Here is a 140,917-nt window from a genome sequence, read left to right as displayed (position 1 = left end):
TATCGAAAAGACATAGGTATTGTTCGACATTTTGCAATTCGATATTTTGCGTTTCGATATTTTGTCATGGAATCGTTCGGAGTCTCTCGTACTACGAAGATTCTACGTCGTCCGGCCAATACCGTTCAAGGTCAGCGGGGGCTTGGCTGCGGTACTGGAACGGGATTGGCCGGACGGCGTAGATTCTTCGTCGTCCGAGAGACTACGAACGCGGGGTTAGTGAACAGGTCGCACAAGTCCTACCCCGCGTTCGATGTCTCTCGGACGACGAAGATTCTACGTCGTCCGGCCAATCACGTTCCATAGGACCATAACTGCAGCCGAGCCCCCGCTGACCTTGAACGGGATTGGCCGGACGACGTAGAATCTTCGTCGTCCGAGAGACATAGAACGCGGGGCTTGTCACCCTTATTGGAAAACACGATATTCGAAAATTTTACATTCCTTGACAGATGTTACACGATCTCTCTTGACGAGCTGCATGATCTTAGCGGCTTTGACCTGGCCTTGACCTGAGGTAAACACCACACCTGACCTTTGCCAAAACGAAAGCACATCATTCAACCCGCGCCGCAGTGAGCATGCTGAATATACATGACGAGGAAAAAATACCGTAGATGTTGACCTTCCATGGGCGGTGGGGGGGGGGATGGCATTCCCCAGAATACCCGCGAACGGCGAAACATTTTATCTTTGACCTGACCTGTGACGTTATCGGTGACCTCGAGGTCAATGAAATTAGAGCGTTCTTAACAAATTTTACGGGGCTATCGAACGCCGTTTGAATTTTGTGGATCCGTCCAGTAGTTTCGGAGATACGAGGGGGGAGCAAAAAATCCCTTCCCCCACCGCGCGGAAAGTGGCCGGGAGACCCACCGCCTGCCAGGTTAAAGCACTTTCCTATCAATAGAGCGCTGTGTCTGTTATGATTCCTTTTACCATTTTGTATGTTTTGAAGGAGCAACAAAACACGAGGAGTGAAAATGCCTTCAAGGTGATTTTCGTGAATCGGTTCATCAACCATTGTTTATTTTCCACTGACTGCATCTATATAGAATCAGAGTGATCCAAAACAGCACGATTGTTTTCAATTCGACAGAGGAAAATTAAGGGACTAAATAGGGCTAACAAAGATTACAGGAAGGAAGTGTCGGCCATTTGTGCATGTCACGCCACTCGAACGCCGGGCGCCACCGACTCAGAGGCTAGTGCGCCCCGTGGACCGTCCTCCCTCCGTGGTGGGGATCGTCGGCTGGCAGCCGAGTCTGCCGTCACCGCCCTCTGCCCTCCTTCCACCGCCCACCGTCCACTGTCCACCGTCCACCGTCCACCGTCCAGCGCCCACCGCCCGGCACCCACCGCTCCACCGCCCTCCGCCCTCCGCCCACCGCCCACCGTCCACCGTCCACCGCCCACCGCCCACCGCCCACCGCCCACCGCCCACCGCCCACCGCCCACCGCCCACCGCCGCGCTGCCCTGGCAGTGACAGAAAGTCTGCGGGGCGCGTTCGACGTGTGCTTCAGACACAGGTGTCTACGGTAACGTTTTGTTACTACACATGTACACAACAGCTTAACGGGTCCCGCCGGCCGACCATGGGAGGCGGGTGGCTCGACAGCCGACCTGAGCGCCCGTCAGATCACCCGACCGTATCCGCAGCCTATGTGGCTTTGGTAGCAGCCATAGAACCAAACATCACAGACAAAGCGCTTAGATAGCACACGGTGCCGTATATTTCGTCAGTTTCTGTGGTCACTCATAAAGCTAAATAACCTCGCTAAAAAAGTCAGGTGCACGGACCTGTCTAAAAATGGTCAGCGTCGGCACAGAGCTCATCGTCACAGTAAAACAATGCTGCAATACCTGAGCCAGAAATACGGGGTGTCCTTGTCGGTTCGTGGCTGAGCCCGTCACCGGCCGACCAGGGCCCAGCGAGGCCGTGCAGCCGCTCATATCGGTCACCCACAGACTCCATGGACATGCGCATTGCGCACGACCACACAACACCGCACTGCCCCTTCGCAGTGCGCAGATGCCCAATCGGGGCGGGCGTATCGCCCGTGGGGCTTCGCAACACGACATGCCAGTTTGGCTAACACTGGGTCAGTTTCGCACGACATGTCAGTTTCGCTAACTTTGGGTTAGTTTGGCTAACACTGGGTCAGTTTCGCTAACACTGCGTGTCAGTTTCGCTAACTTTGGGTTAGTTTGGCTAACATTATGTGTCACAGCCCTGCGCCCGGGGAGGGGCGGTTGTCGCCTCGGAGTCGCGGCTTGCAGTCGGACCAGTCGGCTGGTCCAGGTCCACCCCGGACCGTAAGGAGACGAGAGGCGACCTCCGGACGACCCGATCCGGTTCACTGGGCCTCTCTGTACAATGTCTGACCTGCAAACACAAAGCGGATTACAGTTGCGTTACGTATTAATTACATAAACAGGTCGCGGCACAGCTACACATAGGTGGCACAAAGACACCCGCAGAGCCTGAGTTACAACACCAGGCGAATAATGCCACATGCAGATCGCAGATATTTTCTTACATCACTGGACTCACACAGAGTAGAGACACAGCGTAGAGCGGGTCATGTCAAATGTTTGTCTGCTCGGGTTGCATATTGCATACGGTCTCTGCGGGGCCCCCAGGGAGCCGGGAGCCCCAATAGCTGGTTAGGCCCCTCAAAACAGAAGCCTCGTCTCTGACATGGGCATTGCACTGTGCAGCAAACTCTCAAATAAGTGGGTCGGCTCAAGACCGGTTCTAATGTGTGTCGACATGCTCACTCCCTGCGCAAGCATAGGACGTATTACCCGGAGAAGAGTCATCGATAATCCCAGCTAGGCAATAATGATTCCAGTAAAAATACGCACTGGGGAAAACGGTTTAGACACGATGTGGTAACCGTTTGCAGAGTCAATGCCGAGCTGCGTGCGTCATCAGCTACTGGGCTCGTGGAGAATGCAGAACTTTTGACAGCGATAAGAAACCGTGGGCTTTGTGTCCTCGCTATAGGCGGTGACTACGTTGTGGCCCACATGCCACAAGGACATCAGTAGATAAGAGTTGACAGTTGCTGTTCAGTGTTGAACGTCACCGGAGCATTGTGGCCGGCTGGATCAGCACGACTCACCCACGCACAAACGAGGCATTAGTTAGTATGAGCGGATGTCGGCTATCACAAAGACGACTACCGCAACTGTGGTGCAGCGTCTTTTCACCTTCTTTCCTCCGAACAATTTACCGCGATTGCCACCTGGCGAACAGCGGAGCACTCGCCCAGATTGAGGAAAGAAGAAGACTTGAGTGTGCTCACACAAAGGCGTCAGTCAGCTTTATTGGAGCTCATATCAACAATGGTCCTCTCGCTTTCAAAGTAATCAGGTTCTCAGTAGATCTAAAACGGTTAAAAGCTTCGCTTACATGCGAAGACTGCAATGTTGCTCCTTTAGTCCATGGCTCACGATTCACGAAGTCTTTGAAAAGAGTGCACTCAAAGTGGGTGAGCCAAATGCGCAGAAAATATTAACTGACACCTCTCCATATCATTCATCTGAGCTCTAACTAATGCAATTGGCTTAATTGATATCTGCTAACATCACGTTGCCCGTAACGATATATAACATCTGAAACCAGTAAGATAAGTTGATCCAGTTATCTTTTTCCGAATGTGTCGACCAAATTTGCTACAAAGCACGATAGAAGATTTCTACCATGTTTAAAATGTAGCAAAGATGTTAGGTACATTTCGGACGGAATTCAGCCCACAAGCATGAATTTGACGATCCGTGAAGTTTTCCCATATTGCTTTCTGTTGTAATTCCTGTACTTAAGGTGTAGTGCATGCTTTCAAGGGCACTGTCTTCCGGCAGTAGTAATGATGAGGTAAGTTTGTCAGGACGTGTGAATCTCTCAACAATTGATGTCTCATATAACACAACATACCCACAGGAAAAGTAAGCGATAAATAGGAAAATAAGCCGGAAAATGCTCAATGGTTCGCAGCCGCACGCACCAGTTAAACATCATACGGCGAAACGGTCTGGTGCTTCAGCCCTTGAATTTGGGTAAGTCAGCATGAGAATGAATAAAACAGACGAACAACATGTAAGAACATCGGTTACAACTTACAACTTCCTGTTCTTAACGAGATGTCTCCGTTTTCTATAAGCGAGAATTAAAAAGTAAATGCGCTATAGAAAATGTCGTCAAGCATACAGTTGGCTAGATTTTATGTATAGAAAACAAGGAACTTTCATTGTTTCAAAGTCCAGAGGGTTGATAAAAGACAAGACATACGGCTACCGAGGCGGATGTCAGCCTCCGTTGGAGCTTGGAGGACAAGATAAAGGCACCCCGTCATTCTGTTTGCGCTGGACGAAGCTGGCCTACGGTCATTTAGCCATAAGCCTCGTTTCAGGTAAACTGATGTAAACGCTTGAGCCGTGTACTTTACTAACTTCTCATGAATGGGCGGGGGTATGTATAATGTGCACATATGGACACCATGGTCTCCGGAATTTCCCTCATCGGCCGAGAGAGATGGGGAAAGAGATATCCGAATAACATTCACTGAGCTAATGTTCCCAGTAGCTCAGTCAGTAATCCCGATACCTCAGCAGTTATTTCTTCATATTGCTCACATGGAAAATGTGCTACCCGGAGCACCTCCTGCGGAGCCCTGAGCACCTCCTGCGGAGCACCCCCTGCGGTTGTGGCCCGTGTTCACCATATCAGTCCTCACCTGTGTGGTCAAATCACCGCCGGCGCACGGAGCCGACCAGGTTCTGCAGGTACAGGATCTGCTGCAGGGCCTGGTTACCCAGCGCCAGGGACTTGGGGTCGGCGCGTTTCTCGGCGGCCAGCGCGGCGGACGGTGAGCCCGGCTGGACGATGCCGGTGTGGCTCTGGATCAGGTGCTGCTCCTGCCTGCGGCGGTGCGCCAGCTGCCGGCTGGTGGCCAGCTGTGCCTGGTACTGCTGGTCCGCGCTGATGCCGTTCAGCCGAGAAGGCAGCGACGAGTGCGACCCGAAACGGCCGAACCTGCCGAACCCGCCGGAGGGCGAGTTGAAATGGCTGGGAGAGCCAAAGTGCCGCGGACTCGGTCCGAACGACGGAGAGCTGAAGCGGCTGCGGCTCGAGCTGAAGTGGCTGGAGCCGAAGTGGTTCGGTCCGAACCGGCCCCCGGAGCTAAATCCGCCCGGAGACGGGCCGAAGGGGTTAGGTGACGGTCCGAACGGGGAGCGCGCCGGCCCGAACCGGTGGCTGTAGCTGCTGCTGCCGCCGCCCGGGAACTGCGACTGGCTGAAGCGCGACTGGAAGCTGTGGAAGCCGTTGTTTCCCGACTGGAAGCCGCAGCGGCCGCCGAAGCAGGAGCTGCGGTAGGCCGCCGATGTCAGCCGCGCGGCCAGCGTCGTCACCACCGCCTGGGGGCACAAGGGCAAGGTCATGTTGCTGGGCAAGGTGATTGAGGAACCTTTTATCAGAAGCTCTAACTTGCTTCATGTACTCGAATGAAGGTTTTTCCCTACTTTCACACGACATTTCTCTCGTCTTTCCGAATCTCATGTCTTATGCGTTGCAGATTCCTGCATAGGTAATTCGATCGCTGGAGGCGCATCCCACTACATGTAGTAGGTATTCTGTTTTAATAAAATTGCATACACTTACGTCGGCATATTTTTTTACGTTTCGTAGCGTTTCAAAAAAAAAAGATAAGATATACAGTACGCTATCCTTATATAATTTTACCAAGCAGATGAGCTCATTTTATGTTCCTTTCTGAGAACAGTGGATATATTTACCTAATCTCTCTTTAAGTAAGGTAACACTATCCATTTTGTGCATTTGGCTTGAGTGAAGTAATCAAATAGCGTATAGAGTATGTTTTTTTCCGTGAGCCCTAGCGGCTTAATATACTTGTTATTGAAATGGATTTTCAAAAGCAATTAGCGGAATTTTGATCGCATGCACTGTGTGATGGGTATATTTTTCATTCAAGAATGCCACGAACAATCCAGCAAGCTAAAATGCTACCGAAGATTAACGACATTTAGCTGAATAGTGACGTCTGTAAAATAAGCGGCATACTGAAGCGGTGATAGAATGATAAGCAAAATATTACACTTAGCGGGGACAGCAGCAATGAAAAAACGAGCACGAACGTTCACTAGTAGCTATTGTCCTCGCGCTATCGTTAAAACAATGAGTTAGAAGTATCGCTGACTCTTGCTCATCACGCTACGGGAACTTCATCCATTCAAGGGCTATCCTGGTTTTCACGCTCAAAAGTGGTCGTCATGTCACGCATGAAAGGCTCGTCACAGCGATGCCTGGTGACATGGGGCGGACTTATCCGATTTGAATTTAAACAATCTATTCAAAAGTGCATGTGTCATCCAAAAGTGTCCGTATCATGTCACCGTAATCCTAGAGTTCCTGGTTGTCCTGTATTAGGATTTAGCTCGAAACAGTGACGCGAGCGCCGAAAGCCTGTGGTTTAGTTTGCTCATCATATAACCCGACACGCTCCAGGGCGGTGCACCGTGCTTTGTGCCTGAGTGCACTGTGATGTCACATTCACGGTCATCAGTGCAACAATTCCTCCCTTGTCCGGAGATTACGTTCCCTGCAACCGGACCCCTAACGCCACGACTCAAAGCACCCGGGGTCAGAGAGTGACCCGGACACAGCACGATGTGTGGGAGTCGACTGCAACGGTCTGCTTTTGTGCCGGCTGTACCGTGGGACGGGCGGATGGGGCTGATCCTCACGGGGGCCAGGTCAAGGCTGCCTGCGGTCGGCTCGGCCGACACCACCGGCCGGTGTGGGACCAGCCCGGGACTGAGCGGGGGACCGGACAGGAGCGGCTTTACGCCGTGATCAGGGACACCAATCAGACGTGGTCAGCCACAACAGACTGCCTCCCCGGAGCCGAGCTGGTCAGCCACAACAGGCTGCCTCCCCGGAGCCGAGCTCTGTTGACGACAAAACGCCTTCACTAGGGCATTCAATGTTCGATTGCGTGACGCGTTCCTTCCACACACGAGCGAAATACCGACAGGAGAACGTGAATGACATCGGGAAACTCAATACCAGCAACCGCACATTTTCTTTTTCTCAGGAATGTCAGAGGTTTTCCGCCCGCGTAATGGCTGTCATAGCGCACAGTGAGCGGTTTGGGCCACCCCCACTGCAACAGGGTATTTCCATTGGACGTGATATGCTCGGCACGTGGTATCAACTGTAGGACGTGCCTGTCGTCATATCCTGTGTCAGTGAAACTTTGGCTGACTGATTCTAACGGGCCTTACCACGCTACCGGACACACCTATGTGCTGACCGCCCACTCCCCTGACTCATAGGGCCGCAGTACTGTCCAAATGGCGACTGTTTTACCGATAGATCCCGTGGCGGACTGTTGTAACATTTGTGTTAGTCTGTCGACCAATTGGCTGTGGTTGATATAGGACCGCTGTGACAAAACGGGGACGCCTCGTGTCGGGGGCATTTCATAGCCACCGACAGATCATTTTACTGACAGGGTCATACGCTACGCCAGTGGGCCCACCACTGCGGGCGCCATTCGTGTCCGGCAGCCGGAAAACGGATCGGGCTCTGGCCGTCTCGGCCGACAATGGTGACGCCGCCGGGACAATAGTGACACGGTGGCGGCGGCGGCGGCGCCTCAAGGCCGGCGCACGTCCAGAGCTGTCGGGCCGCTACGGGCACGGCCAGAGATGGTCTAATTAGGGGGCCGTCTCTGATTCATCGGCAGCGCCGCGAACAATTGCGGGAAACTGACAGCCGTGTGTCGTGCAGAGTGGGCACTGCCCCGCCAACCTGGGACTTCGGGCCTTTTGGGGTGCATTTAGAAGGTCCCGACTCGTCACACAACTCCATTCATCTTATATCGTGTATGGGCTGTCAAAATTGACCCAAATTTACCACTCAATGCTAGAAAACTGATGTGAGTGATAATTATTAATTGAAATTTTAAGTTCAAGCTATTAGCACTTCCGTCGAACCGAGCATGGCAGCCCATTTAAGTGGTTTGTGGTTAAATTTGCTAACATATCAGGCACATGAAAATTTAGGGATATTAAAAACGCAAATAGGTAATAAGGCAAAATGTGTGTTATGTGAGTTCGTCCCATTTATCAAAGCAGCTACCGACCAAGTGATACTTCGACACTTATCTCAGAATTGAAGAGTTACAACGGTCTCACTTAAAAAACAGTCACCAAGTCACTATCATTTTAAGCACGTCTAAAATTTTCATGGAACGTGGCGCTGAGCGCTGATTCCAGCTGAGAGATACAAGAGGGCTGAGATTATGCAGACAAGTATCATAGCGCTCTGCATTCTGACCTCTCGCTAATATAGACGCGGCAGATTTCAGATCTCATGGGAACATTACCTTGCCGTTAAGAGTGCCATTTTTGTGGTGTTTGCTCTAATATCGTCGCCGTTTACATCTGAAGTGATAGGTATCGCTCACGTGGCCAAGGGTGTCAGTAAAATAGAGCACAATCTGCAAGATAGCAGCAATTTCGGTTATCAAATATGCATCCCACTCAGGCATGAGGAAGGGATCAGCGCCTCAAGGCTGAATTTTTAGCAGTAGTTTTCTGCTTGCATCCCGGCCGCATACTTTTTACATGCCTTCGAGTATCACCGAGATGCCAGAATTTTTACAATGAACAGTTACAAGGACACATTCAGACACGGCTCTGTCATCACATGACATCGGGATGGATTAGCTTCACTTCATTGCCAGAACAATGACGTCAATACTCAATGGCAGCAGAAGGCCAGGAATCACAGACAGATGTTTCCTTCTAATTGACTTTAAACAGACTTTACAACTAGAGAAGCTGTCCGATCAGATGTACGCAAATTGTCGACTGTGGCAACCTTTTTGTAGGTAGGCCCAGAGGAAATATTTCAGGCCCTGCTACCTGAAAGATCAAAAGTGGCCCGCTTAACAAAACCATAATAATCTGTCGAGAGTGTCGAGACATTACAGACCTCTCCACACTCTGCTGTCTCTTTATTTGCAATGCTTTTGCAATCGTAATTCTATGGGCGGCGACTTAAACTGTTTTCCCTCGGAACACTAGCTTTGGTGTAACAGTGCTGTTTTAGATTGAATCTAACTCAACTCTCAAGACAAATCAAGCCGTACCTACTCAACTTTCTATGTTGTAGAATAAATTAGATGGCTGATATTAGATGATGGAATTAGAAGCATTACATATGTGGGAAGACACAGTCGGAGATGAAATTAAGAACTGCATTGCGACTAATGCAGTTCTTAATTTCATTGAACTGCATTGCGACTAACACGACCAGCTTTATAAAAAGCAATAGGAATCAAATGCGCAAAATCTAGCATATTTGTTAGGAGGTCGATGATGATTCCTTTTATGAAACAAGGTGCTGATTTCTGCGTCGTAAGCGATAACTAAGGCGAGGCGATGATGTACGAAGCGTATCGGTTAATTACTGTCAATATCTATCAGCGCGGTGAAGACGGTAAGCGAACATGAACAGGTGTAAGACGGTCAGTAATGCAAGGAAAAAGAACAAACAACCTTACGTCGAGCATTGCCTAGCCAACGAGTAAGGTACGACTGCCATTTAATGCTTTCATCCGTCCTGATTTTACCGTCTAATACCTACATTTGTTTAGTAACATATAACATAACGCTTAGCCTGGGGTTACCAATACGGCGTGCACCAACAAAATGTCGTTCCGCCTTGATATAACAATATGTGTTCATAAGCGGCGAAACGGGGGGGGGGGGCACCGGGCACCGTCCCCTCTGATTTTGCCATTTTTAATTACCATTAGCCCTATGGGCGTTGCATGGAAAGAATGGGACCAAAAGTCGGCAGTCCCCCCCTTAATTGAAGGTATTCCGCCGCTACTGTATGTGTTTACATCCCCACGTCCCCTCACTGGTCACTCACCACGCACAATACTCCAGTCTTCATGTCTGCGTCCGGTGTAGGTCTGACTGGTCGGTTCACTCTCACCCTCGCTCACCACCGACTGCTCGGAGCTAACTGGTCGCCGGCGCCGCGCCGCACTGGTTTTAACGTTAGGTGGCGCTGAGGCTCCGGTATTCCCTGGCCTCCCTTCCCCGCCCACCTGACCTCTGGCCGGATCATGACCTTTGACCGTGACTCTCCCAGGAGCATAGTGGGCGTGGCATGTTTACAGCTGAGTCGGACACGCCAGCCAGTCGCGTATCATTTTATTACAAAATAATATTCGCCATATTCAATGCCATGTCGTTATATCGCTATAGCAACTTTGCACATTGCATATTATTTTATATAAGAGAGAGAGAGAGAGAGAGAGAGAGAGAGAGAGAGAGAGAGAGAGAGAGAGAGAGAGAGAGAGAGAGAGAGAGAGAGAGAGAGAGAGAGAGAGAGAGAGAGAGAGAGAGAGAGAGAGAGAGAGAGAGAGAGAGAGAGAGAGAGAGAGAGAGAGAGAGAGAGAGAGAGAGAGAGAGAGAGAGAGAGAGAGAGAGAGAGAGAGAGAGAGAGAGAGAGAGAGAGAGAGAGAGAGAGAGAGAGAGAGAGAGAGAGAGAGAGAGAGAGAGAGAGAGAGAGAGAGAGAGAGAGAGAGAGAGAGAGAGAGAGAGAGAGAGAGAGAGAGAGAGAGAGAGAGAGAGAGAGAGAGAGAGGAGAGAGAGAGAGAGAGAGAGAGAGGAGAGAGAGAGAGAGAGAGAGAGAGAGAGAGAGAGAGAGAGAGAGAGAGAGAGAGAGAGAGAGAGAGAGAGAGAGAGAGAGAGAGAGAGAGAGAGAGAGAGAGAGAGAGAGAGAGAGAGAGAGAGAGAGAGAGAGGAGAGAGAGAGAGAGAGAGAGAGAGAGAGAGAGAGAGAGAGAGAGAGAGAGAGAGAGAGAGAGAGAGAGAGAGAGAGAGAGAGAGAGAGAGAGAGAGAGAGAGAGAGAGAGAGAGAGAGAGAGAGAGAGAGAGAGAGAGAGAGAGAGAGAGAGAGAGAGAGAGAGAGATCGGTATATTGAACAGGGAACAGGTAGAAAGTATAATGCATTAATGAATGAGTTATGCATTAATTATAGGTATTTCATTCTGAATCGTGGTCCTATTGACCAATTTGTCCCTTTGTGCACCATCAATTTATGAGCTAGTAATCAGGGCGAAATTTTCACCCACAGATTTGATGAAGTTTTGAATAATCTCTCCGTCAGACGATTTTACGTTTTTTCGAAGTTCCAGGTGGTAGTAAAGCTTTTTTATCTCCTATCATTTGTGTGTTTCAGATGCTATGCACTACTGTACCTACCTATATCTCGCCATGCCTGTGATCGCCGTACGTATGTACGATGGCCGTAACTATGCATATATTTGCCGGCTGTAGACCGTCGCCGGCCAGGCAGACCGCCGGGACCGGCCAGGCGTGAGCATGCCGCCGTGCCGGCCGCCCTGGCCCGGCCTGACCGGGCCCAGTCGCCTGACCCTTCCGCCGCCGCCTGACCCTTCCGCCGCCGTCTGGGAGGGACGAGTCCGGCCCCTGTTTTGGACGTCGCCGGCGTGGAATGCATTGTCCACGCCGGCGTCTTCGTCCCAGGTATGAGCGGGGACCGGCCAGGTGCGCCTATTTTGGTGACCGCTGAGCACGGCTCCGGACGTTTTTTTCTCCTCTCTCGTAAATGTGCCCGCCTAACGGCGACCTTTACATTTACCTGGGTCACGTTGAATTGTCGTGGCTCCTGGCTGCTGAATTGTGGTCGTCTTTATCTCCTTTATTCATATCCTCTACTTGTCATCCTATGCCTACTTAGTACTTATGTTGAATGAGCTATGCACGAGTTTCATTTCGCCCAAACACCGCGGACCCACCCGACTGATAAGAACAGAGGATGGAGAACACTTCACGCCCGCCCGGTTGGCGATCTGCAGTCTAAAGGCAAATTCCTCAAGCTGTTCTGCACTATGCTATTAGGGGATTTTCATGTGTGTTTTTTTAACTCGCATATGCAGATGAATGCAAAAAGGCGAATGTCGTTGACAGATGTTCACAAAGTCGTGCGCTATCGTAAAGAGCTATCATAGAGCTAACTATGCTGAGCAGGGAGCACATTCCATAGACGACGCAAGTAGAAATATATCAATGATATTTTGGTCATATTTTAATTTAATTTAATTAAAACATATCATGAGCATAAGGTCATTTCACAACTCAATAATATGCTGAGGACGATTAAGTACGGTTCAAATTAGAAACTTCCTAGAAGAATAACCTTATGCTCACTATCTTTTAACAATCCGAAAATTAGCCTAAAATCAATGAATATATTTCGGAAACGTTCCTTCTTCAGTTCAAAAAGTTAACTATACAAGCCACAGAAATGTACAAATAATTGAACGTCACAAAAGCGCCGAATTAACTGATCCCACCAACGAATATTAGTCACATTCTCGTGCCATATAAGTAGAACGGCCTCTTTTAATCAACGCAAGACTAAAATAACAGGTATACATAAGGTAGCGTAACCAAATACAACTGTATGAGATCACTTGTGACCCAACAATTACTATGCTAGTCATCTTAGAAACACACAATATAATTACAACTGACATGCTAAGGTGTACACAGCCGACTACTCAATAGATCGATTGTCTAGCCAACAAACTAGCCATTCATCCAATTGCTCAATCCACTAGTTACACCCATTACATTCTTTTTTTTTTTATTTAGTCGGACCTCTCTCCAACGGGCTCTTTGTCCCAATTATAGGAGAGAGCACCTGCTCCTCCCGCCGTCCTATTCCCCACCCCCCAGGCTACGGCTGAAGTGGGAGCCTACCCCACACCTGGTGACGCAGCCGGGGACGACGCCCGCGGAACGGGCGGAACCGGGAATCGAACCCGAAACCCGGCACCGCCCGCACCGCGGGTCGACGCCTTAACCGACTGCGCCACCAGGGCCGCAGTCGGTTATTCAGGCGTGGAGTCGACAAACCATTCAAATATCCATTCCAAATCATTCAATCAAACGTTTTATCATACATCTATCCCAACATCTATCACGTCTCAGGCTGACAGTTCACACTAATCACAGAATTGCCCAAGATGCGATGTTGGTGTTTAGGGCTGGTCGGTATGTCCTTATCCATAGCGACTCTGCTATTTTTCTGTCTCTGCTGGTGTTGCATGTCTGTAGGATCTTGGCCGCGATGTGTTGGGGCTCTGGGCGACATCGAGGGTGGTCATCTCTGAAGTGGTCGCCCCACGGTGAGTCCATACGGTGGTTCTTCGCGTCCCGTAGATGTTCATTGTAGCGAAGTCGTATGTGACGTCCGGTTTCGCCGATGTAGCTCCGGTTGCACAGCGTGCAGGTAAGTTGGTATACCACTCCGGAACTGTGGCACCGGCCCTGTAGTCCTGCAGCACACGAGTGGCAGCGTGAGCCACCAGGACACGGAGGTGGTTTCAGGGCAGAGCGCACCAGCTGGTTCTTGATGGTCTGTTTGTTGGTCCAGGTCACTCCTAGGTTCTGTTGGCCACTCTTGTGTACGATGGCCTGTACGGTTTGGGCTAGCTTGTCATCGATGAAAGGTAACACGAGCCTTGTTACCGGCGTTGCTCGTCTTCTTGGTCTTGGTCTTGAGGTCTGGCAGCAACTGATGGCTCTGCTGATGGTGCGCATGTTGTAGCCGTTGTTCAGGAACAGGTCTTTGATTTTCTCTATACTGCGTTCACGAGCGCTGTTGTCACTGGAGATGTTGATGGCACGTCGGATTTGGGAGTGCAGCACAGCTCGCTTGGTTTTCCACGGGTGTGCCGAGTCAGCGTGTAGTATGATACCAGCCGATGTGGGCTTGATGTACAGCTCAGTGGTGTACCTTCCCGTGGGTTCGACTGTGATGCTGGTGTCCAAGAAGGGAATGGATGGCGTCTTGTCTGTCGATTCGATGGTGAACTTGATCGATGGATGTGCGTCGTTGATGTGACGGAAATACTCTTGAAGATTGGCAGAGCCATGGGTCCACACTCCGAGTACGTCGTCGATATACCTCATGTATAGGTCGGGTTTGTGTGAGGCACTGGTGTTGAAGTCCCGTTCCAAGCTGTCCATAAAGATGATAGCAAGCGGTGGGGCCACACGACTACCCATGGCGATACCGCTTGTTTGGCGATAGTATTTGTCGCCAAATCTCAAGAAGTTGTTGGAAAGGCAGTGGTTCAGAAGGTGGATGATGTCTGTAACTTCCAGGCCGAAGGTGTTGATGTCTTGATGGTAAGTTTCGAGCAAACGTTTTGCACTCTCAGTCGCTTCTTTGTAGGGGATGTTTCCGTAGAGGTTGGTGACGTCTACACTGAAGATGATGCTATCCGCTGGTAGTCTGTGTTCTGGATAGGCATCTGAGAGGCGGCGAAGATACTCTTCAGTGTTGCTGAGGTGGGCTGGGATAAACTGAAGGAGTTGGCTGAGGATTCTCTCCAGTAGTTGGGATATTTTGTCCAGTGGGTCACCACACGCTGACACAATCGGGCGCAGTGGAATGCCCGGTTTATAACCCGAATCCTCCCAAATCCGACGTGCCATCAACATCTCCAGTGACAACAGCGCTCGTGAACGCAGTATAGAGAAAATCAAAGACCTGTTCCTGAACAACGGCTACAACATGCGCACCATCAGCAGAGCCATCAGTTGCTGCCAGACCTCAAGACCAAGACCAAGAAGACGAGCAACGCCGGTAACAAGGCTCGTGTTACCTTTCATCGATGACAAGCTAGCCCAAACCGTACAGGCCATCGTACACCAGTATAACGCCTTTTGGGGCGACTAACGGAGCGAGCGAGAGGGTGGGCCTTGCACGTGCGAAATTGCGAGGGGGTACCTCCAACTGACTTATGCACGGCACGGCACCCTACTAACTGGTCTCTAGCGATGTGCCAAATTTGGGCACAATCGGCCCAGCCGTTCTCGAGATCTGGAAGCGGCACCCTGCACGTGCGCACGTGCAAAATGGGTCCCAACTGACTTGTGCACGGCACCCTACTAACCGGTCCCTAACCGTGTACCAAATTTGAGCGCAATCGGCCCAGCCGTTCTCAAGATCTGGAAACGACCCCTGCACGTGCGCACGTGCAGCAGCACCCCAACTCTGGCACATGTATATGCAGTGCCTAGTGGGTGCCTACCTACATGCCAACTTTCAGCGCAATCGGCCAAGTAGTTACCGAGATATTGCAACAATTACAAAAGTGACACCTCTTCGTTTTGCACGTGGCACGTGCATAAGGGGTCACCCACATGCATCGGGAATAGTCCAATACTTGGTAGAAGGAATGAAGCTACCCTACAAAAATTACCGCGTGTAAATCGGTCAAGTGGTTGCTGAGATATAAGCCTCGCAAAAGCGTGACCACGGCCGGCCGCTCATGCTCAGAAATTTCCGTTAATCTAAGGAAAGACTACGCTCGCTTCGCTCGCTCCGTAACAAGAGTGGCCAACAGAACCTAGGAGTGACCTGGACCAACAAACAGACCATCAAGAACCAGCTGGTGCGCTCTGCCCTGAAACCACCTCCGTGTCCTGGTGGCTCACGCTGCCACTCGTGTGCTGCAGGACTACAGGGCCGGTGCCACAGTTCCGGAGTGGTATACCAACTTACCTGCACGCTGTGCAACCGGAGCTACATCGGCGAAACCGGACGTCACATACGACTTCGCTACAATGAACATCTACGGGACGCGAAGAACCACCGTATGGACTCACCGTGGGGCGACCACTTCAGAGATGACCACCCTCGATGTCGCCCAGAGCCCCAACACATCGCGGCCAAGATCCTACAGACATGCAACACCAGCAGAGACAGAAAAATAGCAGAGTCGCTATGGATAAGGACATACCGACCAGCCCTAAACACCAACATCGCATCTTGGGCAATTCTGTGATTAGTGTGAACTGTCAGCCTGAGACGTGATAGATGTTGGGATAGATGTATGATAAAACGTTTGATTGAATGATTTGGAATGGATATTTGAATGGTTTGTCGACTCCACGCCTGAATGTAATGGGTGTAACTAGTGGATTGAGCAATTGGATGAATGGCTAGTTTGTTGGCTAGACAATCGATCTATTGAGTAGTCGGCTGTGTACACCTTGCATGTCAGTTGTAATTATATTGTGTGTTTCTAAGATGACTAGCATAGTAATTGTTGGGTCACAAGTGATCTCATACAGTTGTATTTGGTTACGCTACCTTATGTATACCTGTTATTTTAGTCTTGCGTTGATTAAAAGAGGCCGTTCTACTTATATGGCACGAGAATGTGACTAATATTCGTTGGTGGGATCAGTTAATTCGGCGCTTTTGTGACGTTCAATTATTTGTACATTTCTGTGGCTTGTATAGTTAACTTTTTGAACTGAAGAAGGAACGTTTCCGAAATATATTCATTGATTTTAGGCTAATTTTCGGATTGTTAAAAGATAGTGAGCATAAGGTTATTCTTCTACGACATTCAATAATGCTGCTCATTTTAGTACTTCGCCATCTTATTAGAAACTTCCTAATGATAATTGGACTTACAACAAAGTGAACATGATGTGGGTACACGTTATGCGTCCTGATTACAAAGCAGACAGGTTATCAACCTCCATTCACAACACAGACAGATGGCGGGGAACCAAACTTTCTGGGCGACCGATCAGTCATTCATTAAAATTTGTACGTTATAAATGAGTGGGTAATTAGGTACTGACAAGTAGCACACCCAATCCAACATGTGTAATCAGTATTATAACAAAAAGTAAAGGGCACCTTGTATTCAACGCCGCTGACAAAAAGCCACCGAGGAAAGTGTGCGTTCCCGGTAGATGCTACCGCGCCGGCTCCAGTTCAGAGTGCGGACGGGAGCCGCCGGGTCACGTCGAAGGGCACGTGTGAGCCGCCGACATCGGCCGGAAATTGCGCCACTCAGGATTATGCCTGCAATCAGAGCCTGCGTCAGCGATTGCCGGACCTGACTACTTGGTTCCAAGCCAAAAGCGCTGCATCTTCAGGGATATACTGTCACTTCCTAATATCTCGCTAACAGAAAAAGGCAATCCGAAGGACAAATGACCGAAAGCTTATATAATCTTGGTGAGGCTAAATTTTGAGCTGTTCCGGGTGATGACGAATCAAAGCCAGCAATGAATTCCAATATCCGAGCCTACTAATGCCCGTCTACTAGGTTACATTCACTAAACTGGTTCAAAGAAGATAGTCCAAGTGTTGTGCTTATGATGCATGTCCCAGCCTGCACTATTAGTTCCCTGTGCACACTGCACAGAGGAGCGCGTACACATACCTACCTTCCCCTTTTCCTTCGTACCAACCACTATAAGCGCTATTAAAAGCTAATTATAATCAAACCAATCTCGCTACAAAATCAGAATGTCTAATGATAAAGAAAATGCAATAAAATAAAATGTAAAGTTGCAAAACTGTGAATAAATTACCCCGGCCGGGCCCGGGGGGTAATCCCAACCACCGCAGCCCGGGGGGGGGCGTTTTTCGCCCCCCCCCCCTGTCTAACTCCGTAAATAAGGGAGCTACGGAAACAAAAGCGATACCAAACGAAAGGTCCTTACGAGACGATTCTAATGCACCTAAAATTTTTGACCTCAGGTCAATTTTCAAGGTCAGAGGTCAAGGTCAAAGGCCAAAACCGGCACATGTGTAGTGATCTCAAAGTAAGCCTTCTAGAGGACGGCAGGCTGCATCAAACCGGCAAAATTGGGTGTCAAGCGAAAGAAGAGAATCTGAGGATTCTGGAAATGTGCTCCAAATCAAAGGTCAAGGTCAAGGTCACGCTCAAAATTGACCTCAAACTTGGCACTTTTTCGCACATCTTGCGTGCTAACTTCCAAGATGTTTTGAAATGTTTTGAGGCTTATCAGTTCCCTATTTGTGGTTCATCTTACGATACAAGGCTGCTCAAAGGTCAAGGTCACAGAAGAGTATCCCTGCTAGAGGCTATTTCAGTGTTTCAAGTTAGTAATAATAAATAAGACAATTTTGCCATCCGGAAGCTCTAAATGAAGGCTTAGAGGAAAATAGATGCCAGATTCGTGATCAGCGGGTACAAATCCATCATAAACGACCTTTCATGTGTCAAGGTCAACCAGAGGTCATTCGAGGTCACATGAGGTCAACATGAAACTTGACCTTTTCCGAACAAAATATATATCATTCGACGCGGCTTGACAAGGCAAATGCGATGGTACCACTGCCGTAGCTCTAGGACCATTTTTGTCGAAGTTATTTGCGAAAAACTAAAACCACATTTCGGGGTCGTTGACCTGACCTCTGACCTCAGGTCACCAAAACTATTTTTCTATTTTTCTCTGGGTCAAACGCTACACAGCCGTGCTCGTAATTTGTCTTTATCTCTAAAACTTTATTTTTAGCAGCTATTTGAAGTTTGCGTCTGTGACGCCGAAGTTTGCCGTGCAGGGGTCTAGAAAAATGGACCTTGTGACGTCATCAAGGGGGCTAGGTCCAAATTTTTTACTTCAGAAGATGTCAAATTGATGGGAGAAAAGGTACTGAAAGTTTCGCCTTCTTATCCCTAAGCGTTCGGGAGTTATCGTAAATATTCGCCAGGGGGGGCGAAAAACGCCCCCCCCGGGCCCGCGAGGGTTACTAGACACAGAGCATAAACATTAAAAACGCTCAAAAATATGCAAGGCTCCTTCATCATCATCACCATCATCATTCTTTATTATGCACCGCTTTTACAGCGACAAATACAAATATATACATATACATGTGTGTGACCTCAGACCAGGTATCCTCAGATTTCGCGGAATAAAATATCTAGCACGTCATCAGCATACCGCTGATTAAGACAACTCTCAACTAAGGAGCACTTCATACCATCATTACGACGCATATTTGTTCCAGGGAGTGCAGCAGCCAGAGTTGAAAAGGAAAAACGGGGTATACCCGCTCCGGTCCCAGACGGAAATGATCGTTTTGCAAAGCAATATGTCGGCTACGGCTACACTTGTTAATCGGTTCTAAATATTGTCTGCAACACTAGGAAGAGGAAAACTCGTGGCAGTACATCGTAGATTCAGTGACATATGGCAGCAGTGACGTTTGTATTTTCATGATCATTAGTGATTAGTAATAATTCTATATGAAGTGCGATTCCAGGTAGTAAGAATGTTTCATATTGATGGTGCTAGAATACCTACACAGGAGACCAGCGTTAATTATAGTGATTAAAATATGCCCAAATATGTTCGCCAAAACTGATTAACAGACTTGAGATATCTTATTCTCTAACATCCACAAAATGACGCACAAAAACTGCCTGTCTATCCGTCTTTTATATAACGTCTTTTGTATCCGTCTTTTATATTGACGAAGTGCAGCGGCAGGTGCAGTGCAAGCTCGGAAGACCTTTCATGCCACTATCAGCGCCACCGCTGACTTTAACCAGAATGCGTTTAAATACAATCCATGTGAGGCATAGTAGCAGGGAGAAAAAAGTAAATAAGCCACAGCTGGATACGCCGAGCAGTGTGTCGACTGTCGAGTCTGTAACGCTACATCTGTGTGTGATGGTGCCGTGCATTCCTACTAGAAGCATTCACAAACTTTTCAATTAAGCTTATAATTAACTAGGGATATTTCTTGACCTATCAGGAATGAGGCAATCAGGACTCAGTACATTATAATGAAAGGTCAAGTATTGAAAGAGAAGTGCTTAATTCTTTCCCCACCACTCGAGACAGACGCAAATCAATATTTCGTAAATATAGAAGTAAGACTCTGGAATTGCTTTGTGAGACGAATTCCAGAAAAGCTTTTAGCAATTACATGTAGGGGAAGGAGGGTGAATTGCGCCACCTCAAGGAAAAACGCTAATTGTAAGAAAACCGCTAGAGATATAAGCATGCATTGGTGACCATTTCAAAGAGGAACTCATTGGCTACGATTTAAGAGCCTCCCGATCAATTAAGAATATTTCGTTTGCTTCTGACAGCTGCTTTTTCAGAAACATGTAAAAGGGCGCATTTGCCAACAACTGCTGTAAATTGCGCCAGGGGGATGGCGCAATTAGAACCCAATTGCGCCCTATACTTTAACATGGCTAAGCGAATGAGACGGAATGCATACACCCCGGCAGTCTAATGTCATTGCGGTTTACTTAAACATTCATAATGTTATTCACGCTGGTTAAATAATAAATGTAGGTGTAAATCGCGATGTTTTTTTGCCCAGGTAGATAACTTTACATGTGTTCGTACGCTTGTAAAAGTGCAACGAAAACGTTTACTGTAACCGACTAGATATATGTGAACGTATGCGCCTATACGGTTACATTTTCAATCGTTTCTCTCAAAAGTAATAATTTTTATTGTTTCGACAGCTTTATGACATCAATTTTTACTTTTATCATAGTTGTCACCTCTCACGCCTGAGTCCATGTTGAAAATGTCGTATTTTGTCAATTACACCACAAGTTCGTAGCCTAAATGGCAGCTGCATTATAAGTTTGACGAGAGAAATAATTTGCGGACTGACGACAACGGGTTGCTCCCCTGCCTGACATTAAACTCCTTCTTTATTGCAATCAGTTAATGATGCATTCATGCTGTCGTGATACAATAGCTACACCATTATTCTATTTGCGCCCCCCTGGCGCAATTGCCATGGGCGCAATTAAAATTCAGGTACTTTTTAATAAAAGCGTGGAAGTTATCATAAAGATGTTGAAGGAAGTTAACTGTTTTAGTGAAATATAATGAAAAAAGGGTTTTTCTTTCTAAATATCACTCTGAAAATCACACAAATATCACACATTTTTATTGCCAACGGTTCAAAATACTGCAAAAAAGCTAAGAAAACGCCGTAACATCTTTGATGGCATAATGAGCCTTGCTGATTGGCTTCATCGGGGAGCTTGGGCCATACAAGGAACTATCCAGTGGGGAAAATAATGTTTTCGAACACAAAATTCAAAACATGCCATTGAATCCGTGGGAATGTTGGTGGGCGCAATTGGTTAGGAGGGCGCGATACACTGTAAAAAATATTGACTAGCCCCTCGTCAAATGATTCTCAACGCTAAATGTCGGGGGTACAGACTAGTTTTGCATCCTACTTTTGGCACACGGTGCGAGCCCCTGGCTTGTTTTGTGTTCGTCAGATGACAGTTACCAGGTGTCGGTTAGTTTTTACAACGTCCCAAAAATAGCTGGAGCGTTTCTGCCTTGTTTTGGAAGCAGGCCCTCGTTAATGCTGTGTATGATAACAACCTACCTAGTAACAATAATAACGAAAAACAATGTCAAAACGAGGGCGGCTTGTTTAGTGACGATGCTCAAAAGAAGCATCGTCTTGTTCCTACTTAACGAATGAAGCTCAAACTAGGTCAAAACTAACGTATTGCTCAACGCATAGTCAGATGACCAGCAGATCCTACGCCGCCCAATCCAGTCATCGAATTTGCCAGCGAATTCGTTTGAAGACCATCATATTATTAAATATCGGTGGTCTTCAAACGAAATCTCTTACCAGTTTGATGACGAATTCATCCGGCCCATTCCAAAAACGCTCAAGATAAAATGAAAGTGTATTTCTGAAATAATATGCTTTCTTGCAATGCACCTTTCGTATATCAAGCGAACCTTTCACTTCCAGCGCCCGTTAACAGTTATCAATCGAATCAGAAGCATGCACATATCGATAGATCTGAACCTAAGAACACAGAAGACATTTTGTAGAGTACCTGTCTGAGCCTATGCAGTGGAGCCCGTGAGCCGCCCAACCGCAGCTGCCTCATGACCTTGATGATAGGTCTGAACCTCAGATTGGCCAGAGCTTGGCCGTCAATAACCAGCTTATTTATATCCACAGTTGTAGTGACTTAGGGTTTGGAATTTGCCAAACCTAAGTTTTGATTACCAAGAGAAGTTTTGTACTTCTTGCACTTGCCTTTTCTTCATAACTTTGGCGGAAATCGTCGTAGTGAAACTTCAGTGATCCGTTAGCTGTCGGTTCTTGAGAGAGTTGGCCAGGCCGGACACCGGGGGCGGCTCCACAACTTTTGAAAAATTAAACCAAAGTCCTATTGCACTGCATGGAGAGCAATTAATTTAAAATCGCTCTTGCCCCCCCCCCCCCCTCGACAACTTTGCAAACGTCTCTGCGCGATTTAGTTGAGAATAATGGCTTATGGCAAGTTATTGAATCAGAACGTCGATCACTGCAGGTCATATATCGGCAAGCAATTCTTCATAACTAGACACTGCACAAATGGAAACGATACAGGTTTTCCCAGTGATAAACACTCGCACTGCACAGACGCGCGCACCTCCGACCGAACGCGGCACGGCACAGCGCAACTGGCGCCGGGAAGCCGGGAACGCATTAAGTGAAGGATTCACAGGTGCGCAACTTTATTGCGAACAATAAAAACCTACCGCAAACGATTAAAAAAAAGTTTTAGGGCAATCGGAAATACAAATGTATTGACTTATAGAAATAAAATTGTCATTCACCTTCCAAATAACCCAACAATTTATTTGCCGTAAAAAGTGTCTGGAAATGGAAAGTTGCTAACATGATTCAGCAAGTAGGGAAACGCAGCAGCTACCTGGCGAATAATCTCAGGCTGGTTTAGTGACGAGTGCATTGCTACGGCTTGTTCCTCACCCTTCACAGATTACTATGACAAAACTACCCCTAGTATTTTGATCATCCTGAGGCTGGCTTTCACCTAATAATTTGATGAGGGTCTTCCTCGTTTCGGATTGAGGCGAAAACAAACGTCAAACAACCTTGATAGTTAATTCAGCACTTCAAAACAAAGGTACACCTAGGGTATCATCACAATACCGGATCATAACGACCTGGATAGTTCTCAGCCTGTAAGCTAACTAAGCGGTAACTAGTCAAGTGGTAGGTACCGGAAGCATTGACAACCTGGTGACTGTTTCGAGACCCTCACTGTAAACCAAATCTACAAGTTGGCTCCTTGTTACAAGTTTGGTTCCAATTCGCATAGGCGTCACCTTGTCGATTCACCAACCCCAGGCTTGTTGGCCAGCAAACTAACAGTTTGTCTACAAGTTTGGTTCCAATTCGCATAGGCGTCACCTTGTCGATACCTTGTCGATTCACCAACCCCAGGCTTGTTGGCCAACAAACTAACAGTTTGTCTACAAGTTTGGTTCCAATTCGCATAGGCGTCACCTTGTTGAGTACTAGTCTGGGCCTTGTGAACCTACCAACTTCTGGATAGGCATAGCCGTTTCCTTGTCGGTTCAACAACCCCTGGTTTGTTGATGAACTAGCCTTTGACTGGGCATTGCTAGTTTACAAATTGTCAACAAGTAAGTGTACTAACGCTCAGTTCGAACTTGTTCTTCCTTACAATCGCTTTGTTTGCGTTGATAACCTTAAGAACTTACGATTCGCGTTCGTTTTCAATTGCCACGATACTGATTCAGGAAATATTTTCTATACGGACAGGTCATTTTTTGGCTGGAAGTGGTGCACAAAACCATGACTGGCATCAGTTATTGCTCAAAGGCTTGCGCTGACAAGAAACGAAATACTGATGGGTTATATAATCGATGAATGCATACACCACATCCATTCGGAAGTTTCTGGAATCATTAGTATTTATTACGGTCACGTACCTACATCACGTAGTATGTAATTAATACTATTGACTGGAGACAATTCCAAGTGCATATTTTCGAATGGATGTGGTAAATGCATGAGGTAGGTATACCTATCGTGCACCGTCAGCATATAAGTCTTTGAAGCAAGAACTGCTGCGTATGTGGAAGAACATGGTTTTGTGCATCGCATCAAGCCAGAAGTATAACATGCCCGTATGACGAATATTTCCACATTGACCATAACAATCATGGCAGTTGCGCGATCACGCAGATAATTCGAATAAATCATGATCGCCAACCCGATTAGCTTTTACAGCCCATATATGTCCATCAGTTAAGTTAAAAATACAAAGAGTTGAATTAAAGGCAAATAAATGTATTTATATATAAAAAACACCGACCGCAAAACATCTGCTCACATGTGCATGCAAAGGTCTGGCCCACTTACATTGCGCGCGCAGGGGAAGGGAGGCGTCTCGACCGCGGGTATAGGCACGATTAGTGCGTCCCGCAGGCCAGAGCGGGCCTCACTCACAGCACGAACACCACAGTTCACAGATTTCACTTTTTACTGCACAAATGCTGGAACAGCCCTCGTCGCTGATCCATGCTGCACGGCGGCCGCGCGACAACTGCTGGTTTGAGCGGTTTGAAACCGCCGCGCCGGGGCCGGACGGCGACCGCTGATTGGTCCGCCAAGTCTGACGTCACGGGCGCAGCTGACCATGTGTATGCTGATCAGCTGACCAGTACAAGTTAGGCGCCGGTTAAATAACCATGCGGCAACAAGTTTCCAAAACTGGTTAAGAAACAAACGTTGAAACAAATGTAGAGTTGGTCTGGATACTGAGAACTTTCCCCTACAAACTTAACGACTTCCACTTAACGATTGGGATGTTGCCATGTTTTTTGAGCGTTGTATTCGGGATTATAAGCTCAGTGGTACTTATCGAAAGGAAGACGTCCCTTCATCGTCACTAGTACAAAAACTGGATAACAAATGTTCTCCACGTCCGCAGATAGCGACATTACGTAATTGCTATTATGTAACAGACACTCATAATAAACTCGGGGACGCTTCATTGAGCGGTCCGGCTGATAAGCTATGTAGGTCGGGCCGCTAATTCTAACGACATCGACCTTGCACGATGGGCAGATCTTTTTTCCGCGGGATGTCACAACAGACTGAAATGTGCAAAACCAAGAGCGAATCTTCTGACATGCCTTACTTGGTCGGATGCAGTGTGGTAACCATTCGGGGCATTCCTCGTCAAATCGAACAAAAATCGGTTGTTTTGCACCTTACCATCAGCGATTTCATTATAAATTTGTGAGCGAGTTCCTGTGTCGCCCCGGACATTACATTGATGTTTTTTGCACATTCTGACCACAGGTCTTCTAAATATAGGGCATCAAATTTTTACAAAATGTTGCATCTTTATATTTTTGAACGACCATAACTTTGGTTGTACTTGTTTGATTTGAATGAAATAAACCTTACTGTTTAGGTAATTTCTTAAGCATTTGTTTAGAATTGCATCGACTTAACCCGCGCCCCGTTGGGCTCTGCCGAGCAACGCGCCCGGTTGGGGGGGGGGCCATTTTGGCCCCCCCCCTAAGATCTCGAGAACCACGCAACATAGCGACAAGCGGTAAACGGCGTTGGATAGCCCCAACGGGGAACTACCTTGTGACCCAATTTTATTGACCTAGGTCAAACCGATGACGTCACAGGTCAGGTCAAAGGTCCAATTTTCACCGTTTACAGGCACTTCAAGAAATGCGTTGTAAAATCGAGTAAAATGCATTTCATTGAAAATCATCGATGGGGAAATGTTCTTCAAACACATATTTTGCTATTTGAGGTCACTGATACCAGGTCAGGTCACAGAGGTCAGGTCACGGGGGGTCACAATATGAAAGTGTCGTGTAATACATGTTTTATGGTCCATTTTACATGACAAATGCGATTATATGGGTCAGGCAGCCTTTGGGGCCAGCTTAGATCACGTTTTGGTCAAGGTCAGGTCAAGGTCAGGTCAAGGTCAGGTCAAATTAGGTCAAATTTCAAAGTTGATATTTTTGCATAAAATGGGTATCGAATCGATGCAGCTCGTCACGGGGAGTTCAATGGTGGTCTTTGTTTTGCCGTATGTGGTCTAGTATTGCTAAAAATTGAGCTCAAAAATTTGACGTCATCATTTTTGAACAGTTTTTTCGCTATAACTTGGGCAAAAAACGAGATATCGATCTGAAATTTGGTATGTATATAGAAGAGCGCTGGGACTATCACACATATTCCGGTTTTTTCGAAATTCGGAAAAATTTTGGATTTTTTCAAAGTTTTTCTAAAAAAATCAATTTTTTGAATTTTTTTGGTCAAAAACCAAAAATTTTGAAAATCCGAGATAGCAGTTTTGTAGCGCCGCTTTTTGTCTACTAGACCATATAAAGAACTTTGAAATTGCTTGATAACTGTAGATTTGGTGAGCGTTTCAAGATTGCATGTTTTTTGCTCATTTTTGCTCGAACATGACCTCAGTTTGACCTCAATAACTCCTGACCTAAGGTGACCTAAGACTTGAAATTTGGTGTGAAGGTGTCAAATTGATGCCCGGGAAGGTACTGAAAATTTGGCGGCGCTGCGCGCCGCCGTTTTCTTGCTATTCAGGAAAAACCACCGGGGGGGGGGGCCAAAATGGCCCCCCCCCCAACGGGGCGAGGGTTAAATATATGACCTTGAAATTTGCTTAACTCTGTTCTTAAGCACAAAAATTGAAAGAGCAAAAAACACGCCACCTTCGATTTGGCTCATTTTCATATATTTTATTGCCTACCATATTCTTAACAACCTGTGAAAAAATTAGAGTGGGCCATTCATAAGTTTTGAAGAAAATGGCACATATGCAAACGTATGTTAGCACGCGCAGTGGAGGGGGAAGAGTGAATTTCGCCCCACCCCTCCTGTTTTTCGCCAATATTGTGGTATCCTGAGCCGTCCCCCCTCCGACCGCGGCTGGGATCGCCCGTGGCTAAGCCGGTGCGGCAGCCGGAGACGCGCATGCGTGGGCCGGTGCGGCGGCCGGAAGTGTGGCGCAGTCGTCGCTGAGCCCTGGCCGCGTGGGCATGTGTCTGGACGGGGAGCCGGCACGGGGAAGTCCCGTGCCGGGTGTGTCGGACTAATACAGAAGTGTGCCATTCCGTACCGCTCTCTGGTCGACGCGAGGCGAGGACAGAACCACGACAGAACACCCTGGCGACGGAATGAGATGTCTCGCGAGTGTTTAGTGCGCGGTGGCGGGCGAGAGCGGATGGGCACGGAGGACGAACGGTGAGATGCGGAGCGAATTGCTAATTGCTTAGTGCTTAGTTTTTTTTTTCTTCGCTGCTGCATGTGTTCGGTTTGCCCGTCCCTCGGCGGTGACATGCGTGCGTGTTTTCGCCGGGTTTTGGCAGCGGCCATGTTGCGCGGTCGACGCGGTGGCTGGCGTCGGCGGGCTGCGCTGTGATTGGGCCGGCCGGTGGTGACGTGAGACGGGCACGACGCGTGTGATTGGCCGGGACTCTCCACTCGGTGACGTGATTGTGGCGTCACGGTCACGTGACTCCCCCGCCGGAGAAAGCGCGGGAAACGACGACAGCGGCGGCGCCAGGGACCGACGGCCGGGCGGTGGGGGAGTGGAGAAGAGTGAGGAGTGACGGCCGGGAGAGGAGCGGAGTGCAGTGGCGGCCGGGTGCGTCGAGAAGGCCGGGATAGCGACGACGGCCGGAGTTCGCGGCGGCGGTCGGGGTGTTGTGATCGGGGCAGGCAGCTCAGCCCGGGATCAAGATGAACAGCACGGGACTGTCGATCCCGGCGGTGGAGTCGTTTCGGCAGGGCGACGACTTCGGCCGGTGGTTGCGCGGTGTCGAGCGTTACCTGTGTGCGGTCGGGATCCAGGAGGCCGACCGGAAGTGTGCGGTGCTGTTGCACCTGGTCGGGCCGGACGTTGCCGACCTCAGCGAGACTCTGCCGGAGGAGACGAGCGAGACGGCCGACAGCTTCGAGCGGCTCAAGGGGAAGCTGATGGCCTACCTGTCTCCGGTCAGGAACGCGGTGGCAGAGCGCTCTCTGTTCCACGGGATGCAGATGGAGCCGGAAGAGGACCTGGAGAGGTTCCTGGGCCGTCTGCGAGCGCAGGTCGTGCGCTGCGGCTATGCAGCCACTGAAGAGGACCGGGAGCTGCGCGATCGGTGCGTGCTGAGGAGCCGAGCCGGTCTGCGGGCCAAGCTGGTAAAGCTGGCCGCCTCGAAGGGCGACGGTTTGACCCTGGCCGAGGTACGGCAGACGGCACGCGCGCACCGGGACATGGAGCAGCTCGGTGCTCAGCTGGGCGCCACGCGTTTGGCCGAGGCACCGGCAGCAGACGCTGAGGGAGCCGTCAATGCCGTGAGGTCGCCCCAGTCACGGCTCGGAACCTGTTTCCGGTGCGGCGCTGCGGGCCACTGGCAACGAGACTGTCCTGCTGCGGGAGCTGTGCCGCGCGCCCGTGACAGCCGCTGTCCGGCTGGCCAGGTGGCTAGCGGCGGACGCAGCGGAGCGGCCGGAGAACACGGCCGGGGCGCGCCGGGCAACAGCGGCAGCGATGGAGGACCCAGACAGCGGCGATGCTTCAAGTGCGGCTCCACCGGGCACCTGAAGGCGGCGTGTCCGCAGCGGCGGGTGCGGCTGGTGGCTGCGGAGGACGAACAGACGAACGGCGACGGCGACGCGTGGCTGGTGAGCTCAGTCGGCGGCGACGCGTGGCTGGTGAACTCAGTCGAAGCCAGCGCCGCGGAGCCGGAAATGAAGACGGTGACGGTGAACGGCCAGCAGCTGGCCATGGTCGTGGACACGGGGAGCCCGGTGTCGCTGGTGAGCGCGGAGACAGCGCGGCAGCGGGGGCTTCTGCAGCTGCTGGACCCGTGTGACCTGCGCCTGACCTCGTTCACAGGTCAGGTCATTCCCTTGAGAGGGGAGGTGCGGGTCAGCGTCACGGCGTCGGGAAGACCCGCGACCCGTCTGCGGCTGGTGGTGACCGGGCTGGGACCCCACCGTCCGCTGATGGGACGCGAGTGGCTGCAGGCGCTTGGTCTGATGACGTCACAGGCTCGGGCATGTCGCGTACAGCCGGCGCGGACGCTCGAAGGCGGGCCGGAGAGACACTCAGCTGTCTTCAACGAGGAGCTGGGACGCATCCCGATCAAGGGGGGACTGCGGCTGAAGTCGGACGCCAAGTCGGTGTACCGGCGGGCGCGCCCGGTGCCGCTGGCGCTGCGAGACGCCGGTGGAGGAATCGGACGCCGGGACACCGGCGGGAGCAAGGAGCGCCGGGAAGACAGCGGGCGCCGGGATGCTGGTGGACGACGGGACGACAGCGGGCGCCGGGATGCTGGTGGACGACGGGATGACAGCGGGCGCCGGGACGCTGGTGAGCGTCGGGGCGCTGGTGAGCGCCGAGACGCTGGTGAGCGTCGGGGCACTGGTGAGCGCCGGTGCGCTTGCGAAGACGGCGGGCGCCGGTACGGCGGCGAGAGCAAGGGGTGCCGAGACGATGGCGGGCGCCGGGAGGCCGCTGGGCGCCGATGCGCTGGCGGAGGTGGCGGGCGCCGCGGCGATGGCAGGCGTCGGGGCTCTGAGGGAGCCGGAGGCCGCGCGGGTGACCTCAGGATCGGAGGTCGCTCTGGTGACCACGAAGGAGTCGGCGGCGCCGGGAGTCAAGTCGTTTGCGACTGCGGCGGCGCCGGGAGCGGAGTGCGTCGGGACGGCGGCGGCGCCGGGAGGCGAGTCCGTCGGGACCGCGGTGGCGCTGGACGGCACTACGCAGCACTCCGAGGCAGCACGGAGCGGCAATGGACGGCAGCCGGCAACCGAGGGAGAACGTTCGGAGTCGGTGCGGAAGTGTGGGCCCGGTGCTACGGAGGGCCACAGAAGTGGGTCCGCGGCCGGGTTGTGACGCGGACCGGACCCGACTCGTACGAGGTGGACGTCGGCAGAGGCAGTCTGTGGTCGCGCCACTGTGACCAGCTCCAGTCGGTGGCGCCAGGCAGCACCGCTCCGGCCGGCGAAGGCCGTGAGGAGGCGGAGCTGGGAAGCCGGCGGACGGAGGTGAATCCGTGGAGCCGGCGGGCGGCGACGGACCCGGGAAGCCGGCGGACGGAGGTGAATCCGTGGAGCCGGCGGACCGCAGCGGATCCGGGGAGCCGGCGGACCGCAGCGGTTCCGGGAAGCCGGCGGACGGAGTCAGATCCGGGGAGTCGACGGGCCGAGACAGATCCGGGGAGAGCGCGGACGGAGTCAGATCCGTGGAGCCGGCGGGCCGAGGCGGATCCGTGGAGCCGGCGGGCCGAGGCGGATCCGCGGAGCCGGCAGACGGAGGCGGATCCGGGGAGCTAGCGGACGGAAGACCGGACACTGTCGAGTCGGCAGACGGCAGAAGAGACGAGCCGGCGGAAGACTGAGGGGCCGGAGCGGCCGAGTCGGCGGACGTCGACAGTGGCGAGCCGTCAGACGACAGAGGAGACGGAGCTGTCGAGTCGACAGACGGCGGCGGAGACAGAGGAGCCGACAGAGGAGACAGAGGAGGCGAGCCGGCGGACGACGGAGGAGCCGGTGACGTCGTGTCAGCAGACGGAGGCAGAGGTGAGCCGTCAGACGACGGGAGAGTCGGACGGTCCAAGCGGACGGACGGCGGTGGAGGTGAGCCGGAGGCTGACGGACGACGGAGAAACGGGAGCCATCAGGCCGACGGCGGACGGCAGAGGCGAGCTGGCGGGAGGCGGAGGAGCCGGAACCGGAGAGCCTGCGGGCGGCGGAGGAGCCAGTGCTGGTGGGCCAGACTTTAACGGACTAGCGTCGGAGGCGGAGGCCGGACCGACTGGTCGGGCTGGCAGCCCACGGCGCCGCGCGCAGCCGGGCACTCCGCGCCGCTCGACGCGCAAAGATGGTGCTCGCAGTCGGAAGTGTCCGTGTGTGGCGGTGTGTAGTTTTTTATGCTGATGGGCACTGTTCGGCGCGCAGTGGTCCCGCTCGATTGAGTTGTGCGGCGGGATGAAGTTGTTTTCTCTGTGTGCAGTTTTCGTTTCATTGGTTCTCCACGTGAGTGTCATTTGTGTTTAAGTAAAGGGGGGTGAGGTGTGGTATCCTGAGCCGTCCCCCCTCCGACCGCGGCTGGGATCGCCCGTGGCTAAGCCGGTGCGGCAGCCGGAGACGCGCATGCGTGGGCCGGCGCGGCGGCCGGAAGTGTGGCGCAGTCGTCGCTGAGCCCTGGCCGCGTGGGCATGTGTCTGGACGGGGAGCCGGCACGGGGAAGTCCCGTGCCGGGTGTGTCGGACTAATACAGAAGTGTGCCATTCCGTACCGCTCTCTGGTCGACGCGAGGCGAGGACAGAATCACGACAGAACAAATATCTCATAATATTGATGCGAAATTACTTATGGCTACCTGTCCAGAATTGAATTGCACATCTCATCGTGCAAGCAATAAGAAAATCGGTTCACAACTGTTCTAGTAATAGCGGTGTAAAGTGAACATCCTGTCGCCGCGGCGACGCGGCGACTCGGCAGCCGGCGCCGACCGCTACGCGCCGCCTGAATTGTAGACTGTGCCGGGATGGAACGGAACGGAACGCCGGGACGGAACGGAACGGTTCCGTCTTTACATCGCGCTCCTTACCGCTGATTACGTTCGATTCGCGTCAAATTTTGTGAGAAGACTAAGAAATGTACAGGCAATCTTATGGTGAAAGAATTCTGAAAATAGGTTGGTAAACAATTGAAATATGAACGTGTAAATACAAAATTGTGACTGCTGCGTTTCCCGCGTCGGCCGATCCCGCCTCAGCCGGCGACATGTTACTCTTAGCAGGACTCTAACTGCCATATTTATTATCGGATTAACTAGAAATTCCCCATACATACTCAAAAATGTATGTTCTTTCGTATTGTGAAGATCAAAAGACGTGAAGATATCGTTGCGTGATAATGTTTTCGTTGAATTTATGTCATGATGCATTTCCACACGGCTCAAAATTCACCGCAAAATACCGTTTGCCTGAGACACTTTTACAATGGAACGTGAATGCTTGACTACGATGACTATGCATTTCCATTCTCGCAGAGTTTGGGATATCACTAATCAGCAATCATTCATTTCAGAAAGTGTACACAAGCAAGCATGTCTTGACTCTGTCTTTCAAGGTCACGCGCGGTTGCGTGATGTTGATGCATGAAAACGGCGTTTGCCGCGAAAGTTATGAATGGCCCACTCCAATTTTTTCACAGATGGTTAGGAACATTGTGACGGACATAATATGTAAAAATTACTCTAATCGAAGGTGGCGTGTTTTTTGCTATTTAAATTTTTCTGTTTTTATTCAAGGTCAAATGCATTTCAAGGTCACTTCAATTTAATTTTATAATTAAAAATCAAAGCCTTATCAATTGCCTACAAGACCCTGTTAATATCATTTTGATACCAGAAAAGGAACCAGAGTTATAAGCATTTAAAAAAATGATGTCTGGCATTTTTGGCTATATTCGATGACCTATATCTCGGCGATACGTTATCAAATTTCGAAAATATTATACGTAACTCAGTTTTGAACCATGCCCAGTCTGCCTACAAATTTTCAGAAAAATCGAAGGGGATGACGGATTTCGGTGTTTGATTTGACGTGGAATGCCCCATTCGTCCTTTTAATCAAATTCGCGGATTTTTTACTACCCGACCCTATTTCATCTTACCACGCACTAGTCACTACGCACTACTCAGCTTGTTAGTTGTTTCAACTAAGGACTTTTGGAAGCTGGGGCCTGATCCCCAGTAGCTTTATGCTCACTGCTGAGTGCAACAGCAAAGCACCTTTCAGTAGTACAGTGCGCAACAAACACGGGGGTGTGACCGTTGTAAAACTGTCCTTTTACTCGTACTTTGCTGAGTTTTGAGGCTATCTCAACCTTCACCTCAATGCTTTGTTCCGCCATGCTAGTCTCCTTGTCAAACAAATCCAACAAATTCTTTCAGCAGCAAAATTATGCACTTTGTGATACGAGTGCAATACCACCATTCATCACAAAGCTTACTCTAAATTTTCAGCCACACCCTAACCGGTGCCTCTCTGACTTTATGTGCCTTGCTGGGCTGAGGGTAAATAACACTTCTTTCTCCGTTTGTTTAGCGAGAAGCGACAGTTTCTATGAATACAATTTTAGCACGTAGAACAGTAATGCTAAGCTACGGAATTGCAGCATGTGACACTCATAAAATGTAAAACAAGAGATTAGTCGACCAGCTGAGAAAGAGATCGAGAAATAAAGTAAAATTAGGACTGTTTTTAACGTTGATTACATCAGATCAAGCGGTCTGCGAACGGGATCCCTACAACGCTAGATATTGAATTAAGAAAATAATAAAACTAATAAAAATGAGCAGAACCATCAAACAGCTCCACGGATTCGAAGGTCAAACAGGTTAATATATTCAACATTGTTTGAACGTCGCCGTGAAACATGACCATTTAAATTTATGACCAAAGTCACGACTGCAATTAGGTCATCATAAAATAGCAAGGCTGTGAGAAGACACGCCACAAAAAGTCTCGCTAATTCCCTATGCAGCGTGTTGTTCCCATCTATCTTCCTTTTCAGACCATCACCTCACTGACCGTCGGTTTTATGCGTTCAAGCCGCCTTGAGCGTTCACCAGTTGCATGCCCCAGGTAGTTTTGTAATGCACAAAGGGGATTCACCATATAAACGTGCACTGCAATGCCCTCGATGGAGTTTCGTCAGGCTTACGAGAACACTTTTGGCAGCCAGCCGTAACCGCTCAGCAAGAGTGTGACACGGGTATCTAGCGCAAATCGATGCTGGAAGAATCTGCAGTCGTAGGGCAGCTTTTCCAACACCAGCCGCCCATCCCTACTCCTATATAACATTTTTAATATCGCTAGTCCTCTCTGTTATGTGAGTGTTCATGGGATTTCTGTTCTATAGAATAAAGTCGACTTGAGGTGTTATGGTTGCATGATTATCTAGTATTGAAGCTTTAGTAGCCTGCAGGATTACATATTTATCACTCCTCAGGCGTTGAAATGTGATCCATTACGATGTTTTATTGAGGATAGGCGGTCATGCAATCTGACTGAAACAGGCAGGCTGCTGTGACCGTAAGTGGCATGATGCCGTCAGAAAACCAATTAGATTGATAATCAATGTTAAGGTTTTATTCAATTAATAAGCTTGTTGAAGCACGAGGTAATACAAGCTGTCACAAGTTTTCTTTAAATGACGCAACACAGCTCACAAAACTTTTTTGTTTTGTTCTGCTTAGGCAGACCGCTTGAATGGGATGTTTGTATGGGATGATTGACATTTGATAGACTTGTAGATGTAGACCAATCAAAGCCGGGCTTAACACTTATAGAAATGTTAACCCGCGCCCCGTAGGGCTACCGGCGGACCCTACCACCCGTAGGGGGGGGGCCGTTTCGGCCCCCCCTAAGATCTCGGAAAGTTACCGGCTGATTTTCAAAATTCAAACGGCGTTCGATAGCCCCACCTGGGAACTACCTTGTGACCAAATTTCATTGACCTAGGTCAAACCGATGACGTCACAGGTCAGGTCAAAGGTCAGATTTTCACCGTTCACAGGCAATTCAAGAAATGTGCTGTGAAAGCGAGTAAATTGGTAATTTATTGAAAACCATCGATGGTACATTGTTCGTCAAACACATAATTTGCTATCTGAGGTCACTGATACCAGGTCAGGTCACAGCGAGGTCAGGTCACCGGGGGTCACAATATGAATGTGTCGTGTGATATATGTTTTATGGTCCATTTTACATGACAAATGCGATTTTGTGGGTTAGGCAGCCTTTGGGGCCAGCCTAGGTCACGTTTTGGTGAAGGTCAGGTCAAGGTCAGGTCAAATTAGGTCAAATTTCAAAGTTGATATTTTTGCATAAAATGGGTATCGATTCGATGCAACTCGTCACGGGGAGTCTAATGGTGGTCTTCGTTTTGCTCTACGAGTTCTAGAATTGCCAAAAATTGAGTTTGAAAATTTGACGTCATCATTTTTGAACAGTTTTTTCGCTATAACTTGGCCAAAAAACGAGGTATCGATCTGAAATGTGGTATGTAGATAGAAGACGGTAGGCACTGTCACATATATTCCGTTTTTTTTGAAACTCAAAAAACTTTTTGGATTTTTTGGCGAATATATCCAAAAAAATGCTTTTTTGATTTTTGGGGGTGAAAACTCAAAAATTTCAAAAATTCGAGATAGCAGTTTTGTAGCCCTGTCAATTCTACACCTTTTATGTTTGATCATTTTTCTGTATCTTCAAAGCTGTAGTCCTGACAGGTCTACTCGCGAAGGTCTTTTTTCGGTCGAAAATGACAGAACATGACGTCACTCTGACGTCATTTGTGGGCAACCTATCATAGCCTCTGGAAAATTTTTTGGTCACAATGTGTAAAAATGATGCCCGGAGGGGTCCTGAAAGTTTGGTGGCGATATCTCCAGCCGTTTAGGAGATATCGACCGAAAAGGACAGGGGGGGGGGCCGTTTCGGCCCCCCCCTACGGGGCGCGGGTTAACGGGGCCGCAAGTGCACCGCTGACGGAGCCGAAGCTGTGTTGTGTATTGGCACGGGACCGGAGGTTGAGCCATCGCGGAGTCGGGGTCGGAGCTACTGCGGAGCCAATGTCAGAGCTACTGCGGAGCTAAGTTCGGAGCTACTGCAGATGTAAGTTTGGAGCTACTCAGCGGAGACGGAGCCAAAGGTAAGTAAGTACATACCACTGGCGAGGCGCCCGAGTATCGGAAAAGCCGCGGTAGTACAGACGGGCCCGCAGCTGTGGGAACTTTGGCAGTCTTTCCTGCTGTCGGCGAGAAGCTCATTTGTGCTGCTGTTAGCGAGTTTTTGTGTGTATCACATAACCGCAGAGGTAAACTCGACCCCCGCCGGGTTTTGTAACGATGTGAATGCAGGTTGTGTGCTATTTGCTTGCTTCATTTAGGCGAACATCATTTGCGCTATCGGGAATTCCTCCTTTGCTTAGTCATCGTTCATTGCTCGATTGGCGGGGGATTTGAGTCAGGAGCTTGGCAAACGATGAGACCGTCTCTACCCTGACCCAGAATTTTTTTTTTCGGTGTTACTGTTGTGTTTGCTGTTGCAGTCTCTATTCCGTGGTGCTACTGTTGCATGTAGTAATGCAGTCCCGTGTTTGGCTGCTATTTTTGTGTGTAATATTGCAGTCTCCGTTCTTTGGTGCTACTGCTGTGTGTACTATTGCAGTTTCCGTCCTGTGGTGCTACTGCTGTGTGAACTATTGCAGTCCCCTTCCAGTGGGGTTACTGTTGTGTGAACTATTGCAGTCCCCTTCCAGTGGGGTTACTGTTGTGTGTAATATTGCAGTCTCCATCCTGCGGTGTCATGGTTGTGTGCACTATTGCAACACCCGTCCTTTGGTGCTACTGTTGTGTGTTCTATTGTATTCCACGTCCTGTGGTGTTGCTGCTGTGTGTACTATTGCAGTCTCCGTCTCGAGGTGTTATTGCTGTTAACACTGCAGTCTCCGTACGATGATGCTACTATTGTGTGTATTGTTGCAGTCCCCGTCCTGCGGTGGTCGTACTGTTGTGTGTGCTATTGGAATCCCTGTCCTGCGGTGTTACTGTTATGTGTGCTATTGAAGTCCCTGTCCTGTAGGTAATGGTGCTGTTGTGTGTAGTGTGTACAGTCTGTCTTAACCCTGGCCGGCCGAGGGGGGGGGGGCGGGTGCCGCCCCCCCCCCCCATAGGGTTTTTCGCGATAGCTCCGAACACGCTGGCGATAGAGAGCTGAAACTTGGCATACCTGACCTTTGATCCAAGCCGCATCTTTTGACACCAACCAAATTTTTGGGTCAGGTCAGGTCACCGACCTGACGTCATAAGTGAACCTCTGCACGGTCTTCAGATGTCGCAACTTCGGAACGCCCTCACTACCAGAGGAGATGTCACAGGGAAATGAAACTTGCAGGATCTAGTATCCATTATCAGTCTCACAACTTGTATATCTCGGATTTTTCCTAAAGTTCATGTGAGGTCAGGTCATTTTCGTGACCTCACCCCTATATGTAAGTCAATGGGGAGAAATGAAAACTGCTATTCTGGCGCCGGGAACGATCTCCAACTATCTCAAGCACACAGAATCGTGATTTGATGCACTCCTTGCAAGGTTAGATGCGTCACTTTTGCAATGTTGACCTTGCGTGACGTCATTTATGACGTCATCAAGGTCATATTAGTTTTTCGTCAATAACTCTTGATCAAATTGAGCTAGCGAGTCGAGAAAGCCACCAATGGACTCAGGAAGACCTGCCGAATCCAATGATATGCGACATGACCTCTTTCAACCAACTTCGTGACCTGGGGGTGCTGACCTGACCTTGACCTGAGGTCAACACCCCAAGTTGACCTGACCCGGACAAAAAGTATATCATTCGACGCGCCTGAGCGAGGCGAACACGATTCTGCCAAAATCGGCGCTCTGCGGCCGTTTTTTGCGACGTTATTCACCAAAAACTGAACCGTACCCTGGGGCACTTGACCTGACCTCAGAGGTCACCGGTTGACCTAGGACCTTAAAATCGGGTACAAATTTCTGCGTCTCGTAACGGCGCACACGCTCGTTTTTTTCCGTGACGCGCTAGCTCCACCAGGGGCGAAACGGCAAGGGGGGTCGTACCCGCCCCCCCCCCCCCCCCCTCGGCCGGCGCGTATGTAGAAAACCAATAGGTCCGGCGAGGGTTAAAAGTACCGCGCAAAGTGACGGTGGATCCATCAAGCCTGACTGAGGTAGGGCCTGCTATAATTTGAAAGTCACCGAACCAATTGACCTGGGGAATGGACGAGGATGTGAATTGCTTCAGTGACTCAAATTTAGTAGGCCCTTCCTCGGTCAGACATGATGGATCTACCGTCACTTTGCGCGGTACTTTTAAGACAGACTGTACTGTTCCAGTTTCCGTCCTGTGGCGCTGCGTTATTTGCACTGTGAAGTGGCGTTGTTGCTGTATGCTCTATTGCAGTCCATAGGTCACGTGCTTATGCTGTCTCAGTGCTTTGTTTTGAGCCGTCCATGATACTGTCGATAGGCTGAGTGCGTTACGCAGGACTGGCACGTGACAGCCGGGACTAACATGTGACCTGGCGCTGACGCGTCATTCTGTGTGCGCTTACCTACGTGGTTGAGACTTGTGAGGCCAACACTGACTTGGAAAGCATGCAGTTTCCGCCTGTGATCGGGTTATAACCTGCTGGGCCCAATCTTCGGTACCAATACCGTGAACAGGATTTGGCACTGCAGCACTGACCGGAGTCCGCGGTAATGATATCATCATCATCATCATCATTCTTTATTATGCACCGCTTTTACAGCGACAAATACAAATATATACATGTTTGTGGTCACAAATGATGGGAGCCTGAAAAGCTGGTATCTCAGGTATAGGTGCTCAATGTGAGCACGTGAGGAGCCTCAATAGGCGCCTGGATGCCTCACATGTTCCTTGAAGGACCAGCCGAATGCTATCCGCCAAGCCGTCCTCCAACCGCGGAGCCCGCACACGGTCAGGGTCCACGGGCCCACCAGCCGCCAGCTCCATTACTGCTCGAAAGTCCCTGTTGTACATTTCAAACACTTGTAGGAGGAATGAGCCCTCAAGTTCTCTGGGGCACATGGCCAGCTTTGCTAGGGAGGTGATCATGGTCTGTTTTAAGCGGTGCTCCGCTACCATCGCTGACCTGAGAGCAGAGAATATTGCGCCTCTCAACAACTCTCGAACCGGCGCCAAACCAGCGGCCGTCAGGAGGGCAGAGTGATGTGCGAAGCGGGGCAGCCCGAATGCCGCCTTCACACATCCGGCTTGAAGGGCATCCAGGCGGTCCACCTCGGATGGACGAAGAGGAGCTGTGCTACACCCGTACATCAAAGTAGGGAGGACAACAGCCTTCCATAGGTAAGCTTTGTCAGCCGGGCTTAAGCTTTTGGCCAGTATGCCAGCTGGTGCTAGGCCATAAAAGGCAGCTCGAGCCCTTTTGACACGCTGGTCGACGTGTCGGGAAGCCGTGGAGCGGGCGTCGAGCGTCACGCCGAGGTGCTCGGAATAAGGCCGTATTTGGAGCGGTTGGCCAGCTAGCTTCCACGTTGGTGACTGCGCCAGAAGCTCGCCTCCGAAGACGATGCAGTGGCTTTTTGTCTTCTGATGGTCTGGATGGACGAATTCTAGTCGCCAGTCCCGCGCAAAGTCACCGACCTGGACCAATAGTGCACTGAGATGAGCGGCGTTCGTTGACAGTAGGAGCAGGTCATCAGCATAACACACTCCCGGCACGTGGTGCTGATGAAAGTAAGCGCCGTCGCCGCTGCGGTCCAGCGTCGCCAATAATGGACGCAAGAACACATTTGCAAAGGTCGGCGAGAGGATAGCGCCTTGCCTGGTTCCTCGTAAAACCTCAAAAGTTTCGGAGCTGGTGCCACCAAATGTAACTCTGGCGGATAGATGCCGATACCAGTAGACGATCAGGAGCCAGCAGTTGACGCTCATATGTTCTGTGAGTCGGTAAAACAGTCCGTCATGCCAAATCTTGTCAAAACATTTGCGTGCGTCCAGGTTGGCAGCGAACACAGGGAGACCAGCGCGCCGGTTATAATGTACGGTCTCTTCGACGAGCATAGAAGCTTCCGCTGTGCCACGATTAGGGATGAAGCCAAACTGCAGGTCGTGCGGGTGAAAAGAAGACTGCAGTTCCTCCAAAATCAGCAGTTCCAGGAGCTTTGAAGCACACGTTGTGATTGAGATGGGCCGGTAGTTATCAAGACAACTGGGATCGAGACGACTATTCTTCAAAAGCGGCACCACTATACTCTCGGTGAAAGAAGCCGGGACAGTGCAGGAAGATAGGCAGCCAGTCAATAGGCGAGCCAGCGCGTCTCGAAGAGGGGGAGAAGAGCCGAACATCAAGTGCTCAGCTGACACTCCATCCACACCAGGTGCCTTGCCAGGATGAAGGCGGTTCAGCAGATGAGTGACCTCATCTGGCGTTACAGTTCGGTGGGTGATCTCCGCACGAGCTCCTAAGACACGAGCTTCGACAGCGTCAGCAATGAGCCGCTGCTCGTCGCTGAGCTGCTCCCGGCTGTCGTGGTGGACAGTCTTGAAGTGGGTATAGAAATCAACCACAGAGCAGGCAGAGCCGACCGCAAGGCCGCCTCGCCGGGCCAGCTGGACGCGGTGCCAGAACTTGTTCAGCTTGCGATCACGACGCAGAAGACGGAGTAGCCGCGCCTGCTTCTCGATGTGTGAGGTGGCGGCCTTACGGCGTGCGTGACGATACGATCGTCTAGCTTCACGGTAGCAGTCGGCGACAGGAGCTGAATCTGGGCGACCGGCACAGACCCAGAGTCGGTACCAGAAGCGAGAGCGATCCCGAGCCGCTGCAGCGCTTGCAGTCCACCAAGACTTTGGCGAACGGCGTGGCTTCGAGCATTCGGCGATGCGAGCAGCATCATGGGCGCATTGCGAAATGGCTGCGTCAAGGGCATCAAGGGAGTCGTCGCAGGCTGGAAGAACTTCAGACAGCAGCCCGCTCAGTACTGCTCTGTAAGTTTCGTTCTTTTTAGGACAGCTCCAATCGAGGATGTCTGGATGCTTTGCAAGGCCGACATCCTGATGCAGTAGTGGGTTCCTGCTAGCAGGGGCAGAGACGGCCAGCCTGCAGATGAGCGGCAGATGAGGACTCAGGTTGTTCAGATCTGGAGGCACAATCTTGCAGCTTAGCACTTGCGGCATGAGAAGTTTGGGCACAGCGACATGGTCAATGTGTGACCGATTGCCAGCGCGTGAGTATGTATAACTAATCGGTTGGTTAAAATTGAACTCAGCAACCGATAATTCATGATCATCCAGGAGCTCCTGCATGGCCATACTGTTCGGCGTGTAGCCTCGAAGGCGGTGCCAGGTGGATGGACGAGATTCTCGAGGCAGCGGGCATAAAGCACAATTGAAGTCGCCGAGCAGCACTACGGGCGCGCTCGGCCGAAGAGAGGAGAGAATTGCGGACAATTTCCCCGTGACGTCAGCATATTCACCTGTATTAGCGCCGGACGAGTCCCAGTAGGGCATGTAGCACCCCACAACGCTGAGTAGCGGGCGGTCGTCAGCAATAACGGTGACACCACAGAGGCGCGAATCACCACAGTCCACAGAGCGGTAACTGAGACCTGGGCGACGGCGGCAGATCAGAGCCACTCCACCCCGCGGCCGGCCCTCTCCGGCACGCGGGGGTATCTCCATGGCAAACTGCTGCACGCAGTAAAAATCAGCAGGTTCTAGAGACGACAAAATGGTGGGCAGGTATGATTCCTCAGCACGTGATAGCCAGACTTCTGCCAGAAATAGAATGTCGCACTGGGACAGTAATTCATCAGCGATGTAATGCGCTGCTGAGAGGAAGCCCTCGCAATTATATGCGCCTATAGTGAGACTGCTGCCGGCGCTGCAGTTCTCCATTACCGGGCCGCTGGTCCCAGTACGTCTGCTGTGCGTGGCCTCTGTTGTTGCCGTTGTTGCCGATGTGGTGCTGTCCTCGGTTACGGCGGTTCCTCGCAACTTGCCACTGGCCGTGCTCCTGTCCGTATCCAGTGACAGCGTCCGCGTACGTATGTTGGCGCTGGTGAGCTGCTGTAGAGGCGGCGGCTCTGCGCAGTCCTCCGTCCTCCTCGTGGATCTGATGACGGACAGGCCCCGCCGGCGGCCAGGCTGCGGGGCTGCGGTCGGAGAAGGTCGGCTCTGAGGTACGAAAAGCACGCCTGCGACGCCGCCGATTCAGTGGATGTGTACGAACTGTGAGGCCAGCAGGCCAGTTACACGGGTCCATAACACGGCCTGCCTCATCAGCGTTAACTTCGATGATGTACGCTTTAGGTGCGCCATCTGTGCCGTGACGTGGCAGCTGGTGGAGGCTGTGCAAAATATGAACAGCTCCATGCACCAAACCGAGCACGTCTCGGTCAGAGACATCAGGTCGGAAGCCATCCAGCATAAACCTCTTACGAGGCTTAAAACGGGTTGCAGAGCTCATCACCAGAGCCGATGCCGTCCCAGCACCTGTCACTGAAGTAGGGCGTGCAGAACCAGTCGCACGAAGTTCCTCCTCAGGCTGATCAGCATCGGTTGCGACATGCTGAACACCCACGGCTACACCCAGTGCACGGCCGGAGTGACCGGCACGACCGTGCTGACCGCTCGGATGACCAGTCGTTGGCGCAGGCAGATCCGGCTCGCTGTCGGCGTCGGAGTCGCCAACGCGCCACTGCAGCGCGTCCGCGATAGCGCCACCCAGTGCACGGAGGTCAATACCAGCAGCAATGTCCGCTGCCAGACTGGCCTCCGGGTGAGGCTCAGGAGCCCCGCTAGCGTGAGACGCGGCGGTGTTTGGGGAGGACCTGTTCTGTGGCTGGGCTTCTCCAGCCGCGTGATCATCACCTGCAGTGCGCTGGGGTGGTAAAACCACATCCCGGGCAAGAAGATTCTCCACCAATGCCACTAGTTCGGCAATGCGTGTATCGCGTGCCGTGCATTCTTCGCGCAGTCTAGCAGTCTCTGTCTCCATGAAACGGAGGCGAGTATCAACGCTGGACTTGTTGCGCCTGAGCTCGGCCACCTCCCGCTCAAGGCTGAGCTGCATGGCAATGATTGCCTCCATTGAAGCCGTTGCTTCAGAGCCACTTGACGAATCAGTAGAAGGCGGACGAATCGGACCGGGAGGAGGCAGCGGATCACGGCCGGCCGACTTCAGAGTGTTGCTGTCTGCGCGTTGGGTCAGCACACCCTGAGCCACAGAGTACCCGAGGGCCCAACAGTCCTCAGCGAGAGCGCTGGTGTTGCCCGACACCCGGCGGCTGAGCTGACGCCCTGCGACGGCAGGCATGGCGGAGCACAGCGCGGTGTACAGCTGCTCTCTCAGTTTTCGCAGGTCGCTCTCCTCTAGAGTCAACAAAACTCCACAGACCTTGGCGGGCTCATACCGACCGGAAAAGATATCGTTTGGCGCCGATAAGATGGCCGCCTTCTCAGCGGAAGAGGCCTGGGCGGGGAGTAGGACGTCTAGAGGAGTCAGAGCCTGACCACTAGACTCTAAATTGTGGCTAGCATAGATGCTTACCGGCTCCTGTGTTTCCACTCTTTTCGGAGCTGTCTCTTCCATGGCTAAACTAGGCCAATGAACTAATTCAAAGCACCGCAGAATCGCAGTGATTCGACTTACACGTATTCCGAGAGAGAAGTGTCCAAAATTAGCACGAGAGTCACTGAAGAAAATCAAGAGCAAAGTCGCTGAGCGGAAATTCGAAAATTCGGTAACTGGGTCAAAAATTATCAAACTTTACAAGCTTATAATAGGGTGTTTTTCATATTAAATTAGATGCGAGTAGACCCATCTTAATCTACGTTAAATTAGGAGCTGTATGATATTAAGCACATATCACAAGGCGGAATAGGACCGCAAAAATATGCAAAACCATAGAGCACTTCCAAACACGTCCGACCCGGACCACAATCCAGCCCAATATGGGCTGGATTGTGGTCCGGGTCGGATAATAGCTAATCCCAATAGTTAATCCCTAATCCTAATAGCTAATCCCACCGAATGTGTTTAATGGCGTAAATGATTATAAGTGTTGCCTGAATGAATGGATGAAGCAATGTTGGGTAATTATGAATGTTACCAAATGCCGTAAATGCACATTTACGGCATTTGGTAAGATTGGGCCCTGGTCCCGGTGGTGTCGCTCTGGTAGTTATATGTAGAATCATAGATGGCGCCCAGTGTTATACTCTAGTCGATCGGATATGGCTGGGGTCTTCGGTGAGGAGCTCGATTGAGTTCGGAGAGTTATGCTGAAAGTAAAAATCATATCTCAAGTTTGAACCACGCAAACAACAATAACTTCTGGGTTAGTAAAGTTGCGGTAAAGGTCGACACCGTATTATCTACACTTACCTGTGTACACGATGAATTTTAGTTCCGTAGTCAACATACGTTTTACAGTTCACATCCAATCGGTACTCAGTGTTTTAGCTATGCTCTCAGATGAACTATTTCACTCTATGATTTCACACATCTCACTCGTTTTGTTTTACTGAGCCACAGAAGGGCCCAAGGACTGACTTGATCTTCGGATGGTTACCGTTTCCCGCGCACGTGCTCACTTGGTCCACCGACAGGCAGATAAATTTAGAAGTCGGACGATGCTTCACTACCGCTTGGTGTTGCGCAAAAACCGGAAGAGCCCCAATCACATTTTACGGCTGACGAGCTTAACGGTCGTAATATTAGGTATACTTCGGGCGCCGCGCGGCGCGCACCCGCATTTTTCTGGTCTCACCTCCCTCTCTCTCTCTCTCTCTCTCTCTCTCTCTCTCTCTCTCTCTCTCTCTCTCTCTCTCTCTCTCTCTCTCTCTCTCTCTCTCTCTCTCTCTCTCTCTCTCTCTCTCTCTCTCTCTCTCTCTCTCTCTCTCTCTCTCTCTCTGTCTGTCTCTGTCTCTTTTTCTCTCTCTTTGCTCAAGTTTTCTCTGTGTTCTCAGTAACGTTTTCTTCCTGTCCACACGGCAAAGATCAGTGGCACAGTTATTGCACAGCTACGTACTTCAATAGACGACAACATACATTACTTTATGCGGCAGTAGTTCAGGGCTGATGACCAAGTTAATCACACGAAGATGAACTGGTATATCCCGAGTTCATTCACACCGTCTCGTAATAAATATCCTCAGTGTCAACAATCAGCATAAATGGCAGGACGCTTTACAGTACATCTCCATGAACGTTGGGTTTTTCTCACACTCGTCTGTCCTCGCCCAGAAGTTACACAGCCGGTGCATGTCCTCGCAGACGTTCTTCTCGGAGCAAACCTTGCACGACAGCCGGCAGTAGATAAGCATGTAGCTGGGGTTCTCCTTGCATTGCTTCTTTCTGCTCCAACCTTTGCAGAGCCGGTGAAGATCGGAGCATGTTCCATCTGAAACAGATAATGAGGTAATAAGTATGATGCCTCGACAGTGATTAAATGGCTCCAATCAAGGGCAAACCAACATCATTGGACCTGTTTCTCAAGTTACAGCCATTAAGCTTTTATTACGTTCCATCATAATGCTTTGCCATTATTTATTGTTTCCTTCATTATCATTTATAAATTTCCAATGCATACAAATTCAATGCATCTGTAAATGACACAAGTTATTACGATTAAATATACCTAACTAGGAACTGAGAACAGGTTTAGAAGTGAAAACCCAGATAATCTAAAATTGGCTTCGATTTCTTCGCTGCAGGTTATTTTGCATCTCTTATCCCAAGACTTGTTTGAGGTAACCGGATAGAAGTTTGCAGACACCGGTACAGAGTTTGGATTAATGCCAGCTGGGTGATCATTTCCACCACCATTTCACCCTCGGCTTCCGTGATGGCGTCGGATTAGCCTTTTAGCTCATTACCATAGCTCATTCTGCATTCTTCGAACGGTGAAGTCTGCTTTTTATAAGATGAGCGTAATGTATAAAATTAATTTAGAAAGTAGCGAACACTTACATTGAGAATACAAGCTGTTTTAATCAGTTCAAGAAGGACAAAAATTGTCTCCCGTCTATATGCCCTCGCTGTGATAAACATCCCTTTTAATCACGTGTCCCACCTGAAGCTGTCTACTCACCGGTGCACCTTTTGCAGGAGCGGCGGCAGTGTTCGTGCATGTACTTCTCGTTTTTGCCACACTCTCCGCGCCGCGCCCAGTAGGGGCAGTACTGACTGTCGTCCCGGCAGTCGCCGTCGCCTCCCGGCGGGTCCGGAGGCGGTACGTCCTTGTCGTCACAGCCATACAGCCGGTTCAGCTTGCGGATGTCGATCTTGCTGAAGCGCTTCCGCTGACCCATCTCGGTCCGCGTGTCGCGCAGTGCCGTGAGAGTGGGCCGAAATTTGTTCACGGCAAACGCGTACGGACCGTAGTGCATGATGGATCCGACGTCGTAAGGCTCTGCTCTAGTCGCGACTGTGTCCCAGTCGTACTTTTTGAAGTTGATTAGCATGTTCCTTCGGATGTTGTCCGTGTGTACAAAGACATGATTATCACGATCAGGTCGACTCTGTTCATGCCAGAAACCAAACGCGTGCATGAACTCATGCATGACCACACCGGGAAAGATGCAACCCTGGCCGAGCGAGAGTTCCTGACTGCGAGATTGGGTGCTCTCCATTCGACCGACGCCACTGTAACATCCGCGACCCTTCACCACGTTCACATAGTGCCGACTGGTATCACCGGGAGGCAGCGGACGCACGCGTAGACACGTGTGCCGCTCAAACTCCATGACTGCGCGCGCAATGACGGCTCGCTCGTTGCGATTGAACTGGGGTGCCAGGGCGTAGTGCAGCACCCCGTCCGGCCACAGCTTGTGCGGCTCGATGGCGTCGCTGTCCTCGCTGATGGTCACAAAGTCGCTCGGTGTGATGATGATGTCGCCCTCGAAGTGATCCTCGCTGTTGAGCACGTTGTCGACGTCGAGCGGCGGCGGAAGAAGAGGCATGAACTGGGCGCGTTTGAAATCCTGCGGCGTCAGCGGCTCGGACCTGGCCAGCACCTCCTCGTCGGAAGGACGGTCGTCTCGCTCCAGCAGCTGGCCGAACGGGCCGAAATGCGAGTGCGGCGCCGGAGGCGGAAGATGCAGGGAGTCACGCGTATCCACAACCCGCGGACTCTGCGAAATGGCCAGCAGTAGTGTGTTGAGCGGCACCGTTCCGGTCTCGGCAGCCTTCAACACGGCGTCCTGGTCGAATGGCAGCGGCGGACGACTCGCAGTGAGGTTGGACGCGCCGCAGACGGCCACCAGCGCCGCAGCTAGCAAGGAGCACCGGGACGGGACCCGCATGGCGCTCCGGGTCGGCAGTGGAGCACAGCTCGGTGGATAGCTCGGTATGGCAGTGGAGACACAGCTCGTCGGACTGCTTGGCAGTGGGAGCTCAGCTTGCAGGGGAGCTGTATAGAGGCTGGCAGTGGGAGCCCAGAGGGACAGCTGTGGGCCGCACGCGCCGCCGGGTGACCCCGGCTGGCTGAGAGGAGCGGCACTGACTGACCGACCGGCACTGTCGGGAGCGGTGACCGGACGCGCCGGTCCGCCCGGTCAGGGATCCGTCCGGACCCGTCCCGCCCGCGCTGAGCCTCCAGCGACACCGTCGACCGCGACCACTGCCCATCATTCCGGTGTCACTCCTACCCCACCAGCCAGAAGATTAGACGCGATCATACGGGTGTAAGATGGTAGTGAACGTCTAATAACACTTGCACATTATTTTACGTTTTTATGTGCGATATTTACCCATTTCTTACCATTCCCTCTTACGATATTTACCCATTTACCCATAATAAGATCCGGTTTGTCTTTTGGTATATAAGCTACCGGATGTTGCAGATTTGCAACTTATCGCTACTAATCGTTAGTCGTTAATTTCTTTGTAAAGTAATCGTTTATGGGTAACTAGGTATTCTCTTGTACTAAGCACAAAAAAAAAAAAACATTTTAACATAGGTACCTACTCTAGAGTGGTCAGGCATAGTCACTCAGAAGCTTACAGTTGTCTGTCTGCATAGTTTCTATTCGGTTCCGACAGCACCGTGCGCGACTGGTTAGTGGTTTTGGCTGACTGGCGCCGGCAGGTATCACAATATCATATTGTCCCTGTTTTGATGTTATATAATCAATCACACTACCTGCCTTCTACATGCTTCTATTTATCTACCCGAGACTGCAAAAAATGCTTAACGATGTCTCTAATGGTAAGAAGGAATCTTGACATTTGTTAAGCTTTGGTTTGGTTATTCATTATGGCTCAGCTGAATCCAGGCATAGGCGAAGAGTTACATAGAAGAGTTAACCCTCACCGGCCGAGGGGGGGGGGGGCGCAATAGAGAGCTGAAACTTGGCATACCTGACCTTTGATTCAAGCCGGATCTTTTGACACCAACTGCATTTTTGGGTCAGGTGAGGTCACTGACCTATGACATCATAAGTGAACCTCTGCACGGTCTTCAGACGTCGCAACTTCGCAACGCCCTCACTGCCAGAGGAGATGTCAGAGGGAAATTAAACTTGCAGGATCTATTATCCATTATGAGTCTCACATCTTGCATATCTCAGATTTTTCCTAAATTTCATATGAGGTCAGGTCATTTTCGTGACCTCACCATTATAAGTCAATGGGGAAAAATGAAAACTGTTATTCTGGCGCCGGAAACGATCTCCAACTATCTCAAGCACACAGAATCGGATTCATGCACTCCTTGCAAGGTTAGATGCGTCACTTTTGCAATTTTTGACCTTGCGTGACGTCATTTATGACGTCATCAAGGTGGTCATATTAGTTTTTCGTCAATAACTCCTGATCAAATTGAGCTAGCGAGTCGGGAAAGCCACCATTGGACTCAGGAAGACCTGCCGAATCGAATGATATGCGACATGACCTCTTTCGACCAACTTCGTGACCTGGGGGTGCTGACCTGACCTTGACCTGAGGTCAACACCCCAAGTTGACCTGACCCGGACAAAAAGTATATCATTCGACGCGCCTGAGCGAGGCGAAAACGAGGCTGCCAAAATCGCGGCTCTGCGGCCGTTTTTGCGAAGTTATTCACCAAAAACTGAACCGTACTTTGGGGCACTTGACCTGACCTCAGAGGTTACCGGTTGACCTCGGACCTTAAAATCGGGTACCAACCAATCTCTGCGTCTCGTAACGATGCACACGCTCGTTTTTTTCGCGACGCGCTAGCTCCACCAGGGGCGAAACGGCGAGGGGGGGGGTCGTACCCCCCCCCCCCTCGGCCGGCGCGTATGTAGAAAACCAATAGGTCCGGCGAGGGTTAACCCGCGCGGGGCTGGGAGGTAAATTTTACCCCCCCCCCCCCTCGCAAATTTTTGCAATATCTAAAAAACGGCAGCGCGCAGCGCCGCCAAACTTTCAGTACCTTTTCTTACATCAATTTTACACGTTCTCTGAAAATTTGAGCGAAATCTGTCGGAAATTTTTGAGAAATTGACGTTTTAGTGACGTCATGTTCGCCATTTTCACCTCAAAAACGGCAAAATTTCAAACGCCGCTAACATCTTCATTTTTAAAGGAATCAAGGCGTAACAAAATGGTTATACGTAATTCTACTTTGTCTATCAAATGGCTATCTCGTTTTTTTTTTAGATTTTGGCCCAATTTTTTCAAAAAACTGACTTTTTTGGGAAAATAATTATAAAATCCAAAATTTTGAGTGTATCGAAAAAACCGGAATATTTGTCAGAGAAGTGGTCTATGTGCACCTACATACCAATTTTTAGAAGAATCGGTTCAAAAATGTGGGAGTTATTCAACATTTTATGACGTCACGACACACATAAATTTTGAAATATGATTTTTTTGGACGTTCTAGACCTCGTACGGAAACAAAAATAACGCCATTCGATTTGCCGTGCAAAACTGCATCAGATAGACACCTTTTTAGGCCTTAACAACCATCTTCAAAATTTGACCTCACTTGACCTGACCTTGACCTGACCTCGACCTGAAATTCATCCAGAGGTGGTCCATATCCCTTTTTGAGTGTGCCTTTTGAATTCTATGAGTAAAATGACCCATAAAACATGTGTCGCACATGCCCTTTTCTACATTTTGTTTTTGTTGACCTGACAGCTGACCTGACCTTACCTTGACCTTGACCTCTGAATGATATTGTATGCAACGAATATTGTCTTGGTAGCCTAAGAACACGTTTTGGGCAATCAGTCTCAGCCCATGACTCCATTCTTCGGCAACTACGGTGCAAGGCCGATACTGTAGACACTTGCAATTTGTAGCCTTGACCTGACCTTGACCTTGACCTCAAACTTTAAATTAAGTACATGTTTTTAGTTGTTCGTGATGAGATCTTTCGATTGGCGTTTAAATTTTCCAAATCGGACCATTAGTTCGGGAGATAACAGGGGGGGGGGGTCAAATTTACCCCCCCCCCCACAGCCCCGCGCGTTCGGCTGGAGACTCCAGCCCCGCGCGGGTTAACCCGCGCGGGGCTGGGGGGGTAAATTTTACCCCCCCCCTCGCGAATTTTTGCGATATCTCAAAAACGGCGGCGCGCAGCGCCGCCAAACTTTCAGTACCTTTTCTTACATCAATTTGACACGTTCCCTGAAAATTTAAGCGAAATCGGTCGGAAAATTTTTGAGAAATTGACGTTTTAGTGACGTCATGTTCGCCATTTTCGCCTCAAAAACGGCAAAAGTTCAAACGCCGCTAACATCTTCATTTTTAAAGGAATCAAGACGTAACAAAAAAGGTTATACGTAATTTTACTTTGTCTATCAAATGGCTATCTCGGTTTTTTGAAAATTTTGGATTTTGGCCTAAATTTTTTCAAAAATTGATTTTTTTGGGAAAATCATTATAAAATCCAAAATTTTGAGTCTATCGAAAAAACCGGAAGATATGTCAGAGAAGTGGTCTATGTGCACCTACATACCAAATTTTAGAAGAATCGGTTCAAAAATGTGGGAGTTATTCAAAATTTTATGACGTCACGACACACACATTTTTTGAAAAATGACTTTTTTGGAAGTTCTAGATCTCGTACGGAAACAAAAATAGTACCATTCGATTCGCCGTGAAAAACTGCATCAGATAGACACCTTTTTAGGCCTTAACAACCAACTTCAAAATTTGACCTCACTTGACCTGACCTTGACCTGACCTCGACCTGAAATTCATCCAGAGGTGGTCCATATCACTTATTGAGTGTGCCTATGGAATTCTATGAGTAAAATGACCCATAAAACAAGTGTCGCACATGCCCTTTTCTATATTTTGTTTTTTGGTGACCTGACCTGACCTGACCTGACCTTGACCTTGACCTCTGAATGATATTGTATGCAACGAATATTGTCTTGGTAGCCTAAGAACACGTTTTGGGCGATCAGTCTCAGTCCATGACTCCATTCTTCGGCAACTACGGTGCAAGGCCGATACTGTAGGAACTTGCAATTTGTACCCTTGACCTGACCTTGACCTTGACCTCAAACTTAAAATTAAGTACATGTTTTTAGTAGTTCGTGATGAGAGCTTTCGATTGGCGTTTGAATTTTCCAAATCGGACCATTAGTTCGGGAGATAACAGGGGGGGGTAAAATTTACCCCCCCCCCCAGCCCCGCGCGTTCGGCTGGAGACCCCAGCCCCGCGCGGGTTAAGAGCAGCCTTTAGCAGTTCATGTATCGCAGGTCAAATGAGCTCACATAGGTAGGTATTCACGGGCGATTTGAGAGGCAAGTTGCCACGGTTTATGCGCTATCGAATGAAGTTGGTAGGTAGGTAGGTACTGTAAGTACTCGTAGGTAGGTACTTTCGATTGCAACTTTTCCTAATCATTGCATTCAAGGTCTCAGATAGGTACTCGTACGCATTTTCAGATTGGTAGTGATTGGCAAGTGATTCAGATGAGATTGGCAAGTGCATTTTCGACAGACCTGTATAAGGCCGTAAACGGCCTTAATCATATCATACTGTGAGTCGTGTGAGACCTCTCGAAGTTATGGCTATTTTAAAAGCTTCTTTATGCTTGACCGAGCCATGCGACTGAGTACCTACCTAGTCATTTTTAGCACTCCAGATCAATTGAGAGAGGAGAGGCACAAGGTGTTGTGCAGGTTGAGAGCCACTGATGGCCTTATCGTTGATCCCTCTAGGTACAGGGTAACTTTTAAAGGGGGAAAGGGGGAATTCCCCCTTCGAAAATTCCGCTCCCCCTTTCAAATTGTGCGTGAACGGCTAGGGAGGGAAGGGGGAATTTCCCCCTTTCAAATTTATTTTTGAGCCCATTTTCAATCAATTCGCTACTCAGATTCTATAATCATCGTTGATCAGACTCTAGTCATCAATCAACGTTGCTGGCGCTTAGATAATTTTCAATTTGAGGTTCCATCCAACCATTTTACGTTCAGTGCAGCGGGAACTCCAGATTTGACCCGATACCGGTCGGATGGTCGGTGGGACCGTCTCTTGTCTTGTCTCTTCCCGCCGTCTCTTCGCAATCACTGACATATCGCTATCAGGCGTCGGCGTAGAAAGCGGCGGGGGACGGGGGTCCGGGTCATGATCTCTCCGAACCAAGGGTCTTTTCGAACCAGGGTCATTCAATCGGTCTTGGCCTATCAAAAATAGTCACGTGTTAACCTCTCTCTATTTAGAAAGGCGCTACTTGATGTTTGGCCAGGGTAATAGGTTGATACTACTGATTGACATTTGCAAGGGCGCAGTCAAGTTGGGACCAAGTTGGGACCTCCCCCGCCCCTTACCGCCAAGGTAGGTACATACCTAAGTATATTTTTTAGCTAATTTATTTTTTGGCAACCTAACAATATAAAGTGGCCAGAATCCGGGGAGAGAGTAGGATTTGGGGGTAGGTAAGGTTCTGCAGGTGCCATCCTAACAAAAACCTTACGGCATTGGGCCCCCTTTCAGATGCCCCTGGATCCGCCCTTGCCCCGAACTTTATTCCCCCTCTCGACTTTTCCTGTAAAAGTAACCCTGTCTGGGTAAGGTCAAAGAGTTCTGGAAGTGCCAGCGAATGGATGCATTGATGATTGACAGATCCAATAAGCCGCTTAGGTACGCTATGGGGCATACATACCGTAAACATAGACACAGTCATAGGCGTGTATACATAAGCAATGAAGTTTCGTTTTGTATTGTCTGCGTTTTAATAGCTACGTTAATGTCTGCGTTTTAAACTGAAGAAAAAAATCTACTTCCATCACTAGAGTTAAACACAAGTTGAGAAACAATTAACATGCCAATTTTCGCCTTTTTATCCTTATGAATTGCCTCAAAAACAGAACAGACCTCACATAGTTGAATATCAGCAAGTTTAGTTAAATGAGTTGCGTTTTTAATTTATTTTTCTGACTTGAAGTCGTTGTACTTGCACTTGCATGTTTAAAGTACTCGTAAGTACTTTGACTTTTGAGACTCAAGCGGCGCGGTGTGGGTGTTTGCGCGCGGCGTTGTTTGGCAAGTTTAACGGATTTGCTTACATATATCTGTTTGATTATTTAAAATATTCTCATTTTGATATATTTCTATCGGTTAACCCTTTTCGACTTATGTCTTTTGTGCAGTGTACGATGTCATTTTGATTTTGAGGCAAGAGTGGCGCGCCCCGTGGGTATGGAGAATGCAAAGCTTGAAATTTTAGCTACATTGACATGTTACTGTGTATGCGGTCTAAAATATCATTTCGTTTTGTTTCCGTTTTCAAGCTCAATATAGAAAGATATTTTTAGATATGCTCCGATGTGACTTGGTTCTTCTATTTGTCACAGGATGCGAAAAGTCCTGCTCCTGACTTTCGGTACTTCTTCCCTCGTAAAATATGTAAAGGCGTTATTGTTTATTTTGATGATAATATGGGAAAGTTAACTGCATCATGTGTTAGGTTAAGCCCAATGTCAGCTTTTCACGTAGCTGTCTAAGTTAGCCTTAAGAGTTGTCACTCTTGTCCCTCTGAAAATCAGAAGGGCAGAAATTAGTCATTTAAAAATTAATGTGCTTGTGAAATAATTGTAATGAAGACTTCAACTTTATTAATAAACCATACTCACTTATCGATGTTATCAGCATTATGTTGCCAAAATTCTTGTCATGTTTATTTTATTTGTCTATTTTTAGTCTTTCTCCTAAATATTTGTCCATATTACCAGTATAACGCCTTTTGGGGCGACTAACGGAGCGAGCGAGAGGGTGGGCCTTGCACGTGCGAAATTGCGAGGGGGTACCTCCAACTGACTTGTGCACGGCACCCTACTAACCGGTCTCTAGCGATGTGCCAAATTTGGGCACAATCGCCCCAGCCGTTCTCGAGATCTGGAAGCGGCACCCTGCACGTGCGCACGTGCAAAATGGGTCCCAACTGACTTGTGCACGGCACCCTACTAACCGGTCCCTAACTGTGTACCAAATTTGAGCGCAATCGGTCGAGCCGTTCTCGAGATCTGGAAACGACCCCTGCACGTGCGCACGTGCAGCAGCACCCCAACTCTGGCACATGGATATGCAGTGCCTAGTGGGTGCCTACCTACATGCCAACTTTCAGCGCAATCGGCCAAGTAGTTACCGAGATATTGCAACAATTACAAAACGGACACCTCTTCGTTTTGCACGTGGCACGTGCATAAGGGGTCACCCACATGCATCGGGAATAGTCCAATACTTGGTAGAAGGAATGCAGCTACCCTACAAAATTTACCGCATGTAAATCGGTCAAGTGGTTGCTGAGATATAAGCCTCGCAAAAGCGTGACCACGGCCGGCCGGCCGGCCGGCCGGCCGCTCATACTCAGAAATTTCCGTTAATCTAAGGAAAGACTACGCTCGCTTCGCTCGCTCCGTAACAATAAAGGATCACTTCTTCAGTATTATGAAGACATATTTATGAAGTCTTATGGCCAAGTATTGAAAACCAAAAATTTTTATCTTAAGTTTAAGAACAAAGACTTTATATTTTGATTACCTACCTTTTTTGGTTTACAACTCTTGGCCATCAGATTTAACAGCATCAATCATGTATAAGCTGACTACTGGGTTAGACGCTTAATGCCTTGTCTAAATTATTCAATAAGAAATATATCAATTGATAGAAAAAGCAAATAGACAGGTTCTCTATTGCTACCTATGCACTTGGGAATGCCCATTCAGCAAATGTACTGATATCTTGCATCCATCCAAATAATTATTTTAAAAATAATAATTTCATTGATAGCTCACTGTGTCTTGTTCAATCATTTGTTGACGGGCATTTGCTCAAACACCTGTTGTACCAAATTTGTTTTGCATAGTGTAACAAGTTGTATTTCCCCAATGAATATTGCTTATTTTGATATACATATTCAGAGAGAATGTAAATAAGGCCATTATGAGTTGGTCTTACCAAGTATTGTCATTGGAGTTGTAGTAAGACCATTTACTGATACAGGTGGCCTGTTGCTTAATGTGATAATAAACCTGCTAAATTTTATTGGTGTTGGTCCATCAAATCTTAATCCCAAGCTATGTCATTGTACTTAACCAGTTTTAAGTCCATACATTTGTTAGCCAGAGCCAAAACTAAAAATTTATTGGTAACAACTGTTGGTAAGGTGTTTCAAAAAGGTGCTGAATGCTGATGCATGCTATCATCCAAAGATCATTAATGCATCGAAGAAGGAGAGGTTTTCTGGTTTCAGAATACAATGCTTGAGTTCTGAACAGTCATGAATAGATAATTTTTCCAACTTTGAAATCTCACTTCCTTGGTTATTTAAATAAAGTGTAGCAAAATCATTTTGCATAGGTAATTAATTTGTCAGTATAACATGAATACTTTCATTTTTTCTGTTAAGTTTTGCTTCTTATGCTTTTTGTCCCCTTTGTATAAATTTATTTACATTTCCTATCCTCAAAGACTTAGATAAATTGTAACCATTACCTCTCTTGAATGATGTGTGTGCTGACATTTAAGTATTGTTTAATGTGTCCTCCTTGCTTTCACAGGATACAGATCCATAAGGATGGATCCAAGATACCCTGACTACAACTCAATGGCAAATGGTATGTACTTTCATTTGTGCACTCTGTTATTTTCCCTTGGCATCTTATGAAGTGAAAGCAATTATTTCCTGCCTGACTGTAACTATTCACATTTCACATTGGGAATATTGAACCACTGATCTTTCCGTTGATGGCAGCATGGTCTGAAATCATATCAAAAGTGTAAATTCTATTCAATTGTGGTTGGATGTAGGTCATAAAATGACCATTCACACAAATGCCTTTTCTTGTTGGAATTGGGGATGGAAAATGGTCAGAAGTTGGAGTTGATAGTTAAAAATGATGAATGATTTTATTTTGATGTCACTTTCCACCTGAACTGACAAATTTTGGGACACTGTCCTGGAGCCAGCACAGATGATCATGGGTTCATCTGGTCTTGGGTGCTGTAAATGGTGGTTAGGGTGCAAGTACACGTTGCAGTAATGGGACAGCCTTACCTTTTCGTGCTATGCTAGTATCGAGTTTCTTATGGCCCTCACGGAGCTCTCTCATTCCTGCGCCCAGGCCGGCCGGCTGACGGCGGCGCCGCCGACGGAGCCGAGCGGGAGCCGCCGGAGCAGTTGGGCGACTCCAGTGACGAGGACGGCCGGCAGGCCGATGGCACAGAGGACGAGGATGAGGACGAGGAGGAAGAGGTGGAGGAGTATCTGGACGAGGGCCGGCCGGACGACACGGCCGAGCTGGCACGCCGGGCGGCCGCCCTGCCGGCCAAGATGCAGCCCGTCTACCGGCTGCTGCAGGTGCTCATGGCGCCCGAGAACCACGTGCACAACTGGCCCTTCATGAACGCCGTGGACTCCAACAGCAGCACATTGTGGGACTACGACACGGTCGTCACCACGCCCATGTGGCTCAAGAAAAGTAAGTGGGGACTTTTTTGCAGCGTAAACGCGTCGTAATCTGCCGAAATAATCAACTGATTACTTTTGTAACTTTTGGTCATCATTATCGTGCTTATAAAAGCCGACAATATGCATCAATAGGTCAGTCAAAGCATGTAAGTTTTTATATGTACATCTGTCCTGTCCATCTGTGGGTTTTGACTAATTCATTGTGCCTCTCTCCGCCAGTCCGTGAGAAACTGCTGCTGCTCGAGTACGAGTCGCCGACAGAGGTGTTTGCCGACCTGCGGCTGATGCTGCGCAACTGTTACCGCTACAACGGGCCGCAACACAGCGTGACGCGTCGCGCGCTCCGGCTGGAACACATGATGGAACAACTCATCGAGCAGCTCGAGCCGTGAGTGATCGGGGCGGCCGGCAACGGGGAGAGTCACAGCGGGGCCTGTCCGACAGATCCTTTTGCCAATCTGGCTCGGAAATTGTGGCCGTTGAGACCCATTCCAATTCACCCCTACAAGCCTTAGGTATTCATTATTCAATATTCATGTTATATAATATATTCCTATTGCTTTTGCCTTTTCTTCCACTCTTACCAGTCCACCCACGCGGTTGGGAAACGGTATGACATTATCCAGTTGGTCCATCACAACATTCCGTCTCGATTTATTTGGTGCCATCCGCCGGGCGACTCTACCTTAGCAGCAGCGACGCCGTTGCCATAGTCATGACACCGCTCGTTTGCCCTCAGGGAGCTGCGTCAACAGTGCACATTAGAGGCCTCGGAGGGCGCCGACGCTGTGGTCGACCCCAAGATAGTCAACAGACGCCGCTCAGTGCGCAACAAAGCACGTGAGTAGACCGGCGCGGGGAGGGTGCTGATCCGACGGGGTTGGCTTATCGCTGAGGCCGGGCGCCGGGACCGTATGGCGGTACTGCTGTACTTTATCGGTCGATGCTAGAAGCTATCGGTGTTAGAGCCAAGTGTCCGCTGACTTTCATTGCTTTGTAATTGGGTTAGCCGTCACGATTGCTCTTCATTCTGTTACGTTGTAGTTTCCATTGTGTTTGGTCTGATGTCCGTTTGACTTGTTGTGTGTTTGTGTGCTTGGCAGCGGGTTTCTTTTCGCACGTGCTGCACTGGGTGCGCCACGAGCGGGCCGACCGGGAGAAGGAGTTTCGCCGCCAGCAGTTGGAGACACGCCGCCAGCAGCGCAGGGAGAAGGAGGACAGTATCGTGGCCTGGGAGGAGCGCCTGCTGCAGGGACAGACCGGAGACTGGCTGAAGGCCATGTGGGAGGTGAGGAGAGTGGGAGGCGTAAGGTCATGTGGGAGGTGGGTGACTGATTGGGGGCGTTTAGACCAGGACTCTCCTTTCAATGTGTGTGCTCTCGTATGTTGAAGCGACGTGGATGTTGTGTTCGGTACTTTGATGAACTTGAGCTCGAAATAAGTGACGGGCTTTGATGAACTTGAGCTCGAAATAAGTGACGTCTCTGTCCACGTCTCTCATTCCTCGCATTGTCCGTTTTTTTTTTTAACCACAGCCATTTACTTACTTTTGAAAGCTCTCTTCCCGGAGCATAGCACACTGTTAAGCAGTAGGTTTGCTAACCATGGAACATTGACCGCCGTTTGTCTGTTCCTGCAGTTACCGCAGATGGCTCAGTTCATCCATCTCAGCCTGCGCGCGCTCAACATCTTCGAGGTACCGCTGTACGAGCTGGAGCGCATGTTACTCGTGCCGCAGTCGTCGGAGACGCTCGCCATGCTGATGACGTCACTTGTCAGGTCAGTGAAGTCTGGCGTCCAGACAGTCAGTTTGCAGTGGGCGTTAAGGTTCTGTAATGCACAGTCCGTCTACGCTCGTTAGTTCTGCAATGTGTGATGTGAATGTCTAAGGATCAGTGTTTTTCTCACGTTCCCAATGTGTGTCTGCTCGCTTTTTTACATTTCCTGACTCGTGTCTGCTCGGTTTTCTAACATTCCCGTCGTGTCTATTCGCGCCTCCAGCGGTCCGCTGATCCGTACCAAGCTCTCGGAGATGCCGCCCATGCCGTACACCATGTGGACCGAGAAGCTGGCGGCCCGGGTGCAGCTGTGGTACCGCGCCTACGTCAAAGAGGCCGGCCAGACGGACCGGCTGCTCGACACACAGGGTATCGAGCCCGACTTCTGGCGAGTGGTCGGCACCACCAACCCGTTCGAGGACAAACTGTTCCACGAGCTCAGCTTCTACCAGCGCGTCTGGATGGTCAAGACCATGTGCGACTTCCTCTTTGTAAGTGAAGGACTGTTCTCTTCTCTGATGATTGTTGGAATAATACTTTCAGTTGTTCACCCTCCATTTCCTTGACATTTTGGATGATCATTCTGCCTGTATCAATTGAACATCTTTTGGTTGGCTACAAACATGAACTAATTACGTCCTTCTGAAGAGACAACAAAATATGCCCTCCTCACTGCTCAGTGTCGACTCATCACGTCTTTCTGTCGGTGCTCCCTGACGTCCTAATCTGTCGTTCGTTTCAGCACAACCACAAGACGGTGCAGGACTGTGTGATGGAGAGCTCGATGACGGAGCCGCGGGAGAGTCTGCTCGGCGTGGACCGGCACGGCTACGAGTACATCCACCTGCCGCACCTGTTCGTTCAGGACGTGCGCCTGTACCGGCGGCGGCCGTGGCGCGCGCCCGACCACTGGCGCGCAGAGCCGCCGGCGCCGCCCCCGCCCCCGCCGCCGCTGCGCGCCTCCCAGCTGGGGCCCGCCTGGACCCGCGCGCGGCTGGAGAAGTTCCGTCGCCAGCTGACTCAGCTGCGCGGCGGCTCCGGCCGGCGCGGCGGCGCGCGCAAGACCGCCGTGCGCCGCGTGTTCACCTGTCTGGGAGGCTCGGCCACGCCGGCCGCCTCGCCTTGCCATAGCGACACGGAGCTTTCCGAGTCGACCCCCGGCTCCAGCGGCCAGAGTGATGCCGACGACGGGCCCGAGTTCACCCTGACCCGCTCCGGGCGGAAGTCGCAGCGGCCTCCGCGCTCCGCGAGCAGGAGGTCGTCCTCTGCCGCCGCCGCCGCCGCGCCGTCCACACCGGAGCCCACGCCGTCGCGCCGCGGCGGCCGCCGCTCGGTCAGAGGCAAGGGGCGTGCGACGAGCAGCAGTCGGGGGACAACGCCCTCCAAACAGCCGTCGACGCCTTCCAAGCAGCCGGCGGCGGCCGATCTGGTCAGTCGGCTGGGCTGATTGGTGTGGTGCAACTGATAGCGTGGGGTGGGTTCAAGAGGGTTAGCCGGTTAGATACACGCGCTTTATACTAACGTGCTCTATATGAGTCGCATTCAAGCATGCTTATAGGTAACGATTCCGACTACATTGTAACCGAGCTGCTGCTGCAGCCTTCATTCATATACTTTTTCTGTCAGTACAAATCCGGAAAAGTAACCCGTTGATCTGTCGTCCGAACTCCGCCTACAGTCATGGTGCTAATCTGCCCTGCGCGCTAACCAAGTGATGTTTGTTTCAGAACGTTTGTCCTCACTGTGGAATGTCGATACGTACCGCACGGGCCCGGAAGGCGCATCGCTGCTTCCAGGAACAGGTGAGTGTTGACGTGCCGCGTATGACAGAACGACGCCTCAGCTTTACTTGACGTGACTTAACTTCGAAATTTGATGTCTGGTGGTGTCACTTATTCATACGATAACGAGCTGATGTGCTTGCTCTGTTTAGATAATGCATACATGTTGGAACTTCTGCTGTGCTGTCAGTTAACTGGTATTTGCCTTTGCTGCGTTCCAGGCGCTGAATTCATCAGTTGCGGTGGCAGCGGCGGCCGATTCGTCATCGGCGCCCTCCGATAATGACGATTCGTCAGACGGCGAGAGTCCACCGCCTGCGCCGGCGGCCCGGAGTCGCGGCCGACGCTCCGCGAACCGGCCGGCGGCGAGTCGCGGCGGACGGCAGGGACGGGCGCCGCGCGGCCGGTCCCGTCCCTCCCGCGGTCGGCGACAGACAGAGGAGCAGGAGGAGGAGGAGGGTCGCGGCTCGGTGGCTGACTCGCTCTCTGTGGCTGACGAGCTGTCGCGGCAGTCGGCGCCTGAGCTGGAGTCGGTTGGAGACGAGCTGTCGCGGCTCTCTGCGCCGGACGCGCCGGACGACCACTCTCCCGACCGCTCGCCGCCGCAGCTGGCACCCGTGTCGCCTTTGAAACGTCCCTCCGAGGCCGCCGGTCCGGCTGATCTCTCAGAAATGGACCTAGATGAGGACACGACCCCAGCTCCGGTGATTGAGAATGGCGCCGCCGGCGATGACAGCGACTCCAAATCATCACCGACCGCTGACACAGCGGCTGACGGTCCCGCAGAGGAGGCCGGGCCCCCTGCGCTGTCGGCCGACGGACAGATGGACACAGTGGCGGGTGGTGATGGACCGGGTGTGGCGGAGTCTGGGCCACAGGATGGGCATTGTGAGGTGACAGATAAACCCGATGGTGTCAGTGCTGCGGGCAGTGATCGAACAGCGGGTAGCGACCGGCCGCCGAGCCCACCCGCCGCGGCCGGCGACCAGCCAATCTCAGGGCAAACGGTCAGTAAAGGCATCGAGCCGAGTGTAGAAAATGGGACTGTGGGGACCGGTGGGGGTGTGGGTGGGGCGTCCGGACCCGTCCTGGAGCCCGGCGAGGAGGCTATGGACGCCACTGACGTGAACATGGTCCCCGCCGAGAGGACAGGGGAACAGGGCACCGATGGCGCACAACTCGTGGATTTTAAGGGCACTTTGGACGCCGTGAAGAGAGAACCCGATGAGCGTAAGTCTGAAACTAGTGACATGGATTGCGAGACTGATGACAGGAAGACAGGAGCAGGCGACCAAAAACTTAAAGCAGACGGGGAGAACCCTGGAGAACTTGACCAGAAGGCTGGAATACTTGACCGGAAATCTGCAACAGATTGTGATAAACCTGGAAGTGGTGATCAGAAGCCCGGAACGCCTGAGCAGAAACCCGCGATAGATGAGAAGCCTGGAGTCGGTGACCAGAAAGCAGCCTTTGATGGCCGCACCATCAAGTCTGAAGCACCGGACGAAATCACCAACCCCGAGCCATCCGACGCAATCGTCAAGTCTGAGCCAGAGGTGAACACCTCAGCACCTCCGGTGAAGAGTGAGCCAGGCGAGTCGCCGCGGGTTAAGGAGGCTGCTCGTGCCGACGGTGGTACCGGCGGCAGTGAGTCGTCGGAAGGGGATGGCGGTGGCGCGGCTGACGGCGAGCTGGCGGTGCCGCGGCCGGTGCCCGAGCCGGAGCACCTGGCCCCGCCCGACCCCGACCAGTTTCAGCTGGTGGCCAGCACGTTCGACGGACTGCGGAAGTTAGTGGACACGTTCGACCCGGCCACCGCCACCGCCGACACCGCCAACAGCAAGGTGGGTTCGACGCGATGATGCGGGTGACCACGTAATGTACAGCGCAGTTGGAGCTGCCCAAAATGCTCTGATTTGATGTGGGTGCCACATTCTCATTAAGTTAGTCTCATTTAGTAAGCTATTTTCAATCGCCTGTTGACTTTAATACCAACCAGGCCTGTAAAAGTTAATTGATGCTTAGCAACCGGCTGCTGCAGCGATAAAGGAAATATGGCCTTTATGTTTAAGCTGTCCACTTTGCAGTGTCATGTCGAGGCTTCCGAAATTTTGATGATGCGTACTTGGTATTGTAGCTGCTCGTCTGTTTATCCCCATTCAACCATATCCAGTCTGACCACGCTTCCCGTTTTCGCGCACTGCGCCCGAGGTCAGAGCTCTGGTCGACCTGACCTAATCGTGGAGCGTGCCGACTGACCGAGCCATCCTCTCGCCGCAGAAGGGACAGAAGCAGCCCGCCTGCGAGGTCGAACTGCATAAGGCGCTGAAGAAGATACTCGAGGAACTGGAACCGCTGGAGACAAAAATCAACCAGTCGGTGCGACGCATGCGCAAACGACTCTGCCAGGAGTGGCTCAACTACATCGAAAGGTGCGCCAAGCCTTGCGATATCCTTATATTTCCCGGGCATCTTATTTCCTTGATATACTTTCACTGTTTGTCGTTTATGAATGTTCTGCTCGTTTTAAAGGGCTGTTTTGATTTTTACTGCATTTTTTCGTGGCTGTCTCATCCATGCTTCAGGCCTCAGCTCTATAATTTAAAGATGTGCCTCATCTGGCATTATCAGAAAGAAGACGTATCTATGTGCCGAGTTTTCCCGTAATTTTCTGGGAAGGAAAGAACGACTGAACCGTTTAACACGCTGAACCACCCGCTGTGTCCCCGCCAGGCCGGCCGACTACGAGGACCCGAACGAGGCGGCCTGGGTGGAGCCGGATCAGCAGCCGGAGCCGACCCCGTCCAAGACGGAGGAGCGCGACTCGGAGCCGTCCCCCGAGCCGTCCGACGACGAGCAGTCCGTGGATGGTGAGTGGACGGACTGCAGGCCGGGGCACTCGTCAGGGGGAGGGGAGGGCACGCTATCGGACAGAGAGCGCGGGTGGCTGATGACTGGCCGGTACTGATAATGTTTGAATACATAGATTGTTCTTGGTTTATCTAGAGATCCGATAGCCTCGTGGGGCTGAAGCGTTTGTGATCGTTTTTCGCTTTCGTTTCGTCAAAAGCACGGGTTAGGACTAAGGAGACGTAGGAAATCGATTATAAAGACTATTGCCAGCAGTACCGCGTAGCGTATGAGTTCTAGCGTTTGAATATGGATTAAGAGAGAAGGTTCACACGACTTAACAGCGTAACCTGGGTGATTGGGCGCTACTGATTTGTACGCGCTAGTGGCTTGTGTAGCTAAGGGTCTAATTTACCCAATTATCTACCGACTATGAGACAGTCTGTGTCCATTCCTCCACAGCGGACGGACGCCGCAAGCAGCGCAGTCGAAGAGCCAAACGGAAGCGGGTCAACTACTGCGTGGACGGCGCCGGCGGCGCGGCCGGCGAGGACGCCAAAGACTCGGAGACCTGGCAGACCAGCTCGCGCGGCCGCGTGCGAAAGGTGCGCAAAATGGACGACTTTGCGTACGAAGAGGCTGATGATACGAGTCGAGACCGCTCGTCCCCGGCTGACGACGACGACTTCTCGGTGGCAGAGGGCCGGCCGACGGTCTCGCCGTCCAAGGTGGCGCGGTTCGCGCGGCCGGCGGGTGCGTCGGGCGACAACATCTCCTGGGAGTCGTACCGTCAGAAGATGCTGCAGCGGGAGCAGCAGCGCAAACCGCGGGCGGCGCCGCGGCCTGCACGCATCACAGAGCCGTCGCCAGCGTGGAACAGCGAGCTGCCCATACTGAACGAAAACCTCGGCGACCGCGTCAGCCGAATCCGCAGCGAGCTTCAGCGGAAGATGGTGCGACGCCCGGCGGCGAGCGGCGCGGCCGGCGCGCAGCGGTCTACCGGCATGACCAGCGCCTCGCCGAAGACGCCGCTCGGAGGGCGTGTTCTGGTGAATCGGACCAACCCGCTGGGCGGCGCGATCACGAAGGTGGTTCACACGGCCGGCGAGACGAGTCCGTTCGTGCTGCGAATGGGACGCGACGGCCGTGTGTTCATGGACAAGGTGGCGGGCTCGCCGGGGGCGAGCGGGTCCCAGGCGACCGGCAGCACCAGCCAGGCCTCGGCGACCCCGGCGTCGTCGGCTGCGTCCCCGGCCCCCTCCGGCAACGTCACTGCCAGCAAAGTGACCGTGGTGCTGCCCTGCAAGGACCCCAACACGGGCGACACCATGTACATGAAGCTGCCGCCGGATCAGGCCAACTCGATCCTGCAGTCGCTGCAGCTGCCCGGCATCAGCTCGGGCGCCACGGCGGTGAGCACGTTCACGGCGGCCGTGGCGCCGGTCCGGCCGGGCGCCCCGGGCGTGCGCGCGCCGCTGCGGCTCACGCCGGCGGCGGCGGCCGCGGTCGGTGCCGTGCCGGCCGCCGCCGCCGCGCCGTTCCGCGCCATGTTCTCGGCGCCGGGCGCACAGCTGCTGGGCTCTGTCTCCATTCCAGCGACCGCTCCACTGCCGGCTCCAGCTCCGGTGCTGCTGACCGCCGCAGCACCAGTGCGAGCCCCGGTACCAGCTCCGGCGCCAGCCCCGGTTCGTGCTGCAGTTTCAACAGCGACTTCAGTCCCTGTTCCTGCTCCTGTCGGGGCCCCTGTTTCAGCACCTTTCCCCGCTCCAGCCCCCGCCCCGGCTCCAATGCCGACCACGCCCCCGGTGCTGTCGCGTTTCCCCCGCTCGGCTACAGCGGTGACACCCACCTCCTCCCCGGCGCGTGCCCGTCTCCCGGGACCGCCTCTCCTCTCACCACCTGCGACAACCCAGCCGCCTGTCTCGACCGCCGTCCAGCCGCCACACCGCTCTGTACTAATGCAGCACGTGCAGTCGCTGCCGGTGCCGCCGGGCTCACCGCGACCGACCCTCCGCGAGCCGCCGCCGCCGCCACCGCCTCCACCCCCAGCGCCTGTGGCCCAGCCGCCCGTGGCACAGCCTCCCGTGCAGCTGCCCACCGATGTGGCATCACGAGTGAAGGCGGCCCTGCAGCAGGCTCAGGCCAAGGGGATCCCTCTGGAGCAGCAGCAGGCGCGGAGACTGGCGACGAATGTGATGAACGAGGTGGCGTCAGCGCCGGCCGCGACGGCGCCCGTGGTGTCTGCCGTCCCCCAGCAGCAGGTGCTGGTCAGCTCTCCCCGGAAACAGCAGGCCATTCGGCCGCTGCTGCCGACCACGCCGGAGCGGCCGGCAGCGTCCGCGGGCCGCCCGGTGCTTCTGACGAGTTCCCCGCGGCCTCTGATGGCCGCCCGGCCGACCGTGCTGGCGGCGGCGCCCACCCTGCTGGCGGTCAGCTCCCCGCCGGTGCTGCAGGGCGGAGCCCCGCAGACCACCTTCCTGACCGTCTCACAGCCGGCGCTGCTGACCAGCGGCCCCGCCACCCTCATCAGCTCCCAGCCCGCTCTGCTGGCGGCCGGGCCGGCGCTGGCGGTCACCGCTGCCGCTCCCGTGGTCCGGCCGAACGCTGTGGTGGTGAGTCGCCCACCGGCGCCCGCCGGCCGCGCCGTGGCCGGGCCGCCGCCCATGCAGCGCGCGCCGCGCTATGTGTCCTCTAGTGTACAGTTTGTGGCGGCACCGCCGGCCGCCCCCGGGCCGGCAGCGACAGCTGCGGCGAGCTCCGGACAGCGGCTGCCCGTACCGCAGCAGGGCAAAGTGGTGGTCATCAAGTCGGGCAACGAACAGAAACTCGGGGTGCTGATGCCCAACGGACAGATCCTCGAGTTCTCCGAGAAACAGGCCAACAGTGTGCGAATGGAGGCGACCAAGCATGCGGGTTCGGGCACGGCCTCCTAGGCGACCTAGCGACGACGGCGAAGATGCATGAGCTGACACTGTGGCATGCCACCCTTCCTCGGTTGTACTTTTAGCGACTTTCGCCACCATGCATAACTTATTCCATTATTGTCAATACAGTTTCTACATATGTGAGTGCATAACTGTGTTTGGTTTGGAGGGGTGGTGGCGATGCTGTTTTGTAGATTTGTTGCGGATAGGAGCATGGTGTGCGCGGCGGCATATGGCGGTCACTTTTCTGGAGACGGGATTTCACTGCCTCTTTCCTGAACATTAGCGTCACACCGTGTCTATGGACGCATGGACGACGCAGTCAGATCTCGGGGGGGGGGGGGGGGGAGAGTCTGTGGAAGGGACTGTGAAGTGGGACGGGCGTGAGTCGGGCACAAGTACGGAACAAGGTAGTTATTGCAGTCGTTTGACCGTGGATGGGAATCTGCATTCTTGGGCACGATACGCTATCATTGTCATACAGTGGCTAGTGATTGATAGAGACCAGGCTGAGGTAGATGATACTGTTAGCCCCCAACCTGCTGACACTGACTGTGTCAAGGGGCCTGAGGGCCTGCGAGGGTAAGTGAAAGATAGCGTGTAGACGATCTGACGTCATGAGTCGCACGCTAGCCCTAAAGCCGGCTGCAACAGGTCGCAGGACGGCCAAACGATACTGACCGATTCGATGTTTGTATTTGTCGTCAGACGAGCATCGCGATTGTTACCGGGCCGTGGCACAGCCGCTCAGAAAAGACGTATAAAAGTGTATTGGTGCAAAGCATAGTCGGATGGGAGGGGCGCCAGTCGCGTGCACACCCTCACAGCTACAGCCGCGCTCCCAAACACGCACTAAGCGAGTAACGGCGAGTCCGGGCACTCGAGTCTCGACATGATAAGCAACACAAGAGTTCGAGCTCAAGTGTCCATTTTACCCCCAACTACCCAGCTGGGTGCAACAAATCGAGTCTCCCAGATGGGTAAAAACGTATAGAACTCCCTGGAGGGGTAAAATGTACTAATCGAGCTTCCCAGCGGGCTGTAGCGTGCGGAGCCCCCAGTCGCGTCGTTCTCCATGCGCGAATCGGTTTGTAGGTCCGTCTGATGGCATATTCTCACCGGCTAGGCGACGTCACGCGGCGCACACTGGCACACAGACACACAATCTCTGACCGAAGCGTGGCACCGCGCACGGGGCGGCGGCCGTGAAAAATTGTAACCCCGGGACTCCTAACCGAACCACTACTCGGCAGCAATCTCCGCTCGCGCCAGTCGAGTATATACAAAACAACTACAGTCAGGTGAAAAGCAGGCACGCACGATACACGCTCGAGTCGGGACGGGATCGCGCCGACCGTCCACATAGCTATTTGCACCAGATCAATGATTGTCTACGATTTGCACGGGTCTGCGGGCCACTAAGCGCTGCCCGCCTGGCGTCTGTCCGTCCGCCAGCTCGCTGTGATATGGCCCAGGGGCTTGGCCCACCAGTCTGAAATGGCACAGGTGATCTCACGACCCCTCCTCCACGGGGGCTCCTCGCGACCCAGCCAGGCACCGGCCCAGTCAGCCATCATCCACCAAACACCGAACAAGCGCTATTGCCTCGATTATCGCTGCGCCGGCGTGCCAGCAAACCAACTATGAAAGGCACAAAACATGGGGAGTCGCCGGACGTGTCGCCCTCTGTCGGCGGCCGGATGAGATCGTAGTGCGCGCGGCGGCCGCCGGCGCTCACGACACGCTGGAGATAGCGTTGCGCGGCGATCCCATTTGTGTGAGCACCTTGTCCAGCCACTGAAGCGGGCCGTGCAGGTGGATCTCGATCCAGCAGGGTGTCGAGGTGACGTCCTGACGGTGGTACTCGGCGCCCCAGCCCTTCACGAACGACATCCTGTCGGAAAGGGGAGATTCGGGCCACTTAGTGGGCGGGAAGACCACCAGGAGAAAGTAAGCGAGAAGCGATCACACCGGGAGGAGACGGCAGTGTTCCATTTTTCAGAATTTTGGGTGGGAAATCACACCTAATGGGGAAAATATTTCCACCCCAAAATAAGAAAAAATCGCATTACTTCATCTTCGAAAAAAATCGTGCATTCGAACAGCCAGGTGGCATGACATGGCAGTCCACATCCTTTTCTTTTAGATCCTGTAAAGATCCTGACATGAAACCCCGCTTCATCAATTAGCGTTAAAAATGGTGTTGCATCCTTTTAAAACAAAATGTTATATGGTTATTTACTTCCTTTTCTCATCCCGTTTTTTTTTCTTCCTCATCGTCACACCCAACCAAAATCCAATTTTAGAACACTGGGAGACGGTTGGGGTGAGTGAAGAGTGATCGCCACCCGCCAATAGAAGTGATGAACGAGATCGTCCCATGTGAACGATGCAAATGGCTGTTAAATTGCCGCTTTAATAAAATTGAAAACCCGGAGTCCGGAGAAGGGGAATTAAACTGAGGCCATTTGAGAAATGACGCCGCTTAGAGGGCTGGAATGAGCGCTTTTTTCCACAACCGATAGCATATAGCTCAGATCGTGTTCTTCGCAGTCTCACCTGATGGTGCACATTTTGGTGAGCTCGAAGACGGCCTCGTAGCCATGGTTGACGCTCTGTGAGAGCAGCTGCGCGAACTCCTGGTTGTTGAAGATCTTGAGACTGCAGCCGGCCGGTATTTTACAGACTGTGGAGGGGTGGAAGCCGTGGTGGTGGTTGCAGTTGCGCGACTGCACGAATATGGCCGAGTCCGAGAGACACTCGGCGTACACCTCGCCGCCCACGTAGTACAGGTGCACACCTGGAGAGAAGGACGGTGTCAACAGTCAAACCACCGACTGATGTCTACTGTCTAGTGCTCATAAAACAACTGGCATGTGGACAGAGGATTTCATTTCCTCAACAAGAGCAATAAATTGGAGCTACGCATCTTTGCAGGTCATTTATCGGTCAACTCTCCGAGGCGATTATGGGTGCTCCCGATAGTGTTGTGGCGTTTCTCACCTTCGCTTATATGTTTGCGGGTGCTCCCGGTGGTTAAGTTTCACCTTTCCGATGTGTCTGCGGGTGCTCTCCATTCTCATCCTGACCTTTCCCGATGTGTTTGAGGGTGCTCTCAATTCTCACCTTTTCATATGTGCGCTGCCGTTACTCTCACATTTTCCGATGTGTTTGCAGGTGCTCTGAACTCTCACCTTTTCTGATGTGTTTGCGGGTGGAGTTATAACTCACCTTTTCCGATGTGTTTGCGGGTGCTCTCGATGGTCGAGTTGCGGTTGACGTTGGACAGCTGGCCCAGGCAGAAGCGGTCCGACTTGTGGTTGGGATCGGTGAATCCGTCTACTACCACCGAGTGAACCGACGCGTGGAACACCTCTCCCACGCGGTTGTTGAGCTCGTAGTAGGCGATGCTGGCCCAGCACTGCGGCTCCTGCAAACGGATCGACGGACCACAGTCAGCGTCACTGGCAGACCGCAAATATTGACCGGTCAATACGGATCACGTGTGTCGTGTGTAACTGACCAGCTTTTGACGGCTGTCGACTGATTACGGAGCGAGCGAAGCGAGCGTAGTCTTTCCTTAGATTAACGGAAATTTCTGAGTATGAGCGGCCGGCCGGCCGGCCGGCCGGCCGGCCGGCCGTGGTCACGCTTTTGCGAGGCTTATATCTCAGCAACCACTTGACCGATTTACACGCGGTAATTTTTGTAGGGTAGCTTCATTCCTTCTACCAAGTATTGGACTATTCCCGATGCATGTGGGTGACCCCTTATGCACGTGCCACGTGCAAAACGAAGAGGTGTCACTTTTGTAATTGTTGCAATATCTCGGTAACTACTGGGCCGATTGCGCTGAAAGTTGGCATGTAGGTAGGCACTCACTAGGCAATGCATATCCATGTGCCAGAGTTGGGGTGCTGCTGCACGTGCGCACGTGCAGGGGTCGATTCCAGATCTCGAGAACGGCTGGACCGATGGCGCTCAAATTTGGTACATGGCTAAGGACCGGTTAGTAGGGTGCCGTGCAAAAGTCAGTTGGGACCCATTTTGCACGTGCGCACGTGCAGGGTGCCGCTTCCAGATCTCGAGAACGGCTGGACCGATTGTGCTCAAATTTGGCACATCGCTAGAGACCGGTTAGTAGGGTGCCGTGCACAAGTCAGCTGGAGGTACCCCCTCGAAATTTCGCACGTGCAAGGCTCACCCTCTCGCTCGCTCCGTTAATCGCCCCAAAAGGCGTTATACTGGTAGTGTATCAGACAACATAGCTGATAACATAGCTACGAGTTTATTTCATTGCCTTATCGGCAGAATAAATCATACTGATAAACATTCCCATAAAGTAAGTTTAAAATTGTCATGATAAACACATTTCATATTTTGCACGTTTCAGGCTGATCAGCAAAAAGCAATGTTTGCAGTTCAAATTGCGTAGTGACGACTCCAGAACGCAAAGGAACGGAGACACACTACGCCCTGCAATGGCTACTACCACGCTCGCGGAAGGGACAGCTGATTAGGTCCGCGGGCCGGGGTTCATCTTCTGAGAACACGGTGCACATGGCTCGGCCAGACAAACTGCAGCTGTGAGCGTCTGGCCGTTACTGCCCACCGCCGGAAGCGTGCACCCGATACCCGGCGGACGGGGAGCCGGTCCGAGCTACTACACCAGCGGAAAGGCAGAGCTCCAGACCGCTACACCGGCTGAGCGGTGGCCGATTCAGTTAGCTTTTAAGCGGACAAACAAAATGTGATACAGCAAAATAAGCCATCTTGACCAAGACCGAATACAGATGTTGTCAAATGTCAGCAGATAAGGGTTGTCGGCCTAGCCCTATTTTGAGACATTTAGGGTGGGGTAAGCGAAAGTTCACTATCCCTTTTCATCCCCTCCCCGTCACTCTCGACATCGCACCTGGAATGTGATGGGCTGCACGTCGCCGGTGACCAGGGCGCCGCCGCCGGTGCTCGTGTCCATACGGTTGGAGGTGTCGGCGCCGGCGGTGGAGGGCGCGGGCGGCGGCGGCTCCTCCTGGCTGTAGGCGGGCGGTGGAGTGCCGGCCTGCAGGCTGAACGGAGACTGCGGGTCGGACGACACCGAGCCGGGCGAGCCCACCGACCTGGGGCACGGGGACGGAGAGCGTCAGTAAATAGAACTGGGGACGGCAGGAGTGTCATAAAATTACAGACCTCGGGAGGAAGAGGAGTCAGTACACATATTATTTTAGTCTAAGAGCGAGTCGATTACTGGGATAATTTTGTTCACAAAACCAACACAGTAATATTCCCAGCAAAGTAGATACCTTGGGTTATCTATAAGGCACAACCCAGCAACCTAGAAATATAAAGCATTATAAAAATCACTGGAGATTGTCTGGTGCAAGAAAGTGAGAGATGATGACTGGCCGTCTGAATCTAAGACCCCCATCGATCTTAGGCATGGTCTAAGCAGCACAGAATACGGAAGAACCGTTCTGGGGGATCCCAGAGTTGAGCTGATCTGGTGAAACACCGACCGAATACATGATACAAAGTATCAAGCGACGGCCAGATATATGGGCAACTGCTAGTTCTCTGGCCCAGAAACCAGACGCTTTGGAGTAGACTTGCAAAGCGACTGCATATCAAAACGGACATACATCCGTCGACCGTCTGCTCCCACAGACCAGCTGGTCATACAATGTCAACAGACCGAATCCTCTCAATGAATGCCTCAACAAGCCACGCTAGCCTTTATCGCCCCCTCGGACCACATGCAGACCACCACCCTATGTCGTACTCACGGTATTGATGAGAGCGGCGACGGCGCGCCGTGCGGCGGCGAGCCCGGCTGACTGAATCCCTGGCCGCTGAAGCTCACGTTGTGCGGCATTATGGGCTCAGCCTGCTGCTGGAGCGGCCCGCCCGGAGACGGGAATGAGAGCATCGAGTGTCCCGGCGCGAACTCGCTGTGACGGGGCACCAGCACCGGTGGCAGCACTGTACGAGAGGCGGGCAGGTCAGAGAATGAGAGATAGGCACCATCAGACTGCACTGCGGAAACGATTAAAGGGTCCACATGAATTACTCCTTGATGACATTGATTGATTTGTGATTTTAGGCGAGCTAGGAACGCGAGGGCAAATGGGGAAATGATCTGGCAGCGGACGCCAAATACCAGACAGCGCTACGTCAGGTCTGGAGCGTGGAAATCAATATGCAGAGAGACAGAGGCAGATTGAAATTTTGCGAGGCCGCACGGCCATACACGGAGACAGACGCACAATAATCAGATAGTAGATACAGCGGCGTGGAATAGTATGGTCATATGAGATGGGATTTTGATGACGATTAAAATTGATCGAATGATTGAAAATAAACTGATAAAATTGACAATGAAAACGAGCCAATAAGTGAGGTGTTCAGGTTTGGACTTGAAAAAACTGGCCCACGTCCTCCATACCAGATTACCAGAAATGGAAATTCATCTCCCGATGAATAAATGAATTGATTCACGAAGGCGTGAGGTAGAAAATACGGTTTTGGTGCTATTCTACGTCAAAAACAGATAAATCTTTGTGACAAACATGGCGGTGGGGCTCAGAACGGACATCCATATCAATGAAAAACGATGAACAATTGAAAAAAGCAATGACAATGGCTTTCAATAATTCGGGCTATTTTCTGGTTTTTAGGTTTCATACGAGAACTTCACGACGAAGTCAACGTGTCCATAATCAGGTTCGATCGTCGTGCTGCAAAAAAAAAAAATCGGACCTGCAAAACAGTTTTGGCACAAAGCAGATTCTGTTAAAAAAAAACTAACACAGAACGCTCAACTGATGTTCAACTAGCATACTGGACCCCAGAAGGTAAAAAAGGAAGTTTCAAAGCTGAGCAAAACGTGACAGAGTACCTAAGTGAAGCAAAGGAACGCAGTTGGGCACGAATGAATTCGGAGTATTTTACGTCAAGGCGAGTAGCTACCGATGACACACGCGTCAGCACGCGACCGGAAGGGTCGCCGTGCAGCCGATCGACCCAGCGCGCCCTCCACGGCGCAGGTAATCCATAGAAACGGCACGGAACGACCGGGGCGGGACGGGGGGCGGGTCGAAAACACGGACATGCGTCACCGGAACTGGCCGGCCCGAAAATAGCGCTCCGACCGCTGCCGGCGCGTGCCGCTGGTCAAACGGACCGTACCACTCACCAGGGCTCTCCACGCGCCGGTAGTGGTACGGGTTGATGCAGACGTCCTTCTGTTTGGCGTTAAATGGGTAGGCGCAGTCCTCGACGGGCTTTAGCTCGTGGTGCGACTGGAGATCGGGCCAGCGCCACACACGGCAGTAGATGACGTGCGGCAGGCCCTTGCGGTGCGAGACCTGTCGACAACGGAGTGGAAGACGTGAACACAAAGTCGCAAAATATGCAATAAAATATCCCCATCCCCTACTAAAATAAAATGTCCTCAGAGTCATTTAAATTTAATGTATGTGTTGATAAGACCACAAAAAATAAGCAAATCACAGGTCGTATACCTACAACAACACTAAATAATACCCAGCTGAAGATTAAAATTGCCACCACATTCAAACCACAGCTCAATTATGTTCGGCCGAATTTCTCACCTGTAGTCGCCCATCCAGGCTCCGCGGGATGGTGACACACTTGGTGCGCTGCCCTGGGGAGCTGAGCGCATTCTCCAGGTCCTCAAGAGCTCCTTTCGTCTTCTTCAGCTTCTTCACGAGTGCATCCACTGCCTTCTCTGCCCATTTTTCTTCCTCGTCGCCTTGTTTCCAGCCTAGCAGCTTTTTGACTGCTGGACTGGTGAATGTGAATAAGCTATTCAAGCTAGACATACTGTCCCCTGAACAGATTCACTGAAAAAGAAGAACATATCAAAACAAAGCACAATAAAAACGTACCTGAAAGTCACTGAAGACAACAAAACTCTTGAACAGTGTCTTTGTATGGAACTTGTAAGGAGCATGCAGATGTGTAAAGTGGTTGTTTTCTGGTAAGGTAACAGCAGCCCTTATGGGGTCATCAGATGGTCCTCTAAAGCAAACAGATGGCTCAAGTCTGAGACCACCAACTGAGGGTCTTCAGAGCTCGCCCTGTGGCTGAGGGTTCAACCGAGGGTTCTCAAGCTTGCATAGGGCCCTCAGAGGTTCTCTGCTAGCCCCACGGTAATCTGTTGACCTAAAAGGGTCTCTTAGATAGTCTCAGGGCCCTTTGTTGGCCTCAGGGACCTCTGTTGGCTTCAGGGACCTCTGTTGGCTTCAGGGACCTCTGTTGGCCTCAGGGATAAGACCAACCTAATGTCGGTCTCTGAGGGCTCGCTGCTGATCTATGTTGGTCTCTGAGGGCTCTCTGCTGGCATCAGAGGTCCCTCAGTTGACCTCAGAGAATCCACATTTGTCCTCAGTGTTCTCAGTTGGTCTCAGGGTCCAGTTTGGCCTCATGGGGCATTTTCTTAGGCTAATAGGGTTGCCTGATTTCATAAAAGTCTCTCTGTCAGTTACAGAGGAGCTTCTGCTTGCTTCAGACTTCCCAGGGCCCTTTGTGGGCATCAGGTTTCAATAGGGCTATCACTTATCAGTTATCAGTCCCCTCTGTAGACCTCAGAGATTGTAGGACCCTAATTTGGCCTCATAGGGTTCCTCATGCTCTAACAATTGCTCTCTGTTGGTCTCAAAGGGCCCTTGCCCATCTATTGATCTCACTGCACTCTATTGGCCTCAGGTGTCAGAAGGCCTTTGACTGGTCTCAGAGGATCCTCTGTTCCCCTAAAAGGACCCTCTATTGTCCTCACAGGGTCCTCTGAAGTCTAACAGTGGCTCCTTTATGCCTAAAGGTGTCTATTGTTGGTCTAATAGGGCTCTCTTATACCCTGGGATACCTAAGGTCCTCTTGCATACACCATTGGCTATCAGCATATTAATGCTGACCTGACAACTCACGCCTACAAATACCTTCCTTTCTGTCCCCTTCCCACAGAATGTCAAAGTGCAACAATCAAACAATGCATTCAGAACATTGCTGCTGACCCAAAAAACCAACTAAAGACTAAGATGTCATGACATGAGCTAAGGTCATGTCGCAGAACAGCTTGTCCACTACTCCCTAATACAGCAAGGCCATTTCATTTGGTGTTGCATCTTTTCCCATAAAAAATTGCATGCAATATGCCAGGAAACACACATTTCAGAATTCAGGCTTCAAAAGACCTCAGATGCATGTTACAGGGGTTAGTGATGAAAAAGAAACTAATTGACATGTCAACAAATTACTGCAGTATGATGCTGGGAACTCAGAGCACTGAGCAATCATTCAAACAGCCTGTGGAGCTATTTGTAAGCATTTTGAGCGACATCATATGAACTCAGCTAGAGTAATCAGCTTTAACACTTTGTTCAGGTCTAAACATTTATAAGCCAGTGCAAAACACAGCATTTAAATTATGGTTATCATCAATTATCATGGCATACAAAACAGTAATGTGAATATTTCTTCCAAAACTAGTGATAGCCCAAGGGAAGGGAGGTGCAGATAGCATGCAGGCCACAAGGGCACATATATCTTCAAGAGTTCTGAAAAGAACAAGAGTCATATGTCTTTACCTATCTTTGAGCTTGTAGTATGGTCCTCAAGAATAAAGTTTGAGAAAGTACAAATAATATACAACTTCACACACAAGGTAAAACACTTAGGTACTAAGTTAAAACAGAACCTTTGAAAAAACCAGCAAAAATAAGTTTTTTTTTGCCACTCATTACTGTGCCTTTGTTGCAACACTTCCTGTTCCAGGTCATTCACTCTAGATTGCTTCAAGACATTAGACAACTGAAGATTTGAGCAAGTTAACATAAATGTATTTATCAGAATGTCCCAAATGAAATTGCAAAATATTAAGTTTTTTTTTTTTAAGTATTAATGAGTTAAATTTTAAGTAGGTGTAGGCCTCAAAATTCAAATATTAATGTTTATAGAGGTAGGTAGGTATGTCCCAAATTGGGAAATAAGCATTTCTATTTCGGTGTAATAATGTTATCTAAATATCAGGACAAAGTCAAAGTGCATTTAATATATGCATTATAATGGTGCTAGGTAGTAGGTATATCAAAGATGTTCTTAATTAAATTTAAAAAATATAAGAAAGCTGCATTTCACAAGCTGAAATTGTTGAATGTTGGACTCTCGAGCTGGAGCAGCCTCAGCCTTGCAGTTGACACATTCTCACCTGGTTTGAATGAAAAAATATCCCACTTACTGACACATCGAAAATAGACTATCTAGACCTCAAACACGCCACAACTATCCACCGAGCCACCGCTCTCCACCGACGACCGACGATGAGTAACTACTCACTTCAGTCATCGGCCTTCCCGCTAACGCCATTCCCCGGCCATTGGGTTATGACTCATGCACAGGCGCCCATCGACGGCGCCCGCGCAGGCCGGCGCATAACAGCATTGAGCATGCGAAGTGCGTATTTGTAATTCGGAAGCACACCCACTCAGAGGTACGTACCACGCTTTATCCAGATCCGCCAGCAAGCCGGATTTCGGGAATCCTCAATCACCTCATCGCAAATTCTCCAGAACCGTGCCGCCGGGCGCCGCTTGCAAGGATCCTGCTCCTGGCAGATTTCAAGGTTGTTTACATATCCTTCAGACATAATAAATCACGCTCGTTGTGTATCCATGAAATAAGATAAACACATTTTATAGAATTATATAATGAAATAAGATTTAGATACCACTAACTAAGAATAATGACGGATTATTGGGACACTACTTTCCTTTGGTGTTCTTGCGCCTCACTTGGACGGCGACCGGACGCCCATTCGCCGCCTCTCTGGCGCCAGTAGGCGTCACTACTGTCGCCTGAATGTCGCTGCGGTCGCCGTGGCCGTAGTGCCGGGTCCGCCGCCCGGCGAGGTCCGCAACCGGTTCGCGTTCCTGAGCGCCGTGGGGTCGTCGCAGCCTCATCAAGGGCGGACAGTCGGGATACATGGGGGTCGGGTGCGCTATCACTCCCTCAATCTCATTCAAGGCTTCAAGACAGTCGGATAACTGGCGGCTCGCGCTGCCGACTCTCTTATCGAAGGCCCCAGGCTCGGCCCCGGGCGGGCTGTGGGAAGCTTGATAAAAATGTGTTCGGTTTATCGTTGTTCGGATTATTTATTTCTTTCCAAGAGGTTAGAACTCGGTCGGAGGGATTCGGGTCTGTAGAAATCATGACCAATGGGGCTTGCCATCGTCAGTCCGGGTCCAGACCCGGGTCCGACCCGGGTCCAAGGCTCAAGGCTGACGGTTAGGCTAGCCGCTAGGCCCGACAGAACACTGTAATGAGGGCGTTGTGTCAAAAATCAGGTTAACCCGCGCCCGGCTGGGGTCCTGGATTTCCACGCCCTGCTGGGGGGGGGGGGTGTTTGAACACCCCCCCCCCCCTTGTAACTCGGCTCCTGAGCCACGTAGCGATACGCGGAAGGCGGCGTTCGAAAGAGCGTCAAAAATAATGACGAAATCACTTCAGTCAATTTTTTGGTCAGGTCAAAGGTCAGGTCACAAGAGGTCATTGAAGGCAAAATTTCGCCGATTTCCAGGTCGAATGTCGACAATTTCCAAGAAGCCAACGCATACCCAGCCAGCAATTCGCTTGGGCTGAACTGTGGCAAACGTCGGGCAGCTTGGGCTTAGCTAGGGTTTGCCCACTTTGATCAAAACCAATGTATTTTTTACTAGGGCTGAGCTGGGGCATGCCGCAGCTATGCCCACGTGCGGATAGCAGTAGCTCAGCCCGACATCTGCCTGCGCATCCAAAACAGGCTTAACTTGGGCGGAGCGCGGGCTGATCAAGCTGGCTGTGTCCTTCGGCTAACTGGAGTAAAGCCGTAGCTTAGCCATACTTGTTCGGCTGTACGCGCATGCGCACTTCTGCGCCAATCATGTGCAGCGTTTGTGACAGTCTGCGCGCTGTGCGACGAAACGACACACCGGTGTTGGGGCATTTGGTGGTTGATGTTTGAGTTCTCTATATACCGTGGATGTTTGGGCGCGTGTGACAGCGCGAAGAAGGGATAGTGCTCACTGCTCTTATCAAGTGGACTGGCATGGAGTTTACGGTAGGTAAGTGTATTGAATGGTGCGCTTGATCGTATGTAAACGTCATGATTTTGACTGAATTTCACACCATCAAACATGAAGCTGAATAGCTGTTCAGCCTGGCGACTTATGTATACCCTCGCTCAGAAAAGCCGCATTCCGTGCCTTTATATCTTTGTGAAATACCAGCACTTCTGAACAAGGAAAATGAAATACAAAACACAAATATTTATCTACTTATAACCGAGCACGCTCATTCTCTCTCTGTCCGCGTTGAAAATCGAATGAAAATTTTATACGGATCAATGAGAAGTGCTTTTACAGTCCTAAATGCAACAATAAGTTATTTTTCAAGGAAACATGCAATGTAAATTAAACCAATTAATCTCTTTTACAGGTACGTACCATTAGAGCAAATGGTTCCAAAAATTGAAGTTATACAAACCAGGACCGGGTGGACGCCGCAGTCGCCCTCGCCCAGTGGTTTAGCGGAAACTGCCTGCTTATAATTAAGTAGGTACACCTATGTACATATGGAAACTGCGCCGAAAGCTGGCCGACCATCTACTGCAGATGTGTGTGTGTGGAGGAGCTAGACGCCTCCAAAGCTCCCATTCACCAGAGTGAAGTTCCTTATAAACGATTGTTTGCTAATTGCTTTATGTCTTATGAGCGATTACTTGCTGTCCTTACTTTATGCTTTCGGTTGGGTGTTCAACTAAGTATTATGAACGGGGAGGGAGGCTAGCGGGCCTTATGATTGTTTTGTAGTTTTGATGGCGCTTTTTCACGACTCATGCCATATTATTGCTGCAATTTGCAGTCTACTGTTTCATGTATTTTTGTTTCATTTGACGTGTCTGTAGTCGTTTGAAATATACATTCAATCAAAGTCAACCACTACTTTCCTTTCGCAATGCTCGATGACCGGTTGACAGAGCATATGAGTGACCGTAACAATTTTGAATATGCATTGTAACCGCACAACCTGCTGAAAGTGCATTGGCTGCTCCTTGCTGCTTGATCCAGTGTGGAGTAAAAGCAAGATGAAGTCAAGTCGAGACTTGAGAAAACAGGAGCCGTCACTCGAGCCGAACCCGAGCAAAGCCACAGCAGTTTGCAATGTATAAACCCCATTCACTTCTATGGCTTAAGTCGGGATAGACAGGGCACACAGAGTGGGCTTGCCGTAGTTTAGCCCGCTCGGGCCCAGAGTAACCTCCATTATATAAATGGATTCACTGCTGGGGCTTAAATCGGGCTAACGCCAATCGTCGCTCAACTAGGGCTAAACTACGGCTGTCCGGAGCTCGCAGAGCGGGCATACCTCCGGCAGAGCATGGGCTTTAGTCGGCGTTTTTGTGTCATACGCCGACTTTAGCCCAAGCCCTAGCCGACTTTAGCCCGACTTAAAATCTCGGGCAATCCGCACTTGAGCCTGCTTGGGCCCGGAGCAAAATTGCTAGCTGGGATAACTCGGGAACCAATAGAGCTACAGCGCCGCGGAAAAGCGCATTCGATAGCCCTATTAACGCCCTTTCTGAGTAATTCTCTAAGATTTGACCTTACGTCAACGGTTTTGCCTGCAGGGGGTAAAAACTGCAAAAATAGCTGATTTTTTCGGAAACAGTTTTTCTGCAATAACTTTTGACCCAAGCCTTGTACGAGCTTACTTTTACCGGCATCGTGTTCCTCTCGTCAAGACGCATCGAATGAACTATAACTTGACCTTGAAAGGTCAACTTGAAAATTTGACCTCAGGTCAAGGTCATGACCTGACCGGAAAGGGTCATGTTGCATATCAGTCGATCCGTATCGTCGAGCTGAGCACATCTAAGGCGTTTTCATCGCTCTAGCATGCCTCTATCAAAAGTTATTTGCGAAAAACTGTTAGATACCATTCGTGACCTAAGATGACCTCAGGGCATAAACAGGGGTCATGGACACCATTTTCATGTTCAGTGTGTCTAAACCACTTGTAATTCAGTGTTTGGTAGTGTTTATAATGTCTTTCGTCCAATAGAGGCGCATTTCAATTTTCTCCCATTGACTTATAATGGGGAGGTCGCAAAATTGACCTGACCTTAGGTCATTGATATCAAAATTCTGAGATATACATTTTGTACATGCTATTGCTCTTAGCAATCGCTGAAAGTTTCAAAGCGATCGGTCACTCGGTGTAGCTATGACAGACATTGAAACTTTTTAGGAGGTGAAGTCACTTCAAGTGACCTGGTGACCTGACCTTGAATGACCTTGGTCTAAAATTTTCACAACATGTGTAGAATTGATGTATGATAAGGTGTACCAAAAAACGGCGGCGCTCCGCGCCGCCGTTTTTGAGATATTGGCGAAAAACCACAAGGGGGGTGTTCAAACACCCCCCCCCAGCAGGGCGCGGGTTAAGGGGTCAGGTCACCAATAACCCCATCTATAACCTCCTGAGACTCAGATTTTGCATTGAATCGTACGGACGCCGTGTTGCCTTTCGTTGGTTATGACCTCGCCAGCATAGGCGGTGGAACGTGGGGGGGGGGGGGGGGGGGGCGGGGGGCACCGGGGCATCGTGCCCCCCTTGATTTTGGTATTTTAACATAAGGCCTATGGGCGTTGCATGGAAATGATGGGATCAAAAGTCGGCAGTGCTCCCCCCCCCCCCCTCGCCCGTATAGGGGGGTCGAACGGACCCCTTCTTCGGTTTTTCGCAAATAACTCGCGTAAAAAGCGGCCGATCGCGACGAAACTTTCAGTACCCTCGAGTTGATCAATTTTGTACCTACTCTGAAAATTTCATAACCCTGACCCAAATGACCTTTGACCTGTGACCTACTTTTCGAAACCATGTTTGGCCGGAATCGCGATTCGCCATTCGGCATATGTCGGCTCGCATTAGCTGCGCGTTTGCGGACTTTTTGTGGTTTCAAGCGTTTCAACATGTGATATGATGTTGCCCCCATACATAAGGATGGATGTCAATGTCACATGAAGGCTGAAGGTCAGGTCAGGTCATTGACCTATGATGACCTCGGTTCACTTTTTCGAGTTTTACATGTTTCTAGGCCAGTTTTTGGAGCTGAATTCGAATTTAGCAGCCATATGAACATTAACTAAGTTGTTTTGGTGCCTTCCTAACATGTTACGAAGCTGTCAGAGGCGGCTGACACCTACTACGAATACCCGGCAGGATCCCTACTGGATGACCTGACCTGACCTGACCCGACCCGACCTGGCCTAAATGCATGAAGACATCATCTGTGATCAAAACAACATGATATTCGTCATCAGCACCCGAAGTTTAATGCAATGTAATGATATCGATGACATCGAACACCGCATTCCGTCTATCGCTCTACGAACCAGAAGCTAAAGCTTGAAAACATCCTCCCGCTCCTCCCCGGACCCAATGTGCCACGAGACGAATCTTGCAACTACGAAACGCACCAGTTTCATTTAGTACCATTGTATTGTATTCCTCTCGATGGACATTGGACAGGAGTCCAGTCACCGGACTGACGACATCACATTTAATCGCGAGATCCCTGAAAGAAGTTTGTGCTAATACCTATAACAGAAGCGAAGATTATATTTTCACGCAGTGAGCTCCCTTCGCGTCGATGTTCTTGCAAATGGAGTTCGGCGGACAGTACTTCTTAGAGTCGCACCCAAGCTTGGCTGAAAAGACAAATGAGGAAGTTAGGAGTTGATAATCTTATTCAACGTAAAAAATACTATTTGCAAAAATGTCTATTTACTTATATGCAAATGGAGGCACATCTTCAAAACGTTTAAAATCTATCATAGGTAACTCTCGGTTTCAAAGATGGTTAGGAAAAAACTACCACAAAAATTGAAGCACCATTTTCAGCATTGGAAAATAAACCGTTTATCAACCTTCCCAGCCACCAGTCACCACCCCATGAGAAGGAAGCCGCGAGGCTCGAACTCACGTTTTCCGCGCCTGCAGAGAGCGCCGTCGGGCGTATCGATGCACGTGAGTCCCTTGTCACACTCGCGCACCTCGCACGTGTTGGGCAGACACGTGGGCGAGCCGTCACGAATGTAGCAGTTGGTACCGCGCTGGCAGAAGAAGCCCTCGCAGGAAGGCACGTCTGTGGGGTGGTCGGAACAGTGTGATTGTAATTTGTATACTAGATGAACGCTGTGTTCCAGACAGTATGATTTATCGATGTACCATTTTATACCTACGATATTTATATTTACTTTTTATAGGTCACATTTGATGGTTATATAGTCTTGCATTTGATTAACATAATAGGAACTAAAACATGTGCTCGGCTCGTCTTGCCGTCAGTCCTCTATCGCAATCAGCTCTGCGAGTATACATTATTTATACCAGTTGGCCTTCTTCCATGCTTACCTGGCACGCAGTCGGGACCATCGGGAAGCTCCGAGCAGATTTCACCAGCGGCGCACTTGATATCGGCACACGTTTCTGCAGGAGGAAAAACAACAATAAAACTGTGAGCCGGCCAGCTTCAACGGCCGAGAGTTTAAACTCACACAGTCCCGTTCCGAAACTGTTCCATTAACTACCATGTATTTCGTTGCGATCAGAACCGTTTGTAATTACAGCGTGTTATAATATAGTTATATCTATATGGTTAACCTATGAGCTGCATTATTTATGCTGCATCAAAGTTGTCGCAATAAATATTTTGGTAAAATGAATCGGAAAATAAAATTGTAAATATGGTAGGCATGTCCGTAATTATGCAAGCTAACTTAGATGACAAACCACTGAGAAAAACTCTCGAAAACAAAAGGAAGGGCAGCTGGTACAGTTTTAGTAGCGACGTTATAACTAGGCTGTACCTACTTTGCACGCAGACGGGACCCGCTGGCGTGTCTTCGCATCTCTTGTCAGGAGAGCACTTCCACGTTTTGCAGCTGGGAGCCTCTGTGAACGGGGGTCAGGTCAGGGTCAGGTCACTGTCCGCCCAGGAGAGTGAGATGGTCAGATTTTATGGTTCACTGTGCGTCGCTATAACCTGCATTCGTGTATGGATTACTCTGGAGAGAAAAACTGCAATCTCATCACAATGAATTTTCGCAAGGTCAATGATCGATATTTGAACACAAAACACGAAGTATTTGAACCCGGCCGGTATCGCGGGCCGTCAATCCATAAAGGGAATCCTATTTTCTAGTTATTGAAGGTAAGTCGGATCTGAAATAGAGCGGATCAAGCATCTACATAATCGGCTCTCCTTGATGTAAAGAGCTTAAAATTTCAACATAAAATATTTCTCGCTTACTTTATAACTATGTTCCTTGGATATCAAGTATATGGGATATTTTGTCATTCTCCAAATCGCACCAAACGAATTGTAATTTGTAGACATCATGGGAACCGGATATTGGTTTTATACGTTTTTTTGTGAACACGATCAAACATCTTGAACCGAAATGAACCGAAATGAACTGCTCGATTTGGGGTGTCGATGGTAGCACTCACCTGGTACACAAACTTGACAGTATTGAACCTCGCAAACATGATTGGGCTGGCACTGCTTCTTGCACGCTGCAAAACAAACGGACAAATCAATTGCGGACTCAGTTTTGTTACCAGACAGTTCTTGGTCCCATGCATTTCCTTACAAATTTTTAGATAATATTTAACATCATTATTTACGCTTAAATGTTCGTACTCGTCGACTTAGCAAATTTTTGGATCGTAGTTTTTTTTCTTTTTAGAGAGAATGGCAACCGCCTTCTATTTTCACCTTATTTTTAAGACCGGCATGAAACAACTTAAAGCAAATACTTTCCCAAACCTTTCAAAACCGAAATAATTCTGGAAGCCAAGATATGCCTACCCAAACGTGGAACATTTTCACGTAGTCCCAGACTTACCGCCTCCGGGTCCCTGCTGAAGGGCCGCCAGCAGTTTCTTGCTGGGCGCTCCCGCGGCGGCCGAAGCCACGCACAAGGCCAGCACCAGCAGAACAGCAGTGGACAGCTTCATCTCAGCGACGGAGGGCGGCGGGCGGCTCAACCTGTGAAGCGGCGGCGGTGCTGCTCGAACTCCGGCGGCCGCACGCCGCTTTTATACCACCGCCCGCCGCCCCCCGGGTCATCTCGGCCGGTCACGTGACCGGCGAGTTCGGACGGCGGGGGGGGGGGGGAGGGGAGGGGAGCTGTTCCGATCCGACGCACAGGTCAGTAGCCGCCACACGCACAGCCGCGGGTGGCCCTGTCAACATGCTGCACAGGCGTGCTGTCGGACTGCAATGGGAAGCGGGAAGTAATTAGACTTGGTTTTGTAACAGGTACCTGAATCTAACGGTATCAAAAATAGGCTAGCTGTGAATTTTTGTAGGTACGTATCAAAGTTCATATTCTCTAGTGGTGCCAGTTCCAGAAAATGTGCGTCCAATGTCCCGATGCAATGTCCAATACTTTTATCAACTGTCCGCCCAAAGATGTCCAAGCCAGCGATTTGTCCAAAGATGTCCGAAAACTATGCAATAATTAACTCTCAACACTGCTATTTAATTTGCATGTAACGTACTGTTACTAGCTCCGAATGTTAATCGAATCGAGACCCGAGCTTTCTATTCGTCAAAATCAATGTTATAGATAGACGATTACTTTATGAAAATGCTGAGGTCATGTAGCAAGTGATTGTCTAATGTTGTCCAAAGCTGGGCTGCATTTGTTCAACCAAACTCCGAATAGGACATTGGACAAAATCGGAATTCCTAAGGTTCAAGTTCCGACCGGCAGCACTAAATTATTGTTTGAACTATCTATGCATCGCAATTCCTGAAACGACTGAATAAACTGCATGGCATTAAATTCCAATTTTCGAAGATTCTCGGATTTTGTTTCATTGTGGCTGTTATGCGATTCATACAGGAAACCTTTCCTTAGAAACGTTTTTAAGTTTTTTTTATGTGAGGAAGACCACAAATTTGCATCACTATGGGAGGATGCAAGGAGGATTTGTCTTTTGGTTTCCTTTTATAGTTATGAGCATAAGGTTGGGTACTTTTCCATCTTATTACCTTTAGGAGAAAAAGTGCAATGAAAAGCGAACGATTTCAATTAAAGTTAATCAAATTCGTTTTCAAAGCGAGACAGCCGAAAACTTGTCACTTTGGAACACTGCGACGGGCAAATGTTACAAATGTCATTATTCCTGTCGTGATTTTATCTAATCTACACAGCACTTCATGAACGTTTTTCCCTTTATTCATCGCTTGATGTGTTGGAAGACGGCGTGCTGTGCAGTGTGCATGATCTCGACCGAGCTTGACTTTGGCTTGACTTTGAAGCGACTCTAAAAACATGAGCCAATAAAAACGAACAAAAAGACCCTGGTTTACATATAGATGACAATTTTTTGACTTTTGTTCTCCTCTGCATCAAGTTCACTTGATGCAGAGGAGAATCAGAGGAGTTCACTTCAAGGAGAAGTGTGACTTGTACTTCATTTTCGTCTTGGGCAGTTCAAGAACGGTAAAAACTGCTACTTATTCTTTCCGGTAGCAGTTACATCCTACAAGCCAGCAGCCATCGAACAGCGATCTTTTACAGATGAGCAGCGAACATAGCGGAACTCCGTGAAAGGCCGTGTATCGTCTCTCTATCCTGCCGATTCTGTCGGCGACTATGTTGTCAGATCAGTATCGGCGGTTGGAATCTGCGCAAAACAGATAGCTGCGCAACCACGCTGACCTCTGAGAGCGGGGGTGCGCGGCGGCGGACCGGTCGCAGAACCAGTCTGGCACACGCACAGTTCGCTGACCGACCCGGTCGCGTCTCTGACCGCTGACCGCACCCCGCTCCGTGACGCAGCTCTGTCGCTGACGTCAGCCACAGAGAAAAGAAAATGGGGAAAACGGAGAACCTAAATTAGTGAGATAGGTACGCAAATTAACAACGCAAAGAGCTGTCGCAATTTTAGCTCGTTTTGTAGTAGGTAGATGAAAAACAATGGCATGCTTCCGCATTCACTAATAGCAGTAGGGAAGATGGGCTGCGCGAGCCGTTGACAGGTGAAGGCTTCCTATATCTTTTCGTGACAAACACAAACCAACGCTGGCCAAAACCCCTTCCCTTAACCCGCGCCCCGTAGGGCTACCGGCGGACCCTACCACCCGTAGGGGGGGGGGGCCGTTTCGGCCCCCCCTAAGATCTCGGAAAGTTACCGGCCGATTTTCAAAATTCAAACGGCGTTCGATAGCCCCACCCGGGAACTACCTTGTGATCAAATTTCATTGACCTAGGTCAAACCGATGACGTCACAGGTCAGGTCAAAGGTCAGATTTTCACCGTTCACAGGCAATTCAAGAAATGTGCTGTGAAAGCGAGTAAATTGGTAATTTATTGAAAACCATCGATGGTACATTGTTCGTCAAACACATACTTTGCTATCTGAGGTCACTGATACCAGGTCAGGTCACAGCGAGGTCAGGTCACCGGGGGTCACAATATGAATGTGTCGTGTGATACATGTTTTATGGTCCATATTACATGACAAATGCGATTATGTGGGTTAGGCAGCCTTTGGGGCCAGCCTAGGTCACGTTTTAGTGAAGGTCAGGTCAAGGTCAGGTCAAATTAGGTCAAATTTCAAAGTTGATATTTTTGCATAAAATGGGTATCGATTCGATGCAGATCGTCACGGGGAGTCTAATGGTGGTCTTCGTTTTGCTCTACGAGTTCTAGAATTGCCAAAAATTGAGTTTTAAAATTTGACGTCATCATTTTTGAACAGTTTTTTCGCAATAACTTGGCCAAAAAACGAGGTATCGATCTGAAATTTGGTATGTAGATAGAAGACGGTAGGCACTATCACATATATTCCGATTTTTTCGAAACTCAAAAAACTTTTTGGATTTTTTGGCGAATATATCCAAAAAAATGCTTTTTTGATTTTTGGGGGTCAAAATTCAAAAATTTCAAAAATTTGAGATAGCAGTTTTGTAGCCCTGTCAATTTTACACCTTTTATGTCTTGATCATTTTTCTGTATCTTCAAAGCTGTAGTCCTGACAGGTCTTCTCGCGAAGGTCTTTTTTCGGTCGAAAATGACAAAACATGACGTCACTCTGACGTTATTTTTGGCCAACCTATCATAGCCTCTGGAAATTTTTTTTGTCATAATGTGTAAAATTGATGCCCGGAGGGGTCCTGAAAGTTTGGTGGCGATATCTCCAGCCGTTTAGGAGATATCGACCGAAAAGGACAGGGGGGGCGTTTCGGCCCCCCCTACGGGGCGCGGGTTAACATAGGTACACTGAACACAAATCGACACAGTGAGGGCATGTTCTGTACTTGTAACACATCAGCCATGTGTTATCGCACTCGAAACACAATAAGGCTGAGTATTTTCACGCTTGGCGGGACCTTCGACACGTTCGATAACACATAAAACAGAATAATGACACAATTTTCTCGTTCCAAGCACGCTGGACGAATGTAATGCTTCAGTGTATCGAAATCATGTGTTGTATGCTAATTTAGAGCTGTATTGATAAGTTTGATTTTACCCACGAACCGCAGGTGTACCGGACAGTTGACAGTTTGTCCACCAGGTCCGCTGAGCTTTTTTGACCTCAGTGTCACCAATAACACTACAAGTCATTTATATCAATGAGGTTTTCATTTCCTATCGTTTGAGAATTCCCGTCTCAACTTACGCAGTGCTATATAATGTCAGGTCACACAAAAGGGTCACATCGTTATAACACTGTATGTACGGTGGCGGCGTGACATGTAATTATGGCTAATCCTGCATTCAAAATTCATTGATGATGGTTTTTGTCAACCAATCTCACGTCGAGGTCAGGCCAAGGTCAGCTAAAAAAAAGATATATGCTGTTAAGATGGTTTTTGGTATAAAAGGGTGCCCATCATTGGACACAGCTTGTCGCGAGGAATACAACAGCTTTACGTTACGTTACGTGGTCAATATGTCTATAGCTCAAGTTCGAAAATATGACGTTATCAGGTTGTGTAATATTCATGTCATTATGGTACTGTAAACTGAGCTGTTAAACTAAATTTCCTTTTTTTGTCTAAAAATTGAAGGAAAAAACACGTCACTCCTGACTAGTGACTCCTGACCAATTATATATGGCACAACCTCTAGGAATCGTTTTTTATTGCCTTATCCTATATGATAATTGATATCAAGGGAGAAGAAACAGATCACCTTTTTCTCTTCCCTTCCTTCATTTTCTTGATTCAGATAAAACTCAAATTTTAGATGTTCTTTAACATTACATGTTACCTATTTTACCGATTTGACAAAACTGAGGCACGATTAGTTGAGACGAAACTTAGTTTAGCGCATTATGTTTTGAAACGCGTTCGTCAGTGATCAAAGCATAATTATTCACTCAAGTGAGTGAAATTTTAATTGGCAATGACCACGCTTTCCAATTTTTCTTTCGCAGCCCGATATCGAACAATGCGTTTTGTTTTTGTTCCCTGTCAGCTAAACTCTTCCTTCATCCGATCTAATCCGACCAAATCCCTGTCCAGTCGTACACCGGTTGTTGAATGACGTAGGCTTTGAGCACACGTGTACCTGCTTGAGCCTTCAGACGCACGTGCGTTACAGTCGGATACCGCCAATGATATGACGCCAATGTTTTTATGGTGGTAACGCTATTTCAAAAGGGCCGGTTGTCGATGAGAGGAGGTATTGTTTTATCCATCCATCATTTCACTTTTAGGCGTGTTCGCCGCGCCGTACGTGTGTCAACTTTATGTAAGCTTGAAAAATTACCTTTGGTCAAAAAAAAATCAGGTCGAGCTAATGAATTATGTTTTTTTTTCAGGTTAGGACAGACTGCCCAACCTCAGCCACCCAAACGGTTAGCCCGGAGGGATATTTGCCTCTCGCCGTGTTGGGTGGAGTGGAGTGACCGTCAGCCTGAGCACGGATTTACGAGCAGGGACAACCAGAAATGGGTACAGAGGACGAAAAGGACGGATGGTTTCGGGTGACTTCTGATGATCACCCTAGCTTTCTTGGCACTGCACAGATGTAGGTAGCCTTTCATTCAAGAGTCGCAGGAATAGGTTGTGATGGACGAGCGCGACCCACGACCTCTACCCGTCGTCAATATGCACTACAGAGGGCGGCACTGGCCTGACACAGGAGGGCGCAGCTGCTCAGACCGTCCGACGTTAGATGAAACGTCATATCGGGTATATTACTACTTCACATCTAAAGAAAACCGCATGGAGGGGGGCGTTCATCCTCCCGGCCCCATTCCCCGTAGGGCTCAAGGTAGGCGACTTAAGTGACAACCTTACAGAAGACCTATCATGAAACCTTACAGAAGACCTATCATGAAAATATGATAACCGTTTTCACGACGGCCATCTGGTACACATTTGGTGCACATCTGGTGCAGATTAGTTGCAGATTTGGTCGAATTAGGTTCAGTGTGTCTCTTAGTAGCGATCAGCTAGGGTTGCACTAATTGCTTATAGGTATGCCTGTTTTGTCATATTATCAGAGAGTATCATCGATTAAAGGGACTATCCCACCTTTAACATGGGGTTTGAGTTGAGATAGCCAAGTTTGCGGCGAGGTTCAGAAACCACTATCTATCTACGTTGCAACCCCCGCGGCCTCTTGGTGTTGAAGAAATTCGTTCCCTTCATTTGAAAATGGGCCTTGTGCAAGGCCCTATCTTCAACATGGAGCGACCGTTAGTGTGACGTCACCTCGTTTAGTCATTCTGATTTAAATGGGTTTGTTCGTTGAAAAATCGCTTAAAACTTGGTCTGAACTTTGTTGTGGTGCCTACAGAGTAAAAAGAATCAGCTTTATGACAGTAATGTGGCCTGGGGAAGGAGGTAATTTTGGGCTGTGACGTCACATATTTGAAAGTTTGTGTTTGGAATATGGGAAGCCTAAGATGTTTAATGCAAAATAAATGCCAGAACCGTGTTCCTGGTCATCCAATCTATAAAGTCGGGCACAATTTAACTGGTTTTAAGAACATTTTAGAAGGTGTGATAGTCCCTTTAACCCTCGCCGGGCCGGGAGGGGGGTGTTTGAACACACACACCCCCTGCGGTTTTTGGGACACCATTTCATGCATCTTTTCCGCACATGTTGTGAAAATTTCAGACCCAGGTCGCCTTAGGTCAGGTCACCAGGTCACGCCAAGTGACCTCACCTCCGAAAAAATAAGAATGCTCATTGCTCAACATAGCTACACCGACTGATCGATTCCCTTGAAACTTTCAGCGATTGATTAGAGCAACATTTTCTATGCAGTAATCGCCACGCCACGTGCGGATCGCCCATTATCGTAAATACAATACAATACAATACAAAATGTAGATCTCGGAATTTTGATCTCGGTGACCTAAGGTCAGGTCAATTTTGCGGCCTCTCCATTACATATATTAGAGAAAATGGGAGAACATTGAAAAGCGTCTGTTTTGCACGAACGCTATTCTAGACACTCTCAAACATCGAGATGCAGGTAAAATTGACACACTGAACCGGAAAAATGGCAACTGTGACCCCTCGTTATGTCCCCGAGGTCATCTCAGGCCACGAGCAGAATCAACAGTTTTTCGCTAATAACTTCTGATAGAGGCGTGCTAGAGCGCTGAAAACGCCTTAGACGGATTTGTCTCGACGTTGCGGATCGACTGATATGCAACATGACCTTTTCCGGTCATGTCATAACCTTGACCTGAGGTCAAATTTTCAAGTTGCCTTTCAAGGTCAAATTATATTTCATTCGACGCGTTTCGACGAGAGGAACACGATGCTGGCAAAAGTAATGTCATGGCTCTTTTGAGTCAAAAGTTATTGCCGAAAAAGCGCTTTTCGTAAAAACGGCTATTTTTGGAGTTTTTGCCCTCTGAAGGCTAAACCGTTGACCTGAGGTCAAGTCTGAGAGCATTACTCAGAAAGGTCTGTAAAAGGGCTATCGAATGCGCTTTTCCGCGGCGCTGTAGCTCTATCGGTTCCCGAGATAGCCGTTGGCAGTTTCCAAAATGTTGAAATAGTCAACATTTTGCCTTTGGTGACCTCTGGTTACCTTACCTGACCTTTGACCTGACCCAATAAATAGGTAACCGAAGTGTTTTCGTCCTTATTTTTGATGTTCTTTCGATTGCCGCTTACTGCGTGTCGCTACGTGGTCCAGGAGCCTAGTTAGAAGAGGGGGTGTTCAGACAACCCCCCCCCCCCCCCGGCCCGTCGCGGAATCTCGGAGCACCGGCCCGGCGCGGGTTAACCCGCGCCCCACTGGGGTCTGTGTATAACACGCCTCACTGGGCGGGGGGGGGGCTATTCATAGCCCCCCTCCTAACTTCGAAACTACTGGGCCGATCGTCAAAATTCAAACGGCATCTGATAGGCTGATAGCCCCGCAAAAACTGTCCAGCGAAACCTAATTTCATTGACCTCGAGGTCACCGATGACGCCACAGGTCAGGTCAAAAAATATGTGTACACATTTACAGAATTTGTCTATAATAAATGCATATCACTTATGCATACCTAATTTTGGAACATTGTACATCTCTGTAACTGGGTAGGTATATTCTAACTGGGTACCTACATAGATCGCCACAAGAGGTGGTGGTATTTAGTGGTCTTATGTCTTTTCCCTGTTTGTCTTTTACTTCTTCTCGAACTTTTATCCCACATTTTTGTTTTGCCCTTTTCTTTTTGTTAAGCTTTGCTTTTTCTCCCTATAAACATCATACAGTACGTACAGTACTAACTGTATGTCTTTGAATCATCGCCATCGCTCAATGACCTAGCTTTCTTGCTATTTACAGTACTTGCTATTTGTATACCGGTCGTCTCGTCTTGTTTTGTGTACTTATACAAGTCACACTTAACCTGCGCCCCGCTGGGGGGGGGGGGCAGAATCTGCCCCCTTCCCGTTTTTCGCCAATAACTTCTAAACGCGTTACGCCAGCGACGTCAAACTTTCAGTACCTTATCATACATCAATTTGACACGTTCCCTGAAAATTTGGGCGAAATCCGTCGGAATTTTTTTGAGAAAATAACGTTTTAATGACGTCATGTTCGCAATTTTCGCATAAAAAATCGCAAAATTTCAAACGCCGCTAACATCTTCATTTTTAAAGGAATCAAGGCGTAACAAAAAAGATTATACGTGATTCTACTTTGTCTATCAAATGGCTATCTCAATTATTTGAAAATTTTGGATTTTGGCCCAAAATTTTTCAAAAAACCGATATTTTTTGGAAAATAATTATAAAATCCAAAATTTTGAGTGTATCAAAAAAACCGGAATATATGTCAGAGAAGTGGTCTATGTGCACCTACATACCAATTTTGAGAAGAATCGGTTCAAAAATGTGGGAGTTATTCAAAATTTTATGACGTCACGACACAGAAATTTTTTGAAAAATGAATTTTTTGGAAGTTCTAGACCTCGTACGGAAACAAAAATAGTATCATTCGACTCGCCGTGAAAAACTGCATCAGATAGACACCTTTTTAGGCCTTAACAACCAACTTCAAAATTTGACCTCACTTGACCTGACCTTGACCTGACCTCGACCTGAGATTCATCCAGAGGTGGTCCATATCACCAATTGAGTGTGCCTATTGAATTCTATGAATAAAATGACCCATAAAACATGTGTCGCACATGCCCTTTTCAATATTTTTTTTTGGTGACCTGACCTGACCTGACCTGACCTTGACCTTGACCTTTGAATGATATTGTATGCAACGAATATTGTCTTGGTAGCCTAAGAACACGTTTTGGGCAATTAGTCTCAGTCCATTCTTCGGCAATTACGGTGCAAGGCCGATACTGTAGAAACTTGCATTTTGTACCCTTGACCTGACCTTGACCTGACCTCTGACCTACTTAAGCAAAAAAAATTGGGCTCTTAAGATTCGCCTCATTGAGAGCTTTCGATTGCCGTTTTCCCCGTCTTTCTACGACCATCGGTTCAGAAGTTAGACAGGGGGGGGGCAGAATCTGCCCCCCCCCCCCCAGCAGGGCGCGTATGGCTGAATAGCCCAGCGGGGCGCGGGTTAAGTTCTCCTGGATACGTAACAATACGTAAAACAGCCCTACGATGCCTCCCACCGACCTGGATTTACCGAGCAACAAGCTTGCTTAGCTCGGTATCCCTTTTCGGTGAGGATCTGACTCCTCCGGGTATGACTATGGCTCTATCCCTCTTCAATAATGCAAGCTTTGCATGCGCTTATTACCAACCACTAACCCCTGGATCACTCTCTCCTTCTCACTATTTTCTTTGGGAATGGTGTGGCGGCCAGTCAAGCTACATTTAGTCTTGACTTCTTTGCCTCTTCTTATGACAATTTACTAACTTACTAAGTATTGCATTTAGCCTTGTTTTTGAATTATAAGTGGAAAACAATGGGAACGTTTTTGGTTATATTACTTTAAGTTGGCTACACATGTGTTTCGATATAAATCTTTTTCAAGCCATAAAGACAAAATAAAATGCAAATAATTCGCCTAAACATCAAAGTTGTCAAAATAGTTTGCGGCACAGATTAAAATTCAAATAGCAATGCTTCACACCCGTCGCTTCTCACTTTGCACTTCTGGTTTTTAGATCGTGCAAAATAAGTTCAGCCGTAAATCTGCTCAGTTTCACTTTTCCTGCATTACCATTTAGATTGTCAAAGATGTGAATATAAGCTGCTTCTACAGCCTGCCTATGCTTCTTTGTCAAACCCCTACACAACACAGACATATCATCCCAGTTGGGGAGATGTCCCGCCTCATCTACGTGTTGCACAAGGGCGTTGGACAGACGGTGGTACCTAAGGTCACTCTTATGCTCCTTTTGCCTGGTTCTAATGCCCCTGTATGTTTCACCGACGTAACATTTATCACATGCACCACAAGGAATTTTGTAAACGACACTATCCTCATTAGTAGAACCTTTCTTCTTCGTTTGCACAAGGTTTTTAATGGTCAGGCCCGCTGGGGATGAAATATTGATAGTTTCCCTTACAAAATTGTCCACAGCTTCTACTTCTTTTGATGCTGGGACTGAGAGATACCTCCTCTTGCTATTCCTTGTGGCGTTTGAAGCTCTAGCTCGTATTTTGACGGCCCTCTTCTCTAGCTGACATAAAAGACCTGGCGGGTACTTGAGTCCAATAAATACTTCTTTAATGTAGTTCAGCTCGTCCCTGATAAATTCTTCTGAGCAAATGCGAAGTGCTCGAAGATAAAATCCCAGCACGACTCCAGTTTTTGTTCGACTGCTGTGCGCCGAGTAGAAGTGTATCAGGTCATTCTTGTTGGTGGGCTTCCGGTACACTGAAAATACAGCCTTGTTGCCCCGATTATGGATGCACGCGTCCAGAAATGCAATAGTGCCATCTTCCTCCTCTTCGGAGGTAAATTGTATCTTCTGATGCACACTGTTCAACTGCTGCAAAATACAATTTAAATCGACATCTTTGTTGATGATGACCAGAATGTCATCGACATACCGGAGCCAGGTCGTATCGGTACCAGCAATGCTCAAGAAGTGGTCCGCTTCTAATGTCTCCATGAAAAGGCAGGCGAGTACCGGGCTCAACGGCGAACCCATCGCCAGGCCATCAATCTGCTTGAATTCGGTCCCTTCAAATTCCAAAGCCCCAAATTCCACGCAGAGACGTACCAGCCTAACAAAGTCTTCCCTTGGCACTGGAAGAGTGATGTCCGGGTTTTGGTCTAACACTCTGGAGATAGTGTTATAGCAAGAGGAGCAAGAGGAGGTATCTCTCAGTCCCAGCATCAAAAGAAGTAGAAGCTGTGGACAATTTTGTAAGGGAAACTATCAATATTTCATCCCCAGCGGGCCTGACCATTAAAAACCTTGTGCAAACGAAGAAGAAAGGTTCTACTAATGAGGATAGTGTCGTTTACAAAATTCCTTGTGGTGCATGTGATAAATGTTACGTCGGTGAAACATACAGGGGCATTAGAACCAGGCAAAAGGAGCATAAGAGTGACCTTAGGTACCACCGTCTGTCCAACGCCCTTGTGCAACACGTAGATGAGGCGGGACATCTCCCCAACTGGGATGATATGTCTGTGTTGTGTAGGGGTTTGACAAAGAAGCATAGGCAGGCTGTAGAAGCAGCTTATATTCACATCTTTGACAATCTAAATGGTAATGCAGGAAAAGTGAAACTGAGCAGATTTACGGCTGAACTTATTTTGCACGATCTAAAAACCAGAAGTGCAAAGTGAGAAGCGACGGGTGTGAAGCATTGCTATTTGAATTTTAATCTGTGCCGCAAACTATTTTGACAACTTTGATGTTTAGGCGAATTATTTGCATTTTATTTTGTCTTTATGGCTTGAAAAAGATTTATATCGAAACACATGTGTAGCCAACTTAAAGTAATATAACCAAAAACGTTCCCATTGTTTTCCACTTATAATTCAATTTGTCTATCTATATCAATCTATATCAAGCCTTGTTTTTGTTTGCTTTCCTTTTTCTTAGCAGGGAGTGTCGCGACGCTTCATATTTTTGTCTTGGGAGGTGTTAACGTAAGGTTCTGTTGTCGCGTGGGTGGACACTCCTGGCCGTCTGATCATGCAGGCGGCGGCTTAGAAAAATAAAAATAAAAATAAAAATAAAAATTATCGATATTTGGCTTGTTCACTTTTTGGGCTCTGGCGCTGCCGTCTTATACCTAAGTCAGATCAAGCTGAATTTTGGTTTACACACTCGTGAACAGATGCTTTAGATACCCTGAGGGTAAAAAACTTGTACTTTAATTTTCAGGTCAGGGTCAGGTCAGGTCATCATAGGTCACGGAAATCTTATGTCATAAGTCGGTCACGTGACATATGTTTTATGGTCCATTTAGGCCATAGATTTCGAATTCGGTGTCGCCTGTGTCATCTGAGGTCATTTTCATCTGAATACAGCTGAGGCCAGGTCACTTTCAGGTCAAAAATGTCAAATTTCAAAGTTGAATTTTTTCAACAAAGAACATGTCTATCGGATGCAGTTTGAGCTCAGAAACACGATGGTGCTATTTGTATTGGTGTACAATGTCAAATTGGCATAGCAAAATTGATTTGAAAAAATTAAAATTGTGAAATTTTTGCTATAACCCAGCCAGCAATTTTGCTCCGGGCCCAAGCAGGCTCAAGTGCGGATTGCCCGAGATTTTTAGTCGGGCTAAAGTCGGCTAGGGCTTGGGCTAAAGTCGGCGTATGACACAAATACGCCGACTAAAGCCCATGCTCTGCCGGAGGTATGCCCGCTCTGCGAGCTCCGGACAGCCGTAGTTTAGCCCTAGTTGAGCGACGATTGGCGTTAGCCCGATTTAAGCCCGAGCAGTGAATCCATTTATATAATGGAGATTACTCTGGGCCCGAGCGGGCTGAACTCCGGCAAGCCCACTCTGTGTGCCCTGTCTATCCCGACTTAAGCCATAGAAGTGAATGGGGTTTATACATTGCAAACTGCTGTGGCTTTGCTCGGGTTCGGCTCGAGTGATGGCTCCTGTTTTCTCAAGTCTCGACTTGACTTCATCTTGCTTTTGCTTCACACTGGATCAAGTAGCAAGGAGCAGCCAATGCACTTTCAGCAGGTTGTGCGGTTTCAATGCATATTTAAAATTGTTACGGTCACTCATATGCTCTGTTAACCGGTCATCGAGGCTCGAGCATTGCAAAAGGAAAGTAGTGGTTGACTTTGATTGAATGTTTATTTCAAACGACTACAGACACGTCAAATGAAACACAAATACATGAAACAGTGGACTGCAAACTGCAGCAGTAATATGGCATGAGTCATGAAAAAACGCCATCAAAACTATAAAACAATCACAAGGCCCGCTAGCCTCCCTCCCCGTTCATAATACTTGGTTAAACACGCAACTGAAAGCATAAAGTAAGGACGGCAAGTAATCGCTCATAAGACAAAAAGCAATAAGCAAACAATCGTTTATAAGGAACTTCACTCTGGTGAATGGGAGCTTTGGAGGCGTCTGGCTCCTCCACACACACACACATCTGCAGTAGGTGGTCGGCCATCTTTCGGCGCAGTTTCCATATATGTAGGTATACCTACTTAATTATAAGCAGGCAGTTTCCGCTAAACCACTTGGCGAGGGCGACTGCGGCGTCCACCCGGTCCTGGTTTGTATAACTATTCCATTTTTTGGAACCATTTGCTCTAATGGTACGTACCTGAAAAAGAGATTAATTGGTTTAATTTACATTGCATGTTTGCTTGAAAAATAACTTATTGATCCATTAATACTGTAAAAACACTTCTCATTGATCCGTATAAAATGTTCATTTGATTTTAAATGCGGACAGAGAATGAGCGTGCTCGGTGATAAGTAGATAAATATTTGTGTTTTGTATTTCATTTTCCTGGGTCAGAAGTGCTGGTATTTCACAAAGATATAAAGGCACGGAATGCAGCTTTTCTGAGCGAAGGTATAAGTCGCCAGGCTGAACAGCTATTCAGCTTCATGTTTGATGGCGTCAAACTCAGTCAAAATCATGACGTTTACATACGATCAAGCGCACCATTCAATACACTTACCTACCGTAAAACTTCATGCCAGTCCACTTGATAAGAGCAGTGAGCACTATCCCTTCTTCGCGCTGTCACACGCGCCCAAACATCAACCACCAAATGCCCCAACACCGGTGTGTCGTTTCGTCGCACAGCGCACAGACTGTCACAAACGCTGCACATGATTGGCGCAGAACTGCGCATGCGCGAACAGCCGAACAAGTATGGCTAAGCTCGGGCTTTACTCCAGTTAGCCGAAGGACACAGCCAGCTTGATCAGCCCGCGCTCCGCCCAAGTTAAGCCTGTTTTGGATGCGCGGGCAGATGTCGGGCTGAGCTACTGCTATCCGCACGTGGGCATAGCTGCGGCATGCCCCAGCTCAGCCCTAGTAAAAAATGCATTGGTTTTGATCAAAGTGGGCAAACCCAAGCTAAGCCCAAGCTGCCCGACGCCTGCCACAGTTCAGCCCAAGCGAATTGCTGGCTGGGAATGCGTATAACTTGGCCATTTTTGAAGATATCTGCCTAAAACTTGCTAGAGTAAGTCATAAGCATGTGTTCTATCATATATATTCCGTTTTTTTCGAAAAAATCAAAAAGCTTTTGAAAAATAAAATAAAAATATTGAATTTCAATAAATATAATTTTCTTAAGTTTCAAAATTTTGGAAAATTCGAGAGGACAGTTTGATAGCGCAGTCCATTCTGAGTCCTCTCATGCAAAGAAATTGGATCTAACTAAAAAACTGAGCTCTTGGGAGCGATTGCCGTGGTTCAATGTTTTGCGTCGAAATCGGCCGAACATGACGTCACTCTGACGTCATTTCCGGCCGACCTATGATATATATATACGAGGCTCAAATTTTGAGACAAGGTGTCAACTTGATGCAGCCGAAGATACTGAAAGTTTGGCGGCGATACGTCAAGCGGTTTAGAAGTTATTGCAGAAAAACGGAAGAGGGGGGACTTTGAATAGCCCCCCCCCCCGCAGTGGGGCGCGGGTTAAGTTTTATCTCAGGATAAAAATAAAAGCCACCGTCAAAACTGAACGTTCCAGTTTGCTGTTGCCTGTTTCTTGCCCACTGCGGTGGACAGTGCGCTGGAGCGTGATTTGAAGACCTCTGGTTTGGAGACCCCCACCAGCTGACTGCCGCCAGCGGCGGTAGCGGCGCGGCTGCGGCGCGCGCGCTCGCCAGTCGGCTGGTCGATTGCCGTGAGGGTGGTGTGTGATCCTGCTGCATTGCTCACGTATAACCTTCTCCAGGTGAGTTTTACTACATCTGGCATTTAGCTGGACCTCCGCTGCATGCCAGACTGCTGTCAGATCACCCATCGCGTGGTTCGACAGCGCTTCCGCGTTTGTAGTTTCGATTGTTTTGAGGCACCGCGTGTCCCAAGTGGGCGGGTGTTTGGTTTGAATAAGGGCGGTAAAATTTGAAAGTGCTCGCCGGTAGTCAGGTGTGCTTCCGTGAGGAAATGGTAGGCTGTCAATCGTTTGATTTGTCAGCTGAGATACTGCTAAAAAAGTTTTTGTTTATACATAGTTGGGTTGGCTCTTCATCTTCTTCCCTCCGGTAATTAGGTGGGGTGGCCATCGCTGGATCTCGGTCCATATTCCTTCAGGCGGTGTGCCGTGGGCGGGACGCATTTGGAGACTGAACGGTCTGTCAGGACTGTGGCGTGAATTTATTGTAATAGGCCAGCTAGAGACTGGTAGTGGCTGGACTATTTCGATGGATCACTGGTAGTGGCCCGTCTGGGTCAAACGGCCCAAAAGACAACACTGAATGAAAGGCCGGACGACGGTGAAAACAGGGCGCCTGGGGCGATTTGATCAAGTTTCGTGAAATTCACACGTGACGTTTGGCATGTAGAAGTGCCCACGGAGGGGGAGAAGTTCCAAATGTCACGTGACTAATATGCCCTCCGGCGCCCTGTTTTCACCGGCGTCCGAAAGGCCCTGTCCACTCCGGGTCATGGACGGTGGACAGGACCGCTCGGCTCGTGTCAGTGACCAATTTGGGATGGGACTCGTTTGTCCTGCTCATGTATAGGTATACCTCTACCTACATACTGACTGATGAGACTGAACCGTCATGTCAGTAACTGGGTTGCCTGGTTCATGACTCTGGTGATGACTGGGCTGGACTGGGGGACGCAGTCTGATTCGGGTAGTTACTGAGTGTACTACCTCCTGGACAACTGAACAGTGGACGGTCCGGGTCGCAACAGTGCCACACGTGCTGTGTTTGACCGATGGCTACACCGCCACAGTGCAGCCACTCCCGTCCGCCAACCGGTTTACGGTTTCTATTTCGATATCGGCATGAGTCATAAGCACCAGTTTTTAATGCACACCTGCAGTTGATTGCCATAGGATACAGGGCATGGCCTTATGTGACAATGCATTCGTGTATTACTAATGGGACTGAACTATCCTCTTTCGATAAGCGAATTTCAATTGAAGCCCTGAATAGAAGCTCACAGGTCTAAATCTTTTTAACACCATGCAAAACCTTCCTGTTTTGCAAAACTTTCTGTTGATGGCTCGCGTTGGATTTTGGATGGTTGAAGCTAATTTCAAGGTTTCCGCTTGCTTCACACTTTGGATTTTTTGTTAGTTTCTCAAAGCCAAGTGATACCGTTCAGCTACAAATAACTGCATATAAGTCTCTGCCTTTGCTAATGATGACTCACTTGATACGACTAATGTCACTGTCTGAAGGATCTTCTAAAAATCGAGCTTAGGTAAAAATAAAGCTAAGACCACTGCATAGCAGCCATGCAGAGCACTCGGCGCCCGTTTTATGCCAAATCCGCGTAACGTGCTAAAGCCAGTTCACAGCGTTCCTGGCATTCCTTCTGCCGTTGCGGGTTGCACCTTACGAATTCTTTGCATAGGGACACGCACGGCCTGTCCCGTCCGCCAGGGCGGCTTTGTAGATCGGGTGCAGGCGCAGACCTCACGTGTAGAGCTCCACGGCTTATGGACGTGGCGTGGACGAGAGTGGACTGGACGTGGACGTGATTCGAGCGTGGCCGTGGACGTGGACGAGCTGTGCTATAGGCAGACTACCGGATCAGCTCGGCTTTTGATATATGACGGCAGACCTGTAATTCTCTGTCTCATAATTAGTTTCAAAATTGATTGAACTCTCGAGCCCGTTTAACCCTATTAGTGGCAGGCTCCTGGCTACCCCTGGGGCATTCCACGATAGATCGTACCACTTTTTTCCAATTTGACACCCTCATCTCTCGGAATTTGACGATAATTGGTCTCAGGGGTAATCAGGGGCTCTGAATCCACCTGTAACAATTTCAGGCTTATCAGATAAGTATTTTTTGAGTTATGGTGTATAACATTTTTTGGATCTTGCTTTGCAGCGCTAAGTTTGGCGGGCTGTAACTCTAAGACGGATTATTCAAATGCCAAATGTTATATAATATTGAACTTGCAATGAAACAGAGATTAATATGTATTTTTGAAATTTCGAAAAATACGCTATTTTTGATATATGACATATCAAGTTTTATTTCATTTGTATTTTTTGGACTTTGGGACCAAATTTTTTTGAATTTTTATTTCTTTAAAAAAATATTTGGCTCATTGTTAAGAAGTATGCAAAAAGATAGGAAGGTGTTCTTTCTATAAATGTATTTATTTTACGTCACGATAACGGTTTCAAATAGTGATTTCGGGAGGGGAGCATACAAATGGCGTGGTAAAGCTGCCTAGTGACATCACGGGTTACTCAGGTTACTGAAATTTCAATTCAAGTCTGAGTCATCTGAAAAAAGTGAAAAGAGGGTTCATTCAACCCTCTTTCCTATAAGCGCGAGGGTGAAAAAGGCTGTTTGGTTCTGACATTGTTTTGGACGCCAATGACCATAGCTGTCCGAGATGAAAGTTACAGGACGCATACATGGTGTCCTCCAGAGGTCTCACAACTTGTATATCTGGAAATTTTTCAAGGTTACATGAAGTCAGGTCGGTCACGTGACATCACTGTTATAAATCAATGGGGAAATATAAAAACTGTTATTTTGGCGTTGAGAATGATCTAAAACTGTCCCACGTACATGGTATCGTGATTTCATGCACTCCTTGCAAAGTCCAATGCTTTACTTTTGCATTGTTAACCTTGCGTGACGTCATTTATGACGTCACTAGGGTCGTACGAGTTTTTCGTCAATAACTCCCGATCAAATGGAGCTAGAGAGTCGGGAAAGCCACCAATGGACTCGGGAAGACCTTCCGAATCGAATGATATGCCATATGATACCCTTCGCCCAGCTTCGTGACCTGAGGGGCTCTGACCTGACCTTGACCGGAGGTCAACTACTTAAGTTGACCTCACCCTAGCAAAAAGTATACCATTCGATGCACCTGAGCTAGGCGAACACAATGATGCCAAAATTGCGGCTCTGCGGCCATTTTTTGCGAAGTTATTTACTAAAAACCGAACCCGTAACTTCAGTCACGTAACCTGACCTCAGACGCTACCGGTTAACCTGAGACCTTAAAATCGGGTACCAATCGCTGCGACTTGTAACGGCACACACGCTCGTTTTTTCCGCGAGGCTCTAGCTCTATTAGAAGCGAAACGGCGTGCTGGGGTCGTATCAACCCCTCCGAAACCCATTTTGTTTGCGGGAAAATGAGGAACTTTTAGAAAGAACACCCTTCTAATTTTTTGCATGTCGATTTGCAATGACATGAAGATTATTTTGAAAAAATAAAAATGTGAAAAATTTTGGTCCCAAAAGTCATTGGAGGCAAATGAAAAAAGATTAAGGTTTTTGCTCAACAATGAAATTTTTTCTTTGGAATTTTTAAATAGTAATATTAATTTTTGATTCATCGCCAGCTTAGTGTTGTTTACTTTTTGTTGGTTGCTTAACCTGTTCTTGAGTTATAGGCCATCAAACTCACCGTTACATACCGAAGTTAAAAAAATGTAATGCAATATAACTAAAAAAGTTTTGATATGAGAAGTCTGATATTTTGCCAGGCGTCTTTGGGGCCTATGATTACCCCTAGGACCGATTTTCATTAAAATCTGAGAGATGAGGGTGACGGGCCTGGTATGATCTATCGTGGAATGCCCCCCTATTAGTGGCAGGGGGGGGGGCTGTTTACGACCCCCCTTGATATCTCGAGATCTAACGGGCCGATTTTCAAAATTCAAACGGCATTCGATTTCGCTCAACGTGATCTACATTTCTAAAAAATAAAAATTAAAAAATGTCAATAGGGGGGGGGGGGTAGAGGGGGGTAAAAACGGGCAAATTGCAGATACATTTTAGACTGTTTATCACGGCCAGGTTTCTGAACCAATCTTAACGCAACTTTTGCCGATCGATAGAGAATGAACCAGGAATTCACATGGATCCTAAAAATATGCATTTTCAAAAATCATAGGCGGATACAGATCATTGAGATTGGGGGTACACAAAAAGTATAGTAAATAGGAGGTTTTTGTTGGTACTGTTTCTAAAAAGGGTGGTAATGGTCTTGTTATGTTACAATTTTCTTATGAGAGAACGACTACAATTGTATTGGTCATGCATAGGCGGTGTCAGGGCACCTATGTTGGGAGGTAAAACATAACCCCCCTTTTTGGACGCCTGGATCCGCCTATTATAGCAAAAACGTGTCAAAAGAGGATGCACAATAACTGTATATGTTATCACATGATACCTTTCATTCACTGTTCGTAAAACTGGTGCAGCATCGTGATCTTCGCCCAAATGACTCGCTTCACGAATAGGACCCCCCAATTCCCAGTGCTCTGGAGCCGCCCCTGGTAAAGTTATGAACTTGAAATTTACAGGGAATGTGCCCAATTTAGTTTTAGGAAAAGTCAGAAAATTTCAGCATCGTAGCTTCAGCGGTTTCGGAGATATTCCCGAAAAACCTGAGGGGTGGATAAAAACAACCCCCCCCCCTGCCACTAATAGGGTTAAACGTTAACCGCCTTTGGAACATTTCTTCTAAAGCAGACGATGGTGATTTTAAAAGCAACACTTGTTTGTTAAAGCGTGGTAAAAGAAACGATTCAAATGGCGAAAAAAAATCAAAGATAGGACAGCGAACATGCCTACTTTCTAAAAATGGCGCCATTCGGCCCGGCTGTCGTTGGGCCGTTGGTGTGGAGCTGAGAACTGTTGGTCTGACTCCGGCGTGACTCCGGCAGCGATGCCAGGTGCGGGGCCGTCCCGGGCGCCCCGGCTCCCACGGACTGGGACTCGGCCGCGGCCCGTGCGACTAGGCTGCTGTCGCGGCTCCACTGGGTCGGCAATTCGTCCACTGCAGCGCTGTGTCCCGCCCCATGGCCGCTCCAGAGGCCGTCAGAGGTGACTGTGCGACCACCAGGCCCCGTACAGAGCACCGCTACTCGGGTAGCCACCAGTAGCGGCCTGTCCGCGGTCGGTCAGCTTCTGAACGGGTCAGGGGTCAGCTGCACTAACTGGTGCGCATCCGGGTCGTCCATGGCGCGGGAAGCACCCGTGCAGCGGACGGTGCCGGTGGCCGAGCACACTGCAGACAGGGGCGAGTCGGATAGTTGACCCTGGCACAGTCACTGGGCGGTGGGCACTCCTGTGAGGAACAACTGCAAAGCGGGGCAGATATGCAATCTGGAAATATAACAATGGAACCTAACTATGCTATTCCATTATCGTATTTTATTGCCTTGCGAGCCCAACATGTATCAAATCTCATGAGAACTTGGGATGCAGTATGTTCTAGCATCCTTTGTCTTTTCTAACGGAGGGACAATAGAAATCGCTCAGACCATCTGCGCTTACACTAAAATTACAAGGGCTAGGTAGGTATACGTGGGGCTGTATCATGTATGTGCATTTTATTGCACAGTGTGCGCCGTGCGCTTTGCGGCTTATTTCCTGGCTGCTGGACATCGGCTAGTCATTGTCATAGCTTACTGCGAACGGCCTTACCATTGTCCTTTAGAACAACCGAACAAGCCACATGGAAAGGGAAGCAGAAATCAGTGCACGCTGCTACTCTAACTAGTTTTCCTTGTAAGTACTGCCGGCCGGGGTTGGTCGACATTTTGCCACGGCCGGCGCCACTGCTGCGCTCGCTGCAGCCGTGCATTTCCGAGGCAGCTGCAGCCAGCAGGAGAGACTCGCACGGCCGTGTGGGCGGGGGCGGCTGATGGTGGGCGGACCCCACTGGGCGCCGCTCGCCCTGGTGATGTGACCGGGGCCGCCCATCCCGCTGTGCAAACGGAGGGCGCGGCGGCGGGCGATGTCTTGTGCTGTCTTATGTCCAGACAACTCCTGGAGTTCCGTGGTGTCGCTCAGGATATGAGCGATCGGAAAACGAATGGTCTCCGATCTGCCCCTGAGAATGAAGCTTCCACTTCTGACTCTTGTCTTGTCATCTGCCCAGCACACACTCGCCACTCGGGAAGTGGTTTGTGTTGGCCGACGCTGTTTTTCCGATATTCTTTGTCACTTGCCCGCCGCTTATAGCAGCTTCGTGCCTCGGCGTTTTTCAGAGAGCTGCCATCGGCAAGTCACTCAAGAAGATGCTTATCATCATAATTAGACACGCACCAGCTCTGACAAAAGTAGCAGTCGCCACAGAGGACTGCGCAAGTCAAACAATGACCGACCGTATGCAAATGACGGCCTGCGGGGCTGAACTGCCGGTGGTAAGCTGGCGCCTTAGGGTGGTGACTCGAGCGCCGCCTTTGGCTAGCAAGACTGATGACATTGTTTGCGGACAGTAACAGCAGCTATTATTGAGATGATTGCAGAGCCAATGGCATAGTCCTCGACTTACAACAGTGGAAAATCGATCGTGAGACTGAGGTGTAGAGGTAGCTATAGCAGCAACCGAACCGTCTTTGTCTTTGCACCTGTGCTGTGTGACACAGGAGCATCTGCAACGGCAATGAAAGAGGTGGTCGCACCGCTTTTGATAAGAGGTGGCTGCAGCAATGCATGTTTTACTACCTAGAGCGGCGACTTTGAGACAGGGCCGTTGTAGCGCATTTGAGACTGAGCCCGTTGCAGCAGCTGTCCCACAGAACGAACCACCTCGGCTCTGAGCTGAGCGTTGGAGCGCTGCGGCGGGCGTGCGGCGACTTTGAGACAGGCCGTTGTAGCGCATTTGAGACAGAGCCCGTTGCAGCAGCTGTCCCACAGAACGAGCCACCTCACCGGGCTCTGAGCTGAGTGTTGGAGCCCTGCGGCGGACGACATGCACGACTGGGCGCCGCGGATTGTTTATGGCTCATCAGAGCGGCTCGCCGAGCGGCAGGAGGCGCCGATGGCCGCTGCCCGGCTCTGCAGCCGTCTCAGGCGCCGACTCACGGTACACATGTACGACAGGGGGTTCGCTGCAAGCCGCGGCACGGATGAGGCGCCGACGACGCGTGTGGCCCGATGTCGACAGTCGGAGCCGACTAATTACCGCGTGTCTCCGCGCTGTTTACAGCCTGTCTCACTAACGGACATGCCGTGCGGCCGGATCGCCACGCTGCAGCGTCCTGTGTTTGGGGTGTGGTCGCCCTGCTCGGCTGACCCACGGTTTGTTGCCTGTGTTCCATCAGCGACAGACCCTTCTGAGATTTAGTCACTCGACGTGCAGCGCCATCACATGTTTTGGGTCAAAGCTGTTTGGGCGGTCCTCGTCGAATCCTCGAAGTCATCGCCTTAAGATATTCTTTGCAACATGACAACTTGCTTCACCATATTGCTCCAGTCCTATCTTCACCGCTTAATCTCCATTTACGGTCCGTTCTCAATTGATAAAGCACCGGATCGATTCCAAGAGATTGTATTCCTTCTCATGTCCTTCTCAGCCCCTTTCCTGGTATGGTTGGCACTTGGCAGTGCTGCAGTCGGCCTCAACCTCACAGGGTCGCCCAGAGCAGCCGTGACCTCCACCTGGAGCCCAGAGCCCATAGAGCGGAGAGACGCGCAGGTGCGCGGTCACGCGACCTCGCCGCGGGTCTGCAACAGAGTTTCGCTAGAGACAGAGTGAGAGGTTTGAAAGGGTGGGAGGGGCGACAATAACGTTGGACCCATTGAATAGCCGGGCAGGTGACAAACACTAAGATGAAGAGAGTAATTGTCGGTGGCATTACAAACACGTGGGGTAGGTCGTGCTGCTAAGCGACCCTGCTGAATGGCATGGTAATGGCATGCGTGACAGATGAAATCGCGATGGAAGCAGGTGTCCTTGTTGAGTCACGCGACTTGTCGCCATCCAGCTTACAATTTGCATTTGTCGGGCATGTCACTTTCCTCTGCCTGTCCCGTTTGCAGCCCTCGAGTTGAGTCGGAACGACGTTTCGTGTGGCATTGTGGACGCATGTGGCGTGTGGCATTGTGGATATCATTAGCTTACAGTGTTGTGGTCTGTGGACACGCACTGTATGATATTGTTGACCGGTGTGTTGTGTGGAGCTGCGGACGGACGCGCGACACGCGTCCCCGCGCCACGCGTGCCGGACCTCCTGTTTGTGTGTGGATCAGCGAGGGGGCGTGTGGGTGTCAGGGGGCGCGGTGACACGTCTGAATGGAGCCTGCCGTATCGGTGTCACAAGGACTCGAGAGCCGCACTTAATCGGCCTCGCGTCACTGGCGGGCTTCGCGCCAAATACGGCGGTGGCGCGCCACTGCTCGTGCCGGCGGCGGTGGCGCGCCACGATACGGTCACCGTCGGTGCAGTGTGCACCAGCGCGCCTTAGTATTCATGGTCGGCCTGCAGGGCGGTGACGTCAGTCCATCCGGGTCACTCGGCAGGTCGGTGAAGGTCACCGGTCATGTCCCGAGGAGTGATAAGACACCTCTCTTCCTGTCAGAAACACGAGACGTATTGAGTTGAATATCGCAGCTGATTGTTTAATGAATTACGTCTTTCAAACCAGAAAGCGTCATCAAGCTAATGCCCCCAACAATCTGACATACCGGTGAATGCGTATCGGTGTTCATCGGTGTCACCGACTATCGTAAGCCAATTATAGCCACTAAACCTCAGTGCGATAAGAGCTTACAGTGACAGCTCCGATGGCGTCTGTCCTTCAGCTACCTGCGAGTCGCATGTACTGTGAGCGAGCCGTGACTGCGTTCAGCTCGAGCTAACGGCAGTGGCACGCGCGCGGTGCGGTCCACTCGGTAAAAACACGGACGGGGATTGCGCTGTGGGCGTGGGGTGGGGGCGGGGCAGGTCACGCCTCACGGCACACAGACGAAAAACTACCCAGATCCTGCAGGGTCCGTTACTTGAGAAACTAATGGAGAAGAACGCGTGGATGGTTGACACGGTGAGCCATTGGTCAATAAAGCGAAACATTGACTTCTTTGCGCCACACTTGATGTCAATTTTTCCTCGGATGGCTTAGTATTTGGGCGATTGAAAAGTTCACTCTTTCAATCGCTTTCGGCTTTGTTTCGGCTAGAAATGGTTGACAAGCATACATTCGGTATAAGCTATGAAAGGCTGCGAGGAATATTCATTGGACTGCCTTAATTTGGCGAGTTCTGCAGATGTTTAGCTACTGTTTTGTTGGCTGGGTTTTGCCAGAACCATACGCATACGGGCTGCGTTGAGGTGCAACAGCTTGTGTTTTATCTAGTGCAGGTGCACCGTGCACCTTACTGTAGGCCCACCCTCCCAGGGAGCCCTGTTTGGTCCGACGGCTCACTGCAGACAGGCGCCACCAGAGATAGCTCGATGCACCGGCCTGCCGCCCGTCATATCGCGTGCTGTACCGCCGTGGCACGGCCGTCTCTCCCCGTCTCCGAAGCGTGTCCGTCTCTCCGCTTTGTCTCTCCTGGCTGGGGAGAGGTTCAGGGATCGGCCCGTCGTCTGGCAGCCCTGTCGCTCCCGGTCGTGACACGCTCCCGCTGCCTGGCGTTCCGTGAGCGAGCCGAAGATTGTCGAGCTGCCGGTTTACCCAGTTTGGCCTGAGTGGAGCAACACAAACCAGACGACCGACGGATTTGAAACCAGGAAGCCTGGCGACAGTGAAAGGACGCCAGTTTTCCTCGTAAAACAGCCATTGCATGCACGCTGTAGAGCCTATTAGTAGATTCTCTAAATGTTGTGTATAAATGGTTACTGAATGCCGTTCTCGGGGACATTGGTTCTAGACATATTTTCATCATTTCGTCTCATATTCGGGAATTCCATCGCTGAATTGTGCACGATCTTCGGCTTTCACCTCTCGTCTCTCGGACATGTTTCTCTTCCCTTTACCTTGTTCGCCTCCTCTACCCACGGTGCCCTGACCTCTGAGCGAAACATGCAGTGCCCGTGTGCAGCGATCCGATGGCTATTCTTGGCTCTCTTCTGTTCCACTTCCGACACACAAATCCTTCTCATCGCATAGTTCAGCCTGCAATGCGCACCATGCATCTGCAATCCAAAGCCATAAGTAAGTCACATTTCCGTGATAATTCGCATTCCACATTCCTCAGACACAACCCTATCCGCAGTCGCCAGTCCCCATGAATCCTAACATATCTACCATCCGTCAAATGTTCATATCAGCTGCTTTCTCTCTTCCTCTTTTCACGGTTTGTCATCTCTCCTGCTCCGCTCCCTTCCCGTTCCCTGCCGGCTGTGACCGCGGTAAGTACGCAGCAGCCCGCGGCCGGCGCCCGCTCCCATTGATCCACCGTCACCGCCTCAGCCTACAGCTGCGGACGGAGGGACGGACCAGGTCAGACCCAGCGCGGACGGCGGAGACGGCGTGGTGAGAGCGAGAGTGGCGGACGGACCACCGGCCCTCTGTTCTGCGGCTCCTGAGAAATGTAGGGCGATCGCACGCAGCCGTGGTGAATGACGTGGGGACCAAATATACGCATGCTGTAGGCACTGCGTTATATAGGGGCTTCCTTTCCGCCTACAGAGATCCTAAAAGTTGTAGCGTAAAAGCAAATATAACGATCCACTTTCTATACACAAAATTACCCACTAGAATCAGAGTCTGATCTATGATTTTATATGATTTGTGGTAAAAGGTAACACTATTCAGTAGGTATTGCTATTTTTGATAGTTTTGGACTCGCATCGTTTCGTCGAAAATATTCAATTCACTAAGAACGCATGCACCGTTCAGCTTTCCGTCGATACCTGTTGCGTTTAGATGAAGGTGATCTGATTTATTTTAGTCCTGCACACAGAGCCGCCTGTTTGCCGCGGGGCTCGAAGCGTGCCTGTCGCTCCCATTGTCCGGGTATGTTGTTTCTCCATACAAGGTGACCGGCTAACCTAGTCATACCAGGACCGCCGCGGTCGGTGCCGTGCCTGTGGGCTGTTCCGGATGCTGTGTAACACCTCTGTTTGTCCCGCGGGGCGCGGGCAGTCCCATGGCTTCATCGCGGAGCGGCCTCGCCCCAAACGCACACACCCGCATCCGTCCATGACTCGGGCTTCTCCTCGGTCAAACCGCGGCTCGGGAGGTTCCGACAACTGCCGGCGGCGAGCGATGGTAGCGCGGCGGCCTTGGACGACCTCCACCGACCGCGGCGGCCCCGTTTGGAGAGGAGCCGCGCGCTCCACCGCAGATGCGGGTTCCCGCGCGTCGTGATCGGGCTTACAGTGGTTTCTTGGGCTCTTCGGGTCACGGTGTGTTCGCCTGAGCGGGGCAGATGGCTGCGAATTGATGAGCAAGGTTTCGGGAAGCACCGTAGCATAAATTAGGGCAAGGCATAGGCCGTGGCCGCACCTGAGACCTGCCTCGCGATGACGCGATGTGGTGAGGTGCGGTCACATCCGTGGCCTTCCGATAAGTCGTGACCCCGGTGACCTCTCGTCATTCAGCGGTGGCGAGGTGAAGGGACCGGCTGGGGTGAGTGTTGGCCTGGCGCTGGCAAGGTGAAGGTAGTTGGGAGAAGCTCGACCGTTCAGAGTCGATAATGGCTCCATTCATACGTCATTCAAACACCGGCCTTGCCGAGTCGTTCGCACGACGATGCTATTTGTGTGCTCGCACCTTGGAAGCCCTCAAAGTGAATGGGCCTCAGATCAGTCTTATCAGTTATCACCTCAGTTATTGTAATTTCTGTTTGAAGTTACCGTCAGACATGTATGTCAACATGTTACCGTCAAGTTACCGTCAGAACAGAAGTTACCGTCAGTTAACAGAAGTTACCGTCAGACATGTACCGTCAACATGTATTATGTTTACATGTATTTGGCAAAAACCCTAATGGCTTACATCCGCACTAGGCATGAATGAGAAATAACCCTCTCATCCATGATGTAGGTCACTTGAGATTTCAATCGCATTATTTGCATGCGGTGAAATGAGGCATCGACTCCATTCCCAGCCTTCGGACACCGGGTCCGTCCTTGAGAGTGTGCCACGTGGACTGATGTCACCACCCCTCCCCCTCCCATTCCCTCCCCTCCCATTCCCACTCCTCCCTCCTCTGGTGATATCATCAGGAAAGTAGCATCACCGATGAGTGATTCACAGCGTCAATGTTTTCTCGGCGCACTGCTGGCCTCCATCTGTTCTTGCCGTTGTGTGTCGCGGGGTGGGAAGGAAGGGGATGAGGTCGGGGTTCCCAAGGTTTGGATCGTCCCGAGACCCAGGCCGCACTTGTAATATCGGCACTAGTTGTGTGTCAGTCGGTGCAACAGTTTGTTTATCTGACACTCAGCCAGTGTAACGTGCCACATCGACACGCGTGGCAAATGTTGAAGTGATACTGAGAAGCAATTGCACTCGTCCAACCCGTGACCAAAGTGTTACTGTGATAGGATTGCGCTCAAGTGTGTGTATATCCCAAGTCTCAACCTCTTGACACTGATATACACATCTTATCCTGTCCAAAGGCTTGGAGGTACTCGACTGTGGTAGCTCCTTCCTGCTTATCGCGGTTGGGTCCCTCGGCTATCTACTATCGTATCTTCAAGACTTTTTATATCGATGAGACGCGGTTGTAGCTCATATATCAGAGTTTCCACTAAAGTTAGCAATGCTTGGGCCTGGATCCATGGTGTTCACTGTTCACATGTGTTCCCCCTGACCTTGAGGACCATGTGTCTCCGATTCTACAATCACCATGTGTCTTCACTCTTCACTTCACTGGGAGCGCGTCTCCCCTTTCGAAATCCGAGTGGCCACGTGGGCGGCAGGTGTGGAATGACGTGGTTGGACTGGAAGGGGTTGTGGTGAGGTGACATTAGGGGGTCACGGTCCATGATTTCGTAGAGCCCCAGCTGCACAGTCGCAAATCTATTGAAGATGAAGTGCGGAAACGCTGTATAACGGCAGTCCATAGGTATTCTCAAGACTTTGCATATCACTAGTAACGCTATGGAATTGGACATTGCATTGCCTTAGACGCATTTCCTAGTGAATAGCACCTCATGCAGTTCGCAGGAATGACTTTAGCATCTATTCGCATTTCTCCTTACAATTGCATGCATGCATGCATAACGTTTGCATAACACATCACCGACTCGTGTCGAACATTCTGTTACACGAGCGACATCAGTCGGCGTCAGAGTTTCATGGCGTCATATATCGACGGAATGATCCTACAACCTCTCATATTTCCATCAAATGTCATACCAGGTCACCTCCTGAAGCTGAATAGCATTGCCGCTCTGGTTTCGAATTTATCGAAGAGAAAATGGCGATTCATTGGAGTTGTGGTGAAAGATAACGGTGGACCATTATCATTCACACACATCTGCTATCTGTGCAAACCAATAGCAAACGCGGCTATATCTACGCGATGTGCCCGCTTACAAAACCTAATGGCACGAGGCATCCCGTTTATAAACACTGACCGAGCGTGGCTTGCTTGTTTGCAAAACGATTGTTTGCGGTAGACCTAATAGTCGTGTCACCTATTGACAAACACTTTGCCCTGCTAGTTAGCCTGCAAGCTGCTCTGTCGCCGACCTGTCGCCGAGCTCTACAGCAAGCGTCCGTCCGATAACCCGGAGTGTATAGAGTGGAGCAGCCCTGTGTGGCCCGGCAAACAGAGACTGTGTTCACTGTTCAGTCCACAGCGAACGTCGGGCTCAGTTCCCGGAGTTTGTCGGTGACCCGCGTCACGGTTCTTACTCCCGGGCTGACCGTCACGGTTTGTGCTGTCGGGGCTGACCGTCACGGTTGAATATAGAGGGCTGCACATAGGTCATCGGGTTAGGACTGGCTGGCCGGTAGTGGCAAGTCTCTGTCCGTCCGTCTGTGTGTTTGTCCAGGTGTATGCCTGTATTTGTTGGTGCTTAGGTGTATGAGCGGAAATGGCAGGTTCCGGTAACTTATTGGCCACCTTCTACCGCATGTAAGAACCTCAATAGATGCATATTTATATTGTACCTAAATACCTCCGGCGGCATACATGCCTATGTCCCTAATGGGCTTTTCTGAGAAACAATGGACAGGTGGCTGTCTTGAGCTAACCACAACCGTAAACCTACAGCACTTAGCTTAATACTTTGATAAGCGGTTGAACCATAAATACATACGAGGGGGTATCGAAAAGTTCTGATCATCACCACGAATGAGATATGATAGAAATTTGATTTTTTTTACATGATGTTCATTACTCCTTCACAAGTCACCACACACGACCGCAAACTTATTGCATCGTTTCTTGACCTGCCTCAGGCGGTCATTGTAGGACCTTCGCACTGTCCCGTAAATCACTGCTCCATCTCATCAATGACGTCATTTCTGTCCTTAAATCACCGGCCATACTGTGGATTCTTCATCTCCCGTAACAATCAGGAGTCAGTTAATACCCGGTCAGGTGAATTTCTTAGATGCGGTAGGATTTTATGTCCACATCATGTTCTTTCTTCAATCGCAGCTCAGGACGAATGGGCGGGAGCGCTGTCGGTACGGATAAAACATCTTTCTTGGGCTTTTTTTGCGGCGATTCTGCTTGAGGCCATCTCGCAACTTCTTCAAAAGTGTGCAGTGGTGCTTGCTTATCATTATCCGACCATCATCAAGACAGTCGGTAATGACTATCCTACGCCAGATCCAGAACACTGATAGCATTGACCTTCCATATCGGCTTCTGCATCTTCGCCTTTTCAGAAGGACTGATGTGCCGTGCTTAAGCTTCTTGATCATCTTTTTGTCTCTGGATCATGCACATAGATCCAGCATTCGTCGCAAGTCATCAAATTATCGAAGATGTCTTCAATTTCCTAAAAAAGGCCTAGTTTTGATTTCGAAGGGCCAAGACGCATTTTTCTCTTGAACAAAGTAGACACACGAACTTCTAAGCGGGCTGACTCCTTTATCGTCTGTAGTTCTTCGCTGATAATATTTTCAGGCACTGCCAGCATTGAGACCTTTCTGTTGCACAATCATCTGAAAGGTCACACGACGATCTGTAAGGATGAGGTCCTCCACTTCCTTCACAGTCACCACCTTGTCAGTCACTTGTAGCCACTCACTTCTTGACTCCCCTGCAAGGGCCATGCAACCAAGTTGAAAATTATTTTTTTCATTTTCGGTAAGTGCATGAGATGGGCTTTCCTCGCCACAAACTGATTTCACGTTCTTGATGTATTTTCTCAGTGTGATACCGTTTCAAATGCATTAGTTGGATGACGGTTCGGTCCTCAATGGTCCCAATACTCATCCTTTTTACTTCTAAGTCTCTCCTGCATAAGATAAAACCACTTCTCAGGATTCTCTTTGCGGGAACATTGTTCTTAAGAACCAAATATAATACCAACCAAAAATCATCAAAATCGGTCTACATTTTCTATGTGATGATCAGAACTTTCCGATACCCCCTCGTACATTGTAACAGATGCAGAATGTGGTGTCTGCAGTAATATGGATTCTTCCGCCTATATTCATATGCCGTGAACAAGTTCTCAAATTACTTCTGTGCTAACAGCGGATGAGATCGTCAGGTAGGACGTCCGCTCGTGCGGAGCTTCACCATCAAATCACCACGACCCTTCCCGTCGCGTGGAAACACCGCCACTTCTGTGAATTGTGTGACACCTCCACGAGCGCTTCTCTCGTGTAGTAACACCCATACATGGCACGAGCGCTTCTGCTTTGTGTGACACGTACACGACCCAGCCTCTCGTGTTAGGACACCATCCTGCCGCCACGGACGCTCCTCTCTCCTGCAGAACTGGTGGACAGCGCGTCGTAAATGTCTGCACTGCGCCATTATCCGACGCATGCAAAGCCGCCGTTGTGGAACGATCCAAGCGGGGTGTGGCAGGGTCTGGCTGTGGAAACTGGGGCTGGCCGGTGTGGGATAGACTAGACTGGGATAGACTAGTTATAAGGCGACCTCGAAAGGGGGACAATGGAATTAGCACGCAGGGAGAGGGCTCGATGGAGGACTGGATCTGTGTGGCTTCGGTGTTTAGGGCAGAAGTCAGGGTGCAATACAGGAGTCTGGGACCTTGCGTTAGCAGCATGTGTCCGTCAGACGGTCGAGTGACACTCCAGTGCTTGAACGGCTCATACGGTGCTTTCCCACGTTGTATAGTCCGTGTGCCATCTTATGATTCAGAACTTACGCGGTCGGTGTCGACTAATTTGACATTCCAGTACATTGTATTGACATTCCTTCTGCAAATGCGTTCAATGTTATTTTCCTTTGCGGCTTGCAATGCAGGTCTGTCTCTCCTTGTTCCATGCATCGCCACGCGGCAATATGCCCCAGCTCTGCAATATAGGTACACGACCCGAACCACTGTCCAGGCGTCGTACTCGTGCAGCGCTGGCTCACTGGTGTGCTACCGACGTGTCACGACCGAGGCGCGGTACTGCACGACAAGGTCACTGCAGTTTTTTCCTCTACGACAGATCGGTGCATCACCATTTACTTAGCTGCCCATTTATGTGCAGATTTGGCTGCCCCGCCGGCTGCACAGTTGCGTGATCGGTAATGGATTGCGGTGCTAATACGGTTGGAGGATGGTATCGAACGGTGACCAGAATGCCGAACGGTGGCGAAATACAGCATGATTCATTCGAAAGTGGTTGTTGAAAATATCTGCACGTGACCTCTGTATATTGATTCGGTAGGTAAATATTTATGGTATAACATGTTATGGGTCATGTAAGTACATCTTTGTAGCCCTCGATCAGTCATCTTGGCTGCTATAGATAGTAGATACAAATATGTTAAGTAAAATTCCTATATGTCCCCCGCTCCGTTTTGACCCAGTTCGACCTGCTCCCACTGGCGGCAGGCACGAATGCATTGCACGAATCACGATCAAGTAGGGTTCACTGCAACGAAGCCCATCTATCTGCTGACGCCTTGCCATCTGATATGATTGCGGTGGAAGCTGGGGTTCAAGTCCCAACGAGGTTCATCCGCTGGAATCAACGCCACTTTGTTTTAGATAGCTTTCCGATGACCGATGTGCGGGGCAGATGGTTGAGTTGGTATTGGCGTAGCGACACTTACTTAGAAATGACAGGAGGAGAGGGGAAGGACTATAGGTGATATGCATTATTGGGCGCCTATCGCCTACCAAACGATGACAGAAATGTTGAATGCATAATGAATCATCATATATGATGCATTGTGAATATGAAAACTGTCTCTGCAAGCTAGTTTCTCCAGCCCTGCCATTTCTCCTCTCCACCCACTCGTCCACTTCGTTTCTGTGCCGTCCCCTCGGAACTGGGGTCTCGTTATCACTCGAGTGGGACCCTTTTCCGTCCCTCTTTATCTCCGGATCGTGTCGTGTCTGTATGTCTGTCTCCTCTCTCTTTCTCTCTCTCTCTCTCTCTCTCTCTCTCTCTCTCTCTCTCTCTCTCTCTCTCTCTCTCTCTCTCTCTCTCTCTCTTCCCCTCTCTCTCTCTCCCACTCTCCTCTCTTTCTCCTTTCTCTCTTTCTCTCTCTCCCTCCCTCCCTCCCTCCCTCCCTCCCTCCCTCCCTCCCTCCCTCCCTCCCTCCCTCCCTCCTCCTCCTCCTCCTCCTCCTCCTCCTCCTCCTCCTCCTCCTCCTCCTCCTCCTCCTCCTCCTCCTCCTCCTCCTCCTCCTCCTCTCTCTCTCTCTCTCTCTCTCTCTCTCTCTCTCTCTCTCTCTCTCTCTCCAGTCCACCCCTTCCTCTCCCGTTCCCCTCCACCCAGTCCTGTCGCCCACATTCCGTCATGCCGGTATTGGGTGACGACGGAAGGCAAACCGACACCGAACCGGTCACATACACAGCTAGGCGAGGTCCGATTTCCGGGCCGGTGGGCTACAAGCTCGGTGTCAGCAGCCAGAGCAGCAATGACCGGAGAGGGGAATTGCTGCGGATTAACTGGAAAGTGGCGAGTGAGAACTAGTACAGTGACTGACTAACAGACGAACTGACTGGGTAGTTATTGATGATTAATGATATGGTATTGGAGGAGTACGGTGGACTGGCCTGTCGCGCGGTACTGCAAGCAGAAGTCGGGTGGGGGAGTGCCCGACAAAGACAGGGCTGGGTAATATTTGCGGGTTTAGGCTAACTTCCCGAGCGCCTGAAAGGGAATTGGTCGGTGCAAAGGAGGTTGGCAGTGGCGGATCCAGGGGAGGGCAAAATGGGCATTTGCCCTCCCCAAAGCTAAATCATGTGGGCAAGACTGTCCTTTTGCCCCTCCCAAAGCATATAGAGATGATAAAATTGAATACGGTGTCGAGGACTATCTGGACGAAAAGCAGGACTTTCGGTGACGGCCATTCCGAAGTAAGGAGCTGGACGCTCGCTGCTGATGATTTATGCCAGAATGCTGTTAATAGATCGAACTCCCTGAACTGATTGCATGTAGATAGTGTGGCGTTGTAAAGTCGTTTGGTCATCTCGGTGCTCAAGGGCAGCGGAAATCCGGATAGAGGGTGCAGGGGTTCAGCTCCAGACCCATGGAAAACATTGGAGTGCAAACATAGCTTTTTGCACCCTCCAAAAGCCGTATAAGAGGCCTGTCACACCACCAAATACATTTAATCCTAAAAACCAGTGATCGGGAAACGAACGATCATGTGGGATCACCGATCATCAGACGTCCAGTTGTTGGTCAGGAGCGCCCTATGCTGGTCTTTGGGGCCCTCACCGGCTAGGAGTGTCCTGAACCGCGTTTGGTGCCCCATGACGGCATCTGAGGACCCCACGTAGACTCCAGGGGTTACGCTGCCTCTGAGGGCCCCCACGGCGGTCTCTGAGGGCCCTCGTGACACGGTCCTAGATCCATCTCAGGTCTGAGTGCCCATCGGGCTTTAGACGGCCCACGACGGCCTCTGAGGGCCCCAAAACAACCAGGCTGCAGGGGCTATGCTGGCATCTGAGGAACCTGTGACGGTCTCTTGATGCCCCTAACGATGGACTCTGATGTCCTTACCACAGCCTCTGAGGGCCTTGCAAAGATACCTGAGGGCCCAGGGCCTATGAAGACCGTCATGATGGCCAAGGATCTTCATGATGACCTCTGATGGTCCTCTTGAAGGCTTCTAAGGGCCCTCACAACGATTTCCACAGTGATTCCACCCGAGACGTTCACTGAGTGCCCTCACGACGATCTCTAGGACCCAATGCAAGCTTCAAATGCCCACGCTGGCGTCTGAGGGCCCCACGACGGCCTCTGATCTGGCCTCAACGCAGGCAGACTGCAGGGGTCATGCTGACCTCTGAGAGTCCTGTAACGAAGGCTCCAAGGGCCCACGCTGGCCTATGAAGAACCCTACGACGGCCTCTGGAGGGCCTTAACGCAGGCAGGGGACACGCTGGCCTCGGGGCCCCGCGAAGATTTCAGATTCAGAGGCCCTTCACAACGACCTTTGAGGGCCTTACAAAGGTCTCTGAGAGCTTACGCAGGCTCGTGGGATTCCACACTGATTGTCAGGTCCCATGTAGGCTTGTTGAGACACTGTATCCGCTCCTGGTGCCCCTTCGCCGGCCTCTGAGAGTCTCAACACCGGAACTTCTTGGCCCTACACCGGCTTTTAGGACCATTACATCGATCTTGGTACCCACGACCCATCAAATATGTGTCCAAGCGGCTTCTAAGAATCCCCATGCATGTTCCACGGACATGAAGCCGAATTTTTGGGCTCACACGGGAGCTCTTGGGACCCCATGAACGCTCCAGGGACCTACCTGCCTCCAAGAGCCTCACACTAGGGTGACCGGTTTTGCAAAAAGTTTCGAAAAGTTTTGCTCCCCAGGTCTAATCTAACGTATTTGGGGGTGCTGATCACGAATCCGGCGGAAAAAATATAAAATTCGAATTTTTTTTGACCGCCCCGGCTCTTTGATTATTTCCGGTTTTCTCAATTTTTGCATGTTTTTGAATAATATGATGAATCTAATGAAAAAATATTAAAAATGTATCGCTAAATGCATGTACCAGTCGATTCGGCACACAGCGGCGTCGAAATCGGCACGCCGCCTGCTTCACCGGCCTCTCAGGAAAGCATAAGGCTCGGAAGGTTTGCGTTAGTTACCCGATTCTCTCCATAGATGGCGCTGGCGTAACCGCCCGCCGGCCGGTCGTTGCCGTGCCGTTCACAGCCCCGGCGGTCACTTGCGACCGTCGTGGTCGTTATGCTACGTCTATCAAAGCACGACAGAAATGTTCACTTCATTTTTATGTTACTTCAGACATATTTTAGACCTAATGTTGAATTGGATAAATGACTATCGTGAATTGGCGAAATGGTGGAGTGCGCTCGGGAGCCATTTACAATAGCGAGGAACGTAGGTGGATTGATCTGAGTAACATATGACTCTGCGTTCACTGTTGATATGAAGTTTATTCACACTATGTAGTATGTAGTCGGGTGACATGAGAACAAAGTGACTAACATACCTTGTGTACGACACATGGATGAAGCTAATGCTACTTTTTCATTTTGTTTCGGTAGGCCCGTTTGTTCAGAGCGTAGCCGTCCTGTCGGTCTGCGCCTGTTACAGCTGTGACTGATTCGGTGGTCAGCTTTACAGCCCTTTCGGTGGATTGGGTATGGCTGGGGACCCCCGTTTTGGAGTCTGTAGAAAGTCGCGCAACTCATCTTCGCTCATGTGTCGTACACAAGGGGGCTCAATGTCTCGGCCCTCGTCAACCGCTCGCTGCACGTTAACCAGTTCCATATAGTTGTTCGCTTGAACGTTAATTTCCGGCAGCCGGAAGTGCCGAATGGGCTGCTGCTGTGGCGGTGGGGTGGCAGCTTTGGCGGCGGTCGTGGCGGCGGTGCCGGCGGTGGTGGTGGTGGTGGTGGTGGTGATGGCCGCCGCCGTTTCAGACGCCGCTGCTGCTGTTGTGGCGGCGGCGGCGGCGGCGGTGGCGGTGGTGGTGGTGGCGATGGCCGCCGCCTCTGTCGCCGCTGCTTCTGCTGTGGCGGGGGCGGGAACGGCGGCTGCTCCTGTCGCTGCCTTTTTTGACGAATGCTCTGGATTATTAATCCAGAGCATTCGTTTTGGATTATTAATTCGTTTTGCATTCGTTTTGGAGCATTCGTTCCAGAGCATTCGTTTTGGATTATTAATCCAAAGCATTCGTCAAAAAAGGCAGCGACAGGAGCAGCCGCCGTTCCCGCCCCCGCCACAGCAGAAGCAGCGGCGACAGAGGCGGCGGCCATCGCCACCACCACCACCGCCACCGCCGCCGCCGCCGCCGCCACAACAGCAGCAGCGGCGTCTGAAACGGCGGCGGCCATCACCACCACCACCACCACCACCGCCGCCGGCACCGCCGCCACGACCGCCGCCAAAGCTGCCACCCCCACCGCCACAGCAGCAGCCCATTCGGCACTTCCGGCTGCCGGAAATTAACGTTCAAGCGAACAACTATATGGAACTGGTTAACGTGCAGCGAGCGGTTGACGAGGGCCGAGACATTGAGCCCCCTTGTGTACGACACATGAGCGAGGATGAGTTGCGCGACTTTCTACAGACTCCAAAACGGGGGTCCCCAGCCATACCCAATCCACCGAAAGGGCTGTAAAGCTGACCACCGAATCAGTCACAGCTGTAACAGGCGCAGACCGACAGGACGGCTACGCTCTGAACAAACGGGCCTACCGAAACAAAATGAAAAAGTAGCATTAGCTTCATCCATGTGTCGTACACAAGGTATGTTAGTCACTTTGTTCTCATGTCACCCGACTACATACTACATAGTGTGAATAAACTTCATATCAACAGTGAACGCAGAGTCATATGTTACTCAGATCAATCCACCTACGTTCCTCGCTATTGTAAATGGCTCCCGAGCGCACTCCACCATTTCGCCAATTCACGATAGTCATTTATCCAATTCAACATTAGGTCTAAAATATGTCTGAAGTAACATAAAAATGAAGTGAACATTTCTGTCGTGCTTTGATAGACGTAGCATAACGACCACGACGGTCGCAAGTGACCGCCGGGGCTGTGAACGGCACGGCAACGACCGGCCGGCGGGCGGCTACGCCAGCGCCATCTATGGAGAGAATCGGGTAACTAACGCAAACCTTCCGAGCCTTATGCTTTCCTGAGAGGCCGGTGAAGCAGGCGGCGTGCCGATTTCGACGCCGCTGTGTGCCGAATCGACTGGTACATGCATTTAGCGATACATTTTTAATATTTTTTCATTAGATTCATCATATTATTCAAAAACATGCAAAAATTGAGAAAACCGGAAATAATCAAAGAGCCGGGGCGGTCAAAAAAAATTCGAATTTTATATTTTTTCCGCCGGATTCGTGATCAGCACCCCCAAATACGTTAGATTAGACCTGGGGAGCAAAACTTTTCGAAACTTTTTGCAAAACCGGTCACCCTAGCCTCACACATACTTTTGGGGCCCTAACGCTTGCCCCTGAAGGCCTCACTCAGACTCCTACCCTTTCCTCCACACCGGTTCTTTAGGCTAAACATCAGCTCCTTTGGCCTCTATCTCGGTTTTTGAGGGCCTCCATACAGGCTTTTTGGGTCCGATGCCGGTCTTTGAGAACTTTCCAGACTCTCGAGCCTACGCTGCTTTCTGAAACCCTTCAGCACCTTCTGAGGAACCGACCCTGGTCGGGGACTCATTCAATCTGAGAAGTCGTGAAGGCTTCTGGAGGAGCCTCCATTGAGTCATTCAGTTTCCAGAGGTTTTTTTAACGGTCTTGTAAGAGCGGACCCGTAGGGCTCTCAAAGGTCCACTGCGGATCCAGAAAAGTGGTTTGAGGCTTGCGGGTGGTGGTTAGCATAAGAAAAATCACCCAGTAAAAAAACTTGTTGCATTTCACTTATTTAGGTATGCTGTGATTTTGTTAGGTTCACTGAAATATGCAAACATTTTGGATAACTTCCTGTATGGATTGTTTCCTTAGCTTTAGGTTTTCATAAATCGATGATCGGCAGCTTAAAAAGTAAAGGGGCCCAAAACCTTCAGTGGGGCCCCTTGAGAAAATTTTGCATCCCCATCCAAAATTTATTTTACATTCCTCCCAGTGCGGGGGCGGATAGGGGTCGTCGGATAGGTCGGAAACTTTTGCCCTCCCCAAACGGATCGGCTGGATCCGCCCCTGGAGGTTGGCGATGTACGAATAGATACAAATCAGTCAAACAACGGTCGGCCGTATCTGGTCGCTGGCTGTAGTGCAAAGCGGTATATTTTTCCTTATTTTTGTACAAACGTCCTCTTTTGAGAGGCTTCACATGTTGTAAATGATGTCTTAATATCTGGGGTGTGAGGAACATAGGTATAACAGCAAATCCGTCATCAGAGGTCCACCTCGGCCATGTCCAAATTGTCCATTTCTCACTTCGCAGCTATCCCTGCGCCCCTGCAACCGGGTGCTGCTCACTCAGTGTGTCTGTCTGTTTCAGTCGAGTCACAATGCCGGGCGTCTGCCCCCGCTGCAACAAAAATGTCTACTTCGCCGAAGAGAAGAAGGCACTGGGAAAGTGCTGGCACAAAATGTGCTTCAAATGCGGTGAGCAAGGGGAAGGGGAGCTGTTGGTCAGGGTAAGGGGTGCTCTTGGTTAGGGCGATCCAAGAAGGAGGGAGTGAAGAAACAGGAACAGTGCGTTGTGAGTGAAAGGATAGTGAATCGCTGCTTTTGAAAATGTTGCCCCGTGTGACATGAAAGGTGAAGTGTGTGTCCCTTTTTAGGTATTAAATTCAGGGCTGGAATAAACCTCAGGAGATGTAGATTCGACACCAGAGGCCAACTTAGGTCACTGATCTGACCTGACCTGCCTTCACCGTGAAATCTCTCGAATTTACCTAATACCGGCGGCGCTGGCTGAGATTACGCATATGTCGGTGCATTGGCCCAGAGACGGAGTCGGAGTCAGAGATCAGGAGCGTGGAGTCGGAGTCGGAGTCTGAGGAAGACGAGTTGGAGTTGGAGTTGGAGTTGGAGTTGAAGTCGGAACGATACTACCACGATTCTGAAATGCTGGTGTGCAAATGGAATGCTGTCATTTTCTAAATATATTTCAAATGCAATAACGGTTGCCAAATTACGAGGGATTGTGCAGTTAATTGTGTTTAAATTGTTCATGTTTACCCGTTCATTGCATTGCGTTATTACAAAAATTATATCCATGTTATTACCGTACGACATGTAAAGTAAACCGTGTATTCGTTTATCACCGTTCCAAACATGCTAAAAAGTCACGACTTCTCTCCCGCTCCAGCGTCGTGCAACAAGCTGATGGACTCGACGAACGTCACGCAGAGGGAGGAGGAGCTGTTCTGTAAGACGTGCTACGGCCGCAACTTCGGCCCCAAGGGCTACGGCTTCGGCGGCGGCTCGGCCGGCGTGCTCAGCATGGACGACGGCACAAAGTACAAGGTCAGACCGTGTGAATAAAATAGTTTTTATCTGCTGATGCTTTAATGTTGATCGTGAGCTTACTGATTTACAGAATTCTGCGATAGGTGAGGAACCTTACAGAGGTGACGTTGCTAAATATTTGCCAACGGGGGCAGCCAAAAGCTTTTGTAATGTAAACTATATAAAATGTGTAGTTTATCTGGCGACAAATAACTTCCTAGTTTCTGGTATGTGCCGTGGTAGCCGATGGTGTACCGTGTGAACGACTATTTCAGCACCTGTATTCTATCCCCATTTTATCTATCATTTGTCAGTGTTGTTTCCATTCATATTTCATTTCCAATTCATGCTGCTCTTCTCTCCACGTCTGTGTTTTCTGCCGTCCCTGCTCTATTCCGGAAGGGGCGGACGGGTAAGGAAAGGCTCTCGAGTGTTGGCATGGCGGGCATGTGAATGACCATTCGGAGAACCCGGACTGAGGGGAGGTCCTAACCAAAGTAGCGTTTGTGTACTTGTTTATTGCCGCCATAAATGTATAAACAGCCTTCACGGCTAGTGTTTATCGCTAGAACGTGCCAAAAGTAGTACGCCGAAGCTGACAATGCCTTGTTAAAACAATAATTCGTTTCCTTTTTGAATGGACATGGCTTTGTTCATGAGTTCATAGGCAACAACTGTTATGAAACAAATGTAAGTATATTCATAGAAGCCTTATCGCTACTGCCGCTGTATTTCGACGAGTTTCAAGAGGTACACTGTGCCCTGACGCCCGAGACTATCTCGCGCCGAACCCCATCTCCTTACCTTCGTATCCGAACCGTCTCTTGACTGAGTCGCTTTCCTCTGACTGTGCCCTCTACTCCGTTTTAGAGCGACCCTCCCACCTCTAACGTGCCCCAGACTGTGTCACTGACCCTGATTGTACCCCTGTCTCCTAACAGTGTCCCTGTCTTTGACTGTGCCCTCTGCTCGGTTCCAGAGCGGCCCTCCCACCTCTAACGTGCCCCAGACGGCGCAGGCCTACGTGGCACCAAAGGCGGGCGGTGTGGTACGGCCGGTCGGCGGGCCCCGACCCCGCTTCGGCGGCTCAGACATCTGCAATAGATGCGGTAAGGGTTCGTCTGTTTGTTAGATTGGTAACAAACAGTGTTTGGTAACAGACTGGTCACATGGGTCTCTTCGGTCCATTTTGTGATAGATCTTTCATGGGCCTGGATTTTTCGTATTGTGCAATGTGCAATGCGCGTGCGTACCCTTTTACCAGGCTCCGGATAATCAGTAAATAATGGTGTCTGAAAATAATGTTTTTAAAGAAGCATCAGTTGAGAAATGTTTGCCTTGATGAGCTTTTATAGTTTGAGCAATATCAGTACAATTATTTCCAGTTACTCATCACTCATCTGGTCACCACCCCCACTGACTGTGGATTCCCCTCTCCTTCTCAGGGAAGCCGGTGTACATTGCCGAAAAGATGATTGGCGGTGGTGGCATCTACCACAAGACGTGCTTCTCATGTAACGGCTGCAACAAGCGACTGGAGAGCACCAATGTCACAGAGCACGAGGGCCAGATCTACTGTAGGCGTAAGTACGGACGGCGATGCGACGGCAGGGACTCGATGCTCATAGATGTCATGCGAGACATTTCCGTTAGGCGTGGGCTTGCCAGGGCTTGCCAGGTTTGGGACGTTATTTGTCGCATTTTCTTATTTTTCTAGCTGGTATAAGAACGGATGTGACTGGCCTCAGTACGCCTGAATCAATGACCAGGTTTGACTTAGATGCGTTATTCTTCTGTTACATTCTGTTCCTTGGTGTCAGTCATTCTGTTTTAATGACGTTTTCCTGTTTTCAGCGTGCTACGGTCGGAACTTTGGTCCGAAAGGCTACGGGTACGGCATTGGAGCGGGCACGCTGCAAACCGAGGCCCAATAAACCTGTGCGATTGTGGCGTCACCTCTTCCCATGTGAACAGACTAGTGCGCGATGCTGCGGGCAGGTGGCAGCAGTGTTTGGTATGATCGTTTCGGCTAATCTGCGCCCGCCAACGACACATTCCTTCTGCGGTGCAGGCCACAGTGTTTCCGCCCGCGAGCGCTCGTGGCGAGTGGTAGAGCTGAGATGAAACAATGTTCGTCGATAAATCTTAAACGATGATCGCTCTTTGACGGTTATGTAGTTCTACGGGTTTCAAGATGGCTAACAATCGCTGACTTGGGCCGCGCGGCTGCCATTTAGAAATGACTTAGAGCGCTTGTGTATTTTTGTAGTTTTCTTCCCAAACGCTGCATCCTGTGAGCTACACGGACCAATGTTCTGAGTGTAGTTTCTGGCCCTGCCAGCGTCTCGACAGCGAGGCGCTTCACCGGCGTTGGTACGCCCGGTACTTGTACAATGCTGTGTTTGTGTATTTACGATAGTGACTCGCGATTGTAGCACGATTCCAAATACATGTACTTATAGTCTGCAGGGCTTTGATGTGGTGGTAATACAACGTCAAGACCGCTACTTTTGACGAGCAAGAAACGTAAAAGTAGGCAAGCCTGATACAGACGACACAAAAACAAAAAAATGTTGGGAGTAAGCCTAGAAACCTAAGAAATTCAGTTTAGAGGCTGTGTCATGCATTGAAATGTAAGCTTTTTTTCTAGACGTCACCGGTACCACTTTGAGGAATGATTTTTTCGCCGTTAATCCGTTTATAGCCCAGTTCCACACTACCCACCCCTTTATCAAGCTTATTTCTCCTTAACGTGCCCGAGCCTAAATTTTCGGTGGCGATCGTATACCGGTGATGTTTTGCACTATACGGTCGTCCGTATACCCGCACCGGTGATACCGGTCATGTTTTGCACTATAGTGCAAACATGACGACCGTATATATACGGTCGTTCGTATACCAGCAGCTTAGGCAGAGCGGTCGACGGAGCCGATCGCACTGAGGACAGGTGATGCTGTTACCGCTCGACTGACCGCTGTCTACCGCGCGGATACTCCGATGAACCGCAGTGCCGCCGGTCAATGGTGCACGACGCGCGGTTCAACGTCCGAAACTCTATGGTAGTTTGCAGCGTGCTGCTCTACTTATCGAACGGGACTGCAGACTGGCGTTTGGACTAGAGAAAGTAGATAATGAATTGCTTTTTATCATATATTGACTATGATATTAAAATAAATAGGGGTGAACTTTTAATATCAGTCGGATTCAGGCATTAATAAAAGGAACTTGATAAATTTAAAACATCCTCTTTTTCGTTTCTATTGTGCTAATTACATGCTGTTCGAGAAGCATTCCGCCTCACGCTTTACTGAAAAAAAAACTAGGCAATAGGCATGCTCTCGCTCACAATGGATAAAGACAGTCTAAGAAATGTATTACATTTAAGCACACAATTTTATCAATTATTCAAGCATTTAACAAAAAGTAGACAATTCGAAAACACCTATCAATCGATTCAGCCAACAAACCCATTCGCATCTTCACAATGATCACACGTTCTCCAATGTCTGCTTCTCTTGAGCCACGCACCGCCTTGTACCGCAGTCTGAAAAAGCCCAGAGACGCAGGTTACTCAATACTCTGCAGCCGCGGGGTTTGTCCGCCCGTTAAGACTGGTCTGTGTCCGGTCTGAACTCGGGTCTTGTCAGTTTAGGGTCTGATCAGATTAATTCAGCTGCGTTCCACCAACAGTTATGTTTGTAAACTACGAGTAAATCGTAACGGTCAGATATTGTAAGGTTTCGGTATGGGCGAAAAATTGAACTGCCTATTTTAGATCATAGTTTGAATCTAAACAGTCTGATGAGTTTACACTTACCTTTGGCAGGGCTGGGCGATGGCTGACAGACCAGCAGACCGCCATTGACAGTGACACCCACTGTCATTTGTTGATCCTGATGTCATCCCAGCTGCATCACTCACGGCTGTGAGCTCCAGAGTTCAGACTCTGGTTTTCGTGACCAGCTGACCTGGCGGGAGTCGACCAACGCTCTGAAGGTGTTCGTGGCAGCCAGTCTTCTTTACCGAGAGTGTGTGTACCACTGGGTGGACAGTCGTGGCAATCCAACTCATGCGCCGCACAATCTGGGAAACAGACACACATGTAGGTATATAAAATATGTGATACGGACAACTTGAGACAGTCGATTAGTGTTGAGATGGTATTCGGCCCAACAAATAAATAGTTGAAATCGAAGGCATTCTTCGAGAGACAGAGTGATTGATTGGGTGAGTGAGTGAGTGAGTGAGTGAGAGTAATAAGTGAGTGAGTGAGTGGAGGAGAGAGAGAGAGAGAGAGAGAGAGAGAGAGAGAGAGAGAGAGAGAGAGAGAGAGAGAGAGAGAGAGAGAGAGAGAGAGAGAGAGAGAGAGAGAGAGAGAGAGAGAGAGAGAGAGAGAGAGAGAGAGAGAGAGAGAGAGAGAAGGGGAGGGTGGGAGTGAGCATCTTACCTTCGATGTGTTGTGTCGGTGCCGGGGCGCTGTGACAGGCTGAAGATCTTATTCTAATACCAACTGCCACGGAGCCAGGATAACGTTCCTATAGTGCTGTTCCACCGACGCCAGACGTTAGAGTGGTACCCCGACGCTCCTCCACTCCTATCGCTCACACGAGGACAGCGCTGTTCTATCGTAGCGCAAATACCTGACGGAGGCCCACCAAGCCACGTGTAGCGTCGCGCGCAGCCACGCCCCGATAAGACGGAGTTCAGGGCGCTGAAGTATGCAGGTAGACCACCACTTATCTGCAACAAGACCAGCAACGGTCGAGTGATTGGTCTGGAGTAGTCTCTTTGTTTGTAGAGTAGCACCGGCGTCGGTGCAGGGTATGTACCGTGGGCTGATAACGCCAACGGTCCGATGAGAAAAAAGTCAGATATAAGAGTTATCTATGGAGCATAATTCAACCTTTTTACTACCCCAACTAACGTGCAAACATACAAGCACACTGTGGTAAGATGCATAAAATCGAAGACGGGTATTCACAGACCCAGTACCTATTTTAGTTTATTTTACATCTCGACGATGATGGCCAGTCAGATGTTCTTGACCGCAAAGTCAGATATCTTTTAGTCATAACATGTCATAACGAATCGTCAGTGTCTGTTTCTTAAGCCAGCAGACACGCTATAATTAACGCATCAAGTGTTAGGTATGTGCTTGAGTTTCCGATGAATGCCCATTGCGTGTCGGACAATGTCAACAACCGTACAAAAACCATTTAATTTGGCTGTTGACTTAGTATAGGTGGATTCCCTAACAGCATGAGTCCGCCACGCAGCAGCGTTAATGACTGGGTTTATCGTCACTGAAGAAACAACACTGGTGCATGTAACTTGTGTTTGCCCAACGGACAATGCATCGTAAAAGGTTTGTTTGATCCCACTCAACGCACACAAATTATGGGTCATTTGTACATGCAACTGGGAAAGCAGTGCTAATTTCTAAATCGATTCGTTTATATCTCCCTGTGGTTCTAATCCCGCACAATGCACGGCGCACACCCCAATCACCAAAACGCTCGGTGAATGTCACTCATTCGCCGCTAGATGGCAGTAGGAGTCGACGCCTGAAGTTATGCTGTGCCGCAGGACACCGATACTGAAGCCCGCATCGCCCGGCTTCAACATAACATTACGCAGCGGTTCCTAAATTTGGTAACTTGCAAATTATATATGGGAAAGGGAATAGGAAAGCAGCCAGCGTATTCCCCATATATCGCTGGATAATGGATATGCATTTCAAGGCATTGAAGAAGAGACTTCACGGTTCATTCCTCGGTGAATTTAGTCGGTAAAATATGTTTTGCGTCCATACCTATTTACCTGCAACGCTCTACTTTAGGCTCACTATACGTTAATATCGTTTAGTCATTCAAATTCGCATAAATATTCACACAATGTGAATTGTTCGACGCAGCAATAGCCCAAGTTACAAGACACGAGGTAACGTTCACTTAGCAATACATCAGCGTCACAATGCCGTCGAGCGGCTGCGTTATTCCATCCACGCCGTTCTGATGGATTAACAATTAGCCTTGGGTGGGCGGTGCCTTATCGAGCCGGTCACCGAGGCACCGGCCACACAGGCGGGACACGGTGGGAACACCGCACGCCGGCACCTGCACGACCCCACGACAGCGGCCACCGGCGGCGGCGGTACGGTCGATCGAGTGTCGCTTTGAGCGACCTCCTGGGCCACTCGGACTGTGCAATGTGCATTACAGCTCCGCTTCAGGCACTGGTACCCGGTAATTGGGTGCAGTACGGGGTCGATCGTTTTCCCTGACCGACACTAGGACCGGATGGTTACATGCGATATTCTTGTTAAACATTCCTTTAAAAAAAAAATGAAGCGCCAAAAAGAAACGTTTAAACATTTTGTGAGCATAAACCTGAAGTACGTAGATGCAATGAACAATATAATTTTAAAAATAAATGATTTTTATTGTTTTGAAGGTGCAACAATACTTATTTCAAGATGAGGAGGATCGTATGACGAAAATATCTAATATCTAGTCAGTGTCTTACAAAGAAATTGTGGTATAAGGGCTGTGAACTCTTTTGTAGCAGCTTTCAAGCTGGCTCAAACCTTCTTCGAAACCTCAACACAAAAATCTTCTGCTTTCTTCAACTTCTTTTTTTGCCAGTCGCGATGAACATTATGCAGCAGTATCCAAATAAAACGGCAGGTGCTCTAAGAGTACGGTAACCAGGTTACAAGACTTGACCGAAACCAATGGAACCATTGCGTACAGACCGTCACGTTAACATTGCATGTCACCCTCACTCTATAGACCATGCACGTGTGCCGCGCGGGACGTGCTATAGCACTGTACACGTCAGGCGCGGATACAAGGGGGGGGGGGCCATGGGGGCCATGCCCCCCCCCCCTTGGCCGATTTTTTTCAAAAATAAAATAAAAAGTTAAAAAGTTAAAAAGCTGAAAAGGGGGCCTCCTGAAAATAAAGTGGCCGAAATCCGATGAGTTTTTTTTAACCTACCCACTTAGTTATTTCTTAGAAGACTAGCTGAGAAGACTTCTTTGTTAGAAGATTGGTAAAGCTTTTCATAACTTGGAGGTCTCTTATACTCACAGAGATGACCACTTTTACAGGGCCTCCTAACCTGCACAGAGGGCCTCCAAGCCTGCACAGATGTTGAGATGTTGCCTGAACAGCTAGATAAGCTCAATAGACGCAGTTTTTTTTGGGGGGGGCCCAACAAGTGGGAAGATGGGGCCTCCAACAGGTGGGATTATGGGGGGGCCTCCTGGTTTCTAATGGCCCCTCCCTTGGAGATTTTCTGGATCCGCCCCTGACACACGTGTCGCCTACCGTCGCTGTGCCACGGGACGGGACCACGGACCAGCGCCACGGGACGGCACCACGGGACCAGACAACGTACCAGCGCCACGGGACGGCACCACACACCGGCCGCCGGGCCGTTATTTATTGACCGTTCACGTGTAACGATATGGCAACGCGTCAACAGAGCGGGTCCGCCGGCGCACCGCGGGTCACCGTCGGACGGAGCGGAGGGCAGCAGCTGGCGCAGGTCGGGTCGGGTCGGCGGGTGTGCGGGTCGGGTCGGGGTCGGGTCAGGTCCGTGGGTTAGGTGAGGTTCGAGCACTGGTTGAGAAGCGGATACGACCGAAACCGGACGGAGTGCACGGCGGTCGACATTAGGGCTCAGGCAGACAGGTAAGAAGGGACTGGGAGTAAGAGGGAAAGGGTGGGAGACAGGTAAAAAGAGGCGAAAGTAAGAATGAAAGTTTTTAGTGCTAATTTTGTCTGGTTGGATTGTAAATTGCATAATTCAGTTGTTTTGCTTGTAAAAATTGAGACATCGACTGATACGTTGTTCTTTTCTTTCATCAGAAAGCCAAACCGGTAGCCCGAGGTCAACTTTCACGAATTGCAGCGGGCAACTCGGTAAGGTTCCCCTCTGTCATTGGTGCAGCTGTCATTAGCAAGTTTCGCCAATCACGTATCAAAATAATAAAAAAATATCTAGTAACATTCCATTTACCTTGTTACATACAGCGCGGCGTCGAAATCCTTCCAATGAAACTTTTATGAGACGCGAGAGTTAAATATGCGCCGTTTATCGCTTGCCATGGCTAAACAAATTAGTGCAAAGTAGTGTTAATGGTTTACTGGGTGACTATGGCTTTATGTGGCCCGTAAACACGATGAGAAGACTCTGTTGCATCGCAGCGATATACGCAATGCATGGACTATGAACTATGAAGCCACCTGACTTCTCCCGCAAGCGATTCGTTATGTCAATAATACTGATAGTTAACCACACTATGTAGCTTGAGGAGTTCTATAGCCTTCTTAACCCAGCAGATAATGGCAGTCGGCACAACGCATCCTTATTTTCTGACTCTGCAAGGTACTGGAATGGATACCACATACCCTCTAGGCCTCAAGCATGTATGTTAAACCTAAGATGTTGTTTCTCTACCTTGTACTTTTAATGCCATCTGACTCCCCCCCCCCCACCCCTGTTTATAATAAATCCTTTCACACTGGCTTCAGTGAAGTTCCGTGGAAAAGATGTCCGAAATAGAACAAGATATCAAGAAGGTTGTCATCACCTTCTTCGCACCACCTCTGAATGACAAGGACAGCAAGAACGATGAGCTGCGGAAGAAGGTGAAGAACTCAGGACGGTTCGACCACGGCGGCTACATGTTCCGGACGCGCGAGGTCTATGACACGTATCGGTATGGAGGTGAGTGTCGCCGGGGGAGGGAGGGAGGGAGGGAGGGAGGGAGGGAGAGAGAGAGAGAGAGAGAGAGAGAGAGGGGGGGGGGGGAGAGAGAGTTGATATAAAATAATACATAATATACGCTTAAATTTCAAGAGATTTAGAAACGATTTCACAACACATAGGTACGGTAACTATGTGAAATCGTCAACTATATAAAGAATTATAACGTCTATAATAAACGTACAGTATTTACAAAGAATGTCTCTAGCAGATACATTAGGTCAAAATCACACTATAAATTCATTTTACCTACTCGTCACATGTTTATTTTTTCAGGAGCATTTCCAATGTTTCATTATCAAGATGACCAGAAAATGGTTCAAGATCTGGAGGATAACCCATCTAAGATGTTCCCAAAGTTCGCTCTCGGTGACGGCGTGGAATCTCGGCAAGGTGAAAAAGCTAACTAAATTTTAATATCCCTCAATATTTAATTGCATCACCCTTAGTAATGCTGTTGATGATACAGGTAATGATGGTGATGATTATAATTGCATATACAATGATACAATGATTTCACTTTCCACAGGCTACCAATCGATTAAAATGACAGGATAAGCGCCACAGATTCTCAAAGTTCTAACAGAATCTGATGAGTCTGTGGTAGGACATCCGTGAATGGGATTAGAATGGTATTTGTCCAGTACCATTCTCATCCACTGGTGACCTTCGAGTCGTGTTTGTCATTCTGCAGTCATCTATACCCAGCTAGTGAAATCCAGTCTCATGTCTTCATTAAAAGTCACAGATGGTGAATCATTTCAGGCATATACCACGAGGTGGCCAGGAAGCGACTGAAGGCCTACGACCCCGACTGTCCGCTGGATGACCTCAGCTTCATAACTCTGGCCTACAAGGCCCTCGAGCCGGAGCCTGTCAAAGAGCTACTGGACAACTGGAAGACCTGGACGGGTGAGCAGACCGCACTATAAATGCTGATGATTGGAAACACTTTGTTTTTGTTTTTAGTGAGAATTCATTGATCTTATTTGATAAGTTTTTAACGGAGAGCGAGTTGATGGTAAAAATTCGTGGTTCTAGCATGCAGAAAATATCACTACCAAGTACCACACTTATTTTATCTGCTTGATGTACCGTTGTCCGCTGTTTGCCACACGTGACGATTTTGGTGTTTATGACTGATGTTGGCAGGCCGTTGAGGTCGAGTGTAACAATCTTGTTGTTTTGTATGCTATTGCCAGGCGCACGTGCCATTTTGGAGGATTTCGGTGACAAAGTCCCTATCCAAGAAGTGATATTCTTCGCCCGTCACTACCCGGCTGATTTCGACGTGTTCGCCTACATCGTACTGCTGAGCTTCAAAAACGAGCCGGAGGCGGCCCGTTGGGTTCTCTACTATGTGAGTCGGCAGAAAAATATGCAGGGTTGCATCACACAAACCAAAAGTCAGCACCGCTGTGGTGGCAAGTGTTTCGCTTTTCACGAGTCATTGAACGCATGCTTTGTACGCTACATAAAGCGTTGTCGTATTTCAATCAGAGCTACAGGCACATGGTTACAATATTATTCATGTCTTAGTTATAGTCTATATAGTTTCGCTGCGACGCTGTCGACTCAACTTCTTGGCTCTTGCCGCAGACTGGGATAGAACATTAAACCAGTCGAAACTATTAAAACGACTGAGAGGACACCGGAACAGGACTTACTCAGTCATTATAAACCTTTGACTAGTCATGGTCAAAGTGCAAATGACAATTGCTTCACTTGGACTGGACGTAACGCCAATTGATGCAGAGCAGCATTAACTGCAGCATTAGTTTGGCACACGCGCGGTCCCTGCCGACTGACAATCAAACTGATGCCTGGACTGTTGCCCGCCCCCTGCAGGCTGAGCGTTGGACCAGCCCTCACACATATACCCCGTCTGCTGCAGGTACAGAGACTGCGTGTGGAGCGCTGGTTCGGCTACAGTACGGTATACGCGGCCGCCCCCAGCTATAGACGGCATGTTGGCACCCCGGGCACCCCGGCCGACAAGTGAACGGTGCAGTCACCGGCAGCAGAGGCGCCACGGGGAATAGGGAGCCGGCCGGCGCGGCAGACGTGCAGCGTCCTGAGATCGTCAGAGATGTGCCATGTGTCATCAGTCTGCGCGTAGGGTGACACCAGTCACCTGTCAGGCGTCATCAGCCACTGTGCCTCTGCTGGTTGGGTGTAACCTATCACTGTGTCAGGGTGTCTGCAACGAAACCGAGACGCCACGACAGAATGCTATAATAAAGATCTTATATGGAACGAAATACTCATACCTACAATTATCACCACTGTGCCTGATATCTCACCTCGGGGTATTTATATCATTTTGTACATAGTAATACAACTTAAGTAAATCCTTAGCAACTGGTTCCCACTTCCCAGTACCTATTTCTGGGGGGAAGGGACGAGGTAATCCCGTGACCCGTACCATATAAAATGTGCTTTCAAGCCCGGGTGAGTGGCCGCTACCCGCTGTCATATTGTTATCTCACCTGAAACTCATTCACCACTTAGGTAATTCGGACTCAAGGTTACGCCCCTGCGTTCCTGCTGTCTTCTTATCCATAGCAATTGCAAATTCCTTCATAAATTTGCATTCATTATCGGCATTCAACATAACCCAATTAAATCCAACTACGCGCACGAACTTTTCGTGACAAACATTCTTAACGACCACTTTGCGTCAACCATACCATGGGAGTAGGAACCTCACGAAAAGTGTGTGTGTTGGTAAGGAGGGGGGGGGGGGCAGCGAAACTTCAATGTCACTTTGTGGGAGCCCCAATACCCCTTAAGAAGACATTCTTGCAGTTTTGTACTCATCTCACCTTGCTGAACTATTTCATGCTCTTAGTTTTGTATCTAAATCAAAAACAAATATATTACTTTAAAAAATGACTGAAAAGTGGGGGGGGGCGGGGGGCATGGCCAACGGCCCCCGCCCCCTGTTCCAACGCCTATGAACCATATCAACTACTTTGAGAATGGCGAGTGATATTTTTGTGCGTCATATAGTTATTTACATCGAAGTGATGATTCACCTAGTGAACGAGCTATAGGTCGTCTACTAGCTCCTAGAGTTTACCTCTGCAACCTATATTTGATGCACAATAAGCAGTAAATAACTTAAATGCGTTCAATTTTCAATCTTTCTTGATGTTACAAGTCATTTGCCGCGTCTCCGCTGTTATGTTTCGTACAGTTTCTAGATGTGTTGAGGCTGTTATGTCGCTCCCCTCCCGCAGTCGCTCGCTCCCAGCTGGCTCAGACCTCACCTCCCTCCGTCCGTGCGAGAGAAAAGGACAAACAGGTGGCGTTATTGTGAGAGAAGAGAATTGGTGATAATGTGTCATTCGTGTTGCTGCCGCCCAAACCGCTGCAGCTGAACATGTCAGGTGTGCGCATTCATCGACGATCTATGCATCTGTCGCATTCGTTCGCAATAAATACACAGTCTATGCAGATAATATATGAATAAATCCCATACCTACTGGTCTCTGCTGGTGCGTTACACATAGGGCAAACGCTGTCGAGGGCTGCTAATACCTCAATATACGAAATATCCTAACATAAAACTGAGGAGGGGTGATTAAAGGGACCCTCCCACCTTCAAAAAAGTTTATGAATTGGCATGAAAGTGATGTCGCTCGGTTCAGAAAGAGCGAAAACGAATTCTACCAAATTTCACCGAAAAATATTCACCGGTTTTCAAGATATTAGACTTTTACTTTTGTTTACTTTTTGGGATCTCCGCTGTTCCTAGCGACTTTATTTGGAAGCAATAGTTTGGCAGCTGAAAGTGCGGCACTTGTTGCGCGCAAAGCAGCATATACTACCGCGTGCTACAAAACGTTTCAGTCAACATTTAAAAATCGTTAGATATCTGCGCTGACGTCACACATTCAGAGGGGTATTCCTATGCATTAGCCCCTCTGAATCAAAATGCTGCAATTTTGAAATTCAATATTTCCGATTTAAGGCATTTCTCGATGTTGTGAGTGCCGAAACCGGTAATTGTGAGCCAGGGACCCCATTTTGGCTATCTCAACTCAAATCTTATGTTAAGGTGGGAGGGTCCCTTTAAGAAAGAAATCCCCGCCAATCACATTATCACACGCGCTACTACACGGGTAAACGGCAAATTAACTTCTTTAAATGCATCGTTCTGCTGCTGTGGTAGAGGCATAACACCATTGTCGTCAAAATTGTTTCTAAATAAATGGTTCTTGAATTTCAACTTTCAAGAAATGGTTCAATCACATGGTTCTTGGTGTTGTTAACCCTATTAGAGGCATGCTCCTGTCACCGGAAAGGGGTCAGTGGTCTTCTTATGTTAAAAAAAACGTTTGATAAAATGACGAAAATTATATTAGATATTCATAGGCGGCGTCAGGGCACCGAAATTAGGAGGTGAAATCGAACTACCTTTCTTTTTCCTGGACCCGCCTATGATTCATCCCTTGTTCACTTGTGAACTTGTACCTAATGCCTACAAATAATGTTGATATGCCCACAGAATGAATAACTACAGTTATAATGCATCAGCATCGTGATCTTCACCCACAGCAGGGGCGTAGCCAAAAGGGGGGGCATAGGGGCCATGCCCCCCCCCCCCCGGAGCCCAAAAGGGCCCCCATCACGGTGTCATAAGTACGGTAAGGGGCACAATAAAAGTAGCGTAAGGGCCCCTCGGGGCACTCCACTGGGTTCGCGGGGGCCTTTCGGGCCTGAGACCTTGCCGCTAGGGCCCTCTGGGCTCTCTTCATTGGTTATAAAGGGCCCTTCGGGCCTTAAGTTTTGCCACTGGGCCCCTCGGGGCCCCTTTCCATTGTGTTCGCAGGGGCCCTTCGGTTCTCTCAGTTCTAACATTTTTTTTCATTTTTAAATAATTTTTTTTTAAATTTATTAGGGCCCCCTCCAAAAAATAGTGGATGAAATCCGATGACTTTTTGAATTTTGAGGGGTTTACTTTGGGCCCCTGTAAGTTTGGCCCCCTCCTGGAGGAAACCCTGGCTACGCCCCTGCTAACCCACATTGACATAACTTGCCTCACGAACAGGACCTCCCAATTCACCATGCCCTGGAATCGCCCCTGACAAATTTATCAACTTGACATTTCAGGGCCCAGTTTAGTTTTAAGAAAAGTCAGAAAATTTCAGCTTCCTAGCTCCAGCCGTACCTATATTCCCGAAAAACCTGAGGGGGTGAATGAAAACTATCCTCTGCCACTAATTGGGTTAAGAGGCGAAAATGATAACAAATAGTTAAATTGAAAATTTCAGTTTTTCAAAGAAGTGCGTGCGTTATGTGACTGTCTGTAAAATATTTGAAATATTCAAAGCAGCCCCACTTTACTTTGGTCAAATTCAGTAACCACTGTCCACCAAGCATTATGGTCGCAACTCGCAATTGCCGTGTGCCGTGACGGGGCTTCAAATGATTCAAGGTACGTTTTTTCGGCTACTAGTCTTTTACCTACTGTTTTTGTTTCGAATTTTCGACCTTCGTATCGAGGTCGCTCTGGTCGTTGTCAAGAAACTACAGACACTGAGCTTAGCAATTACGTGTAGCATGTCTGTTGCTAAGAGATGAGTGCCGATCGGTAACATATTTTTTTTTTTTCAGATGCAGCCCATGAAGTTCTAAACTATCGACGTTGAAGCATAGTCATTAATCATGATTTATCATAATTTGTCGATCAAAACATCATTTTGTTTACAAAAGATACCTGAAAACTTTACCAAACGTGCAGGCTGTATCATTTTTTTTTTTTTTTTTCACCTATGTAGAGGTTTCTGAAACCAGCTGAATCACGATCGCACCAATCAATTAGCGTTCAGGTGGCAGTCGCGTGCCGCCGGCCGCCGGGGCCCTCCGACAGTCGGACGATCTCTGCACCCGCGCGAGGACGGGCCCGCTGCTCTGACTCCGACGGACTCCGGCAGCGCACGACTGACGGACCGAACACCACGGAACCCCGAAGGATTCCCGCACCACGAGACTGTGACGGACTTCCATCACCCTGGCAGCACAGGACTCCGACAGACTAAGGAATCTTCCACCGCTCCGACGGAACTGAGCGCATCACTCAGAAGGGCTGCTGCTATTGGCGAAGAAAAACGTCGACGCTTGGAAATACATTGGTAGTGATTGAGAATGAGCTAACCTGAGCCAATTTGGCAAGTAGTCACAAGTTTTATTAATCGGCTATCCATAGCTTTCCTTCGATTCTGTTTTCAAAAGAAATAAACTCAATTCCAGTCCAGTGAAGCTTGAAGCTGCCGAAGTAAAAACATGGCGGTGACTTCATTCTGTGACGATCCGGAGAGAAAAGCGACCGAACCATTGCTGAGCTCGTCGAAACTCGACTACGGTGGCACCCAAGACGAGAAGATCGACCCTCATTGTGTGGCACTACCAGAGGAAACACCGCTGGTGGGATCCAAGTCCGACCCGGTTGCTCCAGAGTCACCCTCGAGTCGGTACACGCCCCGGCAGAAGCGTCTGCTGGCTGGTCTCGCTGTGGTCAGCATGTTGAATGGCTCGCTGATGGCCGTCATGGCTCCGTTCTTTCCAGCAGAGGCAGCGCGTCGCGGCGTACCTCAGACAGCCATCAGCGGCGTCTACAGCTGCTTCGCGCTCACCCAGGTGGTGCTGTACCCGCTGGTCGGCTCGCTGTCGCTGCGGGTCGGCGTGACGCGCCTCTACAACGCCGGCATGGCCACCGCCGGCGTCTCGACGGCGGCGTTCGGCGCCTTCAACTACATCCGCGGAGGCACGCCGTTCATCGTCGCCTGCTACGTCGGCAGGTTCGTGGAGGCCACCGGCACCGCCTGCGTGGCCGCCTGCGCCTTCACCATCATCGGCAACCAGTTCGGCGACTGCGCCAGCTCGGCAGTGGCCATGGTGACCGCAGCCCAGTCGATCGGTATCACGGTCACACCGGCGCTGGCGGGAGGGCTGTACGCGTTGGCTGGCTTCGGGCTGCCATTCTACGTCATCGGCGGCGCCATGATCGTGGCGGCGGTCATCAACGCCCAGTTCATGCCGGCAGTGGTAAAGGAGAACAATTCCTCGGAAGGTCTGTTCCACATGGTGAGGACTTTCGCGGGCTCCCGCGAGAGCTGCGTGTGTCTACTGTTTGTGTTCAGCTACATGTTAATTTTTCTTGCCTTCATTCCGTCGGCAGCGCCGTACGCAGACAGCGTCCTCGGGGCCTCTCCAGCCATGATCTGCCTCTTCCTCAGCGTCGCTGCCGCCTCGTGTGTCGTCATGAGCTTCGTGTGGGCGTGGATAGCGGAACGCATCTCCAACCCGTACCCGATGATGGCCATCTGCCTGCTACTGGTGGCCATCAGCCAGCTCCTGATCCCACCTGTGCCGTGGCTCGGTCTCCAGCCAAGTCAGTGGCTGTTCGGACTGGGCATGACCATGGAGGAGGCCGTGTTCGGGGGCGCCTACATCCCGTGCTTCCAGCTAATGCTGACAGCCACGGTGCGCGCCGGTCTCCCTGACGACCTGCGCACGCACGCGTTCGTCTCCAGCGTCTACTGGACGGCGTACTCGCTGGGTATCGTGGCGGGTCCGCTGGCGGGCGGCGCGCTGGTGGACGCCTATGGGTTCTCGATGATGATGACGGCCGTGGCGGGATGGGCGGTGCTGATGGCACTGGTGGCAGCAGCTCAGGCTGTCGCTAAACACACCGAGCTGAGGAGGGGTCAGTGAGGGACTCTGGTGTGGGGGAGCGATAAGCCAGTGTCTCCGTCAGCAGAGGAGCGGCAAGGCCCGCGGGAGGACAGAATGGGTGACGAGAGACTTGGAGAGAGGTTCTTTTCATGCGCGGAGAACATAATAAATCCTTGGCAGCATAAACTGCTGAGAGAGCATGCTAGTTCTCCGTTCGAATGAATAGCGTGTCTCAAATGTCGCCACGACTTTTTCGATACAGAGAATGCACTTCAGGGAAAAACGTATAAATATTTTATCCGATCATTGCCGACTTGTTGAGACTTTGACTGTGTAGCGTGCAGAGTGAACCACCAATCTGCCATGCAGTTTTGCCCGCCAGTCGCACAAAGTATAAACTAATAAGCGCATCAAGTCTCTTCATTATTTGGAGCCAGTACAGCGGCCTAAAAGGCTACCAGCCTCCTCAACCACTTCGCCGCTGTTTGATGCTCCTGTTTCGGTGCTCCATTTCTATAAGATTGGTACAGAATAATACGTAGATCTGAGGAAATATAAAGAAGAGCCAAAGTCTTTTTTTTTTTTTGTTATCTTTCGACGCTCCGAACATGCAGTCAGACTTTGGTGCCTGGTGGCGAGTGTGAGTAGGGGAAGCCGGGGGAAGCCCGGGCGCGGGGGAAGCCCGGCCACCCCGTTTCCGGCTAAATTATTCACAATAAAATGCTCAACTGTTTGTCCTTTCAGCGTGGCAGCTAAGGTAACACCAGCAAAAAAGTTAAGGCTAACAAAAATTGCATATTGTTAAAGTTATAGCGCAAAAATGATATTTTGAGGGTTTTTAGCTAAAAAGTGAGGTATGTTGCACTGCTAATGTTGTACCATACAGTACTAATATTTATACGAATGTTATGTAAGGACCGTTTAAGTGTTTGTAGTCAGGGGTGACGAGGCAGACTGGCTGAAGTATGACATTTTTTCGAATATCGCTGTTCTAAAATAAAAATTAGCACATTGGGGTAACCCCGGGCGAGTGGCCAAGCTTATCCCCAACCGAGAGCAATGCCACTAAACCACTGTTTTCCATGAGATAATAGGTACTGAGCAGGTTTGGTTTACACCTAGATCAAAGATAAATTTCGAAAATAAACATGTTATCATAGACAAAGCCAGTCATGTCACTTACGGTCAACTAGGGTCAAACTACGTTTTTGCAGATTACCCGACAGACAATGAAGCTAGAGCTTCAAAAATGGTGTCGTTGTGTTCTTCTTCATCAGCCGAGTCGAATGATATGCAATATGATGCAAAAAGGTAAAAAGAAAAATAAATTTTTAAGGAATTTTGAAATACACATTTTTTGTCAATTTTGCATCACGATTTTCATCGACCTGTACTGTATATGTGGTAGACGCTAGCTAAAATACCAGTAGTGACATAAACTCTAAGATGTCCACAGCTTATCAGTACCTTAATATTTCACTTTCCGTTAATATTTGGAAGACACATA

The 140,917-nt window shown here is 49.7% G+C and overlaps 8 protein-coding genes across 15 annotated transcripts; 4 read left to right on the top strand and 4 right to left on the bottom strand.

The window, feature by feature from the left end:
* Positions 1-1,716: 1,716 nt before the first annotated feature.
* LOC122368876 lies at positions 1,717-10,102 on the bottom strand. Its single transcript, XM_043343186.1, has 3 exons — positions 9,972-10,102; positions 4,741-5,422; positions 1,717-2,387 (listed from the first exon to the last, which is right to left on the bottom strand). Exons 1-2 carry the CDS (start codon positions 9,993-9,995, stop codon positions 4,754-4,756), a joined length of 693 nt encoding a protein of 230 aa, XP_043199121.1. The 5' UTR covers positions 9,996-10,102; the 3' UTR covers positions 1,717-2,387; positions 4,741-4,753.
* Positions 10,103-44,398: 34,296 nt separating this feature from the next.
* Positions 44,399-46,849, bottom strand: LOC122368869 (zinc metalloproteinase nas-6-like). Its single transcript, XM_043343173.1, has 2 exons — positions 45,461-46,849; positions 44,399-44,770 (listed from the first exon to the last, which is right to left on the bottom strand). Exons 1-2 carry the CDS (start codon positions 46,671-46,673, stop codon positions 44,535-44,537), a joined length of 1,449 nt encoding a protein of 482 aa, XP_043199108.1. The 5' UTR covers positions 46,674-46,849; the 3' UTR covers positions 44,399-44,534.
* Positions 46,850-52,624: 5,775 nt separating this feature from the next.
* LOC122368870 lies at positions 52,625-65,752 on the top strand. 2 transcript variants are annotated; one of them, XM_043343176.1, is made up of 14 exons: positions 52,625-52,779; positions 55,360-55,416; positions 55,924-56,280; positions 56,490-56,658; positions 57,010-57,110; positions 57,374-57,558; positions 57,910-58,049; positions 58,272-58,539; positions 58,791-59,477; positions 59,776-59,850; positions 60,051-61,673; positions 62,110-62,261; positions 62,563-62,699; positions 63,142-65,752. In XM_043343176.1, the coding sequence occupies exons 2-14, from the start codon at positions 55,377-55,379 to the stop codon at positions 65,610-65,612; spliced, it is 6,405 nt and encodes a 2,134-aa protein (XP_043199111.1). In that variant the 5' UTR covers positions 52,625-52,779; positions 55,360-55,376; the 3' UTR covers positions 65,613-65,752. The 2 variants fall into 2 exon arrangements, with proteins under 2 accessions (XP_043199111.1, XP_043199109.1); XM_043343174.1 differs by lacking the exon at positions 52,625-52,779 and adding an exon at positions 52,787-52,843.
* A 603-nt stretch (positions 65,753-66,355) lies between these two features.
* LOC122368861 (protein mothers against dpp-like) lies at positions 66,356-76,434 on the bottom strand. 3 transcript variants are annotated; one of them, XM_043343135.1, is made up of 8 exons: positions 76,119-76,434; positions 73,214-73,465; positions 72,796-72,967; positions 71,387-71,582; positions 70,519-70,723; positions 68,835-69,033; positions 68,163-68,403; positions 66,356-67,497 (listed from the first exon to the last, which is right to left on the bottom strand). In XM_043343135.1, exons 2-8 carry the CDS (start codon positions 73,442-73,444, stop codon positions 67,338-67,340), a joined length of 1,404 nt encoding a protein of 467 aa, XP_043199070.1. In that variant the 5' UTR covers positions 73,445-73,465; positions 76,119-76,434; the 3' UTR covers positions 66,356-67,337. The 3 variants fall into 3 exon arrangements, with proteins under 3 accessions (XP_043199070.1, XP_043199071.1, XP_043199072.1); XM_043343136.1 differs by having other exon boundaries at positions 75,829-76,287; XM_043343137.1 differs by having other exon boundaries at positions 75,957-76,287.
* Positions 76,435-81,139: 4,705 nt separating this feature from the next.
* Positions 81,140-94,360, bottom strand: LOC122368873 (probable spore coat protein DDB_G0283555). Of its 4 annotated transcripts, none has more exons than XM_043343179.1 (7): positions 92,927-93,216; positions 83,570-83,941; positions 83,172-83,237; positions 82,533-82,613; positions 82,074-82,148; positions 81,643-81,804; positions 81,140-81,367 (listed from the first exon to the last, which is right to left on the bottom strand). In XM_043343179.1, exons 2-7 carry the CDS (start codon positions 83,679-83,681, stop codon positions 81,276-81,278), a joined length of 588 nt encoding a protein of 195 aa, XP_043199114.1. In that variant the 5' UTR covers positions 83,682-83,941; positions 92,927-93,216; the 3' UTR covers positions 81,140-81,275. The 4 variants fall into 4 exon arrangements, 2 of the variants coding, with proteins under 2 accessions (XP_043199114.1, XP_043199115.1); XM_043343180.1 differs by having other exon boundaries at positions 93,040-93,190; XR_006254318.1 differs by lacking the exons at positions 81,140-81,367; positions 81,643-81,804; positions 82,074-82,148; positions 82,533-82,613; positions 83,172-83,237 and having other exon boundaries at positions 83,716-83,941; positions 92,927-94,360.
* A 4,019-nt stretch (positions 94,361-98,379) lies between these two features.
* On the top strand, positions 98,380-125,416 carry LOC122368871 (cysteine and glycine-rich protein 1-like). The gene is made up of 6 exons (XM_043343177.1): positions 98,380-98,488; positions 121,997-122,103; positions 122,813-122,970; positions 123,932-124,061; positions 124,398-124,535; positions 124,807-125,416. Exons 2-6 carry the CDS (start codon positions 122,007-122,009, stop codon positions 124,884-124,886), a joined length of 603 nt encoding a protein of 200 aa, XP_043199112.1. The 5' UTR covers positions 98,380-98,488; positions 121,997-122,006; the 3' UTR covers positions 124,887-125,416.
* A 5,080-nt stretch (positions 125,417-130,496) lies between these two features.
* LOC122368865 lies at positions 130,497-135,210 on the top strand. 2 transcript variants are annotated; one of them, XM_043343151.1, is made up of 7 exons: positions 130,498-130,649; positions 130,827-130,880; positions 131,493-131,688; positions 132,004-132,120; positions 132,493-132,639; positions 132,930-133,087; positions 133,622-135,210. In XM_043343151.1, exons 3-7 carry the CDS (start codon positions 131,511-131,513, stop codon positions 133,727-133,729), a joined length of 708 nt encoding a protein of 235 aa, XP_043199086.1. In that variant the 5' UTR covers positions 130,498-130,649; positions 130,827-130,880; positions 131,493-131,510; the 3' UTR covers positions 133,730-135,210. The 2 variants fall into 2 exon arrangements, with proteins under 2 accessions (XP_043199085.1, XP_043199086.1); XM_043343150.1 differs by lacking the exon at positions 130,827-130,880 and having other exon boundaries at positions 130,497-130,649; positions 133,622-135,204.
* A 2,808-nt stretch (positions 135,211-138,018) lies between these two features.
* Positions 138,019-139,449, top strand: LOC122368872 (MFS-type transporter SLC18B1-like). The gene has a single exon (XM_043343178.1). The coding sequence runs from the start codon at positions 138,019-138,021 to the stop codon at positions 139,447-139,449; it is 1,431 nt and encodes a 476-aa protein (XP_043199113.1).
* The last annotated feature ends 1,468 nt before the right edge of the window (positions 139,450-140,917 follow it).

This window comes from Amphibalanus amphitrite, unplaced genomic scaffold (genome assembly GCF_019059575.1).
Source record: "Amphibalanus amphitrite isolate SeventyFive unplaced genomic scaffold, NRLGWU_Aamphi_draft 000984F_arrow, whole genome shotgun sequence".
Lineage (NCBI taxonomy): Eukaryota > Metazoa > Arthropoda > Thecostraca > Balanomorpha > Balanidae > Amphibalanus > Amphibalanus amphitrite.
Note: the sequence above shows the minus strand (reverse complement) of the source record. Positions and strands in the feature narration are given on the sequence as shown.

Excerpts from the sequence above, each read along its gene's own strand:
- LOC122368876 (XM_043343186.1), bottom strand. The coding sequence starts at position 9,995 with ATGAAGACTGGAGTATTGTGCGTG. Across the intron at positions 5,423-9,971 it reads AGACTGGAGTATTGTGCGTG|GCGGTGGTGACGACGCTGGC; the intron begins GTGAGTGACCAG and ends TTGTGCCCCCAG.
- LOC122368870 (XM_043343176.1), top strand. The coding sequence starts at position 55,377 with ATGGATCCAAGATACCCTGACTACAACTCAATGGCAAATG. Across the intron at positions 55,417-55,923 it reads CTACAACTCAATGGCAAATG|GCCGGCCGGCTGACGGCGGC; the intron begins GTATGTACTTTC and ends TCCTGCGCCCAG. Across the intron at positions 58,540-58,790 it reads CCATGTGCGACTTCCTCTTT|CACAACCACAAGACGGTGCA; the intron begins GTAAGTGAAGGA and ends CGTTCGTTTCAG.
- LOC122368865 (XM_043343151.1), top strand. The coding sequence starts at position 131,511 with ATGTCCGAAATAGAACAAGATATCAAGAAGGTTGTCATCACCTTCTTC. Across the intron at positions 132,121-132,492 it reads CGGCGTGGAATCTCGGCAAG|GCATATACCACGAGGTGGCC; the intron begins GTGAAAAAGCTA and ends GAATCATTTCAG. Across the intron at positions 132,640-132,929 it reads CAACTGGAAGACCTGGACGG|GCGCACGTGCCATTTTGGAG; the intron begins GTGAGCAGACCG and ends TGCTATTGCCAG.
- LOC122368869 (XM_043343173.1), bottom strand. The coding sequence starts at position 46,673 with ATGCGGGTCCCGTCCCGGTGCTCCTTGCTAGCTGCGGCGCTGGTGGCC. Across the intron at positions 44,771-45,460 it reads CTCCTGCAAAAGGTGCACCG|ATGGAACATGCTCCGATCTT; the intron begins GTGAGTAGACAG and ends TATCTGTTTCAG.
- LOC122368871 (XM_043343177.1), top strand. The coding sequence starts at position 122,007 with ATGCCGGGCGTCTGCCCCCGCTGCAACAAAAATGTCTACTTCGCCGAA. Across the intron at positions 122,104-122,812 it reads CAAAATGTGCTTCAAATGCG|CGTCGTGCAACAAGCTGATG; the intron begins GTGAGCAAGGGG and ends CTCCCGCTCCAG. Across the intron at positions 124,062-124,397 it reads AGACATCTGCAATAGATGCG|GGAAGCCGGTGTACATTGCC; the intron begins GTAAGGGTTCGT and ends TCTCCTTCTCAG.
- LOC122368861 (XM_043343135.1), bottom strand. The coding sequence starts at position 73,444 with ATGTCTAGCTTGAATAGCTTATTCACATTCACCAGTCCAGCAGTCAAA. Across the intron at positions 71,583-72,795 it reads CCGGCGCGTGGAGAGCCCTG|TGCTGCCACCGGTGCTGGTG; the intron begins GTGAGTGGTACG and ends CCTCTCGTACAG. Across the intron at positions 69,034-70,518 it reads TGCAGCCCATCACATTCCAG|GAGCCGCAGTGCTGGGCCAG; the intron begins GTGCGATGTCGA and ends ATCCGTTTGCAG.
- LOC122368872 (XM_043343178.1), top strand. The coding sequence starts at position 138,019 with ATGGCGGTGACTTCATTCTGTGACGATCCGGAGAGAAAAGCGACCGAA.
- LOC122368873 (XM_043343179.1), bottom strand. The coding sequence starts at position 83,681 with ATGAAGCTGTCCACTGCTGTTCTGCTGGTGCTGGCCTTGTGCGTGGCT. Across the intron at positions 83,238-83,569 it reads TCAGCAGGGACCCGGAGGCG|CGTGCAAGAAGCAGTGCCAG; the intron begins GTAAGTCTGGGA and ends TTTGTTTTGCAG. Across the intron at positions 81,805-82,073 it reads TGGTCCCGACTGCGTGCCAG|ACGTGCCTTCCTGCGAGGGC; the intron begins GTAAGCATGGAA and ends ACCACCCCACAG.